Here is a 109,074-nt window from a genome sequence, read left to right as displayed (position 1 = left end):
AAAACCAAAACCTTCATTCGGGAGACTTCATGTATCGTGATAATTATCGATGTCAACTATTCAACCATGTTCTCAAGTCCTATTTTAATGCGTAATCAACGATGTTTTTATATTTCTAGTTAATAGCTTCAATTTGGTTTGTTTACTTATTTTAATTGTATTGGAGCATTGTTAAGAGCTTTATAAATCAAATGTATTAATAAAATCATTTTTGTTGTATATTCATCTGTCCACAGTTTTTCATAAGGAGGATTTTTTTGTAGCTTCTCTCGCCACAGGAAGTCCAGAGTGTCAACACAAAAAAAACAGAGAGGTAAACATTAAGTAGATCTCAAGAACACCTAGACTTAACATGGAGGGATTTAATCACCATGGTTGTGCTGGTGGTAGTGTGGCCTTTTTAACTTTGTGTGCAGCTTTCCTCTACGTCCATTAGTGTGTAAGTTTGATTAACAATAAAGATCTAATGTTAGTTAATACCAGGTCATCATATCAAGGCAATAGGGAAACCAATGATAGGAAACTTAACATGCAAAAAGATTGTTTATTCATAACTATTGAACATCATTTTACAAGTTAGAAGTATTTATATTGCGCAGCCTGTCGGGTTTAAAATTACTTAATCTATGAACAAATATTTTTATGGTTTACTTTATTTTCTTTATTATGTGTTCAGTTGCCTTATATTTTTATTCTGTGTTTGTGTTTCACCTCTAACTGATGCAACGAAAAAACAACATGTAAAGAGTTATTCCCTGGAATATTTGGAATACCTAAAAGTGCCCTATATTTCAATGTTAAAGATTAAAAGATCCTGGATCTGCCTTCATATCCATATCCATATGTTCCCTGACCCATACCATGTCATTCCACCAAGTTTCACAGAAATGCGTCAGTAGTTTTGTGTAATCTTGCTTTTAAACCAACCAGCCAACACATAAAGGGACATGGGTGAAAACAGAACCTCCTTGGTGGAGGCAACAATGTAAATGATGGTCTTTTTAAGCTTTTTTCTTTAACTGTGGGTGAGGTCATTATGGCAAATAATGTCAGTCTAAACAAGTCATTTTGATGTATTGTGCCACACCTAGGATTAAGATGCATTTCAACTCAGAGCCTGTTCTCATTGCCTGATTCAACATAAATAAATATATGTTGAATTATGTAAAACCATAGCTAGAATTCAAACTATGACTAAACAGAGGACAATAAGTTTCCACTCAGATCAGATGTGATCTTATATAAAGGAAATTAAGATATTTTTAAAGGTTTGTTGTTGTGTCATTTTATTTATCTGCTGTGAAATAACAAATCAATGACCCAAATAAATAATCCTTCCACATTCTGGCCTCAACGTAGATTTGTCACTTCACATGAATTATAATACACTTTAAAGAAAACAGTTCTATCAACAACAACAGTTGAAAAGTTTAATGAAGCACTGCTCCAACAATAGAAAACACTGATACCAGTCTAGCTGGGTTAACATCATTTCAACAGTCATTCATCAGTCATGAATTTATAAGTTATCAGTAACTTTACTCTGAGAGTTACAATAAATAGGCACTAACTTATTTTTAACACTTTGTATCATATGGATTGTTAATCTTATCAACACCAGTGTGTGTCTAAATATAAATAAAAATACTTTGTGGGTACTGATAAATGTGTTTAAAAAAAACCAGTACAACCAGGTCACACTGTACAGAGGGACATGAAGAGAAGAACACTGAAGTGACAGAACACCAGACTGCTCACGGATACGATCCCAGCATGTGCAGCAGTGTTAGTGGCACCAGCAGCTGTGGTGGTGGTGGAAACACCAGCTGCTGTGGTGGTGGTGGCAGCAACAGCAGCCGTTGTGGTGATGGCACCAGCAGCCGTCGTGGTGATGGCACCAGCAGCAGTCGTGGTGGGTACTGCAGCCGTTGTGGTGATGGCACCAGCAGCAGTCGTGGTGGTTGCTGCAGCCGTTGTGGTGATGACACCAGCAGCAGTCGTGGTGGGTGCTGCAGCCGTTGTGGTGATGGCACCAGCAGCAGTCGTGGTGGGTGCTGCAGCCGTTGTGGTGATGGCACCAGCAGCAGTTGTGGTGATGGCACCAGCAGCCGTCGTGGTGATGGCACCAGCAGCAGTCGTGGTGGGTGCTGCAGCCGTTGTGGTGATGGCACCAGCAGCAGTTGTGGTGATGGCACCAGCAGCAGTCGTGGTGGGTGCTGCAGCCGTTGTGGTGATGGCACCAGCAGCAGTTGTGGTGATGGCACCAGCAGCAGTCGTAGTGGGTACTGCAGCCGTTGTGGTGATGGCACCAGCAGCAGTTGTGGTGATGGCACCAGCAGCAGTCGTGGTGGGTGCTGCAGCCGTTGTGGTGATGGCACCAGCAGCAGTCGTGGTGGGTGCTGCAGCCGTTGTGGTGATGGCACCAGCAGCAGTTGTGGTGATGGCACCAGCAGCCGTCGTGTTGATGGCACCAGCAGCAGTCGTGGTGGGTGCTGCAGCCGTTGTGGTGATGGCACCAGCAGCAGTTGTGGTGATGGCACCAGCAGCCGTTGTGGTGATGGCACCAGCAGCAGTCGTGGTGGGTGCTGCAGCCGTTGTGGTGATGGCACCAGCAGCCGTTGTGGTGATGGCACCAGCAGCCGTTGTGGTGATGGCACCAGCAGCAGTCGTGGTGGGTGCTGCAGCCGTTGTGGTGATGGCACCAGCAGCAGTTGTGGTGATGGCACCAGCAGCAGTCGTAGTGGGTACTGCAGCCGTTGTGGTGATGGCACCAGCAGCCGTTGTGGTGATGGCACCAGCAGCCGTCGTGGTGATGACACCAGCAGCAGTCGTGGTGGGTGCTGCAGCCGTTGTGGTGATGGCACCAGCAGCAGTCGTGGTGGGTGCTGCAGCCGTCGTGGTGATGGCACCAGCAGCCGTTGTGGTGATGGCACCAGCAGCCGTCGTGGTGGGTACTGCAGTGGTTGGTGCTTCAGTTGTAGCTGCTACAGTGGTGGGTGCTGCAGTTGTAGCTGCTACAGTGGTGGTTGCCTGGGCATTTGCTGATGCTATTGATCAAAACATAAAACATCAATCAATAAGAGTTTCCTTTTTCCCAAAACTGCTGCTGTCTGTGAGAAGAACAGGTTTTGCTCACCGACGATCAGGAGTTGAATCAGGATGATCAGGAGCATCTTTAATCTCTTTTGCACCTAAAAGAAAAAGCAAAATGTTGTCTCACTTAATCAGAGAAAACCTTCAAACAGTTTCCAAAACAAAAAGGATGAAAGTTGTGCGGTACAATCAACTGTTTTTCTACTTTCTATTAAAAGAAAAAATATTGTACTTACAAAGTTTCTCTGAATTGTGTGTCTGTAGCTGCCTTGGGATGGAAGCTGCCTCAGTCCAATGTCACTTCACCGTCAGATGTAACTTAATCTCAGTTTGCCACAACCTTTATATGTTTGACGATTGACATTAAGAAGGTTGGGGGAGAGCTCCCATTGGTCGCCTCAGAGTAACAAATAGCTTTGTTTATCCCTGCATCATTTTCCGCTGAACCTTGAAGGATCAACAAAGCAAAAATGTTGATGATGAACTGAGGAAGTTGTTCCGCTGCGTGGCACAAAGACTTCACAGTGTCGATGACGATTTAGAGTTACTGATGGGAAGGTAGCACCTAAACCAAGAATGTGCCATGTAAAGCTAATGGAATGATAATAAAGGTGGAGGAAAAGATGGATGCCTTTGTGTCCTACCTGTTCTCCAAACTAACTCAGCTATTACGTAGATGTGGGATTGTACAGTCATGTGTCCTGACCTTCACCGGTGTGTTTCTGGTCAGAGAAGAGTTCCATTAATGAATTTTAACCATAGATTACAGTTCATATGCTCTAGTGATGATCTTAGTTGACTTTATACATTATAATGTGACTTTGAGCACTTTAATTTAACTTGGCTGATAACTATCATCTGATGTGACAGTTCATGGTTGGATTGTGTCATTGTGTTCACTTGCTGATACGTCAGCCTTGTGCACAACACCCAGCTCCTCGTCACAACTGAAGTAAACATTCAGAACCTCTGACTCATCTGAATTGAATTATTGTTTGTGTTATGACTTATGAACCTAATGCTGCATATCTTTGAATCTTTCGTTCCAAGTGACATATGGTCAGAATTTTAAGAAATTACTTAAAAGACTTGTTCAATAAGTCAAAAACATACATGAGGCCAAAATAACCTGACCATTGACCACCCAACCCTGATCAATCAATGAGTCCTAGTGAACTCTTGTGCAACGTTTGAAAGGGTTCTCTTGAGGCATTCATAGGATAAGACGTTCAAAAGGTGAAAAAGGGATTTGGGAAGTCACTGTGACCTCGACCTTTGACCATTGAATCAAATTCCCAGAAGATTTTCTTGAGATATTGTGTTCAGAGGAATGGGACAGACGGATGGACAAATCTAAAAAATAATGCCTCCACTGAAAGTTTGGGAGGCACCTCATGATTACACTCAGTATTGATTCATCTGCCAATTGTCTTCTTGATAAATCAATTGTTTTGTCTATATCACAGTTTCCCGAAAGTCCAAGTTGACACTTTTAAAACAGCCTGATTTGTCCCACAATTCAAAACTCTAATATTTTACTATACAACAAAGATAAATATAAAATCCTCACATTTCCAGAACGCGTGTTATTCTCTAATTAACATGCAAATTCAGTATTTGTGGAAGCATAGTGAAATTAAATCTAAATGTGGTTTCACCAGGAGACTGTTGGGCCTTTGTCAAGGTTTGTCTATTTACTGCCTCTCCCTCAAAGTGTGTCCATAAAAAAAAGTACAATGACCACCAAAAAAATGTAGATATCTAAATTAGTTTTTCATAGAATAAGCAATGACAATATATATTTTTGCAGACTAAGGAATATGGATTTTTCTCAACATCAATTTCTGTGAAGGGGCCTTTTAAAGTGGAATTTGTATGTGTAGTGACTAAGAGCAGGTGGAAGGAGGAAAACAAGCAGAACCTGTTTCGTATGGAAGTAAATCTGTGTCATCGGGATTTGAAACAAAAAAGACATTGAATTTCTAGCACTGAATATTTATGCATGGAAATTATGTATTTGAATGTTTTTCAACGTTTAAAATTCAACCGCAAAAAATTCAACCTCAAAAAATTCAAGCTCAAAAAATTCAAGCTCAAAAAATTCAACTGCAACATCCGGGGATCCAAGGAGGAGCAATCGATTCCAGATTCAAGATCGGGAGCGTGCGTCAAGCAACAAGAGCTAGCGGGAGTGACCGACACCAATGCAGCTTTGACTTGTCAGCTAGCACAGTGACTAGCCATGTCCAACAATGGTGCTTCGGTGAGTGTTTAAACTCTTCTATATGCCATCGGTGTAGTTTGTTTCTGTAAGATGTAGTAATAGACAGCTGACATGTGTACATTCACGGACTTTATTGGACATAAACTAAGTGGAACTTAAACGAGATGGCGTTCAGATTTTTTTTTTTCGAACGGGCCAGTGACTTTTCATCAATGCTGCCTACCACACAATCAAATCCGAACATCCCTTCCTCTCTTTGGAAAAGACGGTCGCTCGGTGTCGACGTCGGGACACAATATTGCTCTGATGTTGCATGTCAAAGGTGAGTTAGCTTCAGCCTTGTCAGAGCTGTCAAAGCGTCTTGGTGTGACGTGTCTTAAAACAGCTGACAGGGCCGGGAAACCTTTCAAAATAAAGTTCCCCAGCCCAGCCGTGCCCGTCCTCCGCCCTCACGCCGCCGGTTACCGCCACGTTACACCAAGACGCTTTGACAGCTCTGACAACGCTGAAGCTAACTCACCTTCGACATGCAACATCAGAGCAATATTGTGTCCCGACGTCGACACCGAGCGACCGTCTTTTCCAAAGAGAGGAAGGGATGTTTGGATTTGACTGTGTGGTAGGCAGCATTGATGAAAATAAATATGTACGTGAGTTAAAAAGAAGTGGTCTACGTATTTCTGATTTGATTTGGCTTTTCGTGCATTTGGTTTAACACATGTAGTAACAGGAGAGAGAGACAGTGGAGCGAGAGAGAGAGAGAGAGCTGGGTGAGCGACATTCACTTTTAACAGGAGAGAGAGCGGCGCACCACGCTGTTAAAGCTCGTCTACAGCAGATAAACACAAACAAGTCAGGCAGGGATCATATAATAAGTATTATTTTTCCTATTAAATAGTGGCCCATCCTAAATTGAAATCCTGGCGTTACCCATGCCAGTCACTGGCTCGTTCGGAAAAAAAAAATTCCGAACGTCATCTCGTTTAAGTTCCACTTAGTTTATGTCCAATAAAGTCTGTGAATGTACACATGTCAGCTGTCTATTACTACATCTTACAGAAACAAACTACACCGATGGCATATAGAAGAGTTTAAACACTCACCGAAGCACCATTGTTGGACATGGCTAGTCACTGTGCTAGCTGACAAGTCAAAGCTGCATTGGTGTCGGTCACTCCCGCTCGCTCTCGTTGCTTGACGCACGCTCCCGATCTTGAATCTGGAATCGATTGCTCCTCCTTGGATCCCCGGATGTTGCAGTTGAATTTTTTGAGGTTGAATTTTTTGAGGTTGAATTTTTGAGGTTGAATTTTTTGCGGTTGAATTTTTTGAGCTTGAATTTTTTGAGCTTGAATTTTAAACGTTGAAAAACATTCAAATACATAATTTCCGTGCATAAATATTCAGTGCTAGAAATTCAATGTCTTTTTTGTTTCAAATCCCGATGACACAGATTTACTTCCATACAATAGGGACATCAATGATGGGAAACTTAACATGCAAAAATATTGTTTATTCATAACTATTGAATATCATGTTACAAGTATTTAAAGTGCGCTGCCTGTCGGGTTTAAAATTATTTAATCTATGAATATATTTTTACGGTTTACTTTATTTTCTTTATCATGTGTTCAGTTGCCTTATATTCTGTGTTGGTGTTTCACCTCTGACTGATGCAACGCATAACACACGTATAGAGTTATTCTGTTACGGTTTGTGGAGGGAGTAGATGGACCCAGGATGCGGCGGTTGTTAACAAAAAGGTATTTAATATAAAAAGAGCTTTAAACAAGACAAAACATTAACACTAACAGGTAAGTTCTGGCGACAAAGCGCAAGGAGAACAAGGAACGAGGAAGCAGGAGAAGCTGGTTGACACAGCAGGAACAGACAAACCATATCTCACGACATGTGAAAACGTGTAGGAGAAACAACTAACGAACCGACACCAGACAAAGGGAAACAGAGGTTTAAATACACAGAAGGAAGGCAGGGGCAATTACACACAGGTGAAACACATGATGATTGGAGATGATAATCAAAGACAGGAAGTTAGACACCGAGAAGCTGGAACAAGACACAGTGAAAGCGAGGCTACAAAATAAAACAAGAAATAGAAAACACAACAAGACAGAAAACCATAAACATGAATGACTGAGCGTCACATATTCCCTGGACAATTTGGAATACCTAATAGTGCCCTATCTTTCAATATTAAAGATTAAAAAGATCCTGGATCGGCTTCCTGATCCATATCCATATGTTCCCTGACCGAAACCATGTCATTCCACCAAGTTTCACAGAAATGCGTTAGTAGTTTTGTGTGATCTTGCTTTTAAACCAACCAGCCAACACATAAAGGAACACGGGTGAAAACAGAACCTCCTTGGTGGAGGTAACAATGTGAATGATGGTCTTTTTAAGCCTTTTTCTTTAACTAACTATGGGTGAGGTCATTATGGCAAATAATGTCAGTCTAAAAAAGTCATTTTGATGTATGGTGCCACACCTAGGATTAAGATGCATTTAAGCTCAGAGCCTGTTCTCATTGCCTGATTCAACATAAATAAATATATGTTGAATTATGTAAAACCATAGCTAGAATTCAAACTATGACTAAACAGAGGACAAGAAGTTTCCAGTCAGATCATACGTGATCTTATCTAGAAGAAATAAAGATATTTTTCAAGGTTTGTTGCTGTGTCATTTTATTTATTTGCAGTGAAATAACAAATCAATGACCCAAATAAATAATCCGTCCAAATTCTGGCTTCAAAGTAGATTTTTCACTTCACATGAACTATAATACACTTTAAAGAAAACAGTTCTATCGACAACAACAGTTGAAAAGTTTTATGAAGCACTGCTCCAACAATAGAAAACACTGATACCAGTCTAGCTGGGTTAACATCATTTCAACAGTCATTCATCAGTCATGAATTTATAAGTTATCAGTAACTTTACTCTGAAAGTGACAATAAATAGGCACAAACTTATTTTTAACACTTTGTATCATATGGATTGTTAATCTTATCAACACCAGTGTGTGTCTAAATATAAATAATAATGCTTTGTGGGTACTGATAAATGTGTTTAAAAAAAACCAGTACAACCAAGTCACACTGTACAGAGGGACATGAAGAGAAGAACACTGAAGTGACAGAACACCAGACTGCTCACGGATACGATTCCAGCATGTGCTGCAGTGTTAGTGGCACCAGCAGCCGTGGTGGTGGTGGTGGTGGCACCAGCAGCCGTGAAGGTCGGGGCGGGACCAGCAGCTGTGGTTGTGGTGGCGGCACCAGCAGCCGTGGTGGTGGTGGCGGCACCAGCAGCCATGGTGGTGGCGGCACCAGCTGCCGTGGTGGTGGCGACACCAGCAGCCATGGTGGTGGTGGCGGCACCAGCAGCCGTGGTGGTGGTGGCGGCACCAGCAGCCGTGGTGGTGGTGGTGGCGGCACCAGCTGCCGTGGTGGTGGCGACACCAGCTGCCGTGGCGGTGGCGGCACCAGCAGCCATGGTGGTGGTGGCGGCACCAGCTGCCGTGGTGGTGGCGACACCAGCAGCCATGGTGGTGGTGGTGGCGGCACCAGCTGCCGTGGTGGTGGCGACACCAGCAGCCATGGTGGTGGCGGCACCAGCTGCCGTGGTGGTGGTGGCGACACCAGCAGCCATGGTGGTGGTGGTGGCGGCACCAGCTGCCGTGGTGGTGGCGACACCAGCAGCCATGGTGGTGGTGGTGGCGGCACCAGCTGCCGTGGTGGTGGCGACACCAGCTGCCGTGGCGGTGGCGGCACCAGCAGCCATGGTGGTGGTGGTGGCGGCACCAGCTGCCGTGGTGGTGGCGACACCAGCAGCCATGGTGGTGGTGGTGGCGGCACCAGCTGCCGTGGTGGTGGCGACACCAGCAGCCATGGTGGTGGCGGCACCAGCTGCCGTGGTGGTGGTGGCGACACCAGCAGCCATGGTGGTGGTGCCGCCGGTGGCTGCTGCAACCATCGTTGTGGGTGCTGCAGCCGTGGTGCTGGTGGCACCAGCAGCCATGGTGGTGGCACCAGCAGCTGCTGTGGTAAGTGCTGCAGCCGTCGTGGTGATGACACCAGCAGCAGTCGTGGTGGGTGTTGCAGTTGTAGGTGCTACAGTGGTGGGTGCTGCAGTTGTAGCTGCTACAGTGGTGGGTCCTGCAGTTGTAGGTGCTACAGTGGTGGGTGCTGCAGTTGTAGCTGCTACAGTGGTGGGTGCTGCAGTTGTAGCTGCTACAGTTGTAGGTGCTACAGTGGTGGGTGCTGCAGTTGTAGGTGCTACAGTGGTGGGTGCTGCAGTTGTAGGTGCTGCAGTGGTGGGTCCTGCAGTTGTAGCTGCTACAGTGGTGGGTGCTGCAGTTGTAGCTGCTACAGTTGTAGGTGCTACAGTGGTGGGTGCTGCAGTTGTAGGTGCTACAGTGGTAGGTGCTGAAGTTGTAGGTGCTACAGTGGTAGGTGCTGCAGTTGTAGCTGCTACAGTGGTGGGTGCTGCAGTTGTAGGTGCTACAGTGGTAGGTGCTGCAGTTGTAGGTGCTACAGTGGTGGGTGCTGCAGTTGTAGCTGCTACAGTGGTGGGTGCTGCAGTTGTAGGTGCTGCAGTGGTGGGTGCTGCAGTTGTAGCTGCTACAGTGGTGGGTGCTGCAGTGGTAGGTGCTGCAGTTGTAGGTGCTGCAGTTGTAGGTGCTACAGTGGTGGGTGCTGCAGTTGTAGGTGCTACAGTGGTGGGTGCTGCAGTTGTAGGTGCTACAGTGGTAGGTGCTGCAGTTGTAGGTGCTACAGTGGTGGGTGCTGCAGTTGTAGCTGCTACAGTGGTGGGTGCTGCAGTTGTAGGTGCTGCAGTGGTGGGTGCTGCAGTTGTAGCTGCTACAGTGGTGGGTGCTGCAGTGGTAGGTGCTGCAGTTGTAGGTGCTGCAGTTGTAGGTGCTACAGTGGTGGGTGCTGCAGTTGTAGGTGCTACAGTGGTGGGTGCTGCAGTTGTAGGTGCTACAGTTGTAGGTGATACAGTGGTGGGTGCTGCAGTTGTAGCTGCTGCAGTGGTAGGTGCTGCAGTTGTAGGTGCTGCAGTGGTGGGTGCTGCAGTGGTAGCTGCTGCAGTGGTGGGTGCTGCAGTTGTAGCTGCTGCAGTGGTGGGTGCTGCAGTTGTAGGTGCTGCAGTGGTGGGGGCTGCAGTTGTAGCTGCTACAGTTGTAGGTGCTACAGTGGTGGGTGCTGCAGTTGTAGCTGCTGCAGTGGTGGGTGCTGCAGTTGTAGCTGCTACAGTGGTGGGGGCTGCAGTTGTAGCTGCTACAGTTGTAGGTGCTGCAGTTGTAGCTGCTACAGTGGTGGGTGCTGCAGTTGTAGCTGCTACAGTGGTGGGTGCTGCAGTTGTAGCTGCTACAGTGGTGGGTGCTGCAGTTGTAGCTGCTACAGTTGTAAGTGCTACAGTGGTGGGTGCTGCAGTTGTAGCTGCTACAGTTGTAGCTGCTACAGTGGTTGGTGCTGCAGTTGTAGCTGCTACAGTGGTGGGTGCTGCAGTTGTAGCTGCTGCAGTGGTGGGTGCTGCAGTTGTAGCTGCTACAGTTGTAGGTGCTACAGTGGTGGGTGCTGCAGTTGTAGGTGCTACAGTGGTGGGTGCTGCAGTTGTAGGTGCTACAGTGGTAGGTGCTGCAGTTGTAGGTGCTACAGTGGTGGGTGCTGCAGTTGTAGCTGCTACAGTGGTGGGTGCTGCAGTTGTAGGTGCTGCAGTGGTGGGTGCTGCAGTTGTAGCTGCTACAGTGGTGGGTGCTGCAGTGGTAGGTGCTGCAGTTGTAGGTGCTGCAGTTGTAGGTGCTACAGTGGTGGGTGCTGCAGTTGTAGGTGCTACAGTGGTGGGTGCTGCAGTTGTAGGTGCTGCAGTGGTGGGTGCTGCAGTGGTAGCTGCTGCAGTGGTGGGTGCTGCAGTTGTAGCTGCTGCAGTGGTGGGTGCTGCAGTTGTAGGTGCTGCAGTGGTGGGGGCTGCAGTTGTAGCTGCTACAGTTGTAGGTGCTACAGTGGTGGGTGCTGCAGTTGTAGCTGCTACAGTGGTGGGGGCTGCAGTTGTAGCTGCTACAGTTGTAGGTGCTACAGTGGTGGGTGCTGCAGTTGTAGCTGCTGCAGTGGTGGGTGCTGCAGTTGTAGCTGCTACAGTGGTGGGTGCTGCAGTTGTAGCTGCTACAGTGGTGGGTGCTGCAGTTGTAGCTGCTACAGTGGTGGGTGCTGCAGTTGTAGCTGCTACAGTTGTAAGTGCTACAGTGGTGGGTGCTGCAGTTGTAGCTGCTACAGTTGTAGCTGCTACAGTGGTTGGTGCTGCAGTTGTAGCTGCTACAGTGGTGGGTGCTGCAGTTGTAGCTGCTGCAGTGGTGGGTGCTGCAGTTGTAGCTGCTACAGTTGTAGGTGCTACAGTGGTGGGTGCTGCAGTTGTAGCTGCTACAGTTGTAGCTGCTGCAGTGGTGGGTGCTGCAGTTGTAGGTGCTACAGTGGTGGTTGCCTGGGCATTTGCTGATGCTATTGATCAAAACATAAAACATCAGTCAATAAGAGTTTCCTTTTTCCCAAAACTGCTGCTGTCTGTGAGAAGAACAGGTTTTGCTCACCGACGATCAGGAGTTGAATCAGGATGATCAGGAGCATCTTTAATCTCTTTTGCACCTAAAAGAAAAAGCAAAATATTGTCTCACTTAATCAAAGAAAACCTTTAAACAGTTTCCAAAACAACAAGGATGAAAGTTGTACGGTACAATGAACCGTTTTTCTACTTTCTATCAAAAGAAAAAATATTGTACTTACAAAGTTTCTCTGAATTGTGTGTCTGTAGCTGCCTTGGGATGGAAGCTGACTCAGTCCAGTGTCACTTCACCTTCAGATGTAACTTAACCTCAGTTTGCCACAACCTTTATATGTTTGACGATTGACATTAAGAAGGTTGGGGGAGAGCTCCCATTGGTCGCCTCAGAAATAGCTTTGTTTATCCCTGCATTATATTCTGCTGAACCTTGAATGATCAACAAAGCAAATATGTTGATGATGAACTGAGGAAGTTGTTCCGCTGCGTGGCACAAAGACGTCACAGTGTCGATGACGATTTAGAGTTACTGATGGGAAGGTAGCACCTAAACCAAGAATGTGCCATGTAAAGCTAATGGAATGATAATAAAGGTGGAGGAAAAGATGGATGCCTTTGTGTCCTACCTGTTCTCCAAACTAACTTGGCTATTACGTAGATGTGGGATTGTACAGTCATGTGTCCTGACCTTCACCGGTGTGTTTCTGGTCAGAGAAGAGTTCCATTAATCAACTTTAACCATAGATTACAGTTCATTACATTACATTACATTACATTTCATTTAGCTGACGCTTTTATCCAAAGCGACTTACAATAAGTGCATTCAAACCCGAGGGTACATACCAAGGACGACAAGAATCAAGAAAATACAATTTCTTCAAACAAAGCAAAACTACAAAGTGCTATAAGTAAGTGCCATTTAAGATCTACTAACGTGCTAGTTTCAAAAAGTTGTTAGTGTTTTTTTTTTTTTTTTTTTTCATATGCTCTAGTGGTGATTTGAGTGGACTCTTTACATTATAATATGACTTTGAGCACTTTAATTTAACTTGGCTGATAACTATCATCTGATGTGACAGTTCATGGTTGGATTGCGTCATTGTGTTCACTTGCTGATACGTCAGCCTTGTGCACAACACCTAACGTTTGAAAGGGTTCTCTTGAGGCATTCATAGGATAAGACGTTCAAAAGGTGAAAAAGGGATTTGGGAAGTCACTGTGACCTCGACCTTTGACCATTGAATCAAATTCCCAGAAGATTTTCTTGAGATATTGTGTTCAGAGGAATAGGACTGACGGATGGACAAATCTAAAAAAGAAAGCCTCCACTGAAAGTTTGGGATGCACCTCATGATTACACTCAGTATTGATTCATCTGCCAATTGTCTTCTTGATAAATCAATTGTTTTGTCTATATCACAGTTTCCCGAAAGTCCAAGTTGACACTTTTAAAACAGCCTGATTTGTCCCACAATTCAAAACTCTAATATTTTACTATACAACAAAGATAAATATAAAATCCTCACATTTCCAGAACGTGTGTTATTCTCTAATTAACATGCAAATTCAGTGTTTGTGGAACAATCCCTCTTCTTCAGAAACAATGAATGAATGAATGTATCCTCTACATATGATCTTCAAAGTTATATACCTGAACAGTAAGGGCGTATACCTCCACGTTGTCTGAGGACGGATTATTATGAAACTTAGAAAAATATTTTCAGTTTCTTTACCATTGTGGAATTAGGCGTACTTCAACATTTTCAGTTTCCCCAGGGACTAATTCATGGATCTTTATGAAATAAATCTAACATATTATAGTGCCAAACATAAAACTTTATCTAGTGAAATTAATCTAAATGTGGTTTCACCAGGAGACTGTTGGGCCTTTGCCAAGGTTTGTCTATTTACTGCCTCTCCCTCAAAGTGTGTCCATACAAAAAAGTACAATGACCCCCAAAAAAATGTAGATATCTAAATTAGTTTTTCATAGAATAAGCAATGACAATATATATTTTTGCAGACTAAGGAATGTGGATTTTACTGAACATCAATTTCTGTGAAGGGGCCTATTAAAGTGGAATTTGTGTGTGTAGTGACTAAGAGCATGTGGAACGAGGAAAACAAGCAGAACCTGTTTCGATGACAACATGAACGCCTGACTTTTGTTTTATAATAGATTTGGAACAAATATGAACCCGCCATTAAACAATAACAAAAACATATAGCAACCTGTGTTCCTCACACGTCATTCACTGGGAATGATGCGTGAGGACAACAGGTGGTTCATTCGTAAAAGGTAAACCAGAGTGGAGGTGTGACTTGAAGCCAACTTGACTATTAAAAAACAACCAAAACATTCTGTGTTTGATTTTCAAAAGTATTGATCAAGAATTTTTAATTTCTATATACCTTATATAATATTGCTCATGCATTGTATAAGAACAGTGAGGAGTTATAAAACATAATCCAATAACCTCAAAGTTGTAAAACTTTCACATTGTTTTCTCATAAAGTCGAGATTAAAACCAAAACCTTAATTCGGGAGACTTAATGTATCGTGATAATTATCGATGTCAACTATTCAACCATGTTCTCAAGTCCTATTTTAATGCGTAATCAACGATGTTTTTATATTTCTAGTTAATAGCTTCAATTTGGTTTGTTTACTTATTTTAAGTGTATTGGAGCATTGTTAAGAGCTTTATAAATCAAATGTATTAATAAAATCATTTTTGTAGAATATTCATCTGTCCACAGTTTTTCATAAGGAGGATTTTTTTGTAGCTTCTCTCGCCACAGGAAGTCCAGAGTGTCAACACAGAAAAACTAGTGAGGTAAAAATGAACTAGAAGCTCAAGGCTCGGGAGGCTTTGCTGACACCTGGTGAGAATCATTGAGATTTACCAACAGTAAACTGAAGCCCGATCCAAACAGGATTTGTGAGGCAGACACTGGAACTGAGAATACAACAGTTCATGTCAGGTAATGTTAAGAAACACATTTGTATCAGTTGTGCTTTCGCTGAATGTACTGAGTGACAGCACCTAGACTTAACCTGGAGGGATTTAATCACCATGGTTGTAATGGTGGTAGTGTTGCCTTTTTAACTTTGTGTGCAGCTTTCCTCTACGTCCATTAATGTGTAAGTTCGATTAACAATAAAGATCTAATGTTAGTTAATACCAAATCATCATATCAGGGCAATAGGGACATCAATGATAGGAAACTTAACATGCAAAAAGATTGTTTATTCATAACTATTGAACATCATGTTACAAGGTAGTTGTTACAGTTTTCTTATCTGGGACTACGTCTTAATGAGTGTGAATGCTGACACTGCAGCCCCACGATCATTTTTTACCTTGGCCTAAAGACTTTGGTCACCATCAACTCCTGCGTACTTCAACCAATTGTTATCATTCAGCCATTAACACATTCAGCTCCTTCAGGACATCGTTGTTTCCATTTTTTTCTTTTTCCAATTCTTCATCCTTTTTTTTTAATATTCAGCCTTTTCCCCTATTTGGGATTTCAAACTGGTGTCCGTGTAAGGCTTTTGTAGCGGTGACATCACGCACACTTCACTGTCTGCAAGAAATGTGTTTTAAAAAAGCTTTCTTGAGTCAATGAAAGAATTAAGCCTCTTGTGAGAAATATGTCTGATAGCGTTTGCTGTATTTCAGACATCAAATATGAGACATTTAGACAAAATACTGAAAAGATGCATTTGCATTTTCTTAGTCTTTAGGTTAAATCTTTGACGGGGTTCTTTTCTGCTTTGGCTTTGACTCTCTGCTTCTGTGTCTTCTGCAGCAGAGCCAGCGTGTCTCTCTTCTCGATTTTTCTGAGTGTCTTCTTCTTCATCCTCTTGATCTTTGCCGTGTTCCGAATCTGTGACACAAGCGGGAAAATTAACAGGTGGCGAAATAACCAACAGAAAGACTGTATGTGCTGATGTTTACTGCTTTTAATCTTCATTTTGTCTATTTGTGTTGTGAATAACGGAAGTCTAAGATGATAGATGTTTACTTCTTTAAATCTCACCTGTTTTTATGAAAATTGTGTTAAATCTAAGTTGACTTAACCGTGGTTATGTCTGGTATTGAAGAGAGATAATTAAATCATGCACATTGATTCAACATTAACTTTTCAGAACCACATATTGCAATATGGTGATAAGGTGGCCAATCAGCTCTGGTGGGGGTAAGCGAGTGGCCTTTCGAATTTACAAGGGGCTTGTTAAATTCAACCGTACAAACATTTTATTTAGTACTTGTGTCAAGTGCCAGGTGGGGTTTGTACATTCTGAGACTTCTTCACAGTATATTTTACAAATACTGCGATCTCTTCAGTACATGATGCTGTTGAAGGGATGTGTGTTTTCTTAAATGTTGTCTCAGCTGCCTATGATGTTTTAGAAGCTTGTTGTAACTGGTAAATGGCTTTGAATTTATATACCGCTTTTTTAGTCTTGATTAAGATTAAGATTAAGATCCATTTCTTAGTCCCAAACACATGCACAGACATGCAAAGGCACACTCATGCAGGTAGGGAAATTTAACCTCTGCTTTTGACCCACATGGTGCAGGACACACAGAGCAGTGAGCGACCATGTACGGCGCTCGGGGAGCAGATGTATGGGGAGTAAGGTGCCTTGCTTAAGGGCACTAGACAGGGTAGGGAGACTCTTGGATTTTTGGACAGATCAATCCAGGTTCGTCTTTTGTTGTCTCTCCGTGGAGTCGAACCAGAGACGAACCAGAGACCTTCTCTGCCCCTAGTCCAAGTTTCTGCCACTAGACCACCGCCTCGCTTATGACCACTTAAAGCGCTTTTACAGTACAGTTCTACATTCACACACACATTCATACAGTGCATCTATTCACAGCACTTAGTTATTCTATGGGGGGCCATTCAGGGTTCAGCATCTTGCCCAAGGACACCTCGGCATGCAGATGAGTCAGACTGTGGATCGAACAGCCAGCGTTCAGGTTGGAGGACGACCACTCTACCCCTCAGCCACAGCCGCCTACTTCTTTGCATAAATGGTACCGTACCAACACTGTGTGGTCGAGTTTGGATTTTTCATAGAAGTGATGTGTATTTGTTTGATAGATAGGTGAGGGTCTCCAACCCAGTTTCACCATTTGACTGAAGAGCACGAGCGTGATCATCAGTTGACTTACCACTTGCACAATCTCGGATTTGCGTTCGTTCTCCGTGCGTCGTTTTAAGTTGTCTTCTCTGCGTTTCCTCTTATCCTAGTGAGACGGAGGGAAACACAGAACAGGTCACGAGGTTTTCACGTCACGACGGTCGGTCAGAAGAGAATCGTCACGCAGATGTAGCTCACCTCCTTCTGCTTGGCCTTGTCATCTTTGAGCTGCGTAGTAAACTTTTTCACCATGTCCTTCTCTCGCTTGTTCTGCATCTTCTTCTCCCAAGAGGTGCACAGTGGCTTGTCTCTGACCAACGCAGAGAACCTGGAGGCAGAGAACAGGATCATAAATCCACATCTTCCATTTTAACTGATGCTGAAAGAGCTTCTCGTGGTTTCACTGGGCACGATCAGTACAGTTGACAGTTATGCATTCGTTTTAAATCAATACATTGTACATTTATTTGATTTGGTACAATGTTTTTTCTGCTTATTTTAATTTAGCTACATCTTTCATCTTTACTTGATTGTTGTCTTTACTATTATTCAGTGTTCTCCTGTAGAGCACTTCATCAATAAAGTTTGATCGATTGATTGATTGATTCTGTGCCCATGATCAGACTACAACCTTTAAATGTGTAATAACCAGAAGGGTTGGTCACAATCCTCAGACCAAAATAACAAAAAAGCACAAAGTGAAATGAATCCGTTCTCCAGGTTTCTCTTCACCTCTGTTTGCTGCGGTCCTTCCACACTCTTCCAGATTTGGGTTTCCCCAGCGGAATGACCGGATTCTGTTTCACACTCGGGGCCAGATTGGCCTTCTTCTTTGGGACGGTCACTTGGACGGTCCCTGGGCCGGCGGGGACCGTCTCCGGTGCTGTTGCAGGCCTGGGAACATGCGCGTCTCCTCCGGCTGGTTTTGCCCCGTTGCAGGGCTCCGGTTCAGCGGGAACGACGGACTTCTCCTCGGGCAGAGCCTCGGGTTTGTGCTCTTGTTCCCCGGTGTTTATCTCCTCCACCACCGGCAGCTCTTGGAGCACCGTCTTCCTGGTCCTCCTGCTAGGAGTCCTCGGCGGCTCCTCAGAGTCCAGCAGTGCGGCCGGAGTGCGCACTCTGCGGCCGCTGCGGGTCCGTCTGGTCTCCGGCGGCGGCTCATGGACGTCCTCCTCCTCTTTCTCCTCTTTCTCCTCTTCTTTCTCCTCCTTCAACACCTCCTCCTCCTTCACCTCCGTGTGAGTAGCTCCGGGAATTGATCTCAACCTCCTCGACATGTTGTCTAGTGAATTTGACAACTATGCAACCAACTTCTGGATCCACGTGTGACCGCAGCCTGAGATGTGTGCGCTGCTCTGCTTCCGAGTCACGACGGATAGTAAACAACGCGTGGAGCTCGCTACCGCCCCTGCGGGTCTGGAGGAGAATCACAAGTGTTAAAACGATGCTCATCCAGCTCAGCCCAGATCTTTTTATTATGTGAAGAAAAATAAAATATGAATGAAAATAATAAATTACACTCACCTAGGTGAAACTAGATACAGATTTATCTTGTCTGCAATTTTCAATATCTGATTGAATTCAACATCTTAGATGTGCAATTTTGTTTACACTGTTCAGTTTGCACATTATATATTTATCTATTTTTGTGTTAGTATTGCATGTTAAATCTTTACTAATGTTTTAAAAAAAAATGTTTATCCATCTGTGGCTGTAACATGTAACACAATCTCTGTGGTGGGGCTAATAAATAAGAAACGTATCTTCCCTTCATCTTAAATGTATTAAGGCCTATTTATGCTTCTCCATTTTGATGCACACGGACAGATAGGACCCCTTTTTCGCTGTGGAACCTCCTCTCCGGGCTCCACAGAGAGCTCTTCGTGCAGCTCTGATTTTTCTGACTACACATCGGCATGGTGGAGAGCCTACGGATAGCCATTGGCTGTGAATTGTCCGCTAACGACTGCACTTTAGAACGACATAATTTCCGGATCTCAAACTTCCTGTTTCATTTCATGCACACAATAAACCCAAACATATCTACGATTCTACGATAAATGTGACAAGTGTGTTAGGCCAGCGGAGTTGTCCGTATGACGTCAGTATGACGTGTGCAAGGGTTACAGCTATTAACAACTCAGTTGCCATGTGTAAAATTGTATAATAGAGGGTAACCTGATGTTAGTTTTCGTAATTGTTCTGTAGAGTTATTATGAAGTTTAAACGTTAGCTCTTACTAAATTGTGCTTTGTTTGGTGTAAGTTAGTAAAACAGAAACATTAGTTTTATAAATATTATAATATGTTTTTTGTCCTGAAAACATCAACAAACCACAAACACTATGGATTCAGCTATGTAATACAAGTTATTTTATGTTCTTTCAGTTGATAGAGGAGCTACAGGTCGATATTTAATAATTCGTATTGTTTAATGTTCAGTAATTACTAAAGTTTAAGAAGGTGTCATGTTAAAAGCAACTTGTTTAACTTGTTTAACCCCAGTGAGAGTGTGTGTCTGTGCCGTGCACACAACAAGTCGCTACGAGGTCCACATACTGCAAGCTGGGAATAAACTAACAGTGTGTGTGTGGGTCAGGGTGAATGAAGTTTCTTTCTTACCACTGACAAAGTCTGGAGTGGTGAGTGCACCCTGGTGGCCTGAGGGTTTAAAAGAAATGTGCCCAGCTGGACTCAAGCTGGAGACATGTTGCATGTTCTCCTCTTCTTCTCTCCCTTTGAGAAACTGCTGATTATATCTTTATACACACCATAAAACATACAATCCTAAGGGTTTGGTCAAATAGGTTATTGCTGTTTTGTAATTGAATCAACTATATTTAAAAGTGAATGAACCCCCCACACTGTGTGAAAGTGCATCAGTGCAGCTCAGCCCGTCTCTCTGGATGAATGACATGTTCTATTTCAAACTGGTTTCCTGACGTGGCTGTTGTTTCCACGGACTGTGTTGTGTTGCCTCATGTCCGTGGTGTCGGACATGGGTGCCCTGCTGTGAAGGTCACAGTGAGGTCAGCGAGGGTCTGACCACTACACCCGCCGCCACGATGACCACAACCGTACGTCCAGTATGTTGTAAAACTAAAGGAAACCCAGTTTACAATATTTTTTTTTGTAAACCACATGCACTACTTAATTGTGTGCGTGTTCGTGTGTGTGTTTGGGTGTGTGTCTCTTCTGGGTGTGTGAATTCCTTTCTTTGCTTCTGCTTCATCCTCTTGTGTACGAACGCTGCCTCTCCCAAAAGGCTCATGGGGTTAAAAATAAAAAGCCTTCAGTCTGTCGACATTCACATGAGAAAATGTATTGGCCGGATCTCATTCAGTTCGGGCCGCAGGCGGTCACTTAAGATGAAGTCTTCAACCCTCACTGGCTGCCAGTCTCATTTCTGCTTTATTCCTTTCCCTGGATTGGTTACTCAGATCGTGACCTCAGAGGGTGACCTGTGGAGCCCCCAGGGCTCCACCTCACTGGCCCTACGCTGGCCCCCAGGACACAGCTAAATCCAGAGCAGCGGCCGTCCGCTCGCCGGACAAAAGGCCGAACATCCCCTGCTCGCCACTCATGAGTCCAGCCAAGCGCACAGGGAGCACATTAGGACCTCTGGGTTTTATTTACCCTTTCTTTTTGGCCCCGCAAAGAGTCGACCAGGGCGTCAAGTTTGTCAGGTGCCTCAGCTGTGACCGTCTGACCACATCACACACAGCTTTTCACGTTCCCAAGCAGCTTCACGTTGCATTCTCCTGATTCATGATGTCAGTTTTCATATTCTCCACATCACTGAAGCGTTATGTTGGAGAAAGATTTCTGGCAGGAATAAACCATCCCGGATTTACAACGTTAAGTCTTTCTTAAAGAAACCTTCACACGTGACAGGGCCTCACACGCACGAGAGTGATCGGGGCTGAAAGGACGACTTTGCAGCGGAGCAGGGAAATAAAACGTGAGAGCAGGTCAACGTCCACAAAATAAAACAGCTCTGCTTCTAGCAAATACATTGATCCTTTTTCTCATGTGTGCAGTGCATCGGGAAGGAGAAACCATTTTTATCAACAGATTGACTATGGGGATCATCCACATTAGAAAAAAACTATTTTCTCATTCTGAAAAACCAAAAACATAAATTAGTAGCAGGAAAAATAGAAATTGTACTTCATACAGAATGAATAATGTTTTAATTAGTGTATTATTATTATTATTATTATTATAATTGGATTAGCTCACTGAGACTGCATTTATTTTAACTGCTTAACAATCAGGTTTAAACATATAATCAATGGTTTGATTGTTTAATATCTGGTATTAAATAGATATTGTTAGGAAAATAAATTGTATCTGTAAAGTAACTAGTAAATATAGCTATCAATCTGAAATTTACTACAGATATAAAACTTGTCATTCAAATAAAGGCAAAATAGTGCCAGAAAAATTGAGAAGCTGCACATCTTCTCCTAATTATTCTACTAGGGGGAAATTGTCCCAATGTCTTGATTAGTGTGTTCTTTGATAAATATATTCATTCTTGTATGCCATTAGTCCTGAACAAAAAGCCATTAAAACATAAATTATCCCACTCTGTTGGAGACGTCTTGTGAAATTACAAAAGCGTCCCTTGTTGTGGCCGAACCCACCCTTGTGAAACTCGCGGCGCCGAATCTAGAACACACGTTCTCAACCTTTTGTCCCCCCAAAAACAAAGACTGCACATTGAACCAATACAAAAAAGCTGTTTAGAGAAATATAAATCCTTTTTATTTATTTAATATCTTTATTTAAACACCCACCTTTTGCCTTTCGCTATGAAAACCGGACAAATATTATCACTTTTTTACACTTTTACCAATCTGCCAACAAGAATCTCCCCCAAGACGATCAAAACCCCATGCTCCGTCTCTCTGTCTTTTCATGCTGCCTATCGACCATCCTGAGGTGAGCCGGCCGAGATCTGATGCCACCGGAGCACTTTGATTAGCCACCAGCAAACTGACTCACTGTTGAGTGCTGATTGGACAATGCACAGTACAGTTAAGACAACTTCATCTCCTTTTGTGAAGGATCAACCTTTGCCGCACCGCAATGTTAACACGGTTTGAGGAAGTGTCCCCATTCTGACCATGTTATCATGCCCTGCCTGAGCTCATTTGAGCTTTGTATTGTAAAGCTGCCAGGAACATTGATCTTCTCTATGTATTTTTAATGACACTGATTTGAAACTGATCTGATGAAAGCTCTCGGAGGACTTCGTTAAATACAAAACGTGTGAAATAGCCAAAATGGCCACTTACTCCCAAATGGCTGTCTTCCTGTTGAGTTAATCATAATGGTGCCTTTTGTTTCTTGTGACATGAAACACGTGTGTATCGAATTTCGTGAAGATCGGTTAAACTAGACAGAATTGCTGCGTTCTTGGGGGCGCCGTTGAGCTATTTTGCCACGCCCATTTGCGGTTACTCCAGAATACAACATTTTTAACCAAGCCTGACTCGCCCGCAAAATTGGTATGTTCGAGGCGTTAAATATCCGATTGATTTTCCCTAATAATGAAAAGAAATAGGACCTTTGCACTGTCGGTGCTCGGGCCTTAACTATTTCTCACGGATGAAGAATTGATCTGATTCCCACCATAGTTCCTGTTTCGACAGGATGAGGAAGATGCTTTTCTCTCTTTAAACTTTTGTCCATCCATTTATCTTCATCAAAGTAGAAGTGTCTGAGCACGATGCTGTTCTTCTTTGACGTTCAAGTGATGAATAATTTCTCACAAGAGCAGATTGTTCATGTTCAGCATGTGATATTAATGCGAAAGATAAACATTCTCCAACGGGAGCTTCACTCAGTTTACATGACAATAAAATGCTGGGGAGTTTTTTTTGTTTTTCTTATCCCTGCTCAATTTATTATTATTCATGTGAGGTGCTGTGGCTAAATCTTTCTCATCTGGCTGCACATGAGTCTTTTTTCTCCTGTTCAGAGTCAGGATTTAAACCAATATTGGCGCCGCAGGGATCCAAGTGTTTCTCCAAAGCCTTTTCTCTTTTATCGTATTGTCACTTCTTCCATCTGCATGCCCAATGTTTTTCTTTCTTTCATTGCCCTCTCTTGTTGCCTGTCCTTTTTGGTCCGAGGCTGGTTAATGTGGGTTTATCCAACCATCCAGGCGATTAATGTGGGCTTATCCATGCGTCCGTTATCTACCCATCCATCCGGAAATGATTCTTGCATCCATCCTATATCTGTCCATACGTGCAAATATGAGGACACACAACGCAACTCAGTTTTCTGTCTTTTGGTGTCATGTTCAGGTACAGGAGCCTGAACTGACACAGGAGGGAGACATGTGCAATCATATAGGCTTTGCTTCTTTGCTTCTCACTCTTTTCTTGCACTGCTGTCAGAGAGAAACTTTGATTTCATGGTGTTGATTATTTTTCTTCGCAATCACTCAAGGATGAAGCACAAGGAGGCAGAGATTGTTCCCCTTTCAGATGCTCAACAATGGGGCTCCTTGGTTTTAAAGGGGGGAAAAGGAACAACAAGAAGTTTCCCCCCTTCCCTCTCTCTTTTTTTTTACAATCCAACTCTATACAACTCACTTAAAGAAAGACAGAACGGGGTCTGGAAGCAGTTTGATGCATGTATTGAGATGCGTGTGGTCACATATAGCAGACAGCAGCTTGCCAAAAACAGTTCTCTTTTGATCGGATTAATTCCTCATTCTGTGCAACGCAAAGAGCCTCTAACTGCTCTCATATGGCAAAGTGAGGAAAACAATTTCAAAGGCTCGAGAGCAGGTTCATGGTTTTTCTTGTGATAATTCATGGAGATGTTATGTTGCTCCTCAGCTGCTCGCTCTGTTTGTGTGGAGAAAATTCCAACTTTGACTCATCGTTTAATGCCACATTGTAGTCAGGGGGCCTCTCCTCCACATGCATTACAATGTCGACAAACCCAAAATTCTCACTCAAAAATAATTAGAATATAAAATTACACAAATATACCAGTAACCACATATTTATGAACAACCACAATAGAGAAATTCTGTTTTATTCAGCAAACAGGATGGTGGTGGTTTAATGCGTAAAGTAAAAGAGATGCGTAAAAAGTTTACTGACCTTTTTCTCTCCCTCTGGGAAAATCCGCTGAGTGCAGCGCTCGCAGATATTGAACTGTCTTTTCTAAGATCTCAGCTTTCTCCATTTTTCCAGAGCTCTGAAAAAACAGTAAAGAAATAATTCAACATTACAAGATGAACGACCGCAAATATTAACCTTCCATCAGTAGAATTGCTATAAGCATCCATCGATCAGTTGTAAAAATGCATCAACATAGCATAAATGGGAAGAAATGCCTGCATGAAACTCCTGCATTAAAATAATATATCATGAGGATGATTTGAAATGGTCATTTATTGTCACACTAGCATTTAATTATCACGGCAAACAATTACGCTGCACTGAACTGTAAGTAAAGTACAGATAAGGTAAAATAACAAAACCTGTAATTATTTCTTGTGAACGAATATCATTCAAATCTTACTAAACCTAGTAACACGAGAGTGAACATGGTCAACAAATCCTTTCTGTGTCCTCTTCTGAGCCTTTGCAGGTCAGGTGAAAAATGATCCAAAGATCCGTATCCGAAGACCCAGTCAAAACGAACGAATCATTTCTGTTTTTTCTAGCTACCAGTACTGAGCAAATGCAGGTCACGTGGAAAATGATCCAAAGACTCGTAGGGGAGAGCGGGGTAATGTGGGACATCGGGTAATGTGAGACACCCCCTGTATCTAGGCAACGGAACACATTTGTGGTCATGTGACCATTATGTTTTCAAGCCCCTTCCATTCCCCCCTTGCCATGAAGGAGAAGTTGGTGCTGGTGCTGTGGAAAGGATGTTTTTTCACAAAAATGTTTTTTTTGCATGTAAAAGTAAACTTTAACTTTAAACTTATAACTTTAAAGTGAGACACTGTCTCACTTTACCCCACCATGAATCACAAGTTAAGTTTAGTCTTAAACATATTTTAGTGTTATATTACATTATATATGTTTTATTTTTAATGTCATAAACATTGTAGAAAAGCCATCATGCCAAGAAACTATACACCAGGAAGACAACCTGGGGCCAAACATCCCTCGCAGAAATGGAGAGTGCAGCCGCTGAGGTCATGCAAGGAAAGAAGTCTTTAAGAAAAGCTGGAAGGGACAGATATATTGATAAGACAACCCTCAAAAGATTCATAAAGAAAAAAGAGAAAGGGGAAGTAAAATTAGTAATTAGCCTGGGGTGCAGTAGCTGAGGCAGAGAGAATATTCACAGATGAGATGGAGGAGCAGCTTGCCAAACACTTGAAACAACTAGCTGACCAGTTCCATGGCCTTGCTCCAGTTAAGTGCCATGAACTGGCATTTGAATACGCAGAGAAAAACAATATCCCTGTCCCTGCCAATTGGACAGAGAAACAATGTGCAGGTAAGCTAGGGTGTGCAAGAGATCACATGAATCATAATAATCATAAATGTGATTAATTGACCAATCCCCAGGATATACGTGGTTGTCAATCTAGACGTCGGGATTTGAACTATTACAACATGTGTTGTTATGGTAGTTTAAAAGTGAAAACAGTAAGTGGATCACTTTAGCTTGGGTAAAGTGGGACACAAATCCACTTTTTTTAAAACAATCATATTTTCACTGCCCTTTGTCCTGAAGAAATTCTGATCATTTCCATTGCTAGAAAACATCCTGAATTAAATTTTACTGATATATCATTTTAGCTCGCCTCTTAACAGTATTCGGAGGATATTCATGATTTCAAGAGAAAGTATTGCCAAAATCTGCTTATCATTATTTCACTTAAAAAAAAACAATATACGTAAATATATAAATAGACCTAACTATAGAGGAAGAAGAGTCTAGACATTGCAGTTTCTCTTTTATTTATTTCACAGGTTCATGTTTATTCTATGTGGCTTTAGTGGGCATGTGTAATGTAAAACATACAATACAACATATTACAAATAGGCAACACTTAATTTTTGTCATCCAATAATATTAATAATTGAGGAAATATGAAAATCCAAACAAATTTACATGCACAGAATCGACAAAAAAATACAAATAAATGCTCCACGTAAAGTCTATGGCAGCTGCAGTCTCTACAACACTGACACCTAGTGACGAGAAGCCGTTTGTGCACCACAGCCACAAATCCGCATCACATGGCTTTACTTCCGCATCTCGTGACCAGACGGTTTGTGTTTTTCAGGAAGTCCCGCAGCTGATCATGTGAAACAAACACCGGCATGTGCATTTTCAACATCGCTCCTCGGGCGTGAGATCAGGTGAAGAATCAGCATGTCGCTGCTCAGAGCTGGGAACTCTCTGCTGCTGCTGCTGCTGCTGATGCTGTTTGGACCTGCGGTGAGTGACTCTCACTTTTCATCCTCGCTTCTCTGCAGCACACCAGATTTTGAATAAAGTCTAAGGAGCCAGTTTGTCTTGTTTTTCAATGCTTTTGATTTTTCCTTAATGGAAACGCACGACACAGATTGTTTGAGGATTGTTTCAGCAGCAAAACTTTACCTGCATGATCTGACAATTCATCTTTAAACTGTCATCATCAACCCCTCACTACCTAAAGTAAAGTGGAAGTGGACCTTTTGGGGGTCGTTCTTGTTATGTAACTGTTCCAAAAACATCATGTGCTCAACTAGACTAAGAGCTACACCTCCAAGTGTGGAGAGTTACCAAATAGTACAAATATAAAATAAATGAGGTCAAACATAATCTATATCAAAGTATATACAGCTAGCGTTTGTTTTGTTTTGTGTGTTTTATCCATTTGTATTGTTGTTGTGTTACTTTGAGTTGAGAAGTGCTCTATTATTTACATTATTATTAGTCTTAGGGTAGAAGAAGTATAAATAAATAGCACCAGCACTCAAAACAGATTCCGTCGGAATTAGCACATGATGACTCATTTTTCCGATCCTGTAGAGTCAATGTTTTTAAAAAGCTCCTCCCTTATACATATAGTTCTAAACACAACATTGGAGTCCACAGTCAGATCCAGACCAACTGACAAAAACACAACACAATAAACCGAGAGGGAGTTAATTATACTTGCTAATGCAACTGTTGTTCACCTGTCAGTCAAACTCTCCAGTATGTGTGTTATTCACTGCATCAGGCTGTGAAAGTAATTTTTTTTCCACCATGATTTGCTATTTAACAACCTTTTTATCCGAAATCATGGCTGCCATGTTAGAGTGTCACTTCTTCAAATCAGCGGTTTGCCATAAAATAAATGAAACTTTGCTCACATGATGAAACCATCTATAAACGGACTCAGCCTTCTGCACATCGTTGAACTGTAGAAAGTAGAAAGTATTGATTCATGTTGTTTGTGTTTACGTGTAGCTCAGCGCCCCTCGGTCGTTCAGCATTGATTACAAGAACGACTGCTTTCGGAAAGATGGGGAGGAGTTTCGTTACATATCGGGAGAAATCCACTACTCCAGGATTCCCAGTGTCTACTGGAAAGATCGGCTGCTCAAGATGTACATGGCGGGGCTGAATGCCGTCCAGACGTAGGTTGACCTCTGGTCTCAATCCTCTGAAATGACTCACATCGAACTGGTTTGTGGTTTGAGCCTCAGGCTGCTGTTGGGATGGTGTCATAGTGTAACAGACTTCAATAGAAAAGACAAGGAGGAGCTTTAAAATACACAGATCATTAAATATCAGTAAATGCATCATGTGTATTTGCAGGAATGAAATTCCCCAGGATGCCAGTTTATATATTTTTTTCTTTAAAATCAGGGATAAAGGATGAATTCAACGGAAATACTTGTTGTAAATGCTGACTATACTGACTATGTTCATAGATAGACTTCTGCAATATAGCTTTAGCGATTAGATTACAAATGCAACCCCCACTGGTCACACAAGATCAGCAGGGAAGTCTTTTCAAGAGGTGCGTCTCTCATCGCTGCCCATGGATTCTGGACACTGAGCAGGGTCTTACTTATGTTATTGTTTTTGACACATAAATCCTGGACTGTCAGGAAACCAATGTTGTTGTGAAGTGGAATATTCTGTTTAAATCTTCCTATGTACGGAGAGTCACTGCATTCAGTGTTTTGTGTTTTATCAACGAAGACACTGAACCGCTGTTTGTTTTAAAGGTACATTCCGTGGAACTTCCACGAGGAGATTCCAGTTCAGTACAATTTCAGCGGAGACAGGGATTTGACACATTTCCTAAAGGTGGCGCAGGACGTGGGTTTACTGGTGATCCTCCGGGCGGGGCCGTACATATGTGCAGAGTGGGAAATGGTGAGTGATGCTGCAGAAAAATGATATTCTCTCTGTTTAAGGGTCTTCAAAATCAATTAGGAACTTGAACACGCAGTAAAGAGCATTAAGTTAATTTTGCATAATGTTAGTACTGATAGATCTGTATATTTTAAGTCGAGTTATAACTTGGATTCTGTTGTATTTAGACAAAGTGGTGTAGCCTTTCCTTCTCATTGTTTGTCTGATTCTGTGGAACAGGGAGGGCTGCCGGCCTGGCTCCTCAAGGAGAAAGACATTGTGCTGCGGTCTTCAGATCCATGTGAGAATCAAAGTGAAAGAGGATGAGTGGTGACAGGGATTACGTGCCTCAGTGTGAACAGCCCGGTTTGCTTTGTCCGTTCAGATTACATCGCAGCAGTAGACCGGTGGATGGGGAAGCTACTGCCGATGATGAAACCTTATCTGTATCAGAACGGTGGTCCCATCATCTCTGTGCAGGTGAGGGAGGGGCTACTGAGGGTCAACAGGGAAGGGTTTTATTCAGACTCTATATAAAGATAGATGACATAACGGATCCCCAAAAGTGAAGCCACAGTGTCTCGATAAACCCAGCCTCCTCCATGTCCCTGGATGGGACAGGGACCAAACTAAAAAGGCAGATTACACGTAAAATGTTTTTCTTGGGTCATTTTAGGTCTTTCTTATCACACATTTGTTCAAATATGCATTGTTCTTAAAAGTACATATTTAGTATAAAAATGGAGTGAGACGTGATGATTGACAGCTGAGACTGACTCACGATTGGTTGGTTGTATGTAATGATGTCATGGCTCCAAAGGAGCAGCGTGGCATTGTCATATCTGGAATACTTTGGCTTCATTCCTGGATATTGGGAGGAAGTGGAGATGTGTCGTCCATTTTTATATTCAAGCATTCGTTCTGTTTAATTTCCTTAAGAAATCTGATATAAAGCAATAAAGTAACTGAAATAAACAGTCTGTTGTGAGGAGTAACAGGTCTCTCCTGACGGGCTCTTGTTTTGCAGGTGGAGAATGAATATGGCAGTTACTCCGCTTGTGATTACAACTACCTGCGTCACCTGACCAAGCTGTTCCGCTCCCACCTGGGCAACGAGGTGGTGCTCTTCTCCACAGATGGAGCTGGGGTCTCCTATTTGAAATGTGGCACAATACAAGAACTGTATGCCACAGTGGACTTTGGGCCTGGTACGTGTCAGAAACTCTATTCTGCTGGAAAGCTGCCTTTGACAAAAGCTTTTCATTTTTGCTCAGTTATCTCAGATTCATGGCAAATAACCCGACCCGTATTTTTACAAAAAAGACAAACTTGTAATTGATTCCATTATATATATTAGTGATGTCTATATATTATTATATATATTCTGAATACGTGTGTGTTTGCCGTTTTTCTAGGTGCAAATGTAACTGCTGCCTTTGAGGCACAGAGATCCGCTGAACCTCATGGACCTTTGGTAATAAATAACTCTGGGTTGTAATCTCTGGTTTCAACAACACAAATAGATGCTTATGGGGCTTCTTCTCCCTCCTCAGGTGAACTCTGAGTATTACTCGGGCTGGCTGGACCACTGGGGATCCCCTCACTCCGTTGTCTCGACTGCCCAAGTGGCCAAGTACCTGAACAAGATCCTGGCCACGGGAGCTAACGTCAACATGTGAGTCAGAAAGAGATTCCACCAAGAGTGATGAGAAACTCTTGTACCAACAGATAGAGACACGTGCACAACAGACTGATGCTGTCACTGTGTATTAGTTAACCACAAATATGTAGGCTACTGTAATGAAGAGTGTATTGTTTTACCTTCCAGAGTAAGGTACCGGCCTCCCATTCAAACAAATAACTCTCTAGTTAAACACAGTATATCTGCAGATGGACAAAAACATTATATCACTCTATTTATACCAGTAAAGTGAACCCAGGCTCACATGTTCTCACGATCAGTTAGGAATTTAAACCTCTCCCCATACCCTGTTTACAGCAGATCTACGCTTAGTTATTTGATGCTGCTAGAAAACAGATAATTAAGGTTTTAAAACATCTTATATTTGGAAAGAGTTCCAGTTGTAAAACATTGTGACGCCATCACTCCATTATTATAAGATTTTCTTTGTTCTTTTTATGCCTCTGCACCGGTGAAACCCTTTGGGATTCCAAGAAAGGTAATTTTAAGAATGCCTCAAGAGAGTTCTTTCATATTTGGCACAAATTAATGGATTAGAATCCGATGGTTGAAGGTCATGACAAAGTTAGTGTGAAAAAGAAATACAATTGTACTGAAACTACCCTCTTTGTCAGAGGCATACAATCACGGGGCAGTTATTCCAGTCTGTTGCTGAAATTATTTTTAGAATATGACTCTCCTTACAGCTCAGGTTTACTCTAGAGAAACTAAATATGATGCTTCACCGTCTCACCTCTCACGTGTTATATGTTTTTTTGGTTATATCTCTCAAAACAATGTTAAAATAAGAAGAAATAACAGCAAATATAAAAAATTAAACCCTTGTCTCGTGTTTGTAGTTTGAAGTTGACAAACTGTCTCCTCCCGCAGGTACATGTTCATCGGTGGATCAAATTTTGGATTCTGGAACGGTGAGTTTTACTTTCTGGTCTGATTCGTGGTGACTCGCCCAAAAACCTTGTGTGTCTCCCATCCTCTAATTACCTCTCAATGCCGTCAGGTGCCAATGCACCGTACGCCGCGCAGCCCACCAGCTACGACTACAACGCCCCCCTCTCAGAGGCAGGAGACCCCACGGACAAGTACTTTGCCATCCGAGATGTCATCAGCATGGTACTTTCACTAGAGCAGCGCTACACGTTTGTCACCTTTTTAAGGTTGAAAAAAGCAGAGAGTGAATAACCTACTTCCATCGTGTGTCTGAGCTGACATAACGTGTGCTCCCCCAATAGTACCGTAAGATACCAGACGGACCCATTCCACCGAAAACACCAAAGTATGCATACGGTGCTGTTAAAATGACAAAGGTAGGTGTCCGCCCTTATTTTAAACTATTGGACTTGATCGATGAATTCCATATTGTTCATTTCAAGAATCAAGAACGGATAATTGCAACCGTCTCTCCCACCGCAGCTCCAGACGATCCTAGATGCAGTAGAAGTACTGTCTTTCTCCGGCCCGGTCAAAAGCATCTATCCTCTGACGTTCCCCGACCTGAACCAGGTGTCTTTTTTTAATGCTTTTTCTTTTCGTGTGAGCCAGTCATAATAATTGTTTATCTTTTATCGATTTGTTTACATTTTCTCTGCCCTGTCCTTTCAGGCTTTTGGATTTGTGCTGTACAGGACGACTCTGCCCGTCGCCTGCAACACACCCACTCCCCTGTCGTCCCCTCTGAACGGAGTCCATGACCGAGCCTATGTGTCCATCGATGGGGTGAGTGGGTCTGCCTGGACTAGTTACAGGTGCACAAACACACACACACACATAGAAAATCCTTTACAGATAAAGAGTTATAAACATGATATGAATTTTTAAGGTCTGTCCTCATAACTGTGCCGATCTCCTCCCCAGGTGGCCGTTGGGATTCTGGAAAGGAACAAAGTCTTAAGCATCAATGTGACTGGGAAGGCTGGAAGTCAGCTGGACATACTGGTGGAGAATATGGGACGAATCAACTACGGAAGAGATATCAATGATTTCAAGGTTTAAAGAAATATATTTATTTTATATTGGGGGAAACTATTGAGTCATATCTTAGAAAACAATAAATACACAGTTTATAGATAAACAAACACTTGACACTGCCTAGCCTCATGAATAAAAACAAAAGTAAACATAGATCCATATTTTACTTTGCTGATAATTATATCTCCTAAACTTCTCACTAAATGATTAAATTATTGTACAATTTTGGAATAACTGATCGTACAGTGGGCGAAATTATATATATATCAAACTTATAATTTATGAACATCTGGTAATGCTGTCTGAAATATTCCAAAGCTATATTCAAATACAACCTAAAGATGGTTTTATAGTTTCATTTTATATTTGTCTGTGATGTAAGAAGTAATCAGGATGTCGGTGTGAAGAACAAGTATCAGAATGAATGGGTTATTTGTCTTCTCCTCACAGGGTTTGGTGTCTAACCTGACTCTGGGGAAGGACATCCTTACTGGTTGGACCATGTACAGTCTCAGCATAGATGACGCAATCAACCAGGGCCTCATCCAGGCAAAAGAGCCCCCACTATCAGCCCCCCCTCCGCCTGCTACTCTCTCCCTCCCAGCCTTTTACACTGGGAGCTTCGTCATCCCTGACGGAATCCCGGACCTCCCCCAGGACACCTACATCAAACTGCCCAAATGGAGAAAGGTAATGTCCCCGGAGGAAAGAACCTTCCAGATGAATCAGTTTAAGTTTAAAATAAATATTTGCTGGTTCTATAGCTTCTCAAATGGAAACTGACACAATGCAGGTTTTTGGACTCAGCTCACACATTCTACGTTTATTTCAAAAGAAATTCAGACCTTCTTAATGTATTTAGGTCCTAAAATTTAGACTATTGAATTTGGACTCTTTTAGCCCTTTTAGACCCTGCTACTAAAAGCTTTAGGTAGCCCCAATTTGTTGAAATTTTATGTAAATTTGTGGTCATTTAAAATGATTTATTATGAAAGCACATGCGTGTGAAGCAATTAATAAATATGTGTATCATTTTGTGTCTTTTCAGGGCCAGATCTGGATTAACGGCTTCAACCTGGGACGTTATTGGCCAGTCCGAGGCCCCCAGGTGACACTTTTTGTCCCGGCCAGCCTCCTGAGCACGGCTGCCCCCAACAACGTGACCGTCCTGGAGCTGGAGGGGGCTCCTTGCAGCTCCGGGCCGTGCACTGTGGAGTTCACCGACTACCCCATCATAAATGCAACAGCCCCCGCTCACTACAAGCAGCGCTGGGGCCCGTTTACTAGAGAGATTTTGTTGGATTGATGGAGGAGCCCACTGCTGAACAAACTGAATCAGTTTGCTCTACTTAAGGATCTTCACAAAGAGATTATTGCCAATCAAAGAAAAGCCAAAACACAGCCATCAGTGTTTCAGAGTACATTTTATTTGTTTATGTGAAAGACAAATCAGGGAAATAATGAGTTTATTATCATGCAACATTGTTGGACTACTGTTTTTAATTGATTAGAATTTTCTTTCAGCCTGTCTGATTTATTCCTTGTGAAACGAGCAAGAAAATAAAAATCTAAAAGTATTTCATGATGCTTCAACGAACGTCTTTTTTTTAAACAGAGTGCTTTCAGTCTATTGGTGCTGTGTTTAAGATAGATAAATTAATAATATTTGATATAGCTTGATAAAGATAAATTTCACTTCAGAAGGAGACTATAAAGATTTCTGTTTGTGACTAAACTCTGGCAGGCGTAAGAAGTAACACAAATGGGGTTAATAATAAATAATAAAATACCTTTATGGTGTGGTTTCTGTTATGTCTATTGTGTAAGAAGAAAACATACTCTTCTCAAGTAACATGAAGCGTATTGAGTGAGCAAGTGGCAGCAATGCTTTTAATCTACGAGGGACATATTTCTAGCAATAAACATAATGGACACGTAACAGACATAATGGGAAAAAACAATGTAATTGCCACACAATAGTTGTACAATGGGTTTTAATTTTCTCTGCATGCATAATATAAGAAACAAACTCATGTATACTGTATGGGCAGCTTGTGTCGAGTTTTCGATCACAGGATTTTATCACGAACAGACGGATGGTTATATGACATGAGTTTGTTCAATTTGCTGTAACTGCTCTCTCTTAGTGACGGTGGAAACTGGGGCGTGTTCATTCGGTAGCAGAGTTGAGAACTTGATTCATTTAACGACATACTTCAATGACTGTTTCGGTGCTTTGCGAAATACATGCGAAGAAAAAAGAGAAAAACTATAAATTAAATATTATCTGACAAAATATATACAAGTTAAAGGTCTAAAAGGAAATAAACAACTATAAAAATAAGTCAATATTCAGTTGACATCCGGTGGAGCCACATTGTACCAGCAGGTGGCGGTCATGAGCATAGCGTGCGGGCTGCCAACCGTCAATCAAACCGAGAAGAAGAGTGAAATTTACTATCAGTGGAAAAGGGGCAGAGGCTGAAGCTGATCGGCAATATTCCCCCCCCCCACAGCTCGCCACGCTAATATCTGGACCCGTTGTCCTGCGATGAGGTAAATCACAGACCTTCAATTCAAACACGTCATCTTTATTTGTTGGCTAAATGTTTGAGTAAGCACGTAGCCAGCTGCGGGCTAACTGCGGCTAGCAGGTAACATGCTAACGTTGTCACAGACCAGGAAGCTGTGCTTGTTGATAGTATCTGTATGAAGCTGTTATCTAATTTTGCAATTCTCAAATAATCAAATAACTAAAAGTGCTTTAGTGTTGTCCTTTGTTGTGTGTTGGCAGAGTTAAGCTGCCGGTCAACTGCGTTATACTGGAGCATGTGTGTCTATATGAGCTAAACATCTGTGTGTGTGTCTCTGTGTGTGTGTGTCTCTGTGTGTGTGTGTGTCTCTGTGTGTGTCTGTCTCTGCGTCTGTGTGTCTGTGTTCCTCTCTGCAGGTCGTGACCTCCTGTGTTTAGGACGTGGCTCAAAATGCAGCACCAAATTCAAAAGGAGTAAAAAAAGTACAATGTTCGGATACAGACTCATAATGTTAACACATATGTTGCGGTGCCAACACACCAAGAGGAAATATCATTTCTAACCACAGCACCCAGGCTTCTTCACTAAAGCCAAATTAGTTTTATTGATCTCCGATCAGTTCCCTGTTATAGACGAGAGGCTCAGAACGAGCTGTTGCCTCGCGATCATGGTAGATAACCGATATGCCACAGCTCTGGTGATCGGCACGGTGCTGAGCCTGCTGGCCACAGTGTACCTGTCTGTGGCGGTGGGGACTCAGCAGTGGTACCAGTACAGAAGTCCACCGATGAAACGAGAGCCCAGCAACCTCACCGGGCTCATAGATGAGTTCAGCAATGGAGAGATCGATGAGAAAACCTACAGTGACATCATGTACCGGCAGAACGGCACCCTGGGACTGTGGTGGAGGTGCATTCTGGTGCCCAGCCAATCTCACTGGTATAAAGTACCTGGTAAGATTTATTGTTTAAAAGAGATCAATGGATTCGTTATTTCCTCATCCACAATCATTTAGATTCTATGAGCTGTAATTACAAGGTCATGTTGTGCTGACAGACATTCCTCTTTCCCACAACATTTTATTTGAAAATCTACTGAAGATCGGAAAATGACTAATGACTGACGAATTTTTTATTTACCTCACAGCGATAGCTCAGGAGAATGCCCATACTTCAGCGCATATCTGAAAGTAGCTTTTCGGGATCTGATAAGTTGATTAATCAATAAGTTGATCAACAGGAAAGTAATTGCCAGCTCAAAACACATATCAATTAAGTCAGTAAATTTTTTTTTTTTTGAAAAAAGGAAAATCTGTCTCAGGTTCCAGCTTCTCAAATAGGAGGATTTGCTCTTTCTCTTTGTCCACCTGTAGGTTTTACACAAGCTGGATGGATGGATGTTGGTCAAACAAATTATTTGAGGACATTTCAAACTCTGTATTTTTCTCATATCAGTGAAGTTCAGTTGGATTGATGCTCTCTGTTTTTAGAAGACAAGTTGGAGACCCGGTGTGTGAGCTTCACTCTACCTCAGCAGTTTACTCTAAAGTACAAACAGCCTGGAAACCCCAGCAGTGAAGAAGATCTGCTGAGGACATGTGAGTCTGCCTCCTAGACACTGTTTATCATATCTTGGTTTACATCCAGTTACACACGACTTAACGAAAACACTTGCTCCATTTCATCCCTTTACTGTCTTTGGGGATCTTCGATCATTAGATGACGTTTTTAAACCGTGGTTCTCACTGTCCTGTCTGTGCAGATCTCTGGAGATGTCAGTTTCTCCTGCCTTTGGTGTCGCTGGCCTTGGTTTTCCTCAGTGGCCTTGTTGGGGTCTGCGCCTGTCTGTGCCGCAGCTTCACCCCTACGATCGGAGTGGGAGTGCTCCATCTCCTCGCAGGTGAGTGAGAGAAATGCTGCCTTTTATTAACCAGGATTCAAACCTTTAACCGGCATTGATTGAGATGTCAGTTGTCATGTCAGCCATTGCTTGAGTTTCAGCCTGATGTTCATCCCTGTTTCAACAGTTGTATAAACAAGTAAAGACAAATGTAGCCAGAGGTTAATGCAAACATCCGCCATCACAATGAGCTGTCAGTTCAGTAGACTTCCTTATAAACATATAGTAATGTGTAAGATTGTGGAATCCCATACAAGATGTGTTTTTTTTGATAAGCAGAGTTTTGTTTGTACTTTGGTATATTAATTACAGAATTATTTTTAATCGTTGTAATTCGTCAAATAACTTACTACTAATGTTGCACGGTGTATCGGTACTAGAAAGGTACCGTGGTTTTACATACGATACGATTTTACATATTTTTAGTATCGGTTATTTGTTCATTTGTTTGACCCTGCTTGTGGTAATATGAAGTGAGTGTGTAATTAAGGGCCCCTCGGAGTGCGCACTCCTCTGCCAAGGCTAATTCCTTTTATCGGCAAGTTTAAGAAAGTGAAAGAAAGTTCCTGTTTGTAAATCTGCTCCACCGCTCCACTTATTTTCAAGCAAAGTGTTTCAGTATTTTTTGGAATCATATTAAAAGTCAGAGAAGCATACAGTAGTGAAAAAATTAAAACTTTCTTTGAAATCCAGCTGCAGTTTAGATTTTTATTTATTTATATGTTTGTGCTGCTGGATCCAAATGAATCAACATAAAAAAGTAGAATGACACCTTGCTCAGGCCCAACAGTTTCCTTAAATTTAACCAATCTGCATTGAACTTCATACTAGTTATTAGTTCCCCAAATGTAAAATTGTTCTCATTAATATCCATGAATCGTACTCTGAGAATATAAGGAAAATGGTTCCTGGATCAGCCCCCTGACCCGGATCGGCATCAAAATCGGATGAGTTATTTTAGGACTTTTTTGCCACATCCTTCTACCAGGCTTAGCCGAAATCCATTCGTTTTTCATCTAATTGTGCGTAAACAAACAATCACTCCTTGGTGAAGTTTTTCATGCAGTTTCTTCTTCTACTCGTATAGGTCTGGCATCCCTGGGCTCCGTCTGCTGTTTCTTGGCCGGGATGGATCTGCTCCACCAGCACTCCATTCCCCCAGAGGGAGTAGAGGGCTCAATGGGCTGGTCCCTCTACCTCGCCCTCATCTCCTTCCCTCTTCAGATGATGGCGGCTACTTTGTTCCTGTGGGCGGCGAAGAGCCACCGCAAGAGCTACACCCGCATGACCGCTTACAGGGTCGCATAAAGAAGCGAGAGACTTCTATAACATCAGGGTGCAGTACCTTCACACAACCTGCTGGTCTGAGGACGTCATTACACTTCTATTGTCTATATAAGAAAGGATGTTGAATGTTTCTTATAGACCTAAAGTAAACCAGACCGCTAATCCTCATAAGTGGTCTTTTATAGGGATGCAATATCTTTGAGTTGTGTTTTCTCACCTTTTATTTTACCCAAAGCATGCTCTGTGTATTTAAACACCCAGTTAAGGATCATTGGTTATTTCTGGTGTTGTTGCTGTGCCGTACTTTATTGCCTTCTTTTCAGTTGCCATTGATTTTAACGCTGCTCGCCACATTGCTCTTATATCAGCAATAAACACAATAACATGCACTGTGACAAATAACTCCCCCGTTCTTAAATAAGTCGGGATATTTTACCCTAATAGTGCATGAAAAATATTATAACAGATCTTTTTTTTTTTTTTTATATTTCTGCTGGTTTTTGTTCTGTTCTAATTTTGCATTGTGTTAAATATGGAGCCTTTGCCGTGCATGCCTTTTTAAAGCTGACATTTCCATCACCTGTGGTATTTGTCGATTTCTGTCTGTGGTGTGCGTCGACTAAATGTCACTAAATGTCACTCACTAAAAATATAACCACTCATCCTCCATTGTCACCCGTGTTAATAGATCTAATTTTTATTAAGTCGGTTAACGTTTGAAAAGATTACAGTTTAAATGACGCCACTCAAAAAAAAGAAAAAACTGTGATAGTTAGATAACATTTAGATTTTAATGTTTCAGTCCCAAATTGAACTGCTGCCATTTGTACCTTTTTGTATCGATGGAGTGCTTCTGTCTGTTAACCCCACACACAATGTCTCAGCCGTTACTTAACTTTTAATTAACTGATCAGGTTTGACAGACAAATGCAGGTTTCACATGAATTGTTAAGTCCAACATGTTTATTGAGACTTTGAACAACTGCAAAAATCTTCATTTGCAAGTGTGAATCCTCCTGTTTCTATAACTTTATACTCACAGATGTGTGTGTGTGGAAGTGAACAAATTTACTTTGTTTTTTTTCTGAGTTAAATTTCAAAACAACTCATTTTACCAGCGACAGAAGACAAATTGTGATGTTTTTTGTATCACGGTGTTTGGTTACACATCTGATGTGTACACACTCTGGCTTTTGTAAATGTTTGTAGGTATTCAAATGCACACTGTACTGGTTTCTGTATTAATAAATTAGAAATTTGCTGACTACGTTGTACTTATGACCATTTATTATCTTATATAGAAAACTAGAATGACAGACCTAAATGGGACAGTTTTTTTCATCATAATGAACCAAAGACGAAAGTGCATAATGAATGTTAGATCCATCATGCAGATTTACTCAATTTCATGGAAATCGGTGCAGTAACCTTCCTGCATGACAACCTTATTATGTTCTTTAACTGTGTAGGTCCCTTAGAATTTACTTTCTGTAAAGGCTTGTGACTTTATAGAGATCCAACTCAAAACACAACTGTTTAAAATGATCCATGTTTCCATTTATTCAACATGTTGATATTGAATTAAGGCCACATTGCAAATTTCCTGAGAATAATCCTACCTAATCAATATTCAGGGGATAAATGATTGTAACCCTAGTACCTGTGTAATAGCATTTAGTGAAGAACAGTGCATAATAAAACGTTGCTTATGTCTGTGTATTAGTTCATGGATCTTTGGAGACAATTACAAACATCATTGTACAGCTGGTGTGTGTGTTTAAATTACATTTAAATCAATCCATCATTCAAAATCTCTACAGTATCTTTCTCGTTCTGTCTCTGCCCTCAGTCCTTCTTCAGGCTTATGGACGGGACCGTCCGAGTGATCTTGCGACCTAAATTGAAAGCTGTCCCCTTCTCGTAGTAGGCACATTCGTTGATGAAGAACGGGTAGAGTTCCTCTCCCTCGTGCCTCACCGTCTCCCCAGACAATGACAGGAAAATGGGGTCGCCAGGTCGCAGCAGCTTGAAGTCATTATCCTGGAGGAAAACAGGCAGCACTAACAGTGTGAGTCGTTATGCACCTGGGCAGCTTTTTAATGCAAATATGGCATTTAACGTGAAACAGGGTTCATCGCTTCATGGGTTTCAGTGTGTAAACCGTGCAAGGGAAAAGAGCAAATCTGGTGCTGTTTAAAGGGATTATGAAACAGTTTGGGAAAATTCCCCAAATTCCCCAAATTTGACATAATTCATGTCCGTCTTGCAAGACAGACATGAATTATGGCCTGCCTGTTCACAGGTAATGAAATCCACCTCCCAGCACCTATAAAGCTGACCAATTAACAAATGCTGACAACAAGAATGTCTCAGAGGAGAGAACATACCTCCACCAAGGCCCAACAGTTCCCTTACACTTCACACAATCAGAGATATCAGGCCACACTATATGCCTGGTTATTTTCTTCTCGATCCATGAAAGATTCCCTGGGAAATTGGGAAAGAATGATAAGCTCCTGGATTGATGGGTTCTTTAGTGGTCCCATCCTTCCACCAGTTTACTACCAAACCAACAGACCTAGCCTCCTTGACAGAGGTAACATTTTGTAGATACAATTTTCTGGATTTTTTTAGAGTCCCTATCGACCTTACAGTGACACCAAGAACTAACTTTGGCTTCATATTTGTCGCACTGACACTTGACTGGTTTGAATCATTTCATCTAACTCTTGCAAAGAAAGCAAATACGCAAACTAGCCAAACTGACAAGGTGACGCATTCTCCCAAGATAACCTGTACCTGTAGCTGCGGGTGGATGGCAGCAGTGATCTCATTGGTCGTCGGATCCCTCGGGTAGTCGATTTTCTTGTCTGCGGCATATGTTTCCAATTCTCCTCCTTCAAAAGTTGTCCCTGTTGGCGAAGGACTGTGTTAGTAATGGTAAGTCATGATCAAGGGGGCAGGGAATGGTCCTCTCTGAAATCTTCATATGGGGAAAGGCCACTTTTCTGGGTTTGCATCTGAAAACGGTTTGTCTGAACGTATGCATGTGAGTGTGCGAGAGTCAGCAAACATCAGGGGTTTCCTACCAGAGTTGAACTGCTGCAGCCATTCTATAGTGAGATCCACTGCCTCTTTCATTGTGTTAAAGATGTCTGCTCTGAGGACGCCGTTGGGTTGAGGACCCATCTCGATTGCTGAAGACACAAATAGCTCAAAATTCTTTTAATTGTTTTAGTAATTGAGAGAGAAAAAACAATACTGTCATGCAGGAAAAAAAAACACTCAAATATATAGACACACACTTACAGAAGCCATGTTTGCCGAGGGAATCTAAGGAGTACGCCTGAGAGAGAGGTACATCTATTTGGATCGCTCTCACAGGCACAGAGGTTATCTTGCTCTGAAAACCAAACACAGCAACTATTTACAGCGCAGCATGTTTCGATACAGCCCTGAGATTTAACATGTGGAAGTGCAGATAAACTAAAGAGACATATTTGTATCCCCTCAAGACCATAATTACCTGAGGGAGGTCAAACAAACACAAACACCTGAGCTGCAATTTGTGTTGTGCTAAAAAATAGCATGCTAACATTAACAGCCTTTTTTATACATTTAAGGTAAAATATGAAGAGATAAGATAAAATAAAAAAGGTCATTAGAAGTAATAATAAGTAACATGCGAAAGAAATGCAAAAAAGAAAATGATTATTTGAACAGAAAATAAATAATATATACAGTGAAAGGTTAAATGTAAATAGATATTTAAACTATTATATATCTGTAATGTAATGTAAATATTTGTGTTGATGTGAAAAGGGTTAGGGTTTTGGTATCTATCTATCTATCTCTCTTTCATTTATATAAACTATTGTTGGTATGAACATAAATATTATACACTGAAGTTCTTAGACCCTTTACTTGAATATATTCAAAGGTAAAACGTTTTTAAACAATCAATCACCATTTAAATCTCCGTAAATTGTATCGAAACTCTTTTTATAATCTGAATCATAAAAGGCTTGGGAAAACTAAAAAACAGCTGCGTTGGCCGGGAATCGAACCCGGGTCAACTGCTTGGAAGGCAGCTATGCTCACCACTATACCACCAACGCTCACGGAAATGTGAGGTTTAGACTAACAAGTCAATCTTCAGCGTACAGGATCGCTGTAAAAGAGTTAGGTCGATACGTTTGATTTCTACAATTATCAACTCACAAACTTTTCTTTAATCAGCTTGAGCAAAAATGTCTTTCTTCTTTTGAGTTTTGCCATAACTAAACAACCAGAAAAGCCGTTTTTTGGCCGACCTGACCACCCCTCCTTTATTTATATAAATGGTTCGGTCCAGCCGTTAAACCGCAGATCAGATGGAATTTACCTACGATTGTGTGTTCTAGTGTTAACCTGTTAGTTTACTCCACGTGAGCTCAGGCCGTGTATACTTTAAAACATTGTTGATCATTCTAATACATTATAATTGCTTTCTCTTAATATTACAGTTAGTTATTGAACCAGTTAGTGTAAATTTAAGTTGTATTTAATATATGCTATTTGTTAATGTTATATCTTTTCATGGGTCTCTGTGTCCCTGATCGTACCTGTAAGTATTTGTAAATGTGCAGGATGAGCCAGTCTGTGGAGTGAAATATGATACACAGGCCCATGTTGGAAGTGGTGTTGTGGAGGTCGCAGAGCAGATCCACGGCCTCTTCACTTCCTTTGGGCCCGAGCTGAGCGTTCAGCTCTTGGGCTCGCCTCAACTCGTAGGTTGAGGTATCTGTAATTGGGGATCTGAAAGCCAGATAGAGAGTTTTCTCATAAATAAACCTTCTTGTCCATCGGGGGAATCAGTTTTCCCACAAAGGGTTGTGTTGTTCAACTTACCTCAGTAAATCTTCTGTGAAGCAGCGGTTCAGGTCTGTGTCTATGTACCTCCTGCAAGCCTCCACGGCTCGAGGGTTCGACAGGACGGTGGTTATTGAGACAGAGTCGGCCTCTCCTGCCTTGTGTTTCTGCAGTTCCCTGTGAATATACACGCCGGTCCACTCATTTCCGTGGGTGCCACCACAAATGGCAAATCGGGACAGTGGCGGTAAAGACTCACACTCCATCTGTCAGCCGGAGAAAAAGAAGGAGATTATTAAATGATTATGTACATAGGCAATTAGGTATGCTTGTGTTTCTTGAAAACGTTTTATTATCTATCTATCTATCCATCTATCTATCTATCCATCTATCTATCTATCTATCTATCTATCTATCTATCTATCTATCTATCTATCTATCTATCTATCTATCTATCTATCTATCTATCTATCCGTCTTTCTGTCTGTCTATTGTGAATTTCACAATAAGAGTCATACATGAGAAATAATATAATCAGAATACATAATACAGATAAAAAGTCAAGTGTGCAAGAGGATACTGATGTGCAAAAGGGAATTGGTGTTAACTTTAAATTGAACATTAAAATATTTAAGTAATGGTGAGTAGTTGTGATGTGAAACAGAGAAACAGTACAACTTTTATTCTCCATTCTGATTGGTGGGAATGAGGAACCAGGAGAAATGCTCCTTCCTCCATCTGTTTCTGCTCTTGTTGTTTTTGTTTTCATAATGTGCAGGTCAGCAATTCACATTCTACAGGAAACAAAGTCCAGTGGCAACGTCCACTTGTACGAATGGTTGACAGAGAATCCTCACTGATAGGTGATTAACGTGTTGTCTTTCAGTCGTTGAAACTTCTATCCTTGAACCAGCCAGTAAGTTCAAAAGTTAATATTTGTGAAGCTATCTTAACCTGTCTAAAATGTGAGCCTGTTACATATAAACAAGACTCCTGGAAAGTGCAGAAGTTGTCCGGGATTGCAGGTCAGTGAGTCATTTCATTTAATAGCTGACTCAGTCTCAGACACGTTCTGGCAGTTCCCAGGAGTTTTGTTTAGAAACCATTAAAGCAGCTTTTCCAGTTTGCATTTGTGAGTAACTGCACAGGCAACTTCCTGAACACACGTTTAACAGCTACAGGTGAAATTAATAAAATGTCCAACCCCAGGGTCAATTCAGTTGTTTCTGAATAAAATCACTGAAGCCTGATATGTGAGCCTCCTTCACTGAGGAGAAAATAAACTTTTACCCCCAGAGTTTTCAAATGCTGATGAAGAAGCTACTGCACCCCCCCCCCCAACACACACACACAAACACCCTTTTCTCAGCAATGTTTTAGATAGTTAAATTTGTTTGGTTCTAACTGCAAACGCTTTTGATTCATATCATTTATTGGTTATTTATACTAAAATTTTGTAAATTTTTTTGTTTATTTGGAGATAATTGCATTTTTCTAATTTGAATGAAAGAAATAAGTGAGAGTGAATGGAACAGTTTTTTCAATATAAATCTTTGCACAATTAGTGCTGCCAGTGGGACATTGTTGGGCACATATGTACACATCTGCTCACCAGATGTGCATTGCTCAACACTCCAGCAGGTTTAACATTGAGTTCAATCCACCAATCACAAAACAAAAATTTGAAAAAAACAATTTGAAAGAAGGCAATTTCACACCCACTGCTGCCTGTGCTGCTCTGTTCAAGTCACAATACCTGCAGAGTGAGATAAACAGGAAGTGGTCTGTCAGTTCCACACAACATTTGCTGCAAGTCGGCTGCAAGTCTTACCTTTCTGTCAAAACCCTTTTCAGGTCGCCACTCGCTAAACTCCAGTCGACCTTTGAACTCACACAGCAGGCTGTATGAAGAGAGCAAAGCAAGCAATAGTGAATCTCCACGAGCTGCTCTCCTGTGCCGATCCTGCAGCGTGCACGATCAGGCATGAACAAGAAGTCATATGCAAACTGTTTAGGTTATACATCTGGCCCTCCTTCTTCCTGGTGTTTCTTTACTTTTCCCTTGCCCCATCCCCTTCTGCTAACTGCAGATCACATTTCAAGCAGTCAGAGTTTTTATGATGCAACATGACCTCAGACTCTCTTGTTTTCCTTCAAACCAGTGGGAGCCGCTTTGCTGTGTGGTCTGTTTCGAATCGTTGAGGTTCAACAAGAGCAAGACCTCTGATGCAAAACAAATAATCGACCGAAGCAGCTGCACTAAAACGTTACATTGCATAACTGCATAATTATCAGTCTCTGAAGTCTGTTAAGTGTTGGGATCTGTCGGGGGGGGGGGGGGGGGGGGGGGGGGGTCTCACTGTAAATATTGTGAAGTTTCTAAAAAGTGCTACAGGCAGAGGTGGATTTTAACAAGAAGAAAGTGACAAACGTTTCCACCAGTCCGACCCGTTCAAATGGTTGTACACATTCCATCTACTGGTAGTTTAAGTGGTTACTCATCAGCCGTTACCTCACAGATTAACTATGTAGTATACACACATCAAGCCTTTATGGTGTAGGTTAAGTCCAGTTGGAGAGAGCTGGCCAAAATAGCCGCATATGCAGTCTCAGACAAAACCTCATATTAACATCGATCTCATGGTGCTCAGTCCCGTGCTCCCCCTTGTTTTTACCTTTTCTTTTTACATTCTTTCTCTGACTTATCTCAGCTCATAGTGAACAGGTTTCCATAAGCGACACCTTCAGAAGTCTGCGAGGTTCAAGGTTTCAAGATTAAAACAAAACAGGGATGACGAATGAAGCAGAATTTAGTTTTTTCTTCCTGGTCTGGTTTCGTCCTGAAACACAGGTCGGGAATCACTAATCTATAAATGTTAAAACAATTCAATTACCTCACATCTTTCATGTCTTTCATGTCTTTCCCCTCCCAATAAGCCTCCTGCATGGTGTCCCCTCTCTCTCTCTCCCTCTCTCCCTCTCTCTCTCTCACTCTCTCCATTTAGACATGTAATCCTGCAGGATTAGTCACTTGATCATAAGCTGCTTCTTCTCACTTGTTCAGTCTGTTTCTCACTCCATCATTCTCTCCCTCCCTCAGTTCATTTATATTCATTGTCCTGTGTGACAGCAATGACCTGGAGCTGACCTCTCCTGATCTGAAGCTTATATTGATCAGAAATGACCCCATCAGGTGCCTTCTGATCAGTGACCTCATGGAGAAGTCATGGTCGTCAGGTGTTTTTCAAAATTGAATTTTTCCAGGTAGCTTTGTATTCTATTAACTTTTATAGACAATAATATTAGAGCGATGGTCTACAATGTATATGGATTTACCAGTCATTTATCACAATATGGTTTAAATGACACCATGATAACACGATGAAGGAGCTTTATTATCATTACTATACTAATAAAAAGTTAACATTGTCTTATTGAGGTATATACATAATGCATACAGGTAATCCATTGTTACCATGATGCGTTTCATTTAATGTGATTTCAACATGGCACCATCCTGAACACAAATAATTGCAGTCGTTCATTTACTGAAGGATTGTTCTCTAAATAAGCTCAATAGCTTTAGGTGCTGCACCTCGAGGAAAGATAACGACTATCCTGATTTTGTTGTGAGAGGGAACAAATAGTACAATAAAACAATAAATGTAGTATTTGCAACGTTACCTTGAGGCCGACTTAGAAATTATTTATTTCTAAGAGGGAACAAAGTTTATTTACATATCACTGCCTGTGTCCGAATTTATTTCATCTAAAGAATAAGATCATACAAGATAAGAAATACATTGAAAGACACAATTTGGAAAGGGCAGACAAATATACTGACTAACTAAAGGTGGAAAAATAGAACATCGCAAAATGCAAAAGCAAAACAAAAAAAAATGCACTAAACAGCCTCCATTGTTATAACTCTAACTGAACTATCATATTTAGTAATTTCAGCCAAGTTCCTGTTGTAATATCCGGTAACTGCACAATGTATTTATAGCTCACACGATATAAATAGCATTGATCTTCCCTCCAACAGACCGAGCTCAGATGGATCACATAAACTTGTCGCTGCCCAGCAAATGTAGATTGAGCTGATAACATCCCTGAAATGATTTTGATCGCAGACTTTTCTGTTAGTAAAGATTTTACTGGGGAAAGTTTGTGCTGTGTGCGGTTTGTGTGGTTTTTCGTAAGTTTATTGACAGTGTCCCCAGATCTGATCCATATCATCCTCATGCCACCAGGGGGCATTGTTAAATTTCAGATAAATATCAACTTTTACTGAACTAGAACCACGCATTACTATTGCTGCTGTTCTCTGTGCAATGATGTCTATACACTGAAAAAGATTTGAAACAATAAATACAACATTTTAAGAATTGTTGTGTTTCTTTTTTACTCTATAGTGTCTTCATGTGTATTCGATGTAAAATATCAATCTGAAAAGTATTTAGTAATTATCAATATAGTACAACAGGAGTAGTTTTTGTCTCTGAAATTGTGAAATGGAAAGAGAAAGTGTATTTAGTGTACAAGGGCTGTGAAGGAAAACATGAAATAATGAAAAAAATCTTTTTAGGATTGTGTTTACTTGACTCCACTGTATGAAACATTGTTATTTTGTTAACACAGGTCAAACACACATGTACCAGCCACAGTGACTCACACACCTCACTCCCGCTCACTCCACTTGGGATAGATCCAGCCTGAATTATGTAAACTAGAGGAGAATAATTTAGGATGCCGCTAATGATTATCAGCTGTTATAGCTTGTGACCTTTTCAGTATGGACGACAGGGCGTATTCAGAGGAGGTTCGAACTGTGACATTTGAGATAGGGAGTGGCCCAGAAGAGGTGGCCTCTGGGTAATGAGCGGAAACAGCCTTTCTGACCTTCTTCTGGTCTTAAAGGTTCAGTGGGTAAGATTTAGGTGAAAGGGATCTATTGGCAGAAATTGAATATAAAATTTCCCTGTGATGTTTTCACAAGTGTGTTTCATCTAATTTGTACAAATTGTGGTTTTCTTTACCCTAGAATGGGGCCATTATATTTAAATATTTGATATTTACATTGGGGGCAGGTCCTCTCTACGGGGTCATGATTTTGACTAAAATAAGACATTTTATAAAAAAATTGAAGAATGAATTATTGTGCGTGCTTAAGCTTTCTTTTTCATGTTAGCCTCTAATGTGATCCGTTTTTGGTCGCATTATTCAGACAAACCTAAATCCAGACGCTGAGCTTTGCTTTTCGGGTCGCAGCTATTAAGGATTAACTGTATCACAGTGAGACTGATCCAAGCTTCCTACAGTGCTAATGCAGGATATGACAGTCGATTTATCTCTGGCATAAAACAAAGATTTGACTTTTACCAGAGTTTGCCACTCACAGTCATTATTAGAAAAAGAAGCCAATGGGCAGAACTTGTTTAAACCCTCAATAAACACCTGTTGATTAGGTTTGTATTTCAGCTTCAGTACGTATGACAGGTAGTGATGATGAAGAGTCTACAAACACTGTGGTCAGAGGCTAATGTCTCTCTCTGTAGTTGAATTGTTATATATAACGGGTTATCTCCACTACTTCACCTTATCGTCAAAACAAGTAAATACTCTCAATCAGCTATTCCTTCATATGTGTCACACTTGATAAATTGGTCTTTGATTTCAGTCATTATGTCTTAAAGGTTCAGTGTGTAGAATTTAGGGACATCTAGTGGTGAAGCTTCATGTTGCAGCTGAATACCCTTCATTTAACAGGGTATCCTCAGGTTTAGTTAAAACCTTTACAATCCAAAACTTTTTTAATAATTCATTCAATAAAGACAATTCTTATTTAGCTCCTTTCAAAACAAAGTGCTTCACAAATACAAAAAAACAATGTAATACAATTTCGTTTAAAATAAAAGACGCATGAAAACCAACTCTGGATCAGTCTGCCTGCAAGAACTGAGGACATCAAAATCTATTAACGGTTATTAACTAAATCTTAAGATGCATCTTTTTAACATTGCTTTCTCTTGAAGTGTTTTATTATCTTGTTGAAATAGTTTTGTGTTTTATTTATAAATGTGTGTTTTATGTGTCAGATGTATATATAATACAACTGTATTTCATTTCATCTTCCTTGTTTTGATTGTTTTATCATAACTTTTTTAAATATTTGGCTTGTATATGTTCAGCACGTTTATTTGTGCTACAAAAGTAAAAATACTAATATTATATTATTATTCTTGTCTCATTTACCCTCGTGAGAACAAAATACAGGTTTTATAAAAGCTCACATCAGCTTCGCATGGTTAACTTTTTATTAAGATCGGTGATTCTTCCAGTGTTACAGAACCAAAGCACCTGATGAGGTGATGTTGAGTGTTCGATGCCTCCTCAGTGGGTGATGGCGCAGGGAGTGACCGCATCACTCTCTCCTCCGTCCTCTGCCTCGCTCGGTCACATGCTCGCGCTGCTCAGCATCAGATCTGTCAGAGTGATGGACGGATCCAACTCCACCAGGAACCTGACCAACCAGTTCGTGCAGCCGCCGTGGCGCGTCGCGCTCTGGTCCGTCGCCTACAGCGTGGTGCTGGCGGTGGCCGTGTTCGGGAACCTGATCGTGATCTGGATCATCCTGGCGCACAAAAGCATGAGGACGGTGACCAACTACTTTCTGCTCAACTTGGCTTTCTCCGACGTCTCCATGGCCGCGTTCAACACGCTCGTCAACTTCATCTACGCGTCGCACGGAGAGTGGTACTTCGGAGAGGTCTACTGCCGCTTCCACAACTTCTTCCCCGTCACCGCGGTGTTCGCCAGCATCTACTCCATGACTGCGATAGCCATCGACAGGTAACACCATAGATTTATATATATAAATATTTATACTTTATATATATATATATATATATATATATATATATAAAGTAAATATATATACTTTATATATATCTATGGGTAACACAGCTACATGTGTGTCATGCATTTTATTCTTCTTCACTATAACAATCTTTTTTCCTTGTTTTCTCTGTCTAATGGAGTTTTATTTATAAAGCACATTTCATACACATCCAGTTTCTGCATGGGGTCATTCAAAAAACCACACTGACAAAAATAAGCAAAATAACAAGATTAAAAGAGTTGAATAAAAGAGTTAACACATATGAAAACTTAACAAGCTGAAAAATAATCCAAACAAAATAGATAGAACTGTGAAAAATAGATAGAGATGGTATAATACGCAGCGATGAGCTTATGGGTGAATAGGTTGTTAACCTGGTTTTTAAAACAGCAGTGTATGGAGCAAAGACCATCGGGCAGTCGGTGCAGCACTGTGATACAACTTACACTTTACAGTCATTGGTTCACAAAACTCAGAAATGAGGTCAGTATGTGTTGCTTAAAGGTTTGTAATTCCCAAACTAAGGGTCTGGACCCCTCGGCAGGTCGAGCCACAGAAGGAGGGTCGCAGGATGAATTCCAGAAATCAAATTCATTTAAAAAACAATTTCAAAAGCATTTTTTCCCCCATAGTTGGTACGAAAGTGAAAGAATTTTCCTTTATATGTCTCACTAGCTGCTTTCAGACGTGCACTGAACCTTCCGTTAGACTCCGGAGGGGCTGTATGTGAGCATGCAAATGTCCAAGTGAGAGGCTCCAGGCTTTCTGTGGCGTTTCTGCAGAGTTTCTCTGGCCTGCCCCCCCGGTGAACCCTCTGCAGAATGTCCGAATGAGCCGATGTGAGAACACAGCAGGATTCACTGCGAGCGAGTGGGCACGTCGATGTTGTTTCTAACATGCGAGAGATGCAAAAAGAGAAAAAATGAAAAGAATAAAAACCTCTCTAGGTTGAAAGGCTTGCCGGTGTCGATATAGTCTTATATGCAAAAATATAGGCTGTTATGTTCGTGCAATTACTGAAAACTGTTCTATTCTTTTACTTTGGTGTTTAGATGTAAACATTGAACATGGGAACAAAATCAGTAGTGATCAGTAAGGTCAATCATAAATATGTCTTTTCAGTGCAGGGAATTCAATTTAGAATGGTTTGAAAACTTCCTTAGCTTTGAGCTTAGAGTGAGTTGGACACAGTCACCTATCCCACCAGATGCCAGCTGTGATAATGGTCATGTGTATAAATAGATACAGCTCTTCATTAAGCACAGCAAGCAACTGTTATTTTTCTAAAGCTTGCACTTGCCCCTTGCAGGTACATGGCCATAATCCACCCTCTGAAACAGCGTCTGTCGGCGAAGGCCACCATGGGAGTCATCGTCTGTGTCTGGAGTCTGGCCGTGGTCCTCGCCTTCCCCCTCTGCTACTTCTCCACCACCCGAGCTCTGCCTCACAGGACGCTCTGCTACGTGGCCTGGCCCCGCATGGCCGGCGACCCCTTCATGTGAGAACACACACACACCCACACACACACACCTACACGCACACACACACCCCAACCCATAAACTGTTGTTATTCAAGCTCATTTCAGCCTTCAGTATCATTCAATGTGAAATCAAGTTTCTTACATTTATCTTTTTTTGTGCATCAGCTGATTGTGTATCCTTAAATGATGCAGGGTTTGGCCATTTATAGCTTCATGATTTTAATTTGGGGATCTAGAAGAATACGTTAACAAGCTGTAATATTTAAAATACACATTATTTGTTTCATACTGGAAACTGCTAAAAATGTGTCTCAGAAGCCGTGAAGAGGTTTGACTTTGTTTTAAAATGTGGATTTCTCTTGGTTTGAATATTTCTGGAAACGTTTTATTGTGTAAGTCCAGATCCAGCACATCAGGATACACTGGTGATTTGTCTCCCCTCACTTGTGCAGGTATCACATCATTGTGACAGTTCTGGTCTACGTGCTGCCCTTAGTGGTGATGAGCATCACTTACACCATCGTGGGGGTGACGCTGTGGGGAGGGGAGATCCCCGGGGACTCGGCCGATAACTATCACGGTCAGCTCCGAGCCAAGCGGAAGGTAAACCCCACATTGAGTTAACATATTTACACTTTGTTTGTTTTGTTTGTGGGTTCGGCAGCATTATGTTTTTTACATTTCATTTAGCTGATGCTTCGATCCAAAGTCACTTACAATAGGTTCATTCAACCATGAGGGTACAAACACAGAACACCAAGAATCAAGTAAGTACAATTAGCTTAAAACAAGTCCTACACGTAAGTGCAACTAAACTGAATTTTTTGGACCTCAGGTATTCAAGCTGAATAAAGTTAAGTTTCATATCTGCTACCTTTACATATATATATATATATACACAGACCACAAACCAATAGTGAAGCTTTGAATCCTGAACATTATGCAGCTCTGATCTGCAGCTATGGAAGCTCTGGTTTGAGCTTCTTGCTGCTGCAGGAGGTTTGAAAACATATTAAATTCAAGGGTACAATTACTTTTTACAGCCATACGCACTGTAAGTGTTCATTAAAACCTACATATTGTTTGTAATGATCCTAATTAAACTGTATTTGCCTATATCTGGGATTTAGATGTAGATCAGATCTCATTTTATGATATATTATTCATTAATTAATTAATTAATAACCAGGCGATTCCAAAGCTCACATACTATTTAGTTTCTCCTGGTCATATCTGAGCAGCAGGGACTCTGGTCTACAGCAGCAATAAGGATCCATGTTTAGAAAGCTGCTGTTTGGAGAAACCTGTCGCACAAACAAGTAAAAGCAATTTGATCATTCGTGTGACAAACAACGACGTGCAGAGTAAGGTTAATGAAGGAAACTCCTATTTTTCTTTCCATTCTATAGAAATCTTTATAATCTAAGAAACCACACGCATAGAAACAGTACCATGTTATGTTGTGATGCAGCAATAAACACTTCAGCTGCACACGAGAAAAAGAGAGAAGCAGCGAGCGGCACCTGCTCTATGGCAGTTTGTCATCTTCAGCCAGACGACACAGTGTGCTGTAGAGCAGAGGGTTGGGTTCAACAGGGATTAAGGTCATCACAGCTGTCATGACAAGCGTCTATCCAGACAGATCTGGGATTAACGTCAAAGAACAAAATTTATTGATAAAGGTCAAAAATACTGCTGGTTAGAATGTCGGATTATTGTGACATGGCTAAAAGTTTTCGGCTGCGGAGGTATTGAGTGACAGAAGAGGTTTAGGATGGAAAAAAAAGTTTCATATTTTCCCCATAAATTGAACGTGATGAAGTGGGATGAAAAATGTATCCTTCAAAATAAAAAACGTGGAGAATAGATGCCTGCCTTAGATCTACATTTCCATTTTCTTTTGTGCCACAGACAGAAGCACGTATTCAGTGCACAGAAATAGAGACGACGGCGGCAGGTGCAGCAACAATCTTGTTATGGGGGTTTCAAAGAAAAAATATCATCATAGACCAGAATTGCCGGCCAAATTGAGCCGACAAACATGAAAGAGATTTCTAAATGTCGGGAAAGCTACAAGACAATGTCGGGCTTGATTCAAGGGGCCGAGGATAACAGGATTCCATCTGGACCGGAGATAAGAGGAGGTCGCTCTCTCATCATAGTCTCACACATGAGCTTGGTGCTGCCCCGGACGCCTCCTCCCTTTTTAACCCCCCGCGGCTCTGCTTTGTGCTGTAACACGCTGATGAGCTCTCTCTCTCATGTGCTCTACCTGAGACCTGCTGGGACTGGTGCGTCATCGCTGACCTTTCCCTCTCCTCGGATGGCAGACCTTCTGGACCCGTCGGCCGGCGACGTCATTGTTCTCATAATGAAGAGAAACAGACAACAAACCCACTTCTTCAGAGACTCTTCATGTGTACATAGAGAGCTGCCATGGGTTCTAACTGTGTGCCAGTCAGAGTGTGGTCCTTCTGTTTGTCGAATGATTCTTGACTCGACTGGACGAGATGATGCAAAGAGGAAGTTTATCAAAAACATGTTGGTCCGTTAAACGCAAAAACTACTGAACCGATTTCAATGAAAGATTTTTTGGAGGGGAGGGGCGTGACCCAAAGAATAACCCATTACATTTTTGGAGTAGATCTTGATAGAACCATGAATTTGTTGGTCACATGGTGAAATAGAGCGTTAGCCCTGGTGGAGATGTGCTTTCTCTCTGTGTGCCGTCTGGTTTAATTCATAATTTATCAAACTAGAATGCTCCTCTTAAGTGCGCAAAGCTCCGCCAAGGCCGAATGATCAGCTCAGCGCTATCGTTGGACCTTGTCGTGAAGACGTTTGCGTTTCTCCCTCCCTCTCTCTCTCTTGCAGGTGGTGAAGATGATGATCATTGTGGTGGTGACCTTTGCCCTCTGCTGGCTGCCCTATCACGTCTACTTCATCGTGACGGGTCTCAACAAGCGTCTGAGCAAGTGGAAGAACATCCAGCAGGTCTACCTGTCGGTGCTGTGGCTGGCGATGAGCTCCACCATGTACAACCCCATCATCTACTGCTGCCTCAACAGCAGGTGGGTACAAATATGGCGAAAACCCCCAAACAACACATGTAAGTACAGTACACGATGCACAGCAGCGTAGTTAACGGGTTTGATTTGGGCTGCAGGTTCCGGGCCGGTTTCAAGCATGTGTTCCGCTGGTGTCCCTTTGTCCACGTCTCGAGCTACGATGAGCTGGAGCTCCGGAACACGAGACAGCGAGCTGGTTACCAGAGCAGCATGTGCACCCTCTCACGGGGCGACACCAGCATCCTCGGCAAGGACAAGAGTGTTGATTGTCAAGGAAACAGGTCAAGAAGACTGAACTCGGAGCCCAATAATAAAGACAGTTAGTTGGACACACGCCAGCTGAATGTCCACAGGGCTGTTCGAGTTGATAAACGCAGATTGTAGTGTTTTTTTCTGCTGTTTACTTGCTGTGCTCCACTAGGGGGCGGAGATGTTTTTGAGCACATTTAATAAAAAAAAAATCTGTACTTAGGGAACTTTAACCGCACCCCATATATGACTGTGTTTATTTCAGAATTTAGAGTTGAATGTCTTTTAAATTGTAAAATGCTGCTGTTGATAAATTTGCAATCTTATTTTGTTGGTATTATGTGTCCTATCTTGTGGTTTGACAAATTCAGCAAAATCCCCAAAAGATGAGTTAAATTAATCAGTGAGTTATTAATTTATATGTGGATTTGAAACAGTAATATTACTAGAAAGTGTTTCATGACGACATTTGTTGCTAAAAGCCTTCAAATCCTAATTAGATATCGCCTTCATACTCATGCGCTGTACTTCCTTGGGTCTGATTCATTTTGTTTTTAGTCATTAAATAATATTGACGCTTTGGTAAAACATGGTTGACGGTTACAGCCATGGTATTTTAAATGATTACATTATATTTGTAGGTTTTTATTTATTCTTATACATTATAAATGGAGATTCTTTGTCAGCATCATGTACTTTAAGCTGCATTATCATCATGTTATCCTTGCATGCTATTACATAACTTGGTACTTTATGGATTTATTCAATGTTTTACTCACTGTAGACATACTGTTCATTTAATTCCATCAGTCCAGGACACAGTGATTTCATCCAGCACTGACTCTCTAACAACACTGAAGCCCTTAAATCTTTTCCAGTGACACTGAAATGAAAGGCAGCTTGTTGCTTTTTATGACCAAATGTAAATTCATAAGTGCTCGCTAATGTTTTTGTGAGTTGGAGAAAGCCTGTGCCATCTTTAAATGTGCTCATATTATGCTTTACTGTGTGTGTCTGTGGATTTTTGTACATAATAAATGTGCCTTTATATTCAGACATTTGATGCAAATTCGAACACAAGGACACAAATGACCTATGTTGTTTATGCTGAATTTTGTTGCTGTGTGATGTAAAAGTAACTCTATATCAGAACATGTTTATATTTGTCATTCTGTAATATTGTTGGACCTGTTTATTGTAACATGAAAGGAGCAGCTTACTGGCTCCGCCCCCTTTCTCTCAATCAGCCCAAATAAAGAAAGACGAGTGGAGTTCAACCAGTTTATTTCCACTCAAACGTCTAAAAGCTGCTGGTATCAACTGAGGCTGCTTCTGTTGGAGCATCCTGGTGAGGTGAGAGATCGTCTTTTTAACGTGCGTTCACTGATAAAAGCATAAAATACAAACACATCGATAAAAAGGAACTCGACTATCTTTGAATTACTAAAGTAAGCATTGTTTGATTTGAATAAACAATGCAGGGTTTAAGTTCAAAACCATAAGCTGTATATAAAGATGGATGACAGGACCGCTTCACCTCGAAAGGGAGGCCAAAACATCTGGATCGCCACCTGGTGGCTATAATAAACTCAGTATAAGTAGAAGTGGAATACATTTTTCTCAAGGTTGTTTTCTGTCATTTCTTATCACACTGATGTTTGTTCAAGTGGTAATTTTTCCAGCCTGGTTGTGATTAGTTAGTTCATGCTATAAAATATAAAAATGGGGTTAAACGTCATGATAGACGGCTGAGACTGATTTGCGATCGCTCAATTGTGTGTATTAGCGGGACCTCGATACTACAGGTCCACTCGTCAATCACTTCTGTGTCTGGCTCCACACCAGTGTAAGAGGTATCTGGATTATTTGGGCTTTGGACAACGTGAGGACATATTGTACATCTTTAATTACACAATCAATGAATAAAATGTGGATTATATGTGATTGAAAAAGCAACAAGACAATATTTTGGCAGCTTGCAACACCGTCATTGCATTACAGCAAAACAGTTGTTCATTGTTCAACTGTAAATCCGAAGCAGTATTTTGCAGTTTAATGACTGCTCTGAGATTTATTTTACTCAACAAGAGAGAAACACAAAAGCACCAACACAAGCCACACATGGGTGGAGACGACAGCTGGAGACCTATGAAACAAAGAGAGATAAATATGTTTAGTTGGTCACACATGAACATTCAAGTTCTAAAATGAAGATGTGTTGCTTAAGTTTCGGTCGTTCCACGTGAGGAATTTTCCAGTTCTCAGTTTTCTTTCTGTTCCAGTCAGTTGAACTTGAATTCGTCGAACAATGACTTCGAAGTTGTTTACATGTATAAAGCTGCCGAGTAAGTAGATTTTGAGAAAACAAGTTTAACTTTAAATATTGAATTGACAACTAATCAGCTCTGTTGACAAATGCAACAGAGAGATTTTCTTTCTATTTACATTTTCTCAGTTCCTCATCTGACACGAGAGACTGACAGCTGGCAACCACTTTGTAGCAGAGTTGGTTCAAAGAAAGCACATACGGTCGTAGGCTTTTTGTATGTATTACAAATATCTGATACCAAACAATTCTTAGAGGTTAGGGTTGGTGGGTTGCACATTCAACCTCTGTGAGATTAACTCTCTAAGATAACACTGACAATACAACAATGCACATGACATTGAGCAACATATTTGAGTTCAATAAGAATCTGTCTCTTACCGTGAGAAGATATCGCAGTTGTGCGAACCCTGATGACCTGTGGCCTTCAGGGCGATGTCAGTGTACGTCTCATCGTCATACATTTTGTCAGTTACGCTCTCCACTGTGAACTCTTCAGCTGGACTCAACAAGACAGTGTCTGTTTGCTTACTGCAAATGTTTTCCCCCAATTTGACAAAGAAGCAAGATGTGATGTTCAAAATCACTTGATCCTCCAAATCAACCATTTTCTTTAGCCCAGTAAAGCTCAACTCGGCCGTGGTGAACCTCCCCAGTCTCACTTTTGAACCAACTTTTGCCGTGACTTCTTTGTCTTGTATAACAAACACACTCTTGCAAGTCTGTGGCTTCTGCCGCACCATGTAATCCATGAGCAGGAAGTGGAGCGACTTGAAATTGAAGTTGTTCTCGTAGGTGCTAACGTTCCCGCCCATGGTCTCCACTTGGTTGTTAAAGGTTCCTTTAAAGTCCATATCACTGTTGACATATGCCCCCAGTGCAATAGTATGTTCTTTGATTCCTCCTGGGATCAGCTTGGAACACTTGGTGCTCTCGCTCCATGCGGTCTGGAAACCTGCAGTGAGGTTCAGCTCTTGTCTTAACAGGCCTGAATGGATTAACTTCTCCATGGCATCCTTACTGCATTTATCATACAGGTAGTCCACAGCATCCGGGGCCATGTCCAGTTGTTTCATGTCCTCTGCTGCCACCTTTATTTGAATACAGAAATTAAAATACTGTTGAGAGGAGAATATTTGTAACATATAACATCATAACCATCAACTGTCATTTGTACGGTAAAGACTACTTACGCTGTAGTAGAGGGCTGTGAAAACAACTGCAGCAAGAAGCACTTTTCGGCTGTGCCACATTTTAGAGTGCTTCCTCTCGTCTGTGTCCGTCCACACACAGACTGCTGCATGCACCAGAAATCAGAGAGAAGCTGTTCAGGACCCAACTTGAATAAAAATGTCTGTGTCAGGATTGGATAGTCATGTTAGTTCATCTAATGCTTTCCTTGTGTAGACAAGCCCTAAATCTCCCTTTAACAGTTATCTTTTTCCCTCTGAATACAGCAACCACCACCTGGCACCAGATAAGACAAACTGTAACTGAAGTGTCAACTCTAAACTGAAAAGCAGATGTTGAAAATGCAGGCAAGCACAAACCTTAAGTCAGGAGAATTAATTTCTGGTAGCAGTGAAAATAAAATCAAGTCCACGCACTGAAAACTGCAGGGGTGTAATGATCCTACGCAGATCAAATTACTGGGAAGTGGAAAACAAATACTTATCTCACCAGGCAGCTCCTTGTCCTTTCCTGAGGAAGGAAAACTCAACGCCCCCCTGACATCTACTAACTTGTTCTACTGCAGTTTTTAACCAAGAAAACCTTTTTTAGTTTCTGCATTCCAGATTGTGATGTGGCCAGACTCCTCTCCAAATCGAGAATATATTGTTATGGTTTTAACTTCCAGTAAGGTTGAGATTTGTTTGAAAGATTTCATTTCTGACTTTTAAGGTCCATTCTGGACTTGCACCTTAGTACATTTTGGATCTTTTGACGCCATATCTAACCTCAGGTGCTACTCGCCATTTAACAGTGGCAGGGCGGGGGGGGGACCAGAGGTTACCGGGCCTCCTTTGGAACAATGTCCCTGAGGATATCCTGGTAAACTTATAGTCTTATTTTAAATCTATCTTTAAGACACATTTGCTTTCTCCTAGTCCTGATCTTAACGACATTTGTAATCGATTCTCGTTCAAATCTTGTTTTTAATCTTTTCCAATTTGTTTGCTGTATGATTTTCAAATGGCCTGTTTCTTACTGTCTTTTAGTACAGAAGGAATGCAGAAGTTTATTGCTTCATGTGAGAAGAAAAGCTCCTTTTACATAAAAACATTACTGTCACAACCCTAGCTCGCAGTGGAAAAGGTAAGTAAATTAAAGTAATTTTTTTAAAGAAATACATGACTTTCATCCGAGATATGAACCCGGACCTCTGACAGGCTACTTAACATAAATACACACAGAAATGACATATCCTCAGGAGGTAGCCTGGCAGCCGTAACAAGCACAGACAAATCATTTGATGCCCATCCTGTTTTCAACAGCTTATTAATTGAGATAACTTTCCTTTACTACACAAACACTGACCTGAAGAATGTGAATGACGTTTTCTTGGGTGTTCCCTGGAGCTAAGGCTTGTTATAACCACCGCCCATTCTGTGGCATCCTCTCACTTCCTTCCTTCCTTCTTCACTGACACATTTTTTCCAGGCTGTAGGTGGTCACCATGTGAAGACTGGAATACTATAGTTGATTAAAATTGTAATTGGATCAAAAGAAATAAACTACAGTGTAATAGAAGTACATATATGTACAAGCATATTTACCTATTAGGGAAGAATGTGAGGATTCATATTATTCACCTTCAGTGTTCACTTCAGGGCAAACAGGGGATTTCTTTGTCTTTCTGTACATATGAAAAAAACTGTATGTCACATGTGCGTTTTAATTTATAGCATCTTATATATATTTATTTATTATTTTTCTGACTTTGTTTTTCACTCAACTGTCGATGTGGTGGGGGGTTTTATTTTGAAAAACACAACCGGAAGTACGCCTCATGTTTGGTCGATGTTGATCCGGTACGTTGTGTGTTTTTGTTACGGTTCAGTCACACTTCGTCACGAGTGATAAACATGTAATAATAATACCACAGTCAGCGTATCTTTGTTGTAGATAACGGATACCGTTTTATGACCGGAAATAGCACCGTTTCCGGCTCCAGGCGGCGCCAAATTAGAAAATGGACGCTGGTGACAGAGGCTTGTGTTTGTTTTGACAGTTCAACTCAAAGAGAAACGTCCCGGACTGTTTGGTTGTCAACTAATGGTGAGTAATGGCAGACTGGGTCCTGCTGACAGCCACAGTAGAGTCAATGCTGCTGAGCTAGAGTTTGAGTCTGTGTTACAGGAGGAGAAGCCTGGTTCTTCACTAAACTGTGTCAGGTGAACGATGTTGTTTATAACAATCCTAATGTGATTGTGTCACATGAAGCCTATCGAGCTGGAAACAAACTGCTGACGTGTAATTGTTTTTGTTGTGGTTCTTATTTACGGTGGTCGAGACGTTTCACACTAGTGCATCAACGGAAAACACGAATGCTAAATAACACGACACAACTAACAACAACACCACAATAATACTACAAATGCCACCACAAAAAAAGGCCACAAATGCCACGACACAGCAGCAAAAGTCGCAACACAACTCCGTCAGTGCAAAGGAGCTTCGGGTGGGTGTAGACCAGAAAGTTGTGGTGTTGGTGAACTGCTCACACTGTGTGTTGTTAATGCACAACATCATCCGCATGGAAGAGTCATCAGAAGGAAATCTCACCTGCGACCTCATCACAAAAGTCTGCAAAGCGAGGAAACTAGCAGAGATACACACGCATGTATGCAATGAGAGGCTGAGGAACTGGACTTCAATATAAAGAAAATATTAAATGAAATAAGTTAAGTGTCTCTGGCAAAGACAACAGGCTAGATGTGACGTTCTGAAATTAGCGAAAGGCAACATTTAGTCAGGACTGACTCCTGACAGGACTGATATTTTGAGTTTAAAGTTATATTACTTGCAGAAAACCCAATATATGAATATGATAAGTACCTCAGACGGAAGACACACGCTATACCTTCTAATGACAAATTGTACAGGACCATGGAGGTATTAACATTCCCCTTAATTTCTAATCCCTTTTCCCATGACAGACCTATCCGCTTTTGCATGTGGATGCGGCCTGAGCTGTCATATAAGTTCTTGGGACATTGGAATCACGGAATTTGATGATAACACCAGCTCGCCAACTAAAAACATGTGGCAGGAAATCCGTTTTGGCGTTGCTTCATGGCAGCCTGTTGGCAGAGACGGAAGAATGGATTCCACTAATCTCAGCGAATTCTTACATTTTTAGAATCCAGCAGTCAGTCTAGAAACTGAGTTTATCAACATTTAGTCGGATCCCAAAATCTGAAAACGTGACTAATATGATCGGTTGTTTTTTCAGGCGGGAGAATGACAGGATGATCACGGCTCATCCATCCATTCAGACAGTCGCTCAACTGCCTCAAACCGACTCTCTGAGTTTCTACCAGCTCTCTTACGCGCCAGCTGACCTCTGACCTGGAGGATGAGTAAGTGGGGAGAGCGGCTGAAGAAGGTCGAGCAGCTCGCTCAGTCATTCCAGCACAAGCCTCTTTCCGCTCCCTACAAACCTCGGCTGTGGCCGTGCCAGCCCTCGTCTGTCTGGAGGCTGTTCCCACGTCAATGTCTGGCCATCGGCTTCGCTCAGAGCTGCAAAGAGGTAACTGGACACACTGGTGACACTGGTCCGTCATCCCTCTGATGCTTGAACCTGTTGTAAAAGTTGTTTTCTGTCTTATCGGGAAAGTCTTCTCACCTTTGCACGTGGCTGTTTTTCCAGGCTGTTCATGTTTTTGCACTTGAAAAAGAAAAGGCAAGTCAGGGTCAGAGGATCTACCTGGTTACCAGTTACACTGAGCTGTGGCATTACTACAGGTGAATGGCAGCTTCACTCTGCAAAATCAGATGTGCCTTCTTTCATGTTCTGGGCCTTGACAGGGATTTTGTCAATATCTCTTCAGGACCTACCCTCAGTCGTTGATGCACTGCTATGAGGTGATTCCAGAGGGCGCCGTTTGTAAGCTTTACTTTGACTTGGAGTTCCACAAGCCCTCAAACAAAGGGGCTGATGGGAAAACTATGGTGTCTTCTCTAATCCAGGTTGGGTTTCGTTCTTTCAACATTCACCTACTTTCTGTTTTTATTGAGCAGCTTGTTTTACATATAGATCATGATTTAGTTGTTTAGTTTGTGAGTTATAAGGCCAAAGGACGAGTCATTCAATCTATTGATTATTGATTGATCATTCATTAAGTCTATGAAATGTCAGAAATGTATCAAACAGTTTCTCAGAGCCCACGGTGAATCTTTAAAAATTATAATTCAATAATTATATATTTAAGAAAGATCTCGATTGGTATCATGTTCTGTATCTTGTTACTGTCTTACCTGTTATCTTTTGTTTTGTTTGTTTGTTTGTCCATAGTTTGTCTGTAACAAACTGATGGAGGTTTACGGGCTTGAATGCTCTGTAAAGAACGTCCTCACTCTTGAGTCCAGCACCGAGGAGAAGTTCAGTCAACATCTCATCTTCAATCTGCCAAACGCAGTCTTCAAAGACAACATACATGTTGGTATGTTCCAAGTCACATGGAGGCAACCAATTTCTTTTTTTTTTAAATTGGTCTCTTATTCATATATTCTGTTCGATCTCTCATTGTTTTTTAGGTTGGTTTATCCATGCAGCTCTTCAACCAGTCCTGATCAAAGCCAGACATGGAGGTTGCCTGGATGGTGGGATTCATCCAGAAGCAGAAAACGGTGAAACACGGTTAGTTTTCTTTAGAACTGTAATACACACATTTTGACCTCTGTCCTCATCATCTCTAAATCACTGATATTCTGACACAGAACACGTGTTGTTCCTGAGGGGAAAGCAGAAGAAATGGATGAGGGCACTGGAAGTCCTCAGACAAAGAGACGGAAGCAGGAAGAGATAGACCTGAGTTTCCTCAAGGTGAAAAACAAGGACGGCCAGGACTGTCTCTTTGTTGATCTTGGTAAGACAAATCACATTACAAATCGTTCTTTGTAATCCTTACTAGTATGTACGCAAGGATTTTATTTGCAATATCTTCAATTTAGGTGTCTACACCAAGAACAGAAATTTCCGCCTTTACAAGTCATCAAAACTGGGAAAGAACGCTGCCTTCACTGTGGCAGAAAACAACCAGTTTACTTCCCAACAGAAGAAGGGGATTTCCTCTGAGGAAAGTGTGTTCCTGGCGTCCTTGGTCTGTAACGTGAGGTACATTGGAGCACACTGACACCCACTGATGGAAGTATCATGAAATCACAGCACGTGAGCTTATATCTGAATATCCTCAGTTTCACAGGTCAGAGGATTCTCTCGTGGGACGTCCCAGAAACAAAGACATCCACGACCCAGAGACCTGAGCAGGGATCAGCCACTAATCCAGGTAACACTGGACTGAAAACTAAGGATTCCATGAAATAAATTAAAACATTTTACCTTGATATTTTTTAACATATATATATATATATATTACATTTAAATGTATTTAACTTTTACTTTACAGAATCACTTTCGGGTTCCCTGACGTCCCCTCACCAAGAAGTGGACGACTTTGTCTCGACCCTGGTTAGAAAGGACGGTATTCAAGGAAGTAAGTGTTTGGGGTTGATACAGGAAGTGTTTTCTATCTCATGTATTAAAAACTGTAACAATTAATGCTTATTTATTTTGTTTTCTTCGACAAAATAACAAATTGATTTTTGGAATAATTTTCTCAATTTAATTTAATTCGTTTGTAGCCTATTAGTTAAAATATTTTTTTAAGTTAAATAACAAAAAGCAAAAAGCGTTGGTGTGTTGTAGTTGAGTTAGTAAACAAAGGATTCTCTTACATGTTTGATAATCCACGACAAATTACAGTTTTCTGCCTCGGAAAGTCATTTTATGCAAAAAACAATATAGTATATGGTCCAAATTACTGTCATATTTCTCTCGTCACATATTAACCATCCCCTTGTTTTTAATGTTTATTTATTTTGGAGAATGCAAAAGATGTTATCACCAGTTCCTCTTGTTTACCTCAACAGGCATCAGGCGATGGAACTACTTTGTCACAGAACAACTGCTCGTCTACGACATTGTCAAATACCGCTGGTGTGAAAATGTGGGAACGTTTCATAAAAGCAACAACATAATGTACGTGCAGTGTCTCAGGTTAAACGTTTCTTTGAGTTTGCTCCCCCCGGCCTCATGTGGTCTCATCCTCCTCTGTAGGATTGTTGTGGATCTCAAAGAGGAAGTGTGGTACCAGAAGTGTCACGACCCCGACTGCAGGAACTTCAGATCCTCAAGTAGGTTAAGAACCTACAAAGCTGCTCCTCTTAGTTCTCATATCTAAAATTATTTAAGGGCGCTTTATAGTAATTGCATAATTGTGGTAACACCACGTGAACATGTCTTCTGTTGCAGGTTACCCTCTTCCACAGGAGATCTGCGTGAGCTACATCATGAAACTGGTTTGTTTGCATTTCCTCAATCCAGACAGGAAACTGTTGTGTGTTTATGTTCAAAGACAAATCGTCTTGAACGTCTGATCACGTCTCTCGTTCACCGACAGGACGATGAGGACCAGGCTTACTTAATGGACGACGCTGGAAACATTGAGCCCAGCCAGGCACCACACCGGACCCAGCAGGGGACAGCGTGTCCACAGGAAGAACCAGCTGAAGTGTGGGGAGACGGACAGGACGAGCAGGACTATTTAAAGAGCCTGGACGACTTTGAACAAACCAATGCAGAGATCTCTGATCAGCTGCTGCTCAGTTGCATGGGAGAGTTTGATTCCCAGTAGAAGGTAACAGGTTATATTGCACTGGCTGTAAAGCATCACATGTTTTATTTGCTGTAATACCTGTAAGGTTTAATAACAGTTTTAAAAAACGTTCTAAATATTTTAGCAACATATTTCAAAGAAAAAGGTTAAATATATTTGAAGATAGTGAATGACCTTATTATCAGGTTAAAAAAAATATAAAATGTTTTCATAGAAGTTAAAATACTGCATATAAATAAAAACATTTAACTGTAAAGCAGGAATTAAATGTTTATTTGCTGTTTTACTTAAGATGTACATATTTAATTCACTTTGCAATAAAACAGTTTTCTAGCAATCAAAACATCATAAAAGAGAAAATTCCAACACCTGCGTTTGGAAGAAAGTTTTTATTTGGCACAGTTGACAAATATAGATACTGTACTCTTTTCCTCCAGCACAATGTACTGTTGCCCTTTTCAGATCATAAGTCTTTCACAAAAACTATAATATGGCTCAATCTGTCCGTCACCGACACGATTACAAGTGTGTAATGATCACAATTCAGAAAAACACAAAGCCTTTAGTTTAACGACTGAAATGCACATTCTGTTGCTCACGACACTGATTCGACCATCAGGGAAAGTTCTTGTTAAATGTTGACAAAGGCATAAAATTAAAAACACTGGGCTTTTAATATGAAATGTGATAGTGTTACCACATATTTCCCCTTGAATACCTTCTTATGAATGCACTTTGTGTTACCTCGCAGCTAGTGGCACTGAAATCTCCAAGGAGAAGCTGGATGTACAATAATGTAACCTTCAATATATTTTCTATGCTGTCTTTAAAAGAAAACACAAACAGCCCCAAAGAGCAAAACAAACGTCTCTCCAGCGAAACGCTTCCCAGTCGTCTATTCATTACATTGTGCACCAGAACAGGTTCATCAGTCCTTTTAGCCTTCAGCACTGAGAAACATGGGAATGCAGGGAATTAACAATCCGGAGTATCAGGCACGCCACTGCGTACACATTTTCAGCAGATACGATATTTACAGGTTATCGGCCTGAGCAGATAACCATAACATTAAATAGTCTGGTTTATAAATAGTTCATGTTGTTGTGCTGTGTCTCAATTCAAGTATGGAGTGCACTGTAACGCAGCCTTCAACTGGGCTCGTGTTTAACGAAAAGAGTTCATGTGAACGCACCCCTCTGGAATTCACAACCTCGGACCTTTCTGAAAGCTCCCAGCTCATTAGATGCTACACGTTTTCAATAGATTGTAAATGGATATATAGCTATTTTAACAGTGACGTCATTTCCTAACATGTCTGAGGAAAACGCTGATATTCTTTCACCAGCCTCATCTCTTCTTTCTGTCTTTCCTCGTTACCCGTTTGCTAATTTGCCAAGTAGCCAAACCTCTGTGGCTTCTAGACACCCACGGTAACGTTTCTATTAGCGTCCATGTTGCTGTCGACCTAGCAGCCCTATTATCCTGACCTGAACAATTTAATCACGTACACAAATTCCTGTGTCACCGCACAGGAACCACAAGCTCATGAGTTCCATTTTAAGGCAGCAGAAGTACCCACATGTTGCACACAAAAAAAAAACTCAACAAGTAAAATCCTCGCCATTTTGGCAACACAGTGAAAAGAGGGCACCACCATTTTCAAATTTGTGAAAATTAGGTATACGGAAAATGGGCCCATCATGGACGTACGTGGCGGGTTTGCGTGAAGGGAAGCATCTGATTTGAGACACAGCATACGTGTTTTTAAAAGCATTTTTGTGGGGTTTGTATCTAATAGAAATGTTTGTAACCATGAAGAAGAGTTATGTTGGTTAAGGCATCAGCATGTCACTTCTTCCCCGTTTGTTCTTTAACCCTTATTCCTGTAAAGTGCCTTGAAATATTGTACGATGTGACTTGGCAAGTAAAAGTAGAATGCAAGTAAATTTGTATTAAATGATGCCAATAACAAGGTCTTCTGGGGTAATCTGAACTAATTAGCCAGTAATAGCAGGGGAAATAAAACCGTAAAATCACTAATTTAAGTTTCAGATGGTTTGTTTTGTCCCCACAAAACACGGATAGAAAGATTTGAGTAAAGGCCCCTTAACTAAACTAGTTTGGTTCTGGCTTTGCTCTAAATGATTCTCCCCTCCCTACATTAGACCCAGATCCCAGTTTACAACTTAATTTGGGCGTAAAGTTGATCGATCTGGTCCCTGAAGCGGCTCCGCAGCTCGTTCCTCTTGGCCTTCAGGGTGGGAGTCAGGAGGCCGTTCTGCACGGTAAACATCTCGGGGTGTAGAGCGATGTCTTTCACCTGCAGAACAAACAAAGATAAACACTGAGTTTCATATAGTGCTGCAACTAGGGATATTTTAAATAATCTATAATATATATATATATCAATCAATTAAGTGTCCAAAACTGTAAACTAGTGTTTAAAATCTAATGCTAGATTTTGAGAACAATATCGCAATTGAGAAGAAATTCGTAAAATTAAAGTCATAATTTAGCGACTAAAAAAAGTCGCAGGCTACAGGCTGATTCTAATAATTCTCCAGTAAAGTGACACAGCCTAAAATTGACTTTATTCTTGTAAAATTGTACCTTCCTCTTGTAATATTGACTTTATACAACTTTTTTCAAAAAACAATAATAATGACTTTATTCTCATATTACTAAAAAAAATAATTCAGCACTTTATTTCTTGTAATATACAAATTAATTCTTTAGTATTTATTAATACTCCTTTATAGTTTCTGGTCCAAATTAAGCTTAATGAACGAAGCTGAACTGAGAGAAATCACCTGTTCAAACGACTTGAGTCCTGCTTCTTTACCCAACCTCAGGATGTCCTGCAGAATGGCGTCCTTCACCTCCTAAAGAGTTGTCGAGTCAGCAAAATGAAAATGACAGTCAGAAAAACACAGTGTAAGGTTGAGTAGAGTTAAAGTCGGACTGTTGATGGAAATAAATCTGACCTTTTTACTGCACAGTTCAGAGAAGGATCCTTCAAATCCCTGTTTCTTGGCCCAAACTGGTAAATACTCTGGATCAGCCACGACTATCGCCACGAGGTACGCCTTAAAAAGCAGCACAGAGAAGATGATGATCAAACAGTACAAACTATCAGACAGGATGATGTGGACACAAGCTGAATCACTCACCTGTAAACTGTCACCATGGACAAATATCTGAGCCACTGGATCGCTGCGGTTATAGACAGTTTCTATTTTCTCGGGGGCGATGTATTCTCCTTGTGCCAGCTTGAAAATGTGCTTCTTTCTGTCGATGATCTTGAGGCAGCCGTTCTGCCACGAACCAAGAAAAGAGAAACTTGAGTTCAGCTCGACTTCACCATGATAATAACAATCAGATTTTTTAAGATCAGTGTTGTTCAGCTTACAGGAAGCCATTTTCCAATGTCCCCTGTGTGCAGCCAGCCGTCGTCGTCGAGGGCCTCAGCTGTTTTCTCGGGGTCCTTCAGGTATCCCTTGAATACATTTGGTCCTTTGACACACACCTACAGAGGAGACAAGCAAAAGGTATGAAGTTACGGTGAGTTCGGAGTGGAACAGAGGATTTTCCTCATCCTCTGTATGCATCTCATTTCTAATGAAGCAGAGCTCCTCACCTCTCCCTCTCCATTGGCTGCCAGGTAATTCATTTCTGCCACATCCACCAGTTTGACGGCGTTGCAGGGCAGAGGAGGCCCGACGTGTCCTGCTGTCCAGTCTCCAGGCAAGGACATGGTGCAGCCGGCTGTGCATTCGGTTTGACCGTAGCCTTCATAAAACTACAAAGAAATCCACAAATTATTAGTCACATTCATGGAAACTATAAGGCTGGTAATAAATACTCCAGAACTGTTCCTGTTAGGCCCCTGATAAGATGTCCGTGTGAGAACACCACAGTCAAATATCCAGATAATTCACAGAGAGCCAGTGGGCGGCACCATTTTGAACACATGACGGATGAAGGAATAAACAAATCTAAGGATGAAAAAGTGTTCGATGCTGTTTTAGCGTCACTGCCTCCTCATAGTGTCATATTTTCCTGAGTTCTTGTCTAAGAAACTGTTCGAATGAGATGTGCGTGTGGTCACCTGACAGCCCAGAGCCGCTCGCAGGAACGTCAGGATGGTCGGTGACACCGGTGCCGCTCCTGTGATCATGAGTCTCACACGTCCGCCCAGACTCGCCTGCAGACCGTGAAACAAAACCAGAAGACTGAAATGTCAAACTGAATAAATGGACTTTATGGTAAATGGACTAATAACATCAAACTTGTCTAGTTGCACATTTCACACTTTGTGCTGTCGGGGACAATAAATGTAGCCACATTTGGACTTGCCATTTATTATGCATCATATAGGATTGACAAAAACAGAAATAATACTATTAAATATGCACAAAGATAGAATTTAGAGAACATTTTTGTGGTGGCTAAAAGGAACAATACATATTCAAAGATAAATATCTCAGATACTTTAAAAACGTACATTTTTTTTGGTATTTACCTGAACTTTTTTGAAGATGAGTTTGTCCCACATGCTGTCTGTTCTGACCACGCCATTTTTCATCTCTGCCTCCTTCCTCCTGAAGGCAAAGTCCAGCACCCATCTCTTCAGCGGCGTGTTGGCCTGACTGAAAACCTGTGGACACCGGAGGACACGTCATGATTTATACAAAACGATGACACGAGAAGACAGACCACAGAAAAGAGAGGCAGGCAAGATCAAAAACAACGGAAAATCTCTTAATGTTGGTAGACTTTAACGTGTCACATCAAATAAACTACAGGAGGGATGCTGTGTCTGACCTTATCAAACATGCGGTTGAGGAGACGTGGGACGACGGGGAAGACCGTCGGCTGCAGCGTTTTCAAGTCGTCCATCAAAAGTCGGATGTCTCCTTGGAAGTAGCCGATTCGAGCCCCGTGGATGAGGACGACGCCCTGATGAAGAAACAGCTGCTTATTCCTCCTGGTACAAGTTGAGTCAGTCTGATGTTTTAGCCACAAGATGGCACTGTTGTTCAACTTGGAGACACTACACTGCCACTGTTTGTTATTTAAATCTAAAAGTTGTTGGGCTCATTCGATATTTTAGAAAAGCTTCACAACCTTTATCAACATTCATTATTAAGTTAAACGGCTACAAATGAGGATTGACTTCTGTGTGGTTTGCATTTGGTACATTTTCTTTTGACCCAAAAAACTGTCCAAAATTAGCAGCTTTATAATTTGAATATGAAAATATAAGATATAAGACAATGAAAGAAAGAAATTAACATTTTTGACGCTAAAGTTTCAGTTCTCAAAAAGTGTGATGCACGCAGCAGATGTTAGATCCAAATAATAACAACATGCTCCTAAACCTTTGAATTAGAAGGGACAAAGCACTGATGCTTTTAACATTTCCAGACCTCTGACTTATTATGCTTAAATGCTCTGAAAACACTTAAAGATCCACAGACTCGACTTAATGCTCCTGATGCTTAAATCTCTTATTATTTCATTATGACAGATGTTAGGTAAACAAGTCCACAACATACCTGTACAACCCTCTCAAACATGTGAGCTAGGGGGAGATAGGATATGTGAATGTCATTGGTGTCCAGCATGCAGTGTACCTGCGGAGCACACACAAAGCAAATCCCACGCACGTGCGCTGGTCAAACAGGGCGTACTGTACCTCCACCACCCTCTCAAACATGTGGGCCAGAGGGAGGAAGGAGATGAGCACATCTTTAGAGCTGGGCCCCAGTGAGGCCTGGAGGACGTCAGAGACAAAGGGCACGACAGAGGACGACAGAGGAAAGGAAAATATAGAGGGGTCAGAGAAGGTCAGTCTGAGTCAGAGAGAAGATTAGGATTGAAGAAAGTTCCGTTGAGGAAAAACAAAACGCTCATATTGGATTAGATACAGATCTCATGAATGCAAGAGGTGGTTTGGTCTCAGAAGTGGGAGAGACACAATTTAGTCCAAGGTTCAAAACAAAATAATATGGAAGAGGAGGAACTACTTTTTTCAGCCCTGAGTTTGTCCTGCTGGTTCTTGTTTTTTTTAAATGCAGAAAAGATCCATTTATGTTTATATTTTACTCACAGTACTCAAAATTCATATTCTATGTATTTGGTTGTATTTGTACTCTCTTTTACTTATATTTTTTTAAACTTCATATTCACATTTCTTTGTCCAATATCAGTATCACCATCGGCTCTGAAACCTCCCTATCGATTGGGCTCTAATCTTGAGGGCGAGTCACCTGCTGTGTTTGTTTACCTGCGTTACTCTAAGGAAAGCTGCCGTGTTGGCGATCACATTCCCGTGAGTGAGCATTGCACCTTTTGGATTCCCTGAAAAGACATTAAAGCTCACGATTAAACACGACCTAGAAAAGCAAACATTTGTAGAAGCTTGCGTTTGTTGTTGTGTTGTTACCTGTGGTTCCAGACGTAAAGCAGATGAGTGCGAGGTCCTCTGGTGTGGGGGGCTGTAATCAGAGCACAGATCTGCACTAATGCATTTGAAGGCTAAGGTGCTGGTGCATGATGCAGTACAAAACCCTGACAGTGTCCTATGATACAAATAATCCAAATGCTCCAGGTTGAATTTAGTAAGAAGAAAGAGACATTTTATTTTATTTTGTTCCCACTCACCACTGGTTCCTGGTGGTAGTCTTTGCCCAAGGCCTGGAGAATATAAACAAATGATTAGAGTGAGTTACAGAGAGTGTGTCTGCAGGGAGAGCTGATAATAACCTCACTATAAAAACACACCGCACCCGGGGGCATAATATCAATTTAGATCTAACCAGAAAACAAGTTATTGACAGAGTGACGCGAGCGACAACAACAAGAACGGGTCGTTCTCCAGAGCATCCGCTGACGATCGCAAGAGAGCTCAATAGATACAAGGCTTGATAAAGCACGGAAAGGATAACTGAGACATAAGGACGTTATTCTCACCTCAAAGTCTTTCAAGCTCAGAACCTCGATGCCGCACTTCTGTCCGCGGGCAACCAGCTCGCTGTCAAACGCCTCCATGACCACGATGGTCTTCACGGCTTGCTCGCTCCCACCCTCCAGGATCATCTGAGCCTTCTCAGGCACATCGCAGATCACGGTGGAGATGGCAGCTGCAAAGCAAGGTGGAACCGGATTACCCACTTCATCACGACCTGGATCTAAGGCACTGCCGGTGGTGCGTGGTCTACGTGCGTGCCTGGTGCTCTCACCTGTGTCGATGACGTAGGCGATGGCCTCCGTGCCGAGTGTGTCGTACAGCGGGACGACTACCAGAGAGTATGTGTGACAGGCCAGCTCTGAAATGGTCCACTGAGGGAACAGATCAACATTATCAACAAACAAAACAAAATGTAGCGATGATTTTCCATTTCAGTGCCAAATGAATCTAAGGCTAGAAACTGAAATGACTATTTTTTACCTGGGTTTAACTACAATTACCGCCCTGTGGTTGTATACATTTCTTTTTCAGACTCAGATCAGATAATCGTGAATCTTTATTAATCTTTGAGTCCAAGTCCAAAATTTGAAGAAATTCCCTTAAGACAGACTTGGAATATCATGTCCAAGAGACTAAAACATGTTTAGTGAGGCCACCGTGAACTTGACCTTTGAAAAACCACATCCAATCAGATCAGTCTTTAGAAATCCTTCACAAAAAAGGGTTTGTGACATTGACCTTTGATCCCCGTAATGGAATCAGTTCCCGAGTGAATGTTTGAACCAAATGAAGGAATCCCCTCACGGTGTTGTTCAGATATTATGTTGACACGGATGGGAAAGAATGGACAGACAACTCAAACTTATGATGCCTCTGGCCACTAGTTTAGATCAGATACTATTGTATGTATTTAATTATACAAGTTTATGTAAGTGTATGACATCATTCTTTATGTAAAAGAGCTCCCGGCTAGTGACCATCAATTGGACCTATTGTTGCTCTGTTAGACCGTTTCAGTTTGTTATGTGAGGCCATAAAAGCGGTTAAAATTTTAAACACTGGATCGAAGTGAGAGACGAACGATTTTGGAGACAGACAAATCTTTGCTCTATAGATTGAATGACAGCCGGAGAAACGGGGGTGTAAATGTAAAAAGCGGTTTCACCTCAGGCCTGTTCTGGGAAAAGATGCCAATGAACTTGTCCCCTGTGTGAGAGTGTCCTCTGTGAAGGAGGGCGGAGCCGATGTGCTCTGCTCTGTCTGCCACCTGTGCGAAAACAAAAACACAAAGGTTTGTCCGGTCGTTCCCTCGGCACCGAGAAACCACGACAGACCTCATTGCCCTCGTCTCACCTGTTTATAGGTCAGCCAATCGTACGGCTGGTCTGGTTTCCTCGATCCAAGGCAAGGTTCGTCATCTGTGAGGGGAAACAAATCGCATATTTATCTACATTCCCGGGGACAACGGATGATCGCTTATCTCCGGGGACTTGGATTTATCCGATAGAAGCTCGGCACTCACGTGATATTCCGAGCCCCCGCTGGAACACCTCGTACATTGTGCGTGCATCATCGTAGAAGTGCGTCATGTGTTCGCTGGTCTCGTTCAGAGCCGATCTCCTCGCAAGTTCTGTACCCTACAGAGAGAAGGTCAAAACCCTTATAATCAGAACAGGGCGCACCTTCCACATAGCACATGACGACAAGATTTATTATGGAGAACACAGATTTATTTTGCGGTAAATCTGCTTTCTGGAGAACGCGTTCCTCCGTTATATTTTGACACAAACATGGATCATGTGCTGTTTTGGTTTGTGGCTAAAACCAAAGAAATCAAGGAAAAAGCGGGTTGCACGACATGTACACTACATACACAGAGACCAGTGTTGGTAATGTAATTCATCTTTATGAGTTCCCAACACGGGTCATCTGTGTCATCAGTCATATGACACCGTCAGTGGAGACTGAAATCAATGCTGTTCATTTTCTCCCTCATCTGTTTCCTGTGTTTGCAGAGTTCACACTCCAGCGCCCTATCTCCCGATCTGCAGGTTTGGTTCCAGACACAAACAGCTGCTGCTGGAGCTGAAATGATCCACTGAAAGATATCGATTTGTCTTTTTGCTTCGTGTCTTTTTTCGAGTGAAATATCTGTGAAAACTGCTTCACACTCTCAGGCTCCAGCTCGTCTGATGGAAGATCGGATGTTTCTCATTTTGCCTCATGTACTAAAAAATGTAAGACCTTCAGACCTTTAGAGGACGTCACCTTGGATTGTGCAAGATTGTGGAACATTCCTCCCCCCCACTCTCTCTCAACATGTCATGGAGTTAAAGATTATACACATATTTGGTCGTTTAACTGAAAAGAATCATTAGCTGCAGTCCAGCCTGTTGCCACACAACATAACTACACAGGACCGGAAAAAACTGTTGGGTCATCACATTGAGTGATGTGCTGGTGTGTCTTTAATTAAAAGAAAATTATTATATTATACTATGAGAACATGGTTCCACTTTAAACGTTTACCTCATAGGGCGGCTAACAACACATTTTTTCCTTGAGCTTCATAGATTTGTTTTTGTCAAAAACTCATAAGACAGATTTTATTGTTTGAATCTTTGTTCAATCTATTTGGTGAAGATACATTTGTGAACCATCCCTATAAACTCTTGAATTCCTCAATTCATATTTGTTATAGGCAAATCATTTTTCAGATGTCAGTAAGTTTTTAATAAACAGCTTTTTATCCGTTAAGTTTGTAGTTTAATAGATTGATTTTGTTGTGCAAAGTTCTGGATGGTCGGTTGTCAACAGTCCAAGGACTAAAGACCAATGAACACATAACTTATAGAACGGATTTTAACAGTTGTGTGCTACTAACCCTGGTTGGAAATGAGGATTACCATCAGAATCTTTCATGTGGTGCACGTTACAGTTTTACCTGTTGGACTTTCCAGCATGAAATATTGCCAATTGACTGACACTATACTACTGGAAATCACTTCTTCTTCACCACTCTAGCTGCAGCCCTATCAGAGCGAATCTAAGATACTATATAAAACACATGCTCTCTGATTGGTACATTCACTTTCAGACCTGGATTTCCGATGCTGTTATTGGAACATCTCCAGGAGGAGAATTTAACTGATTCGTCCCAACTTAGCACCCAAGGAGTTTAAAGGGTTCCTTACTAGAAAGTGGCACCATTAAAACCCCGAAATAGCGAAGCCTTCTTTACCAGCACATCCTGGTTTAGGTCAGAGATAAACTTCTAAGTTCTGTATATGTGAGGACGTCAAAACAAACATGTCATTTGAAGAGCTACAGCTGTGATTACGTTTCCTGGAGCGGATCCATTAACATTCCTGCAGAATGAGACCTGCTGTTTAGGTGGTTTTTTCCCCCCATTCGTTTCTTGTAGCTGGATCATGATTCAGTTATTCCAATAACACACAGTGTTACAGGAAAGTGGGTGGACAGAGATATCTTGTTCTTTCCCCAATTTGACATTTGACATATTAAAAGGACAAATATAAACAAAAAAAATATCACATACTGGCATTTCCACGGACTGCATCTCCAGATCACAGGGAGGTGTGAGGGCTTTGGGCCGCGTGGCGAACCAGTAGGTGGTGATGGCGGCGAAGGCACCCATGCCCATGAGCGCGTTGGTAGGCAGGGCACGCATGTACTGCCGGACGTCATCCAGCTCGGGAATGCGCAGCTGTCTCAGGACTTCCTGAGCCTGCATGGCTGATCTGCACTCACCCTGCAGCCAAACAGAGAGGGGAGCGTTACACATAGAAGGTTTGTAGTCTCAATGCTGCAGCACCTCTTCTGTCTAAACATCTGTATCTTTAAGAGTATAACCCTAACAACAGTGATCTTAATACTTAATACAGGACTTCTTAAACCAGCGTAATCTGAAAACTGTTGGGGCGACATTCAATTTATATTTCTTGACAAAAAATGACAGACACCTTATATCCTTCAAAATAAAGAAGTCACAAATCACCAAGTAAGACTTGATTATAAATACATACAGATGGTGGCGCGCACACACACACACACACACACACACACACACACACACACACACACACACACACACACACACACACACACACACACACACACACACACACACACACACACACACACACACACACACACACACACACACACACACACACACACACACACACACACACACACACACACACACACACACACACACACACACACACACACACAGTGTATTCAGCAAGTATTCAGAATTCCTTCCTTCAGTCTCAAGTAAAAACTGAAGGATAGCGTCATCCGTGATTTCCTCAGCACTTGAAGCACCTTTGGCAGCGTTTACAGCCTCAGGTCTTCTTCGGTGCGACTCAACGAGGTTTTAATCCAGGGTTTAGGGATTTTCTGCCACTTTTGTCTGCAGCTCCTCTCGGGCTCGTTCAGGTTTATGGAGTCTGTCAGCCATTTGTGGAGCGATGGTCGAGTGGGTTCAAGGCATGGCTCAAGGACACTCACAGAGTTGTCCCTAAGCCGCTCCTGTGTTGTCTTGGCTGTGTGCAAAAGGTCGTCATGTCGGAAGGTGAACGATCGAGACTGACGTTTTTATTAAGACCTTCTCCAAGAATAAGCTCATCTGTTAGATAAAGTATGTGGGCTGTTTGGAAGGTAAACAGAGAGTTAATGACCCAAACATAAATACTCATATAAGCTAAGGATGTTTATCTACACAGGGGTTTGTTTTTTGCAGCTGTGTTTTACATGACTACCTATGGGAAGAGGCCACAGAGGATTCCAGCGCTGCTGGTCAGACGGCCTACAACTCAATTTAGTTCAGCCAGCTACTTTATTTTGTTTATGTGTGACTCAAATAAAAAACCTTTACATGAACAAGCTGCGATTCTTTCTATATAAATACACAATTTAGAGTCCTACTGTTGTGTGCATTATATTAATGTGTTAGACCAGCTTCTCCCCTATATGTCTCAGTTTGGCCGAGCGTCCTAGTCGATCCAAGCATCTCTTATTTGATATAAGACTGTATAAGTCACTGTGTGCAAGAGGGAATTCAATGTTACCGAAGAAGGTCACCTTCTCCAGATCTGTACCTCCACACATTGCTGCAGGTGGATTCAGGTCAAGGTGGATTGTAACATGTTACATTCCACACGTCATAGCAAAAGGTCTGAATACGTTTCAATGTGATATTACATTTTGCAGCTTTCTATAACTCTGTTTTGGATTCAAACAGATTTTGCCTAGCGCTGAAGCATGACAAAATGTGATCAAATTAAAAAAGTTTGAATACTCATTGAATGTCATTGTTAAATTTTCAAAACAGTAATTACAGTCGACAGAGCAGAACATGAAAATAAATCCTTGGAGCAATGTCCTGCAATTAAAGACATTGAATTAAAAAGGGGTTTCACAGACGCTCTCCTCTTATTATAAGAGATTGGGAATCAGTTTTCCATGAGCAGTTTAAAATCGACACAAGCCAGAAGATGTTTTTCCAAAAGAAAATTATCAAACGGTGGAAAAATAGGCGGCTGTGCGAGCTGCATGTGTGCGTTTGTGTTTGCTGTCGTTTCTATTCAACACTTCCACATGTTGTACACAGTAGGTAGACGTGCCGTCCTATTTAACAGCTGCGCACTTTGGAAACAAATGGCACAGGAAGGAAATATGACTCCACACATAGTTTTGGCATCACGGGCCTCAAGGGGGAAAAGAGGACAACACAACAGACACCACTCACACATTCCGGCAATACTGAAACTCATTTCTGAAGGGAAAGAGGTTTTGAGGTGGGGATGTTTAAGGAATGAGCTCACTGGGTTGAAACCGCATTATCTGAAGTGCCAGATAAATGCTGTCTGACTATAACTGAGAAAGACTGAGGAGTATTAAAATACATGCTAAAGTGCAAATCACCTGATCCTGAATCAGACTAAGATATCCAACTTTTCCAGTTACTACAATGAATGTATTAACTGAACAAGTTGGATATATTAGTCTGCTATTATATATAATATTCTCTTAGATAGTATACAGAATAGATATACTAATTAGTCTCCATCATATAGATATAGTATCGATATCTAGATCTAAGGAATGACTTATCTTTCATTTAATGGGTCTTTGTCTCTCGTTATAATCTCATTAGTTATCAGACAGGTGGCTTTACACACCTCAGAGCTCAACTCATCTGACCTCTGCATTGTAAGACAGCGGCTCCGCTGCCAGACGAACAAGTGCACAACCACCTCAGTGGCAATAATTGACTTCTCACCTACTTCTATTATTAAAGCCTCGCCCATGACACAGGTGGCCGGTGCCAACTGGGTCAAAGGGTTTCTGGGAAAAGCCGCCAGACGAGCTTTAATTACAACTTTAATTCAACAAATTGTGTGATTGTGTCTCAAGTGTGATCATGGTCAAACCCAGTAGTTTTTATATAAAAGAATTAAAGGATTACAAGAGAGAGTTGAAGGAGCAGTATTAGGTGGTTTGGATCCATTCATTCTCTATGGCAGTAAGTGCTGTATATAGATGTATAATAAAACATGCAAGAATAAAGCTCAGCTATGAGAGACAAGCAATGTTCAGACCCCTTCTAAGTGCTCTCCAGGAAAAAATGTGATAAAAATAGGTAAAAGTCGTAGAAGCGGCTCAATGGATTGAGAGAACATTTGTCAAGAAGTAGATGCCGAACCAAGGAAAAATAAAATCTCAGTACTCACAAGTCAGCAGTGTTTGTATGAGAGAAGGCAGAATCAGTGTCTTAGAGTTGTAGTTTATCTGAATGACCGCGTGCTGCAATAGTTGCTATAAGCAGGCCCGTCACTGACCTCTAATAGACCTCCGAGGTTCTCACCACTATGAATAGCAGGAACACGCCCCTTTCAAACAGAAACACAGACGCAGGAGACAGCGCCAGCCACTCAGAGCGCAACTCAAGGCCCAGGAGGGGGTTTTCTGCTTCACCCATTGACCGGCTTGAGCACATTGTCCTATCGGTCCTTACTCAACTGTAAATATGAAGGTTGTCTATAACCGGATATAACAAATGCAAAGCAGCGTGTCTGAGACGTTCAAACATACTAATGTCCGAAGACTATTGAGAGGCAACAGGGATTTTTAATGTTTATTCAAGGTTCAAAGACCAACACCTTATCCTCCATTATCTGAACCCGGTTTGTGCAATTCTAGTGTTGCTGAGCGTCCGAGCCTCGGATGAATAAAGAAATACACCAGTCACAAAGAGTCTGTGTATTCTTCAAGATAGACATGTTGACTAATCCCCCAATTTGCATTCTGATATCACAGAGTATTGACTGTAAGCAAAATACACACAAAGGTTAGTACATGTGCAAATTCCTCCGAATCCAAGATGGATAAGACGTTAGGATTCCAGTTAGTTATCTATACAGGAGAAAATCTGCATCTTATTTTCCGACAGTTTCAGCTGATGAGTGTAAAGTGGCCAAAAACCATGTGGACACCGAGGACACGTGGGTTTACACATTTCATGCTGACGTTATCAGCAACAACAAAGACAGTAAAACATAAGAAGCCTGAGAGGGAACTCAGTTTAACCAGCTGTGACTGTGGCAAGAAACACACACATGGATCTTTGTGGCGTGAAACAAAAACCATGTGTTACAATAAAATCCCGTTACATATCGAACCATGGCATATGTAATCATGTCAGGATATGAGTGTATAGATATCGCAATATAGTCATATATTATCTGGGACTAATAGAATTAACAGTTATGTCAGATTCTGGGCTATTCAGTCCATTTAATATGGGACAAAACAAGGACCTTTGTCACATATCAACAAATTTATATTATTATTTTATGGTCCACAGCATATTGTCATGTTGCACTTTTAAAATTAAATATTCAATCAACAGAAATGTTACCAATTATCCTTTTTATATAGTCAAATATTTATAAAATTACAAACTTTTCATATCATTACTTTGAAATCATGACTTCATTTGTCTTTTTTAGTGTCGGTTATACAAATCTTAGACACGTAAAGATATGTTTGGCCGATGCAAACACATCTTTTGGCATATATTAGTACTTTCCTTTTAGTTTCACTATGTGTCTCTCTGTCCGAAGGCCGACAGCAGTCACATGCTAGCAAAAGTTGCTCCACCACCACCTCCACTCTCCGTACTTGGCCTGGGTGCATGACAAGCCAATGGCAGGGCCGGCTCTCCGGTCACCCCACACCCCGGGACACACACACACACACACAAGACAGTGGAAAAAAGAGGGGGAGAGGGCAGCCGGCTCATTTGACACATAACAGAACATCGCGATTAGTTGGCAGCGGCCTGCAGCTTGAGCTCAGACCACAGATGTCAGTTTTGCATATGTGCAAGCCACAACCAGGAAGTTGCAAACAGGAAAGATGGCCGGAGAGTCGCACTCCTCTGTACATGTTCCTCTTCCTCAAAAAAAACCCCAGACCAGTGTGACACTGAGCTGATAATGGGTTTGGCTGTTGAGCGTCAGGTCAGATGATTTAAGCTCATTATTACTGCACCACCACCGGAGCATTAGCACATGGAGCCTTCACAACACCACAAAAATCCCACTCTTATAAGACAGATGCTTTCAAATCCAGTATCCCTCTTCCATCTGGAATTATTTTGGATGAGTCATTATTACAGTAAATTATCATCACACAAAAATGCCAAACATCGTTGTGTCCCAGATTGCCAATTACTCCCCCCCCCCCCCCCTTAAACCGAAGTTTACTTTCACTTGGCACAGCATGGAGCCATAGAGGAGCAATACTCGTTTTTAAAAGGTGGAGTTGGCTTCTAGCTTTTCCCCATAGTCAAACACAAGTGCAGACATGTAAAGACTTTATTTATATGCATTTATGTGGCGTAAAGATACAAGTGCTGGCATGTCTGGCCAAGCAGCTTGATATCTACAGTGGTGACTTCCAAAGCCAAGGAGAGCATCATGGTAGGCTAACATGAGTCTCACATTACCACACTTGTGTTCCTATGATGAGCTTTACACTGACATACAAGAACAGTGCTGTTGTTTTTTAACATTAGTATTACAAGTCTTCTCCATGTAGCAGCTGATGAGGAGGATTTGTGTTGCCAGTTACTTTTAGCCCATTGAAACAAACCCCCTTCAAATGATTATAATTCAAATGAGCTAGATAAAATCTAAACGTCCCCTAGGCCGTATTCAAGACATGACCTGCGGATAGAGTCTGGAGAATTGGGTGCGGACCCTACCCACACTTTGCTTTTAACGCATGCAAAACGCAGCGGGGGGGGGAGGGGGTGTGTTCTCTGCACAGACGCGTTTGAAAAAGCAACAAATCCTGCGCATTAATCAGGCGGCGGACAGGAAGTGATGAATTAACTCCACTGCAGAGATCACATGATACATTACACAGACATCGGCGTCAGCTCTTGACCTCTATGACACCACTTCGCTTTTTTGCGTCTGTCGCGTGTAAGAACCCCCCCCCCCAGAATCGCTCACAGTGAATCCGATGGGATATAGACATTTTCCGGAGTTCCTTTCTGTAACTAGCTGGAGACACACAAGCGCTGATTGTCATCTCCACACAGATACGCATGACTACTGCAGAGTCATTTGACCTGGAAAATTATCGGCCATTGTTTTCTTTCCCACCGAAGACAAAAGCAAGATGTTAGTGGGGTTTACAGTGGGCTTTTGTCCAGCATGAATACAGCATAAAATGTATTAAATAAGCCGTTGTAGCACGAACATAAAAGTTGTTCTAACGAGAAACAGGTTAGACGGTGTTCAATGAATGATGAAGTTGACTTTTCGTTACAGCCATAATCTCACGTAAGTCTGTAACTCATTGCTCCTCCGTGTCCTTGCTATACGTCAATGAGTGTCTGTTACAGATGTTCTGCTTAATATAGCTCACAACAGAGGAAGGACATTTTCTGTAAAACCTGAAACTGGACTCTCAGACAGAGTTTGCATCCGACTTCTTCATAGAGGGGGTAAAAATGGCCCAGACACAGTATAACAGGCGGGGCCGCACTGGAGTAGCACTCACTTCTCCAAAATGAATTGTACAAGTAGAAGCAAATGCAGTGGCTCGTTATCGATTCAGTTCGAAAAAATGCAAAAATGTTGTGTTATTGACGTGGATGCAGCTGCCAGGGCCTCATTGATAATTCGACTGTTTTACAAACAGCATTGCGTGTCCCGAGGGCGTGGATCTAAACAGAGGGACGAGCTCACATATTCCTGTGCAAAACCTTTATTATGTAAAGGTTTAACTGGGGAATTGAGAAATTATGCTCCACAGGTAACTACGGATGAGCAGTCGAGCAGATGAGCAGCCTGAAGGGAGCTTGTGAAGGTGAACAGGTAGAGACATGAACCGTCATGCAGGGACAAGATGTTGAGAAATCAGGTGAGGGAGGGGTAGATGGTTACTCCTCCTGACCTCTGATGTAAAACACAAAAGTCTGACCTTGCACAAGACAACGCGATCAAGACTGTATGTCCTGACCCCCCCCCCCCCCCCCCCCCCGGTGAAATTGCACACTCGCGGTCACATGGTCAAACAGTGGAGAAATGTACGAGGTGAGGGGAGGGGAGGGTGGGAGTGGGGGTGGGGGTGGAGGAGGGGGGGTTTGTGAAGTGGAACAAAGGTCACGCTCACGTCAACTGCTGCCAACACAGTGTCAGGCCACACGGCCGCTGTACTGCAGGTCAAATAAAAAGCTACGGCCATTTCTGAGAACGCTCAGTGATCTAATCAAACTGAAATTCAGCCTCTGCTGTAGTGAATTAAAGTTGAAAAGCTCCAGAAGTGGCTCATGCACTGTTTTTCCTGCTTATATTACAGAAGAGTTTGGGGGAAATGTGGTGATTCACTTTCTTGGTTAGAATTAAGTGAGAAAACTAACACAGCTGTGCTGCCTGTACTGTAGAAATAAAGCAATTTGTTTTAAAAACTAGTCCTTGTTGATAAATCTCAGTTATTTTCTTAAACTTTCAGCTATTCATCAATATTATATCTTTGTTGTTTCAATGCAGACAACTGTCTCAAAATCTGAGTTCAGCTTTCCAACAATGTTCTCCGGGGTCAACGACCTTTGTGGCTGGCTAAGATTCAACTTCTTTATTTGAGTTTCAATCAGAAAAATCATCTGGTAGAAATATTTGATTTGTCGCGCCACATCCTCCGTTTGCTTCTCTGCCACCGACCAAAGCGAAGTGATGACAGGGTGGCAGTCTGCTTCGGAGTCACAAGACCACAAAGTGTCCCTCTGTGTGCGTCGATGAAAGCTGCTCCTGTACTCAGAGGCAGAGACACATGACCGAGTCTGCACAGTCACTTTGTTGCCATCTCTGTCATGTAACTGCTCATGTGACAAAAAAAAAAAGAGCATTTTCTCTTCTTCCTTTCCTCAGAGGGGAGTAAATCCACAAACGCAACAGTGGAGCTACATTCCAAAGATTCCTCCAGGAAGTTTTCCCTCAACACATCTCCGGTACCAAGCACATCCCTGAACTGCAACACCCCTCAGAACTGTTGGTATGATCTGCTTTGACATCCTTACATATCCTGACACTTCATAGGACAGGGCTCCCAAACTGGATCATTAAGAATATGACCTCCAATCCTTCTGTTGTTGACAGTGAGAGCGTTTCTGTCGTCTCTGCTCTAAGAGGAAACGACAGATATAATTCAATAGCTGATTTAACTGCTGTTTCTCTGATGTTTTTCAGCTAATTTAAAGGAGCGTGTGTTTGCTCCGGGTGGTTGTGACGGCCGACACGTTGGGACTATCCCAAACTTTCCCAAACGCGAGGCAACTTTAGAAAATGGAAAACATTTAGCTGCAAGAGAACCAAATGAATTAACAGCAAATAACAGAACCAGCACTAACATAGACACCCTAAAAACAGAACAAATTCAATGGAAAGATGCCGCACGGTCCTTCAGTCGGCATATGAGAAATTCTCCCGACCTCTAGGGGAGTGCTGCTCGCAAGAGTTTAAGCTTCAAGGTGCAAGACTGAGGCCAAACCTTAAGGGGGCTAGAGCCAATCTTTAATTAAAATATAAAAAAACGCAGCTTTTTATGGCAGGAGAGGGACGGACAGGGAAAAGAAAACAGTTGCCAGCTGTGGGCCCAGAGTGATGCCCTCATATGGAAAGATTTTCGTTTTAAAGCCTGTTTGTTGGCTGTATGCTGTCCGCTAGTGACAGACGGCTGTAGACCTTCTTAGACACAACAGTGAACTGGCATTGCTTATTAATAAAATATGAATAATTTGTTTAGTCACTAGTATTGGTGCTGCTGTCTAGTAAGACTAACAAGGTTGTGCACATCACTGGAATTTGAAGGTAATTGCGTTAAGTACATTTTCTGCTGTTGAGGTTAGAGTTTGATTTCCATTCATTTCTGTGCAGTTCTGAACATTTAGCAGCCAGCAGAAACATGATCCAGTCGTGTTGTCTTCACATCATGAGTCACGTTTTGCACAAATATTTGCAAATGTTAGTCACCTCCCGCCCTGTGGTCATGCTGCTGAGGATGTGAGGGAAAGGTGAGACGTTTACTAACAAGGTGGTGACTATCCAAGCAAGAATCTGCAGCAGTTGACACAGACAGGTGGCGGGCATCAGACATGAACCCCCAGCACCATAAAACACGACTGCAGTAACATCTCATGCAGTCGGTGTTTATAATGGAAGACTCGTCGAGCATGTTTATCTGGATGGGGGGGGGGGGCGTATATACCCATCGGTTGCTCCCACACAGACTTCAGCTCAAAATAATATCATCGGCGCAAGATGGCGGCCTCCGAGGTTATTTTGGCTTCACTTCAGTGTAGCGGGAGGAAGTGGAGAGGCGTCGTCCATCCTTGTATACGTCCCATGATTACACGTGATGACCTCACGTGATGACCTCTGGTTATATATACACATGCCAAAAATACCTTGAAGTAACTGGAAATGTTAATAAGACGAAATCAAATAAGGTAATAGTGCATGAATGGAAGTGAAAGCATGGAGTATGTGTGCAACTCTAACTTCCTTCGGGGGCGCACTAAGGAGGTTACCAGGTCTCACACACAGACACACACACAGGCACACACAACTCTGACTGATACGGTGGGAATGCCAGGACGTGTCCTTGATGATTGCTTCATTGTTTCCCTCTCTCCCTCGTCACAATCTTATCTCACTCACAAACGATGGCGTCAGGGCGCAGGGCTCTTTAAAAACCGCTGGATAAAGACGCAGATTAGACAAGAAAAATCAAAGTATCTGCTCTCACAAGGTGTCTGATCAGTTCCAACGCTACGTGTCCATGTCTGTTGTCATCTCACACACACAGAGAGAGACACACACACCCTGGGGTTTCTCAGCGACCCTGACGGGCACAGAAGAAGAAGACGAACCCAGTCATCGGATCACAACAGTCGCTGGACAGATGCAGTCTATGTGGACATTGTGAGATTGGAGCGGAACACAAGTGAAAGGGTTCGGAGGAGGCGGATTGAAAACGTGGCTCGATCTCCGGTTTCTCTTTGAAGACATCAACACAAAGAAGAACACAACGCGGCCCTCGTCCTGCAGACTCGCAACCCCTTTCCCCTGACACACAACCTTGTACACAATGTGACCTCGTCTACGCGGAGATCTGGTTTTAATAAAGGGTTCCACTGACCAGTGCGCAGCAACAGATCCGGAGACTCGAGCCTGATTCTTGAAGAAGCAACAGCGGCAGCAGTGATGATGATCTACGCTGTGTTCGGCTCGCAGCCAATCAGGGGCCGCGATGCTCTCCCTACAGTTTGAGAGAGCCCCTGTGATTGGTCGACATCGGTCGTGACAAAGTGGTTGAGCCTGTATCGCATGTAAACCGAAGCCGCTACATCCTGTATAACAACCCTAAAAAAAAGACTAGACACACCTTCAGTAGTGGAACGTAACGGAGTATATTTACACAAGTACTATAGCTGTAGTATTTATCGTTGCACCCACAAAATCAGCAGGAGCGACACACACACACAGATGAAACCCACAATGAGCTTTATAACAAAACTCCAGGGTTTAAAATTGATATTCAGCCACTTTGACTTTAACCTCACATCACGTCCATCGCACTCAACCCACTGAGTCGAACCAGAGGTTGACAAACACTCACCAGTTAAACTGTCAAACTCATAAAAGTAAAAAGTGAAATAAGGTAAATAAACCGAGAATAACCCAACAGCAAGAGCAGCCAATGTACCACTTTTTCTCAAACAGATATTTAAACCTGCTTAGATGTTCAAAATCTACACAACTAAACTTTTAACTTCCTGGTACGTGGATGTACTTTTGTTTCCCCCTCCGACTCCCAGCCCGCTACACACCCACAACATGTCGCTCTCAGTGAAACACCCTGACCCCCCCAGTCTACACCTACCTCCTCTCCAGCCATCATCCCTTCTCCCTGGATTCCAACGAAGAGTGAGGTGTCTGTGTGTGCAGCTGCCTCACTCCACCGTCCTGAACCAGCACCTCCACCTGAGTTCCTCCCCCAAGTAGCATATATGGACCTCCCCCCCTCACTTATTGGTCCTCGTCTGAACCCTGTTACCCACACTTTATTTTCTCCCCCAAATACATCTCAGATCCACTTTTATCAGAGCCGAAGTTAGTACTTTGATGAATACACAGAAAACTCAACAGGTGACAGTAAGAGTACTCCAGTCTGTTCACAAAGAAGTGGCATTTTCACCGCTGGACAGAAGTTTTAGCGGTCACAAGTCACAATCCGTTGAACAAGAAAGTTTTAATTGTTTGAGTCAAAAATAACTGAAACGTTCCAATTCTCCCCCCAACAGAAGTGAGAGGCCAGGGACAGATCACATATCACAGGGATGACACAAAGACACAAAGAAACGCTCAGACTCACAGCAAGGGACAATGACAGTCTCAAGGTAAACTGCCTGTCTTTGGACTGTGGGAGGAAGGTGGATTACCTGGGAAAACCCCACACGGACACAAGGGGAACATGTAAACTCCACATAGAAAGGCCCAGCACGGTCATCTGTCTGGTTCAAACCCAGAACCCTCACGCTGTGGCACAAAAGTGCAAATGTGAAAAGTCAAACAAAACATCAAGTTAGGATTAACCATCTGATTTATCTCGAGGCCCTTTGGGAACCACCGGATAGTAGATTGACCTTGATAAGCTATAACAGTGAAGTACTTCACTGTATCAACAAACTCATGATGAAATCAAGATTAATACATCAGGACCAGAGGTCATTTTTTACTTTTGATGCTATTGGTACATTTTCCTTTGTGCTTTTACTTCTGACTCATTATTTATAAATTCAAAGTTTACATTTGACTTGTGATGGAGTATTTTGTACCTTGTTTTATTGATACTTTTATGTAAAAATCTGATTACTTCCTCAACCACTGTAAAACCAGTGAAAAAGTACTCCACATGCATTTGACCTGGGCTGACAATCATTAACTGCTTATTATTGACTGTAACAACAGTCAATCAAATTAATTCAAGGAGCATGAAACAGAAAAAGCACCAGCTATAGAGACCCAGGTACAAGAAGCAGAAGAAAACCAACAGCAACAACAAAAAATAGGACATCCTGCAGTATGATCCGAAAGAGAGGCGGTGGTCTAGTGGGAGAATCTTGGACTATGGGCAGAGAAGGTCTCTGGTTCGTCTCTGGTTCAACTCCACGGAGAGACAACAAAAGACGAACCTGGATTGATCTGTCCAAAAATCCAAGAGTCTCCCTACCCTGTCTAGTGCCCCTGAGCAAGGCACCTTATTCCCCCAACATCTGCTCCCCGAGCGCCGTACATGGTCGCTCACTGCTCTGTGTGTCCTGCACCAGATGGGTTAAATGCAGAGGTTAAATTTACCTACCATAGCATGAGTGTGTTGTGCATGTGTTTGGTATAAATAAACATATCTTAATCCATCTTAATCTTAAGAAGTAATAATACGTAGTAATCATTGACACTGTGTCAGAGCAGTAACGTGAAAAGCTGAGGTCTAAACATCCTGAATGTGACTTATTTTATCTTTCAAAGGGAAGGTATTTTAGGTTTAAAGTCACAAAGCAGAGAGTTTATGGGCTAAACACCACATCAGCATCTGTAGGTCTGTTTTTAAAAAGGTTTTTATTGTTCGTGTATTATGTAAAATCTTTAATTTGGTTATCGTTGTTACATTTCATGTTTTTTTAAGATGGACCCCAGAAAGTCCAACAGTACAAAGAAATAAACATCACACGGAGGATCATCTAAACTTAGAAGAAAATACTTTGGGTAACAAAACTTTCGTGCTGGTTCAAGCCTAATATTATATTTTTAAAAACGTCCTAAAATGTGCAAATGGGATATAAAGCAGGAACTGGACATCTACGATTTTTAGGAGAGCGTTCAGTTACTGTGGTGGTTTTCAGATGAATCTAACAGTTTGTTGATGTCTGTTTCTTTATCGCCTCTTCCAGTTAGGATGCAGGTCATTGCAGTTTGCATGTTGTACCACAAGAGGGAGCAGTTTGGCCTTTAAAAGGGAACGCTCGAGGTTGAGTACTTTATTTACAAATCAACTTTTTAAGAGTGTAAATATTTTCAGAAAGTAGCATTGAGAGAAATAAAACCCGTAGAATATAAATTCACACAGAATCGGTGGTACAATTTGGACTTTAAATGTCACAATATCACAGTGATGATCCTGATTTGAGTGAACTTTCACTCTTTTACCTTCTGGAAAATCAAACTCATATTGTGATAGAGCTGGAAACCTCGCTTTATGAATTTAATATACATCATCTCGCTTGTTTACAAGCTTGAACCAGTAAACCCTTCACTGAACTGGTTGCTGTTTGTTCCTCAAACTCTGCTGAACCATGTAGCCTGGACTCAAAAGGACCGTGTGAACTGCTGCAGTTCAGACTGAGGGGGGCGCGCCAAGCCAAAGGATTGTGTCGGGGACCCTCTGAGGGCAGCACGGGTCAGAGCGCAGCGCCTGACAACACATGCACATATACACACACACACACACACGCACACACACACACGCACACACATAAAAACACACACAGACGCACATTGAATTAGGCTTAATGGCTTGAGGCTTGTCTGTGTTTTCCTGTAACAGTCTGGTTTACAGATGTTACACTGATAACACCATAGATCAAAACACACACCCACACAAACATACACACACACAGTGGTCCACACGACTTGAATAAGCAGATACAACGACCATCACCCGCTGATACCAACAAGAGAGGCTACATATTTATTTATTTTAGCCAGTCGGTGTGTATTTGTGTATTTGTGCATTTTTGCATTTGTAGCAATAGGCGACAGAGTAAAAGCTTTTTTATCAAACCAACGGTGCATAAACGTTATAAATAAACTGTAGGAATAACAGTGTAGGTTTAATGAGGCAGATATCTGTATATTTGTATACATTTTCATTTATACATGTTTTGATTCTACATTATATGCACAATAAAGATGGATTGGGATTCATTGTTGACCTGCTGTCTTGTACATAAACGTTATAGCCAATGTGATACTATAAACAAAAAAAATTGAAACATATCATTCCAACAGTTTCCAATCGCACCTGTTACACCAAGAGTGTGTTTTGTTGTTAGAATGTGATTTCAATATTTAATCCGAAAATATTTCCCCCCTCACCTGTTTTTCTGTGACTCATTTTTCCATTAGATCTTCTCTTGTATTGCAAATTGGTATCTAGAGGAGCCAATATGATAAATAAAACCAATTAGAGCCGAGCTGTCAGACATTCAAAATCATTTAAGAATATATTTAGATTTTGTCCAATTTGTGGCCATTTTGGCGAATTCAGACAGATTCTAGCAAATATATATATATTTTTTTAATTTTAGGGATAATTATACTCTCAAATCAGCAACAAACCGTAAATTCTTTAAATCTAATCAATAACTGCACATACGCAGAGGTTGCCAAACATGTATGAAATAAGCTAAAACGGTGGAACGCAGTAATTTGGTAAAAATTTTACACTGAGGATCATATAAGTGGAAACCTTTTATGTGTATTCAATAAGTCAGAGAGTTGGCAGGCCATTTCTAAAACATGGAAAAACTAATTTCACATCAAATAAGCCTAATAACTGTTAATAAGAAATATCCCGACGCATCATTTGGTTTCATTCTGCATGACGCAGCAACTTGGCGTTTCCAAATCTGTCAGCAAAAACTTCCAGGATTTAATTCAGTGAATTAAAAAAAGCAACAGCACATGAGTCCCGTTATATTTCAAAGGACAAACACATAAAAAGTGTTAAATGTGCACAGTCAAGTAATTGGATTTAATGCCCCCGTCCCGCTCGCTCGCGCTTTTCTCTCCATGGTGCACTAAAAACTCGCCAAACGCCTCTTCAGATGTCTTGTGAGCTTTTCTTTATCAATCTCCGCCGCTTTTTATTCTTCGACATCGCTCACAGGATCAAATATATCCCAGCACTGGCGAAGGTTTCGAGATTAAAACGTTCACAGTGGAGAAAGGACTGGGTGCAAACTGTTTTGGCGCATGAGAGCAGTCTGAATCTGTGAGAAGGAGCGCACACAATAAACCTGTTGTTAACCTTGCTGTGAAAATATGTTTGAAGAAAACAGCCAATTGTTGTATGAAATGTATTCAAGTATAAAATAATGCCCTTTGTTTGGGGGGAAAAACTTGAGCAATGTGAGGGTACAAAAGTCCCCTGTGGCATTTACTAGCACCCTTTGTGCAGTGTGCGCTTTGGCGTCTCCACTTGGCGCATTACCCAGGCCCCTTTAAACGCGATTGTTTCTTTCTTTCTAATGACATTTACCGGATCAAAACATGCTGTTAATTCGATCAGAAAGCTTCACCCTTCATAACAATGGCAGTATAATTTCTTCCAAAGTTTGTTAAGTTGACCGAAATTAGGCAAATGAATAGGGGTCTCCAGGCTACCCATCTTGCAGGTGACGGGGAATAATGCGCGTTCACACCAGCTGCATTCTTCTTTATTTCTCCCTTTCTTTCACAGCATTATTAAAATTTAGGCCAATGAAACTATTCATTCGACTGAATAGACATTTTCTTATAGGATAATAGGATACAAATTGAGCCTCTCCAAAGAGTCTCCAGTGGTGGGTAACCCTCGTGTGCCAGAGGCTGCTGGAGACGCTGGCCTTGACGCAGACGACGCTCGTGTGCCAGGGCTAATCACACACCTGCCTGGGAGTCCTGCGAAATAAAGAATGTAAACAAAAAGCTTGCCATCTCTCATAAAAGATGGACGTGTCACCAAGTCGTGTGAGAAACGCCGAGAACAAACGGGGGGACTCTGTCTCCAAAAGATCTCCCCTGAACTTGGCGGAACAGCCTATTAAAGGCTTACTTAATTACTCTAATGACACTGGACAGGCCTTAAACCTCGGACCGGGCTTGGACGAGAGTTAAGATCGCTTGCTGGGATTTGTAAACAGGCGATCGTGTGAGAAACGCGAGTTGGAAGAAAGAGTGTTTCTTTTTTCGCTGGCTTTGTTTTCAGTGCGCACAGTGCGCCCCGCCGGATCAGGCGATCCCAACGCTCAGTTCTTGTTTCCCGCCTGGGTTCTTACTATGCAAATAATATTCCAAAAGTAATCACGTGTCTTTAGAACAGCCACGTGGATTAACAAAGCAGGTTTGCCCCCCTGCTAGCCCATGGCTTTAGATTTTTACTATTTCTTTAACTGATCCTAAATGCACACATTTACCCAAAAGCATGTCTCTAATCCCATGGAATAATTTACACCATGAATGCAGGAGTCCCTTGGATGATCACTTTAAAAGGGGCAGTTCTCTGCTCACACCTCAGTCCGCTTCATCTCCTACCAGAGCAACACACCTCTTCATCATCCAGCCAAACTCATTTTAACACTTTTGACAGAAATTCGTCGATGGCATCGAAGATGAAAGACCGGAAGGTACGCGCTCCTCGTGCGCTCTGCATTTTTAGGACTGAAATATCATGGCAACATGACACTTTTATCACTTTTTAGTTGCAATTTGGAATTTTGTACTTTCAAGAACTATTGTCAAACTGCTATTTGGAGTAATTTTTACACCAGTGGAACCGAAATCCACTGTGCACCAGCTTGTGGCACGCCTTACTGGACGATTAGGCGCGCAATGATGTAAAAGAGCCTATCTGACATTTTAGCAATATTTAGTGACAATATTTGAGTTAATTACTTTACAAACATCTGATGTGTGTTAAATATGCTGAAAGATATGTCTGCTGTGTCCAGTGGCGGCTCAGATTTATACAAACTCTCCAGAGCGCGCAGATGTCCGCTGCGCGCTCTGGAGCAACAAAGTGCACGGCGCGCAAAACCTGGAGTTATTGTACAGTCCCCAGCAACACGTTCTTCGTAATTCAGTGGACTTCTGCGTGTTTTAACTTTATAATATGTCTCTTTAAGTTGAGATTCACTTCAGAGATTCCATGTGCTCATGTTGTTTCTCCCTCTGTTTTGCAGCGAACTCCCATCTCTCACAAAGTCATCGAGAAACGAAGACGGGACCGAATTAACCGCTGCCTAAACGAACTAGGGAAAACAGTACCGATGGCAATGGCAAAACAGGTATTGTAATAATATAATATTTGTAAATTTGATTTATCATTTATGCTATGTTGATGCATTTTTACAACTGATCGATGGATGCTTATAGCAATTCTACTGATTGGAGGTTGATAATTGCGATCGTTCATCTTGTAATGTTGAATTATTTCTTAACTGTTATTTCAGAGTTCTGGAAAACTGGAGAAAGCTGAGATCTTAGAAATGACAGTTCAATATCTGCGAGCGCTGCACTCAGCGGATTTTCCCAGAGGGAGAGAAAAAGGTCAGTAAACTTTTTACGCATCTCTTTTACTTTACGCATTAAACCACCACCATCCTGTCCGCAGAATGAAACTGAATTTCTCTATTCTGGTTGTACATAGATCCGTGGTTGCTGGTATATTTGTGTAATTTTTTATCATACTTATTGTTGTGTGAATTTTTAAGTGAGAATTTCTAGATAGTCGACATTTAGTCCAGTTTTACGCACCGGAATCACACTGTCAACAACTTGACTGTAGATATCGACAGGGTTGTAACCGTTGTTTACTTTATTTAACTCCAGGTGAACTTCTCGCTGAGTTTGCGAACTACTTCCACTACGGATACCACGAGTGTATGAAGAACCTTGTGCACTACCTGACCACAGAGGACAGAGCTGAAACCAAAGACATCAAGTACGCACGGATCCTCGCCTTCTTGCAGTCCAAGTCCCGTGTGGTCACCGAGCCCGTGTTCGGCTCCGTCGGCTCGATGCCAGAGGCGTCTGACTACCTCGGTCAGCTTCTCTCCTCCCCGGAGCACCAAAGCCACAGCCCGTCTGACTCCTTGTACCAGCAGAGTCCACCGGGACACTTCTCCTGGCACAGCTCGGCGCGCAGCCCGGCCATCACGTACCCAACAGTGCCGCTCTCTGCGCACACGCAGCAGCACGGTGGATACCTATCACCGGTGCAGGGACTCGATCACCACTATTTTAACTTCATCGGTCACACGCACGCAAACACGTTTAGTTTGCACAGTGCGCAACACGCCATGTAAACACGTCTGCTATTGTTTGTTGTTCTTTCTATTTATATAACTGTGAATGATGGAAACTGTTTCTGTAAATGTTGTAAATAAATATTTCTGACTTAAATTCACCTTATTTTGTCTCTATTTAAATTTGCTCCAATTAAATCTCAGTGCGTAAAGATCATCGAAGGTACAATTACAACATTGATGCTTTTGATAAAGAATCCATTGCTCAAAAAAGAGGAGAGAGAAACAAGTGCTCATATTTAAACGTCAGTGACTTCTTACTAATTTTGTGGAAATGTACGAAAAGGAGATCATAGTCTTTATCCTCGGCATTGCTCTTTATCGTATGTCGTTCATTATATAAATGAAAAAAAAAAAAAACAATTGTGTTATAGATTATGCTTGTTAGGAGTGACTTCAAAATAAGAAGGAAAATCAGTTGAACACTTTATGCTAGAACCCCCAAAACACCCAGTTTTTGTGGCGTATTTCAATCTATACTGAACATTTTATAAAGCTCAAAGACTATTATCTTTCGTCTGGCCCACAGACCTGCTTAAGGACTTATCTGTGGGTTCACTGAGTGACACAGGAGGTTCCAGGGTGGCAGACATGAGCCCCACTGGGCCACCCTCTACCACCTTAAACAAACTTAACACACTTAACAAAACCATTGATTCATCCAACACTCCCCCTTCCTGAAAATTTAAATCAGATGTTTCATTAAAAAACAAGACAATTTGGTTTGTGATGGAGATAAATATTTGGATGAATATGTTCACACAAGCAATACAAGATAGTGTGATACTGAAGAAGTCAAAGCACATTTGGACTTTCCAGGATCTTTGAGAGTTACAGAAGAATGTGTCACAAACAGGATAAAAGTTGCCGCCTCTGAACCTTAGCCAAGTTTGACTATTTCCATATATTTAGGCAAATTAGACTTTTCATTTGGATTAGGAGGGGATGTTATGCATGATGGAGGAGAGGCACCCTGGTTAAAATGCGGCATTAACCGATGAGTAAAAGTTGGAATTTTCTCCACACAAACAGAGCGAGCAGCTGAGGAGCCACATAACATCTCCATGAATTATCACAAGAAAAACCATGAACCTGCTCTCGAGCCTTTGAAATTGTTTTTCCTCACTTTGCCATATGAGAGCAGTTAGAGGCTCTTTGCGTTGCACAGAATGAGGAATTAATCCGATTCAAAGAGAACTGTTTTTGGCAAGCTGCTGTCTGCTATATGTGACCACACGCATCTCAATAAATGCATCAAACTGCTTCCAGACCCCGTTCTGTCTTTCTTTAAGTGAGCTGTATAGAGGTGGATTGTAAAAAAAAAGAGAGAGGGAAGGGGGGAAACTTCTTGTTGTTCCTTTTCCCCCCTTTAAAACCAAGGAGCCCCATTGTGGAGTATCTGAAAGGGGAACAATCTCTGCCTCCTTGTGCTTCATCCTTGAGTGATTGCGAAGAACAATAATCAACACCATGAAATCAAAGTTTCTCTCTGACAGCAGTGCAAGAAAAGAGTGAGAAGCAAAGAAGCAAAGCCTATATGATTGCACATGTCTCCCTCCTGTGTCAGTTCAGGCTCCTGTACCTGAACATGACACCAAAAGACAGAAAACTGAGTTGCGTTGTGTGTCCTCATATTTGCACGTATGGACAGATATAGGATGGATGCAAGAATCATTTCCGGATGGACGGGTAGATAACGGACGCATGGATAAGCCCACATTAATCGCCTGGATGGTTGGATAAACCCACATTAACCAGCCTCGGACCAAAAAGGACAGGCAACAAGAGAGGGCAAATGAAAGAAAGAAAAACATTGGGCATGCAGATGGAAGAAGTGACAATACGATAAAAGAGAAAAGGCTTTGGAGAAACACTTGGATCCCTGCGGCGCCAATATTGGTTTAAATCCTGACTCTGAACAGGAGAAAAAAGACTCATGTGCAGCCAGATGAGAAAGATTTAGCCACAGCACCTCACATGAATAATAATAAATTGAGCAGGGATAAGAAAAACAAAAAAAACTCCCCAGCATTTTATTGTCATGTAAACTGAGTGAAGCTCCCGTTGGAGAATGTTTATCTTTCGCATTAATATCACATGCTGAACATGAACAATCTGCTCTTGTGAGAAATTATTCATCACTTGAACGTCAAAGAAGAACAGCATCGTGCTCAGACACTTCTACTTTGATGAAGATAAATGGATGGACAAAAGTTTATAGAGAGAAAAGCATCTTCCTCATCCTGTCGAAACAGGAACTATGGTGGGAATAAGATCAATTCTTCATCCGTGAGAAATAGTTAGGGCCCGAGCACCGACAGTGCAAAGGTCCTATTTCTTTACAAAAAAATTGCGGGATAGTCAGGCTGGGTGAAATTTTTATGTATTCTGAATTAACCGAAAATGGGCGTGGCAAAATAACTCAACAGCGCCCCCAAGAACGCATCAATTCTGTCTAGTTTGACCGATCTTCAGGGAATTCGATACACACGTGTTTCATGTCACAAGAAACAAAAGGCAACATTATGATTAACTCAACTGTAAAACAGCCATTTGGGAGTAAGTGGCCATTTTGGCCATTTTACACGTTTTGTATTTTAACGATGTCCTCCAAGAGCTTTCATCAGATCAGTTTCAAATCAGTGTCATTAAAAATACATAGAAAAGATCACTGTTCCTGGCAGCTTTACAATACAAAGCTCAAATGAGCTCAGGCAGCGCATGATAACATGGTCAGAATGGGGACACTTCCTCAAACCGTGTTAACATAGCGGTACGGCAAAGGTTGATCCTTCGCAAAAGCCTGTCACATGATCAGAGTCCAGGCCTGAACAACCCCAGATGTCAGTATTTCATCCTGGGTCATAGCACCACCTCCATCCTCAGAGTCCAGACCTGAGCAGTTTTTATTGGGCGTGGCAAAATGGCTCAACAGTTCCCCCCGAGACCCCCGGAACGTGTTCACATTGACCGATCTTCACAAAAAACGATAAGCATGTGTATCATGACCAGACAAACAGAAAATCCTATGGGTGCAACTGGAAAACGCAACAGGAAGCCTGTTATTTTGCATTTAGTGGCCAGTTTTGGCCCTATTCCACATTTTTACTTTGAGGTACTTGTATCAGGGCTTACATCAGATCAAAATCAAATTGAGATGCGTGTCATGACAACAAGATGGAGATACAAACTAACTCAAAGATTGATTTTTTCATCACACGGTGTGACCGTGGCGTGACATCAAAGTTTGATTACATGCCAATAAAACATGATGTTCTGTATCGCGGACATACAGTTGCAATCAGAATTATTCAACCCCCTCCCTTCAAAAGACATTTTAGTGATGTGGATGACAGATAATGACAATAAATAAAAAAACAACTCATTAAACAACAAAAGATCTTTATTGATACATATTTGAATTATTTTGACAACAGGGTTAGGGTTAGTTGACTTAACTTTGAAGTTCAAATGGAAAATGTAACTCTTTCAACACATGTGCATGTTCAGTATTATTCAACCCCCAGCTTCAGTACGTTGTGACACATTCTCTAGCTTTTAGAACTTCTAACAAACGTTTTCGGTAAGTGCGGACAAGCTTCTTACACCTCTTGATCGGAATCGTTGCCCATTCTTCACTTGGAAAAGCCTCCAGCTCAGTGATGTTTGATGGCTTCCGTGCTGCAACTGCCCTCTTTAAATCCAACCAAAGATGTTCAATCAGATTTAAATCTGGTGACTGACAAGGTCACTCCAGGACGTTACAGGATATTTTTCTCAACCAAGCTTTGCTTAACTTGGAGGTGGGCTTTGGATCATTGTCTTTCTGGAGAGTCCAATGATCACCAAGGTTTAATTTGTCAACAGAAGGCATCACATTCCTCCTTAAAATGGACTGGTATTTCTGAGAATACATGATGCCAGGTACACGATCAAGATTCCCAGTTCCTGCCGCAGAAAACAACCCAACATCGTCAATGACCCACCGTCAGGCTTGACCTTGAGGATGGTATTCTTATGGTCATAAGCCTGGCCTTTTGCATGCCAGACATACCGCTTGTCCATATGTCCTAATAGTTCTAGTTTGGTTTCTACAATCCATAGAACTGTCACCCAAAACTCATTCGTCTTATCCAAATTTCTCCTGGCATATTCTAGTCGACTTTTGATGTTCCTTGAGGTCAGGAGCTGAGTGCGTCATGGAAGTCCTTGTTTATTCACTGCACATCTTATAGTTGCCACTGATGCGCTTGTACCAGCCTTCATCAGGTCGTCCTGAAGGTGTCTTGCAGTCACAAAGGGGTTTCTCCTAATTGTTCTGACAACGTTTCTGAGGGCCCTTGATGAAATGTTTGGCTTTTCTTCAACGGCCAGGCAGCTTGAAGCTGCTCCATAAGTTTTAAACTTCCTTATAATGCTCCCAATGGTGTCTCTTGGAATATACATTTTTGGAAAATCTTCTTATACCCAAGGCCCTTCAAGTTTGATGAAATAATCTCCTCTCTCAGCTTTTGTGCAAGCTCCTTTGTCTTTCCCATGATGCACCTCACCTTGAATACCTTCAAGGGTGGGGTTTATATATGCATCCCAGCTGAAGCAAATGAGGGATCATTATAGAGTTCCCAAAGGCTTAATTATGTTTCAACTCCACTTTAGGCCAGAAAAAGTGTCAGACAGCTTTAAAAACAGAAATATTATAAAGGGGTTGAATAATTGTGACATGGCTATCTTAACAAAATATACTGCACACAAATACTACATCATGCATTTTCTGTGTTGATTTTATGTATCACTCAACTAATAAAGAAGAAAAAACGTATTGATCAATCCTTAAAATCTTTGGGGGGGTTGAATATTTATGATTGCAACTGTACATGGACCATGAATCCTCTGATGCCGAGCCGTAAACTAACAACTCCACTCCTGCAGTAACAGTGTCGGCGGTCATAGATCATAGGAATCTTTATGTCATGCAAAGATAACGTCTCTCTCTTTCAGAATTGGGACATTTACTCAAACCGTGTAAACATTGAGGTAAGACGAAGGTTAATTTGATACTTATATCATATATGGGAATTATTAGAGGCAATTATGATCCTATGTTTAACCCTATATGGTATAAAATGTCCTTGGATCCTTTGATCCGTTGATCCTATGATCCTTTGATCCTTAGATCATTTTATCCTTGGATCCTTTGATACATTGATCTGATCAGAACTCAATACTGTATCCTCTCATTGAACAAACCTCACTTGCTTCCTTGATCCTGAGATAAGCAGCTGCACTTTTCAAGACTTCGGAGCAAACTCTGCGATGGACAGAAAACCCAGCAAGGTGAGATCATTTGACTTTAACTGTCCGTTGCACTGTTATTTACTATAATATATTCATGTTTGGGCTAAAGCTCAAATACATTTTCACAGAGATGTTTAGTAATTGCATCACAATTTGAGCTTCTGATATCCAGTGAGCCATATAAATATTAATAATACTGTACTTCTACAAATCAAATAATCATAATGCTAATTTTTTTTACAAAGTTTAATCACATACAGAAAGTATTGATTTTGAGGTAGCAGTTGTTTTTGTTGCACAAATGTTTAAAACAAAGTAGATAATTTAGAACTTTAATGTTTTTACCGAAGCTAACAGGTAAACAAAAATAGATGTGCACCATTGATTTTACGGTTCAGGGGGAAAGGGCAGAGTCTGCAAATTTTTTAAATAGTTTTCCTAACTCTTGTTGAGGGTTATGGGAAGAGGATGTCACACCTTGTTAAAGCCCTATGAAACAAATTGTGATTTGTGATATGGGCTATACGAATAATATTTGATTGATTGATCGACTTCAACTGAAGTTAAACACTTGCCAAATGTGTTAAAGTGGGACTGGAGTTTAAATCATGAATTCTATGTTTCATTTTTCAGGCCCTTCACCGAGCCCCAAGTTCTACTACGGAGAGGTTATCAGTGGCGAAAAGGAATTCCCTTGTTGTCGCTGCAGCTTCTGCAGCGTCTGGGAGATCTGCTGAGGACAAGAAAGCTTGTGGAGAGGTGTCTCAGCCTGCTCTCCCTCCTGAAGAGCTCAAGAGGATCTGCCTGTCCTATAACACGCTGGAGAAATGGTGCAACATGCTCTACTTTGCCACCACGGTGACCGGCTGCTTCATCAGGGTAGCTGCTAAAGCCGGCATCAGCGACCAACCCTACTGTGTTGCTGAAATTGTGTCAGTGATGGAGACGAAGAATGTCTACCAGCTTGGACCAAACCGGACAAACCTGGAACTGAAACTCAGGCATGCTGGAAAAGAACAGATTTCGACTCTTAGGGAGGTATCCAGGCAGGAATTCACCATGAGGGAGTTTATGCAATGGAAACTGGCGATGATGGTGGCTGGGACCGAAGTTCCAACATCTGAAATGATCGCGAGTAAGGAGAAGTCAATCAAAGAAGCCCTGGATCACATCTTCACTGATGGAGAGATTGACCTGATTGTCGCCCTCAAGGACCGATTCCGAACAGCACCTCTGAATTTTGCCAAGCAGAAAATCCAATTATTGGATCAACGGAGAGATGCAAAAAGTCAGGGAGACACCGACAAGGTGAAAAAGATCCAAGACGAACTGAATATGTTGGACGAGGAGACAAAACGACTTTCCGAACTGAGGACACCAGAACGCGCCCTGAAGATCCCCATCCCTCCCATTGCCATGTCCAGGAAACGACCCGCTCCTAAAGCACCGACTGAGGTGTACCTCTATGGGGACCCTTTCACCCGGAAAAAGACCAGGCCCATAATATTCACAAGCCTGAAAATAGAGGCTGTCCGTAAAAGAGTGTACGCTGAGCTGGACTTGAGGTACGGCCCTGGATTCCCGCCAGAGAAAGAGGACTGAGATCCCGCACGATCCTACCACCACCTCCCATATATGTCACTTGAATATATCACTCGATTTACACTTTAAATAAATGATCTTAGTTAACATATTGTTGTGATTCATTCTGTGTGACTCCTGCTGGTGATGATTCACTCTGACAACTGAAAGTTTCCAAAAAGTAATTATTGGTCCCAAAAATCCAGTACCAGACGGACTGTACTTCATAAGTCGTCTTAGTTTATTCAACACTCAAGAGTCTTTATGGTCATATGTAGTAAAACAGACAATCCTCCAAATACAAATAAATAAAATACCAATAAAGATCAATTTATTAATATCGATTTAAAATATGATTTATACCTCTGTTCTCTCTACAAACTCAACGTGCAGACAGTGTTGGTTTACCTCACGTCAAACACACCCAGAGGTAAGGACTCTATTTAAACTCGCGGCTGCGTAGTTAAGCATCACCAAGCGGCGCACAAGCACCTCGATCGTTTTAATTTGATATCGAATTCTGATAGTAAACCAAACTTATCCTCAAATACTTTTGCATACAAATATACATTTTTTGGCTCATTAAATCAGATTATTTGACTCTTTAAGACATAATTGTACTGCTTAAATTATAATAACTATATTTCAAGCTATAACCACACACCTCTGTTGATATCACACACTTACCTCCCCACCCAATTAAACTCATTTACCTGCAATTTCTCCACTTCTGTCTCTCTTTACAGTCAGTGTTAATGTTGGTGTAAATATACTGGTTCCTAAACTGGAGGTCATATTCATTCAGATGATTCCCAGGATCTCCGGGGTCACATGATCACTGCTTTGGAGACTGTAACGTGTCATATGATGATTCTAATAAAGGCCGGAAACGCCTTGTGATAATGTTGCTCTGTAGTTGAAGGTCTTAAATCTTATATATAATCTGTAAATGAATCAATCTGAGAAGGAAAAACTGCTTCTTACTCCACAATGTAGCAAAAACCTGTGATCGGTGTGGTACCTCCACAGAGGAGTTACTCTTTTCACCCGTGGCTCACCAGGGGGGGATCCAGTGAACTATTAATGATAAATAAATCATTTAGGTTATCAGACCACTTCCTATTCTCTTTTATATTTCTGTCAGGACTAAACAATGTGTAGGACTGTTCGGCCTTGGCGGAGGCGTGTGCTCTGCTGAGTGTTGTTTGTGAAAGATAGATGGAAATATAAATAAAAGACTGGAAACAGTGGAACACTAAATACTCACTATATTCATGCTGGTCATGTGATTTTACATGTAACATAATCTGTTTCCAATAAGCTGAATGGCTCTAATTTGGCTGTATTGCTCTATATTTTAAGGATAAGAGAGCGGTATAAATCTTCTCATCCTTCTCTCTGCAAGACCGTAAACAGGCATGTGTCCCAAACTGTTGAACTATTGCTCTAAAGGGTGACAAGTCAAAAAATACTGGTGAGCGGCTGCTGTATCCTAGAGAGGGACGCAAGGGTTGTTCTGATATTTGCACCTGCACAAACACTGAAGGCTGTCGGCTAAGCTTCTGACTGAACAACAGCAAATCTTCTTTCCTTTACCATACTGTGTGTTTGTGTTGCCCTCTGTGTGTGTGTGTGTGTGTGTGTGAAGAAGGGTTACTGTCATGCTTTGGGAGCGAAGCCAAAGACGGTACACAAGCTGTGAGAAGCTCAACAGTCAGTCAGTCTGCTGGTGGCTAATCAAAGTGCTCCGGTGGCATCAGATCTCGGCCGGCTCACCTCAGCATGGTCGTCTGATCGGCAGCATGAAAAGACAGAGAGACGGAGCGTGGGGGGTGAGAGGGAGGATGGGAGGGGGTGAGACAGAGAGACAGAAACAGTGCGAGGGTGCTAAGAAAAGGGGAGGGGAGAAAATAAAAGAGGGATGAAGATCATTCCCACAACAGATAGCACTATCTCACAGGGGTTTAAAGGGCCCCCTCTCTGTACACCCCCCATCCCCTCTCCCCTCCTCTCTCTCTCCTCCTCCCCCACCCCCCTGTCCCCCTCACCAATAATGCCAAAACTTGGCAGCCAACCCAGTGCATGAGCAACAGTTTCCCATCAGAGAGAGGGGCAGCCGCCCTACTGCCTTGGCACTGGCGACGTCTGGAGAATGGCGGGCACTGTAAGAGAGGACGAGAGCGAGACATGAATGGAGTCTTTGAGGTTAAGAGGAAAGGAAAAAAAACAACAACACATATCAACGGGTTTTGATCGTCTGGGGGGAGATTCTTGTGGGCAGATTGGTAGAAGTGTAAAAAAGTGATAATATTTGACTGGTTTTCAAAGCGAAAGGCAAAAGGTGTTTGTTTAAAAAAAGATATTAAATAAATAAAAAGGATTTGTACTTCTCTAAACAACATTTTTGTATTGGTTCATCCACATTGGGAGAAAATGACGTTAATCTGAACATTTCTGCTGTAACATCTGACATTTGCTGTAGGAGGCCTCTCCATAGTCGTCTGTGCCCCCTGCCAAGGGATGAGGGGTTTCACGTTTTTACACTTGGCACAACCCGCCATGCGCTCACCAGCAATGCCATCAGATTATGCAAATCCACGGAGATGTCCCATTCAACACTACCTCCATTTAGAGCGGAGATATTTGAGCCAAAAATGAATAGAGTGATAAAGGAGGCAGTGTTTTAAGGGAGGGAGAGCAGTGAAGGGTCAAAGACATCTCCGATATAAATGAAAACATAATGAGTACTGTACAAAATATCCCACTGTGGGACGCCCCTTCAGTCACGCCCTCACTTCTCTTGCTCTTTGTCTCTTTCCGCTGATTTCTCGTGCACAGGGCGGCCGCCACCGCAGACAATCCGAGAAAATATGGAGGCCGAGAGCGGCATGGGAACAGCCCAACAAGCGTGCAACGACACACTATAGAGGAGAGCCGTGAGTCAAAGAAACAAAAACAACAAACAAAAAGAAACAAACTTGGACCAAGGTCTTTGTTATTCATGAGGAAAAGGAGAGCAAGCTTGTTAACTTGCACAATTAAGGCGTCATTTGCCAAGAAATTGTGCAGTCTTTGTTTTTGGGGGGACAAAAGGTTGAGAACGTGTGTTCTAGATTCGGCGCCGCGAGTTTCACGAGGGTGGGTTCGGCCACAACAAGGGACACTTTTGTCACGAGCACAGACAGTGTGACATCAGAAAGTGCTCGAGATAAATCAGGTGATTTTGCATGGTAGTTAGACAAAGAGCGCCATACATTCCAGTTCCTGTGTGTGTTGATAAAGGGCGTATGAGTAAAAAGAGGAGGCAAATATAACAACAGCATGTGAGTAATTTCACAAGACGTCTCCAACAGAGTGGGATAATTTATGTTTTAATGGCTTTTTGTTCAGGACTAATGGCATTAAGTTTGACAACATCAATAAATTATGGATATTTGAAAGAATATATTTATCAAAGAACACACTAATCAAGACATTGGGATAATTTCCCCCTCTTAGGAGAAGATGTGCAGCTTCTCAATTTTTCTGGCAATATTTTGCCTTTATTTGAATGACAAGTTTTATATCTTTAGTAAATTTTGATCTATGTTTTAATTCAATTACATTTTTTATTAATTTCCAACTTTAAGAAGATGCACATCAATGAAATTTCATACAAGTTTATACTGATATCAGATTTATACTGATATTTACTAGTTACTTTACAGATACATTTTATTTTCCTAACAATATCTATTTACTACCAGATATTAAACAATCAAACCATTGATTATATGTTTAAACCTGATTGTAAAGCAGTTAAAATAAATGCAGCCTCAGTGAGCTAATCCAATAATAATAATAATAATAGTATACTATTTAAAACATTATCCATTCTGTTTGAAGTACAATTTCTATTTTTCCTGCTACTGATTCATGTTTTTGTTTTTTCAGAATGAGAAAATAGTTTTTTTCTAATGTGGATGATCCCCATAGTCAATCTGTTGCTAAAAATGGTTTCTCCTTCCCGATGCACTGCACACATGAGCAAAAGGATCAATGTCTTTGCTAGAAGCAGAGCTGTTTTGTTTTGTGGACGTTGACCTGCTCTCACGTTTTATTTCCCTGCTCCGCTGCAAAGTCGTCCTTTCAGCCCCGATCACTCTCGTGCGTGTGAGGCCCTGTCACGTGTGAAGGTTTCTTTAAGAAAGACTTAACGTTGTAAATCAGGGATGGTTTATTCCTGCCAGAAATCTTTCTCCAACATAACGCTTCAGTGATGTGAAGAATATGAAAACTGACATCATGAATCAGGAGAATGCAACGTGAAGCTGCTTGGGAACGTGAAAAGCTGTGTGTGATGTGGTCAGACGGTCACAGCTGAGGCACCTGACAAACTTGAAGCCCTGGTTTTTGCGGGGCCAAAAAGAAAGGGTAAATAAAACCCAGAGGTCCTAATGTGCTCCCTGTGCGCTTGGCTGGACTCATGAGGGGCGAGCAGGGGATGTTCGGCCTTTTGTCCGGCGAGCTGACGGCCGCTGCTCTGGATTTAGCTGTGTCCTGGGGGCCAGCGTAGGGCCAGTGAGGTGGAGCCCTGGGGGCTCCACAGGTCACCCTCTGAGGTCACGATCTGAGTAACCAATCCAGGGAAAGGAATAAAGCAGAAATGAGACTGGCAGCCAGTGAGGGTTGAAGACTTCATCTTAAGTGACCGCATGCGGCCCGAACTGAATGAGATCCGGCCAATACATTTTCTCGTGTGAATGTCGACAGACTGAAGGCTTTTTATTTTTAACCCCATGAGCCTTTTGGGAGAGGCAGCGTTCGTACAAAGAGGATGAAGCAGGAGCAAAGAAAGGCATTCACACACCCAGAAGAGACACACACACACGCACACAATTAAAGCAACATTCAAAGACAAATAACAATATTGTAAACTGGGTTTCCTTTAGTTTTACAACATACTGGACGTACGGTTGTGGTCATCGTGGCGGCGGGTGTAGTGGTCAGACCCTCGCTGACCTCACTGGGACCTTCACAGCAGGGCACCCATGTCCGACACCACGGACATGAGGCAACACAACACAGTCCGTGGAAACAACAGCCACGTCAGGAAATCAGTTTGAAATAGAACATGTCATTCATCCAGAGAGACGGGCTGAGCTGCACTGATGCACTTTCACACAGTGTGGGGGGTTCATTCACTTTTTAAATATAGTTGATTCAATTACAAAACAGCAATAACCTATTTGACCAAACCCTTAGGATTGTATGTTTTATGGTTTGTATAGACGATATAATCAGCAGTTTCTCAAAGGGAGAGAAGAAGAGGAGAACATGCAACATGTCTCCAGCTTGAGTCCAGCTGGGCACATTTCTTTTAAACCCTCAGGCCACCAGGGTGCACTCACCACTCCAGACTTTGTCAGTGATAAGAAAGAAACGTCATTCACCCTGACCCACACACACACTGTTAGTTTAATCCCAGCTTGCAGTATGTGGACCTCGTTGCGACTTGTTGTGTGCACGGCACAGACACACACTCTCACTGGGGTTAAACAAGTTGCTTTTAACTTGACACCTTCTTTAAACTTTAGTAATTACTGAATATTAAACATTACGAATATCGACCTGTCGCTCTTCTATCAACTGAAAGAACATAAAATAACTTGTATTACATGAACTGAATCCATAGTGTTTGTGGTTTGTTGATGTTTTCAGGACAAAAAACATATTACCATATTTATAAAACTAATGTTTCTGTTTTAGTAACTTACACCAAACAAAGCACAATTTAGTAAGAGCTAACGTTTAAACTTCACAATGACTCTACAGAACAATTACGAAAACTAACATCAGTTTACCCTCTATTATACAATTTTACACATGGCAACTGAGTTGTTAATAGTTGTAACTCTTGCACACGTCATACTGACTCATCTATAGGGACTGTGGAGATACAACAAAGGTAAATTAAGTTATTCTTATTTATACTTTATCCGTAATTACCAAACTATGGTTATCACTTCATCAGATTTTTTGTGATTTTTACAGACGTGCGAGCAGGAGTGAAAACATAACCTCCTTCTTATAAATAATGTGATCTTGAATTAGGATTATTCTGTCAAACATCCTTTAAAAAAATGTCTATGAGTTGATCTCTCTTTACTTCAAAATATCAGTCCAGCTGCCTCCGCTTAACTCCTCTCACACACACACACACACACACACACAGACAAAGGAGTGTTTTCTTATGCACAGCATTAACGCCCATTAGGAAAACAAACAGGGGTTTGAGAGTGTATCATTCAGACGTATCTGCTACCGCACTCGGAGTTGGCAGCTCTCCTTGCCAACATGCCAACACTGAGGGGGGGTGTCTCTCAGGCTTCATCCATTCACAGCAGCGACTAAACTGATCTCTGAGCAGAGAGACTGAATGTGACCTTGTGTTTTGGAACCAGACATTAATCTATACACAGTGATTCTTCGGTCTAACTTGAAACTGTCAATCCAGAATAAAGGGACATATCATTACATTTTTTTTTTTTGTAAAGTCACTGTACCAAGTCTGAATAAACAGATTTATTTTAAAGATAAATCACTAAAATGGGAGATAATATAGATTTGCTCTTACTGGTCCAAATTGTTTTTTACTAATGCAAACTTTTGTAAAGGAATTTTGCAAAGATAATTCATTATGAATTTATATACTTTTTCAATTAAATGTTGGGATTTTTAAGTGTTTTATTCAAAAATTACCACAAATTCAAATTCAATACAATGAGGGCCATGCATAATGTTACAGCCATTCAAAACTTTATGTCCAGAGAGGTCAATGACACATTATTCTCAACTGAAATCCAGCGGCAGAGAGGGAGAGAGGGAGAGAAATGGAAGGATTAAAATCAGCCAGGGAACAAGCCCGGGTTTGTGGGGAGAAGACACCCACAGATAACGTTCTGAATGGCCGCTTACGCTTCCCCTTTTCTCTCACCATCATAAGATAGCAGAGGGGAGGGCAAAAAAAAGGGACTAACAAGATGCACATTTTACATTGAAAACTGTTATTGTTCCCCTTCCTAATCTGGCCCACCATCTGAGAGGAGGGCTGCGCTAAAGAGCAAGGGGCTTTAACGGGAGGACGAGAGCCAACTCAGGGATATGGGAGGAGAGAGAGAGAGGTGGGGAAGGGGGGGGGGATGCAGGGGGTTGGTCTTTGGCTTTAAGGAGGGGATCAGTTGGGAAGTGTAGAATGGATGTTTCTTTTTCTGTATGGGGGGGAACTTTGTATTTGACTGTTGTTTGTATCTGTCTTTCAGTGGCCTGATCCCCGTGGGCCTGGACAGGGAGATGCCTCTATATGTGTTTGCATGTGTGGATGTGCGTGCGTGCGTGTGTGTGTGTGTGTGTGTGAGGCAGAGAGAGAGAGAGAGAGAGAGAGAGAGAGAGAGAGAGAAAAACTGATGGTGGGATCTACCCCTCTTCTTTCCTACAGCTGCAGCTCAGCGGATTAGCCGTCATCCACAAGGCAACATTACACAAGTAGCCTTTGAACAAAAGTCATGGATACTATTAATGATATGGTAATCCGTAATGGAGCTACCTCCCAGTAGTGATTATACTGACATGGGAAGAATGTCCAAGAGTCCTGGACGCAACTACCCAAACAACACTGTGGCTATTGTTGGCAGGTCTGCACCTACATCCACTGGCATCAGCCGACTAACAATCCCTTCCTGCTACACACACACACACACAAACTGCCCCCTGCTTTTTTGACACCCTTCCCTCCACCCCAATCACCCTATGAATAAAAATGAAAACCCAAAAATGGATGGAGAGAAAGAGAGGGAGGGAAGGGGTGGGAGCGGAGGGGAGAAAAACAAAGTGTCTTGGCCGGGATCAGCCGGGGATTTCTCCCTATGTGGTTCCCACACACTGACTCCAGCTCCGCTCCCTCTGCCCGGGTCCATCCTTTCTCCTCCCAGTCAGGGGAGACCACACAAACACTAAATGATTTCATGATTTAATCTGGGACGGTGGTGGAGAAGATGAGCGTTGAGTCAGCCCTCCTCTTTTTATTCTCGGGCTGGTACAAGCCACTATAGTGGGTGTGGTGGAGGTGTCGGCGGCGGCGGTGGTCCGGGGGGGGGGAGAGGCCCCTGTTTGCCTGGGTAAATGTTCTCCACTGGACAGGCTGGGTCACAGCGGGGGTGTTTAACCCTAAAAACTTGCCTCTTTTAAAATACAATTACCAATTTCTGTGTTCACTCCTGCCACTAATCCACTCAGAGCTCAGAGTGCACGATCAGAAGAGCGTGCAATATAATAACAGACGTAGAGTGATGAGGCGCATCACATTAATGACAGTGCACGACTTGTGTTGATGGTATCAAGAAATTCACACAATGACTGGAATGGCATTCAAGACACACCTCCACATACCCTTTTTTCATCAAGATCCATGAAACATTTCCTGGGGAAATTATGAAAATGTTGAAAAAACACTGTATCTTGCAATGCTGAAGAAAAAAAAACCTCCATCCAACCCCTGATCCGGATTGGCATGGAAATGTTACCGGCTCCTCACTGACCCAAACCACATCCTTCCACCTTGCATCTTGGATATCCGTTTCATTGTTCATCAAAATCAACCAAGAAACATGACATCCTTAATTACCCAAAACTTCATGGGTCTGTTCGTTAAACCAGAAAATACCTTTAGGTGCCCAGTCTCTTTCCCCAATCGAACATACTTTACATTCAAATGTCACACAGATCATAAATTCTTTACTTCTCCATATGTTATGAAAACTGCTTATATATTTATCATTTTAAAATGAAGATGTGTTTCCTATATTCACTGCTGACAAAAAAATACTTCTCTTCGGGGTCTTAGAGAAATCAGCTGTTTTCTGTTGATTTATCATTTATTTGTGTTAGTGTCAGTGTT

The 109,074-nt window shown here is 41.9% G+C and overlaps 10 protein-coding genes, 2 long non-coding RNA genes and 1 other non-coding gene across 20 annotated transcripts; 5 read left to right on the top strand and 8 right to left on the bottom strand.

Annotated features, from left to right (window-relative positions):
* Positions 1-1,695: 1,695 nt before the first annotated feature.
* Positions 1,696-3,388, bottom strand: LOC133953446 (integumentary mucin C.1-like). Its single transcript, XM_062387372.1, has 4 exons — positions 3,330-3,388; positions 3,137-3,191; positions 2,796-3,047; positions 1,696-1,700 (listed from the first exon to the last, which is right to left on the bottom strand). The coding sequence occupies exons 2-4, from the start codon at positions 3,171-3,173 to the stop codon at positions 1,696-1,698; spliced, it is 294 nt and encodes a 97-aa protein (XP_062243356.1). The 5' UTR covers positions 3,174-3,191; positions 3,330-3,388.
* Positions 3,389-11,744: 8,356 nt separating this feature from the next.
* On the bottom strand, positions 11,745-12,188 carry LOC133953219 (uncharacterized). Its single transcript, XR_009920671.1, has 3 exons — positions 12,124-12,188; positions 11,931-11,985; positions 11,745-11,841 (listed from the first exon to the last, which is right to left on the bottom strand). It is a non-coding gene; the product is annotated as an uncharacterized LOC133953219 (long non-coding RNA).
* Positions 12,189-15,129: 2,941 nt separating this feature from the next.
* On the bottom strand, positions 15,130-18,434 carry ccdc86 (coiled-coil domain containing 86). Its single transcript, XM_062388599.1, has 4 exons — positions 17,790-18,434; positions 17,256-17,385; positions 17,089-17,163; positions 15,130-15,793 (listed from the first exon to the last, which is right to left on the bottom strand). The coding sequence occupies exons 1-4, from the start codon at positions 18,332-18,334 to the stop codon at positions 15,647-15,649; spliced, it is 897 nt and encodes a 298-aa protein (XP_062244583.1). The 5' UTR covers positions 18,335-18,434; the 3' UTR covers positions 15,130-15,646.
* Positions 18,435-26,327: 7,893 nt separating this feature from the next.
* On the top strand, positions 26,328-33,640 carry glb1 (galactosidase, beta 1). Its single transcript, XM_062388659.1, has 16 exons — positions 26,328-26,497; positions 27,497-27,666; positions 28,264-28,414; positions 28,634-28,694; positions 28,779-28,873; positions 29,421-29,601; positions 29,809-29,867; positions 29,947-30,068; positions 30,966-31,006; positions 31,096-31,208; positions 31,328-31,402; positions 31,509-31,598; positions 31,698-31,811; positions 31,950-32,081; positions 32,514-32,753; positions 33,112-33,640. The coding sequence occupies exons 1-16, from the start codon at positions 26,432-26,434 to the stop codon at positions 33,367-33,369; spliced, it is 1,968 nt and encodes a 655-aa protein (XP_062244643.1). The 5' UTR covers positions 26,328-26,431; the 3' UTR covers positions 33,370-33,640.
* Positions 33,641-34,495: 855 nt separating this feature from the next.
* Positions 34,496-39,047, top strand: cldnd1b (claudin domain containing 1b). The gene is made up of 5 exons (XM_062387792.1): positions 34,496-34,619; positions 35,014-35,550; positions 36,087-36,194; positions 36,359-36,496; positions 37,584-39,047. The coding sequence occupies exons 2-5, from the start codon at positions 35,265-35,267 to the stop codon at positions 37,802-37,804; spliced, it is 753 nt and encodes a 250-aa protein (XP_062243776.1). The 5' UTR covers positions 34,496-34,619; positions 35,014-35,264; the 3' UTR covers positions 37,805-39,047.
* Positions 39,048-39,318: 271 nt separating this feature from the next.
* On the bottom strand, positions 39,319-45,598 carry LOC133953732 (N-acyl-aromatic-L-amino acid amidohydrolase (carboxylate-forming) B-like). The gene is made up of 8 exons (XM_062387791.1): positions 45,529-45,598; positions 44,466-44,535; positions 42,674-42,900; positions 42,388-42,580; positions 41,093-41,186; positions 40,873-40,980; positions 40,583-40,695; positions 39,319-39,823 (listed from the first exon to the last, which is right to left on the bottom strand). The coding sequence occupies exons 1-8, from the start codon at positions 45,579-45,581 to the stop codon at positions 39,629-39,631; spliced, it is 1,053 nt and encodes a 350-aa protein (XP_062243775.1). The 5' UTR covers positions 45,582-45,598; the 3' UTR covers positions 39,319-39,628.
* On the bottom strand, positions 41,830-41,901 carry trnag-ucc (transfer RNA glycine (anticodon UCC)). Its single transcript has one exon. It is a non-coding gene; the product is annotated as a tRNA-Gly (tRNA).
* A 3,346-nt stretch (positions 45,599-48,944) lies between the features above and the next one.
* Positions 48,945-55,596, top strand: tacr3l (tachykinin receptor 3-like). The gene is made up of 5 exons (XM_062388477.1): positions 48,945-49,486; positions 50,845-51,033; positions 51,469-51,619; positions 53,891-54,087; positions 54,183-55,596. The coding sequence occupies exons 1-5, from the start codon at positions 49,020-49,022 to the stop codon at positions 54,406-54,408; spliced, it is 1,230 nt and encodes a 409-aa protein (XP_062244461.1). The 5' UTR covers positions 48,945-49,019; the 3' UTR covers positions 54,409-55,596.
* On the bottom strand, positions 50,836-53,895 carry LOC133954162 (uncharacterized). The gene is made up of 2 exons (XR_009920756.1): positions 52,227-53,895; positions 50,836-51,065 (listed from the first exon to the last, which is right to left on the bottom strand). It is a non-coding gene; the product is annotated as an uncharacterized LOC133954162 (long non-coding RNA).
* A 4-nt stretch (positions 55,597-55,600) lies between the features above and the next one.
* si:ch211-145b13.6 (GPI-linked NAD(P)(+)--arginine ADP-ribosyltransferase 1) lies at positions 55,601-58,337 on the bottom strand. 3 transcript variants are annotated; one of them, XM_062388479.1, is made up of 4 exons: positions 58,210-58,337; positions 57,853-57,956; positions 57,041-57,750; positions 55,601-56,479 (listed from the first exon to the last, which is right to left on the bottom strand). In XM_062388479.1, the coding sequence occupies exons 2-4, from the start codon at positions 57,910-57,912 to the stop codon at positions 56,410-56,412; spliced, it is 840 nt and encodes a 279-aa protein (XP_062244463.1). In that variant the 5' UTR covers positions 57,913-57,956; positions 58,210-58,337; the 3' UTR covers positions 55,601-56,409. The 3 variants fall into 3 exon arrangements, with proteins under 3 accessions (XP_062244463.1, XP_062244464.1, XP_062244465.1); XM_062388480.1 differs by having other exon boundaries at positions 57,853-57,998; positions 58,210-58,319; XM_062388481.1 differs by having other exon boundaries at positions 57,853-58,013; positions 58,210-58,298.
* A 383-nt stretch (positions 58,338-58,720) lies between these two features.
* Positions 58,721-64,824, top strand: primpol (primase and polymerase (DNA-directed)). 3 transcript variants are annotated; one of them, XM_062388475.1, is made up of 14 exons: positions 58,721-58,975; positions 59,892-59,938; positions 61,116-61,412; positions 61,533-61,627; positions 61,714-61,852; positions 62,178-62,325; positions 62,420-62,522; positions 62,603-62,751; positions 62,837-62,999; positions 63,080-63,171; positions 63,292-63,378; positions 63,815-64,078; positions 64,197-64,243; positions 64,345-64,824. In XM_062388475.1, exons 3-14 carry the CDS (start codon positions 61,239-61,241, stop codon positions 64,576-64,578), a joined length of 1,695 nt encoding a protein of 564 aa, XP_062244459.1. In that variant the 5' UTR covers positions 58,721-58,975; positions 59,892-59,938; positions 61,116-61,238; the 3' UTR covers positions 64,579-64,824. The 3 variants fall into 3 exon arrangements, with proteins under 3 accessions (XP_062244459.1, XP_062244458.1, XP_062244460.1); XM_062388476.1 differs by lacking the exon at positions 58,721-58,975 and having other exon boundaries at positions 59,562-59,938; positions 63,815-63,923; positions 64,002-64,078; XM_062388474.1 differs by lacking the exon at positions 58,721-58,975 and having other exon boundaries at positions 59,533-59,938.
* A 106-nt stretch (positions 64,825-64,930) lies between these two features.
* acsl1a (acyl-CoA synthetase long chain family member 1a) lies at positions 64,931-86,095 on the bottom strand. 4 transcript variants are annotated; one of them, XM_062388470.1, is made up of 20 exons: positions 86,021-86,095; positions 75,093-75,305; positions 73,056-73,170; positions 72,887-72,951; positions 72,699-72,800; positions 71,805-71,904; positions 71,536-71,705; positions 71,227-71,259; positions 71,009-71,060; positions 70,850-70,923; positions 70,259-70,336; positions 69,385-69,519; positions 69,083-69,217; positions 68,669-68,764; positions 68,198-68,359; positions 67,970-68,086; positions 67,731-67,874; positions 67,545-67,646; positions 67,371-67,442; positions 64,931-66,880 (listed from the first exon to the last, which is right to left on the bottom strand). In XM_062388470.1, exons 1-20 carry the CDS (start codon positions 86,036-86,038, stop codon positions 66,740-66,742), a joined length of 2,124 nt encoding a protein of 707 aa, XP_062244454.1. In that variant the 5' UTR covers positions 86,039-86,095; the 3' UTR covers positions 64,931-66,739. The 4 variants fall into 4 exon arrangements, with proteins under 4 accessions (XP_062244454.1, XP_062244455.1, XP_062244457.1 ...); XM_062388471.1 differs by lacking the exon at positions 70,259-70,336 and adding an exon at positions 70,119-70,196; XM_062388473.1 differs by lacking the exon at positions 86,021-86,095 and adding an exon at positions 85,277-85,378.
* A 5,461-nt stretch (positions 86,096-91,556) lies between these two features.
* helt (helt bHLH transcription factor) lies at positions 91,557-93,263 on the top strand. The gene is made up of 4 exons (XM_062388777.1): positions 91,557-91,583; positions 92,139-92,243; positions 92,409-92,505; positions 92,788-93,263. The coding sequence occupies exons 1-4, from the start codon at positions 91,557-91,559 to the stop codon at positions 93,261-93,263; spliced, it is 705 nt and encodes a 234-aa protein (XP_062244761.1).
* The last annotated feature ends 15,811 nt before the right edge of the window (positions 93,264-109,074 follow it).

The sequence above is a fragment of the Platichthys flesus genome, chromosome 5 (genome assembly GCF_949316205.1).
Source record: "Platichthys flesus chromosome 5, fPlaFle2.1, whole genome shotgun sequence".
NCBI lineage: Eukaryota > Metazoa > Chordata > Actinopteri > Pleuronectiformes > Pleuronectidae > Platichthys > Platichthys flesus.
Note: the sequence above shows the minus strand (reverse complement) of the source record. Positions and strands in the feature narration are given on the sequence as shown.

Coding starts and splice junctions, on each gene's coding strand:
- primpol (XM_062388475.1), top strand. CDS start 61,239: ATGAGTAAGTGGGGAGAGCGGCTGAAGAAGGTCGAGCAGCTCGCTCAG. Junction 62,326..62,419: donor CAAAGACAACATACATGTTG/GTATGTTCCAAG, acceptor ATTGTTTTTTAG/GTTGGTTTATCCATGCAGCT. Junction 62,752..62,836: donor CTGTCTCTTTGTTGATCTTG/GTAAGACAAATC, acceptor TCTTCAATTTAG/GTGTCTACACCAAGAACAGA.
- acsl1a (XM_062388470.1), bottom strand. Junction 73,171..75,092: donor TGCAGTCCGTGGAAATGCCA/GTATGTGATATT, acceptor TTCTCTCTGTAG/GGTACAGAACTTGCGAGGAG. Junction 72,801..72,886: donor ATTGGCTGACCTATAAACAG/GTGAGACGAGGG, acceptor GTTTTCGCACAG/GTGGCAGACAGAGCAGAGCA.
- cldnd1b (XM_062387792.1), top strand. CDS start 35,265: ATGGTAGATAACCGATATGCCACAGCTCTGGTGATCGGCACGGTGCTG. Junction 35,551..36,086: donor TCACTGGTATAAAGTACCTG/GTAAGATTTATT, acceptor CTCTGTTTTTAG/AAGACAAGTTGGAGACCCGG. Junction 36,195..36,358: donor AGAAGATCTGCTGAGGACAT/GTGAGTCTGCCT, acceptor CTGTCTGTGCAG/ATCTCTGGAGATGTCAGTTT.
- helt (XM_062388777.1), top strand. CDS start 91,557: ATGGCATCGAAGATGAAAGACCGGAAG. Junction 92,244..92,408: donor CGATGGCAATGGCAAAACAG/GTATTGTAATAA, acceptor CTGTTATTTCAG/AGTTCTGGAAAACTGGAGAA. Junction 92,506..92,787: donor TCCCAGAGGGAGAGAAAAAG/GTCAGTAAACTT, acceptor ATTTAACTCCAG/GTGAACTTCTCGCTGAGTTT.
- ccdc86 (XM_062388599.1), bottom strand. CDS start 18,334: ATGTCGAGGAGGTTGAGATCAATTCCCGGAGCTACTCACACGGAGGTG. Junction 17,386..17,789: donor AAGGACCGCAGCAAACAGAG/GTGAAGAGAAAC, acceptor CTCTGCCTCCAG/GTTCTCTGCGTTGGTCAGAG. Junction 17,164..17,255: donor ACAAGGCCAAGCAGAAGGAG/GTGAGCTACATC, acceptor CCGTCTCACTAG/GATAAGAGGAAACGCAGAGA.
- si:ch211-145b13.6 (XM_062388479.1), bottom strand. CDS start 57,912: ATGTGGCACAGCCGAAAAGTGCTTCTTGCTGCAGTTGTTTTCACAGCC. Junction 57,751..57,852: donor TCACAGCCCTCTACTACAGC/GTAAGTAGTCTT, acceptor ATTCAAATAAAG/GTGGCAGCAGAGGACATGAA. Junction 56,480..57,040: donor AACTGCGATATCTTCTCACG/GTAAGAGACAGA, acceptor TTTGTTTCATAG/GTCTCCAGCTGTCGTCTCCA.
- LOC133953732 (XM_062387791.1), bottom strand. CDS start 45,581: ATGCAGGAGGCTTATTGGGAGGGGAAAGACATGAAAGACATGAAAGAT. Junction 41,187..42,387: donor ACATTTACAAATACTTACAG/GTACGATCAGGG, acceptor TTTGGTTTTCAG/AGCAAGATAACCTCTGTGCC. Junction 40,981..41,092: donor CCTCGGCAAACATGGCTTCT/GTAAGTGTGTGT, acceptor TTGTGTCTTCAG/CAATCGAGATGGGTCCTCAA.
- tacr3l (XM_062388477.1), top strand. CDS start 49,020: ATGCCTCCTCAGTGGGTGATGGCGCAGGGAGTGACCGCATCACTCTCT. Junction 49,487..50,844: donor ACTGCGATAGCCATCGACAG/GTAACACCATAG, acceptor TGCCCCTTGCAG/GTACATGGCCATAATCCACC. Junction 54,088..54,182: donor TACTGCTGCCTCAACAGCAG/GTGGGTACAAAT, acceptor TTTGGGCTGCAG/GTTCCGGGCCGGTTTCAAGC.
- LOC133953446 (XM_062387372.1), bottom strand. CDS start 3,173: ATGCTCCTGATCATCCTGATTCAACTCCTGATCGTCG. Junction 3,048..3,136: donor GATTCAACTCCTGATCGTCG/GTGAGCAAAACC, acceptor TTTGATCAATAG/CATCAGCAAATGCCCAGGCA.
- glb1 (XM_062388659.1), top strand. CDS start 26,432: ATGTCGCTGCTCAGAGCTGGGAACTCTCTGCTGCTGCTGCTGCTGCTG. Junction 30,069..30,965: donor ACGGGAGCTAACGTCAACAT/GTGAGTCAGAAA, acceptor CTCCTCCCGCAG/GTACATGTTCATCGGTGGAT. Junction 31,812..31,949: donor CCTATGTGTCCATCGATGGG/GTGAGTGGGTCT, acceptor TCTCCTCCCCAG/GTGGCCGTTGGGATTCTGGA.